General features: G+C 38.5%; 5 protein-coding genes across 5 annotated transcripts; 2 read left to right on the forward strand and 3 right to left on the reverse strand.

Annotated features, from left to right (window-relative positions):
* Positions 1-1,720: 1,720 nt before the first annotated feature.
* LOC140227979 (polymerase delta-interacting protein 2-like) lies at positions 1,721-19,691 on the forward strand. The gene is made up of 11 exons (XM_072308362.1): positions 1,721-1,848; positions 4,416-4,479; positions 6,311-6,408; positions 8,012-8,120; positions 8,638-8,707; positions 9,309-9,419; positions 10,663-10,799; positions 11,853-11,879; positions 13,424-13,549; positions 14,852-14,931; positions 15,766-19,691. Exons 1-11 carry the CDS (start codon positions 1,736-1,738, stop codon positions 15,878-15,880), a joined length of 1,050 nt encoding a protein of 349 aa, XP_072164463.1. The 5' UTR covers positions 1,721-1,735; the 3' UTR covers positions 15,881-19,691.
* A 9,111-nt stretch (positions 19,692-28,802) lies between these two features.
* On the reverse strand, positions 28,803-33,189 carry LOC140227068 (transmembrane protein 199-like). The gene is made up of 6 exons (XM_072307499.1): positions 32,996-33,189; positions 31,802-31,878; positions 31,073-31,162; positions 30,351-30,390; positions 29,612-29,724; positions 28,803-29,148 (listed from the first exon to the last, which is right to left on the reverse strand). The coding sequence occupies exons 1-6, from the start codon at positions 33,186-33,188 to the stop codon at positions 29,071-29,073; spliced, it is 591 nt and encodes a 196-aa protein (XP_072163600.1). The 5' UTR covers position 33,189; the 3' UTR covers positions 28,803-29,070.
* Positions 33,190-40,554: 7,365 nt separating this feature from the next.
* Positions 40,555-51,839, forward strand: LOC140227980 (coiled-coil domain-containing protein 74B-like). Its single transcript, XM_072308363.1, has 10 exons — positions 40,555-40,743; positions 41,512-41,806; positions 42,606-42,813; positions 43,220-43,267; positions 44,178-44,228; positions 44,771-44,882; positions 45,673-45,862; positions 46,846-46,955; positions 47,439-47,486; positions 48,292-51,839. The coding sequence occupies exons 2-10, from the start codon at positions 41,681-41,683 to the stop codon at positions 48,434-48,436; spliced, it is 1,038 nt and encodes a 345-aa protein (XP_072164464.1). The 5' UTR covers positions 40,555-40,743; positions 41,512-41,680; the 3' UTR covers positions 48,437-51,839.
* A 9,300-nt stretch (positions 51,840-61,139) lies between these two features.
* LOC140227070 (serine/threonine-protein kinase TAO3-like) lies at positions 61,140-108,492 on the reverse strand. The gene is made up of 19 exons (XM_072307501.1): positions 108,384-108,492; positions 101,431-102,225; positions 100,775-100,846; positions 87,996-88,097; positions 82,516-82,561; positions 80,859-81,008; positions 79,121-79,181; positions 78,653-78,744; positions 77,818-77,993; positions 76,938-77,096; positions 76,047-76,211; positions 67,730-67,889; positions 66,710-66,888; positions 66,109-66,237; positions 64,596-64,790; positions 63,838-64,077; positions 62,789-63,001; positions 62,150-62,332; positions 61,140-61,497 (listed from the first exon to the last, which is right to left on the reverse strand). Exons 2-19 carry the CDS (start codon positions 101,560-101,562, stop codon positions 61,234-61,236), a joined length of 2,718 nt encoding a protein of 905 aa, XP_072163602.1. The 5' UTR covers positions 101,563-102,225; positions 108,384-108,492; the 3' UTR covers positions 61,140-61,233.
* Positions 108,493-127,658: 19,166 nt separating this feature from the next.
* Positions 127,659-137,032, reverse strand: LOC140227776 (uncharacterized). Its single transcript, XM_072308174.1, has 5 exons — positions 136,625-137,032; positions 133,592-133,622; positions 132,001-132,867; positions 129,919-131,431; positions 127,659-128,511 (listed from the first exon to the last, which is right to left on the reverse strand). Exons 1-5 carry the CDS (start codon positions 136,886-136,888, stop codon positions 127,659-127,661), a joined length of 3,528 nt encoding a protein of 1,175 aa, XP_072164275.1. The 5' UTR covers positions 136,889-137,032.
* Between the last annotated feature and the right edge of the window lie 7,147 nt (positions 137,033-144,179).

Below are 144,179 nucleotides of genomic sequence, written 5' to 3' on the forward strand. Positions count from 1 at the left end.
GTTGAACTTCTTCCAATGAAAGTAAAGGAACTTTTTTTGATGACACATTGTGTCCATGATCCTGCTCCACTCTGACGAAAGGTTGTTATTACAGTAATTCAATAGTAAAATCTAGAGTGCATCAGGTGTATTTTTGTCACAACTGCTCCATGATTTCTTGAAAAATGAAAGTCGGCAAAAGTGAGTCAAGCGCATGGTATATATATCAAAGTGTTTGAGTTATTCAGTGGCTGGGTAGAATACAATGAGTGTATGTGTGAGTGTGGGAGGGGGGTGCATTTGTGAAACAAACCATAGCACTAGCAGTTACATAGCACCTTTTTATCATCAATTACAAAGTAATGTAACACATCGGTCATACATGTACAACACTACTTAAATTCTATGTGTGGTTTGAAGGTTTGCATGGTGAAATAAATGAGAGAGAGAGAGAGAAGTTTGCAGTATTAAACACCATGTGTATGTAGTCCTTGCAGGGACTGTTGCTTGGCAGAAAAAGAACCTAGAAAGAGGAGAGTTGAGGAGGGAAGCGAATCATGTACACATTATATCCAACATGGGAAATATTGCTTACAATGCACCTGTTGCACACACACATATGATAACAATTGAATTTATAGTTCAATTTATAGTGTAATATAGAAATTTATTTTGCACAGATTGACTATTTTTTTACAGAGTTTACATATAATTGATAACAAGAGAATGATTTTATAGTCATTTCACATACTGATACAATTTACCAAGACACGTCACATGTGGTACATTTGCACAATCATTACAAGACTATACATGCAAGATTGATATTTGATGTAAGCTAAGGGAGTATTCCAAAAAGCTGTAAATCGAAAGCCCATCACTCGGGTCTCATAAGTCAAGCATGTGAATTGATACTTCGGACATATTATGAAATACATGTACCCTTAATTACAATTTTTGCTAAACATGTAAATTTGTGAAACATTTTAAAAAGTAATATAAAAAGTAATTATAAAAAGTACTTTAATTCATCTGTATTGAAAATTAAAGCTATTCAAATAAATTCAATTCAAAATAGGTTTATTGACAATAAAGCAAGAACATGCAGCTCAAAAGCTCATATTGCGAAACGGTTAACTCAAAATCTTACGCAGCAGTTCATAAAATGCTTTAAATATTTTGAGTTGAGGTCAAAATAAATGCATACAAAATCATTTAATGTGGGGCTGATACATTTTCTTGTATTCATATTTTCATTCAAAAGACGTATGGTTTTATGCCAAGGAGTTCTGTACAGGTTCTATGTTAACATTTCAAAGACTTGGGAATAGGGCGGACCTACCTGTGGTATACAGACCCTGTGAGTAATCGAGATGGATGGCATTTTTAATGATTTTTTTTTTTTTTTATTCATCTGTATTTTATTTTTTATTATCTTTTTTTTTAATTTGGTGTATTCATTTCAAAGGAAGCAGATGAAGTTGCAGGAAATGACTCTCTGATTGAATCAGTGATTTGTGGGACATATTTGAAGCATAACAGAAATAAAAACAGACACACAAAGAAAGTCCCATGACTTTCCGAACAAAAAGAGTGGATACGCCGGTAGTGCGTTTCGCGCTCATCACGGGATATGATGGCGCGAGGTTGCAAGGTCGCTCTGCGTACTACTAGTCTGTCGTATACATGCATGCGGCCTATGCGGCGGACCGACCGGACCCCGGATCCACGAAGGATAATTTTACTGAACTGAAAAATGGCAGCCACGGTGTCGTGTCTGAGGAGCATATTGCTTCGGAGGGAAAACACACTTTTGTGTGTTATATCCCAAAGCTTCTTCAGAAACGACAAAAGATATCTAGCGTCAAAGTAAGTGCAGGTGGATTTATACTGAGGTTATTTGGACTATTGCTTCGAGGAGGACTTGAGATGTCAGAGAAAACGAACGTGATTTCGGCATTCATTTTATGTAGTAGTCCCATATATGTATTTATATGTGGCTCTTCGTGTATTTATACGTGTACGGCATCCTACTGCGGTTTTGTTTTGTTTTTGTACTCTTAAAATTTCACTGTAAATTATCTTCTACAGCTAAATTATATTCAGTAGACTACGTAGGCTGATTTAAGGTTCTGTGTCTGACGAAATTTGGCAGTTTTGCTTTGTTTTGTTTTGTTTGTTTGGTTTGTTGGTTTTGGGGGAAATTTAGGCCTAACACTAACAGTTAGACTTTCTTTTATTTTTACTTTGTTTTCCATGAAGTGATGAATAATGTTGCAGCTTAGATGATGGATCCCAAGCCTTGGGCCTCATTATCAAGCTCACCCTCAACAGATTTGAGATAATGTCCAGATGAAGCAACAAAGTGACTCTTCTGTCTTGACAAACATTAAAATGTCAGAAGTAATTTGTCAGGGTAGAAATCTAGCACTCTAATGTTAGCAGAGATCTAACGTTAGACCCTAGTTTTTCTAGGCACGTACATGTATGATGTAGTATGGTTGGACCTACTACTCATCGACCGCCTTAAGTTATGTTTATTTGCTTGATAAGAATAGGCCTATTTAACACTGAAATTCACGTAAAAACTTGACCTACGTGACTGAGAAAATCCAGCACTATCACATGCTGTTGTTCCCTTTTCAATTTGAAGTTTCAGTGCAAAAATATCGCCGTCAAAATTGCGTGGCCTCTTTTCAGCTCCCCGCGGTGCCGCTCCTTATTTAGATCGACCGCTGTTTTTGCATTGACAATGCACACAAACCGAGTTGTATTGAACACCGTGTTGTGGTACAAAGCTTTTTAGAAACTCTTCCATAGACATTACATTACGATTCGGTTAAAATATTAATTCGAAATTTTGTCCTTGATTCAAATCATTTATGAACAGTGAATTTTCGCATTTTCCCACACATCCTCATCAACAGTCAAAACCAATCCATTTTTATGTGCTCTGCGCACTGTGAAGTGGTACTAAGCATTCTGTGCGCCAATACTATGTGGTCGGTTTCAATACGTGCGGTCGATATGTAGTAGGGTTACCATACTTGGTCTAATATTTTCCCTTATTTGGGCTGTTTGTGCATTATGCTTGGACCGTAAAGTTAAAGGCATAATTGACCATTTGCAGATGAAACAAAAACCTAGCATTAGTGTTTTAAAATAGTTCTAAAATGTGAGTTAGGGATAGAAACAACTACCGGTAAATTATAGTGAAAATTTGAATCTGTATTATCAAGCAAAATGTGAACAGTAGTTATAATAAGATTGTTTCCAGACTAAACCCTCTACAGTTATGTTTATTGAGAAATATACTAATATCTCCTTATATTTTAGGCTTTATTGCCAACATTTTATATGGTAAGATGTTTTGTGATACTGTACAACAGACCTACACACATGCATCAAATGTGATATCTTGACATTTTTGCAACTGATTGACAAATTGCCCTGCAGCGACATAAATAAGCACTGAATTGATCAGTGTTTTAGTAGTAGCCATGATAAAAAAATCATGGGTGTACATACTCGAGCAGGATTTGAACCTACGACCTCCTGATCACCGGACAGGCATCATTTCCACTAGACCACCGAGCTTTCGCCCGACAGCAAGTATTGGTTCAAATCCTTATAGCGTGCAGTGGGTACTGCTTTATTATTCAAATTCATGAAATTCTTCCGTCGAGATGTTTTCGTTGCAACTGATTGACAAATTGCCCTGCATCGACGTAAAAAAGCACTGAATTGATCAGTGTTTTAGTAGTAGCCGTGATAAAAAAATCAAGGGCGTACATACTCAGGCAAGTTGAGCCATTTGACCTCTATTTTTTCAAAGTTCATTCTGAATTTTTGTGTGAGAGTAGTGAGTAATAACTATCTAAAAATGTGTATTAGTAATTTAACAAGAAGCAAAATACTTTTTATTGCAAAATTATCAATACTTTCAGTCAAAACGTGCTAAAAGCAAAAAATGGCTCAACTTACCCCGCCTTCCCCATTGTTTGATTCTGTTGAACTTTAAATTCTTTAGCTTATATCCTTGAATGAATGAGTGCTCTCCCAAAAATCGAAGACGTTGTCCTGGAGAGGACAATAGACTCTACAGTATTATGAGAGATTCTACCCTTGGAATTTTCAGCTGTCAACACTACAGCCTTCATCAGCAGGATAACCTGTCTTCGCCTTGATGTTGATACTTGTGTGTGACGGTGATGAGCGATACGCGGGTTGTTGGTTAAAACAAGCCACCCATAATTCAACCATATCATACCATATCATGCCAGTATCAGCACCTTGTTTAAAAAAAAGGAAAAAAAAAGATATATATATATATGAATACTGTGCTAGCTGCTACTAGGTGTGTAAATTGACAAAGAAAGCACAATAAGGGTTAGATAAGTTGCCATGGTAATGTTGTGTTTGTTTCTGATCCACAGGAAACTTCAAACGGTTGGAAAATTGGAGACTCCAAAGCAGCATGGAAAATATGTCACAGGACAGGTGAGCTACAATGTAGATAACCCTGATAGTGTGGCAAAGTTCATGCAAATGACTTGATTGCCTTTCAATACCTGTGTCCATCTATGTAAGTTTCAGCTAGTTTGTCAGATTTTACTCTGTGGACTGGCCAGATAGTATAATAGTTGCCATCTCCTCCTGCAGTGTATCATCCTTAAATATCATCTTTGCATGAAATATCTTGCAGTTGTCCCAAAGGATTGTACAGTTAAACTCGCCTAAGTCGACGTCGCATATGTCGAATAATCGCGTAAGTCGATGATTTTAAAAAGTCCCGATTTTTCCCCATTGACTTACGTGTATTAATTCACTCACAAGTCGAATTTTGTAAGTCGAATACTCGCCTAAGTCGATGAAATTCCAAGAACACTTTCACGGAAAAACCATTGAATTCACTGTGCCTAAGTCGAATAAGATTTTATCGTGTAATAAATCACTGTCATTTATTATTCATTATTTATTACTCATTATTATTTTGTTTGTCAGATGAGTTTGAGGTGACAAAAAAAATGATCTAAAGTATCAAAATTCAAAGCGATCACACCGCATGCGATTGTTGAACTCTCTTCGTGTTTGGAGGTCCGCTGGTACAGCCCTGTCAGCTGTCGCGCTACGTACGTACGTACAGCGACTGGGCTGTGTATTGCATCCACTCGCAGTATAAGGCGTTCGTACAGTACACATGCGTTCATTTACATGTACAGTATAGTATTGAGCTTTGCAGTGTAGCTTGGCATTTGCAGCGCTGTGCAGTGGAGTGGTACATATGGATGAAGCTGCTGAGTTTTCAAAGCGAAAAGTAGGGGGATAGTTACGGGCACGGGTAAATCAGAATTGCACCTCTACACGCATTTCAAGCCACGGTATGGTAAACTGGAATCAATCACTGCTCAAATGTCGTTCATATTCACTTCCCCAAGGTTTAACAAGGGTGTAAAGTAATCGGACCTGTGCCAATACTAATGCACTGTCCATACAAAGTTAGCCGGGGCTATGCCGGGCTGCGGCACCGCTCCAGCTCTAGGCTTCAGAGTAGACAACATACATGTACATCATACATAATACGTGTGGTGTAACTGTAAGTCGATTTTTTTCGACTTACGCACAAGTCGAAAATCGCCTAAGTCGATGTGTTTTGCTCAGTCCCGAGAAGATCGACTTATGCGAGTTAAACTGTATTTAATATTTTAGATGCATCATAGTATTCCAACCATGAATCATCATGTATAACATTCATATCATAGTAATCTACAGTTCTTATGTCATGCTAACTTGCCTTTTCAAAAATTTGTTAACATGCAGTTTCCTCTTATCACATCCATGAACTCAGTAGTCCTTGTCTGTGCAAGGCATGTGCAAAAATTTTAGATGATAATTAAAGAGTACAGATGTCTTCCCTTTCAAAAACACTGATAAACAACCAATGCAGTTTCTGTCAACTGACAAGCATGCATACGAGACGAAAAGTCTAAAGACAAAATTCATGCATGTATTCTTATTGTTCACTTCAGTTACAATGGCCATCTAAGGCAATCTCAAATTGCAGCCAAACTTTGCATGAGAGTGGCAGTTCCTATTAGCTGCTGATGTTTGCTGAATAATTTCCAGCATGAGAAGTAGCATTCCATGTTAGGAGAAGATGAAATGCATTGCTCATCCATGGGGCATTTTAGCTAAGAGTTGTTCATTATTTTTCTTACATTTGTAGACAGTTCAATTTGAAAAGGTCTGTCTAGCTGTACAGTAGAAACATATGCACCAGTAAATATTGTTCTCTTTCTCTTCACCCATCTGTCCCATTTTGTGGTGCCAGTTATTTCTTCATAGGATATTTGGTTACCGAGGCATTCTGCTGTTCCCCTGGTTGGCAAGACTGTATGACAGAGACATCGCTGGAAACAAAGAAGAGAGGTATGGCATGTCTTCAACATAAGGCAGTATGCCAAACATTGCCATATTTGTAGGCCTTTGTTTATACACACTCAAATTGTATACATGTCTATTTCAATCACTAATTAATAGATAGCATGTGAGCTAGCGATATAAAAAAAAGAGACCTGGCATCAGGAACCACATGCAATTTTGTATGAGCTAACTTGTACTGTACCTTGAACATACAGTTCTACCATACCCTGGACATTATATCACTACTCTAGCCTAGACATAAAACTGTTGGGGTTCATTTTTGTTGATTTTGTTTTTAATTGTTTAAAGATAATATAAAGTTTTGGTATTACCTCAAAAGTTTCCCTGAATTTCCTTGTCTTAGTTTGTGTTTCAGGTTAAAGTACCTTTCATATAACTAACATTGTGAGACTTACTTGCCCCAAAGTGCTCTCATGTCTTAGTAATCATGCAATAATGGTTTCGTACCAGAGCCGCCGCCGTACGGCGGCGAGGTAGTACACGTATTGTACGAAACCATTATTGCATGATAACTGCGACCAGCAGCGTGCAGCCCCATACGCATACTGAGTAGCTAACTGCGACCAGCAGCCCCATACTCGTAGCTAAATGGGGCTTCGCATTGTAGCTTACAGGATCATGACAGATTTAGTATCGCGGGTAAATATCAACTTAAAATCCAAAAATTTCTTCAATTTGAAGACTTACCAGTTAAATTGAAGTATTGAAACAGGCTTCAGGCAACGTTTGGTTCTGCCAATAGTCCCTTTCTGTTCGAATTGATGACTGAATGTGACTCGGTCGAGAGGACCTTGGGAGAGCTACACTGAATTGACGGCCAGCGCATGCGCACACAAACATCTTATCCGTTTATGGATTTGAAATTTGTTCGCATGTGATGTGTGCGTATGCGCTGGCTGTAGTAATCAGTGTATGTAGCTCTCCCAAGGTCCTCTCGACAGAGTCACATTCAGTCATCAATTCGAACAGAAAGGGACTATTGGCAGAACCAAACGTTGCCCGAAGCCTGTTTTCAAGACTTCAACTTAATTGGTAAGTCTTCAAATTGAAGAATTGTTTGGATTTAAGTTGATATTTACCCGCGATACCCAATCTGTCATGATCCTGAATGCTACAATGCGAAGCCCCATTACGCTATGCGTATGGGGCTGCTGGTCGCTATGCGTATGGGGCTGCTGGTCGCAGATAATTGCATGATTACTAAGAAATGAGAGCACTTTGGGGCAAGTAAGTCTCACAGTGTTAGTTATATGAAAGGTACTTTAACCTGAAACACGGAAATTCAGGGAAACTTTTGAGGTACCAAAACTTTTTATTGGCTTTAACAATACTTAGCATGGTATGTTGTTGCTTGACAATTTGTTTCGTTTAGTGATTTGTTGAACTGTTTTAACTTGAATGTCTTGAAGGAAATTGATGCTGTTCTTAATGGAAATATCTGCCAGATCTTCAACTTTCAAAAGAACATTGGTATCAACATGAAATGAAACCATTACAATGCAAGATGCACAATCCCACTGTGTATTGTAATTGGATGTGTTGGTGTGTGTGTGTGTATTAATGTTAATGTCTTTGTTCATCCTCACAGATCCACAGAGAAGATGGATGGAATGCCATTGGACACAAACAAAGAAGTGAAAGGGAAAACGCATGTTTACTACCAAGTGCTAATAGATTCAAGGGATTGTCCATTCATAGTAAGTATCTTGCTCTATATAGCTGTCAATGAAAGCAGCATAAAGTTTATATAAGAATGAATAAATGTCTTTAAAGCAAAGAATTAATCTGAAGTGGTTTAAAGAGGGATATGTAAGAGTGAGGGTGAAAATTTTGCCTCATGAAATGAATATGAACTTAATCACTACAGAGGATTTTCAATATTTCAAGAACTGAATGGAAATAAAAAAAGAGATTGATATTGAGAATTTTGAAATGTTGTGTAGGATTGTACATGTCTGGATGTCTGAACCTGTTGATACTGTCCCCGGATAGTACATGCATGTGTGACATGGTATGTGGTGTTTTATTTGTTTATGCACACATTCATGCATCAGGGTGATCTTTATATTTCTAGCCTCTCATATGTCCTAGATTGAATTTACCTACATGAAGGATTAATTTGAAAATATATGATGCATTCATAAGTTTGATTTGTTGCCTACAAACAGCATTCTCTTTCAATATTTTTTTCCTTTTCCTTTTTCTACAATGCAGAGGGCACAGACAGAAGCTGTCACATTTCTGGGAAATCAAGAAAATAATAGGTCTCTGTATGCTATTCCAGGTAGGTGCATAATGATGATGATGATGGTGATGATGATGATGATGGTGATGATGGTGATGATGATGATGATAAGGAGGATGAGCAGGAAGAGGAGAGTAACAGGTAAAATTATGGTGAAATTGAGAAGAGGCAGAATTGAAATGAAACTGACGATGCAGAGGATGATGATGTGATGATGATGATGATGATGATGATGATGATGGTGATGGTGGTGATGATGATGATGATGATAGGGAGGATGAGCAAGAAAAGGATAGTAACAGGTAAGATTATGGTGAAATTGAGGAGAGGCAGAATTGTATTGAAACTGACGATGCAGAGGATGGTGATGATGATGATAGGGAGGATAAGCAAGAAAAGGATAGTGACAGGTAAGATTATGGTGAAATTGAGGAGAGACAGAATTGAATCGAAACTGATGATGCAGAGGATGATGATGATGGTGATGATGATGATGATGATGATAGTGATGATGATGATGGTGATGATAATGATGATGACTCTGCTGTTTCAGATGATAGGTTGGTAGGTGTGATACTGAGAGAGATAATGATGAAAAGGATGAAAACTGTTGTAACATTTTTTTCCCCCTCCTTGACAGGTCTCGATTATGTTGCACACGAAGACGTCCTTCCCTACTCCTCCTCTGGTGAAGCTCATCCCATCAGCCATGAGCTCTTTGACAAGTTCCTGGAATTTAACCCTGGTCAAGGTAAGCAACCCTACCTTGGTTGCTATCAATTAGGGAAAAAAAAAACTACCCAAGAGTCAGTAGCAACTTGCCCTGTCCTAAAGTTTTCAAGTTTTCTTCATTGTCCATTTTCCTGGTGAGTTGTTCAAGATTTTTGCAATTATTATCGCTATGATGCGTCAGATATTTTGTCTTGAAACAAATACTGGCTTAAGATTTGGAAAAAAAATGACTACACTTGAATTCAGTGTGATTTTTTAAAACCATTAAAGTTCAGACATTGGCTGTAAAAGAGAAGCAGGGGTTTTTCCCTCTGACCCTATATGGTATTGTAAGGCAGGCCTCAAGGCAATGTATAGTCATTAATTTACCCTTGTTATTTCACAAAGAATTTTCTAATTCTGGATGTCCAAATTTTTATTTTGGTAGCTTCCTAAATGATGCTTTACAGGTGTTTCTGTCACAGTCAAAGGCATCTCTAGGCACCATCTGTAAAGGTGTTTCATTAGTGATTGGCACATTATCACTGGTTGTTTGTTTGTTTGTGTGTTTGTTTGTTTGTTAAGTTTATCTCAACGATACATAGATCCCAAAGAGTGCACTAAGCATTTTGTAATCTCCAGTCCAGAAGTTTTAGGTTTAGTTTTAGATTATTGTTGTTTCTTTTTTTTTTACATCACTTATAGGCATGCTATGGTTTTTGTGTGGATTTCAGACTTGTTTACTTGATTCCCAGTCTTTTACTGCTGTTGTAGGGACCACATGTCTGTAAGCATCACTGCTTTGTTTCCTGTGAGATCAGCTTGCACTTGGATTGAACTAAAAGTGGTCCCAGTTAGGAAACGGCACTATGTTTATTTTTGCCCCAGTTTCCCTCTGACAACTAGTAACAGATCTAGACATTACCCTGTGAAACTTGGGGCCTGTTTCATAAAGATTGATCGTAAGATTGATCTTACGATTGATACAATTCAATCGTAAGAAAAATTCAATCGTAAAAAAGTTACTCTCAGTCTGCTAGTAAATCTTTTTTTTAAATCATTCATACGTATCTTTATGAAACAGATTTACAATTAGGTATGAACTTACACAATTCGCGGAGATACGCTTAATTAATCAAGCATAAGATCAATCGTAACTCTTTATGAAACAGGCCCCAGGCCTGAAAGTATGCATTCACCTGTTAGCCTTTCTGTGGGTTATGTTGACCTGTGACCTCTGTTGACCTCTGACCTCTGTTGGTGATGTACCCCTCCTGGCCCAGATCCTCAATTCACACCGAAGGACACACTGAGGGCGTGGCAGGAGAAGAATCACCCGTGGCTGGAGCTGTCCGACGTCCACCGAGAGACGACGGAGGGCATCCGTGTCACTGTCATACCGTTCTACATGGGTGCTAGGGTGAGTCTTTGCACCCAGAGGGGCAAGGAGTGGGGCATTTGGGGAAAGAGGGGTTGGGGCAAGTGAGACAGATGAATAGGTCCTGGCTTATATGAAAAATAATTTCTACACTAGTAGGGCAGAAGCCCTTCTTTATAAAATATGTGACCCGCTACAACAAAAGGATCCTAAAGTCGCTGACGGGTGAGTCGAGGATATCAAGTTTGAAGTCAGATCACCAAAATCTGTCAAATGTATCTTCTATCATCTGCCAAAATTTCGAAGCTAAATGATCAAAGGAAAGGCCTGAGAATAGCATTTTTCTGGGCCATGCTTGGCTCGCCCGTCAGCGACTTTAGGATCCTTTTGTTGTAGCGGGTCACATATTGTGTTGGAGTGAAATGTCTGACAAAGAATCAGATTTACCGACTACTTTCATGACACGGTAAGTTGTTAAAACACTGTAGATTTATTGATGTAATGTCAACAGATACACAAGCAATTTGAATTCACATTATAGAGCAACTGTGAGAGGCCATAGACAGACGTTCCAAGAGGTATTTCAATGGGGAATCACATGCCTAATTTTGTGTATACATGTTGATGAAGCTAATAAGTCCATGCAATAAATTTTGTGGATATTTGAGAGGGATTTCTGCAGCGAGCTGCTACATCTGCCAGACCATTTGCAGGTCATGTTATATAAGGTTGGAGTTGGGGGGCGTTGAAAGTCCTGCAAAAGACTTGTAATATCTCTTCTCTTTGGGAGGAAATAGATGATGTAATGTTCTGGGGTTTTTTTCCCCTCTCTCTTTTTGAAGTGACACTCCCTTCTTCCCCCACTCTGAGTACTTTGTAGCTCTGAAAGTTCTCGGTGACCCATTGATTAAAAAAAAAAAAAAATCTTACGGTATGCATATTAGCTTATGAATGGTGTGGAGAGTTTCAAAGAGAAGGAAAGAAAACACTTGTATCACATTTGACTTTGAATTGACTTTGATGTAAGCATGTGACATGCATTATGTTCATGGCATACTCATGTTCTTTTGTTTGTTTGTTTTTTCTCTCGTGTAGGTTTCACAAGACTCCAGTGTGTATTGGGTGAGTGATCCCAGAATGGGAAATCCTGTTACAGGGATCAATACAATTGAGCCTTTCGTTGAGCTCCGCTGAACCATGGGCTCAAGTCAGCTGTTGCTGTGCTCATGGGCTGTCATGTGGCGTTTATTGTGTGCTGCCCATCATCCGTAAACTTCCTATCTTTGTCTTCTCATTCTTAGCTTCCATGAGTCAAAAGACGAATCTGAACTATTGTGATTGCTTTTGTCTATCAGGCATCATGCATCAGGCACCATACATTATATGCCAGCACATGTGTTAACTTATTACATTTTTTTTCCTTTAAATCCATGGTCCAGTTTTAACCACACATGGCAAGGCTCATGCTTAGGGATAGTAGATAAAAGGTTTTTTTCTATTGGTTCATGTACATACTCCCCCCCCCCCCCCCAACCCATGGCACCCAAAGGTGGGCCCAAGAGATACAATAGAGATTAAAGGACAAGTTCACCTTCATTAACATAAGGATTGAGAGAATGTAGCAATAGAACACATCATTGAAAGTTTGAGGAAAATCAGATAATCCGTTCAAAAGTTATGAATTTTTGAAGTTTTTGTGCAGTCACTGCTGGATGAGAAGACTACTGCAGTGTATGATGTCACATGCGTACAACAATATAAGGAAAATATAAAGAGAATTTCACAAAATTTCATCTTTTGAAAAAAATACACATTCCCTCGACTCGTTACTGACATATGTTATGGGTAATATTATTCCCATTGCCTTTAGAAAGAGGCAAGTCAAGTGCTCTTTTATTATGCGAAAAAAATGAAAATATGTTGAATTTTCATTACATTTTCTTTATGCTGTTGTACTCATATGACATCACGAGCCTTAGTAGTCTCCTCAACCAGCGGTTCCAACACAAAAATTTAAAAATTCATAACTTTTGCATCGATTGTCCAATTTTCCTCAAACTTTCACTGATGTGTTCTACTAATATTGCTGCATTCTCTCAATCCTTATGTTTATGAAGGTGAACGTGTCCTTTAAGTTTTATTGTATTGCAGTTTAATACATGTATGATGTAGAGGTGAAGACTCTACTGATAATGATAATCTTGGCATTGGAAGCTGTGGCCTGATTGGGCACAAAGAGGAAGGGGAGGGTGGGGAACAAATTAAAGGGGGGCCCAAAAAATTAAGTTCACATATTCATCTTCTCCTTTCAAACTGCATGATGAGATTTTTACCAAGCGTTGTGTGAAGCATTCCTAGAGGTAGGGGATGTGAAGTTCTTCCATTGTTTCAGGTTCACGTGGTCCCTGTGGGTCCGGGGCAGTGGCAGCTATGAAGAGATCTGTGCAGACAAAAAAGGTCAAACAAGGAACATGTGTACTTATAATAAAAAAATATATAAAAAAAAAAAGAGCCATCGCCCGTTTGCAAGATGCAATAATTTGTGTTGTGATATCCCAGCCATGTCAAGTTGGGTCAAGAGTTGATGAATGCGCTAGAGAGAGGAGCAGCTCACTTGAGCGACTTCCCATACACGCATGTCCCTTTTTTTTCATGTTTCCTTACAGTGGAGGTACTGTATCCGGCTGGAGAACCTCGGTGATGAGACAGTGCAGCTGAGAGAGAGACACTGGCGCATCTTCAGCCTGTCTGGTACTCTGGAGACTGTGAGGGGGAGGGGCGTGGTGGGTCAGGTGAGACTCGAGAGTCAAACCAGCTGTCAAGCTATAATACCAATTTGTTCATTACATCAGTACAGACAGATCCAAGTTGGCAGCGAAAGCCACCAATACTGTGTTGTCCCATATGTGCATGCATATGCGAATGCATGATATTTTTCTTTCTTTCTTTTCTCTACCGTTAATCCTCCCTTTAAATTTTTTTTTTTTTTTTGGTGGCAAGTTGATGTATAATTACAATGATTGTATTTGTTGTTATATATTTTAGAATATGTATGTATATATTTGCAATATATGTCATACATGCGGCATATGCTTGCGCTCTTGGGACATGGCAGTAATGGTGAATTTTCTGCCAGGTTGGATCAGTCTATAGTGGAGACTTGGAGGAAAGACATCTGATACAGTCAATTCTGCCCTAGCAAGCACTTACCAATATGGACCACCTATTCCTAGTGTCCACTTATAAAAATCCCCCCCCCCCCCTGCAGAAATTGTGTAGTGAAGACGGTTCCATGACATTTGCTCTTGCGACAATTGCTCCCATGAAATATCTGCACACTAAGCCGAACATACATTTTGGACACAAACATAACCCTGTTGATAAAACCACCTGCCTGTCAGAACTAGTGGCTGCTAACTGTGCTTGTGCTTTGACAACCTAGATATATGTAAGATTGCCTACAGGGTATGGACAAAATTGAATAAAAGAAAATTAATATATTTATCTTTTTATCACAAAAACAAATGTGTGCTTTTTTTGTGACAATTAGAGCCATGAAGATATTGGAATCAGTATGGCGTAAAAAGTTCTGGTCAAATATTAAATATAAATGTGACAGATTGTATCTTGCTCTTTAAGAATATGAGAGGATGTCCCAACCTTCTAGTTTGAAATGCAAATTTGGCAAGAGACAGAGTTAACTTGTGGGAGGAAAATTTCCTCCAAAGTCATTTGAACCTCCTTGTGGAAACATAAATACAGATATTGTCTTGTTGGAGTTATGATATTGCACTTGATATCCCCGTGGGAGTCTTATTTTCCCCAAGAGATTACACCCACAGGGAATATGTTGTTTGAATTTAACTCCTAAGGGACTGTACAATGATAGAAAAAGCATTAGATGTTACACTATATGGTCTACATAATTTTATACACTGCATTCTAGTCCTGTTAGCAGCCAGTCAAATTCTAAAATTACATTCATACCAGACATGCTTTCACTGCTCACCATATAATTGTTTTGATCCTCACATGATTGCATTACGACCAATCACCTACCAGTATTAATGCAGACCATTTAATGTTTCCCTCAGGAGCCCATATTGTCCAAGGAGCAACCCGCCTTCCAGTACAGCAGCCATGTGTCTTTACAAGCACCCAGTGGCCACATGTGGTAGGTAGCAACCGTCTCTGTGACATCCCCTTTCACTCATGGCTCAATTAGGTCCCAAGAAGCATTGTAGGGAGTCTACAGACAACTGCACCACGTTTCTGATATTCAGTATCAACTGATATTCAGTATCAGCAACCTTGTCATGTATTATTGTAGCTAGTCTATTTAAATGTTTCTGATGTTTCTTATCAAGAATAGCCTTGGTAATGCAGTTTTGGCAGCTGTCTGCAGAAATTCTTCCAGTATTCATTATCATAAACAATTTTGTTGATGTAATCAAAGTAACAGTGGTTTTCCTGTAATGACACTTGTAATATTTGTCATCATCAACAAGCTTGTTTGCACACTCAGTTTCCTTGCGGGCTGAAAAGAAATGGTGTATGTAGTTTATCCATGTATACTGATAAGAATGCATGGCATAAGAAAGGTGTTTCAGGAGTTTAGGTCCTTTTTTTTTCTGTTTGAATTTGAAATTATATCATCACTTTGTCATAGTACAATCATAATATACAGTAAACCTCATGTAAGTCAGGATCATATACATGTAAGTCCACATATCGGGTAAGTCGTTGCAATGAAAGTACTGAATTTTTGTATTCTTCGCTTTTGCCATTTTGCTTTTGCACAAGTTGACAGATTTTCTCCAGTCCTGTTCGTGTCTACTTATGCCAGGTTTACTGTAATTCTATATTAGCAAGCATGATGTTCAGATGATGTGTGAATTCAGCCACTGTTTTCTGAAATTGAACATTGAGGAGAGTAAGGTGTAGCATTCATTTCTCCAGAACTTTTCATAGCACTATCCTCCGTGTGTGATTATCCTTTGCCCTACAGGGGAACATTTCGGATGGAGAAGAGTGACGGGCAGACGTTTGATTGTCGCATCCCGCCCTTCACGCTGGAGAGCAAACAGGATGACCACTCCAGCCCCCACAGCTTCTTCTGGTAATAGACAACGCGAGGACGTCTTGAGGGCATTTCGATGTCAGCGCAGTGGTAAAAATTTCTGCTTGAGGACAGCCAAACTAATGCAATATGATGTCAAATATGGACAAGTATCATCAATTTGATTATATTTTTTTTTCTTCTTGAGAATGGAAACTAGCGGAGCAATCTCACAAATGTCTTGATGCTCAGAAAGTGGAAATATTGCCAGAGTGGCTAATGACAGCATCAGACTGTGGATTTCATGCATTGTGTTATCTGCCTGATTTGGTAAGTTCTCACTAGATTCGTGCCAATGACTCTTTCCCATGGAATGGTTCATGGCTTTACGGAAGCTTGACCAGGCGAGCCTGGAGAGATTCTCTGCCCTTGTGTTCCATACTGTCCGCCTTTTCCAACAGGTTGGTCAAATACACATGTAGGCAGATGTCCCTTGAGTCATGAGATGGCATGAGTCCACACCATTGGAGGTGAGGTTTAGTGCAGGACACGCAGATATGACTTCAAGTGGATATGTGCGACATTGTTCAAAAGGAAATGTACATCATTGTGTAATCTACGCTGATCAGAGGAAAGATAGCTTGGGGCCAGGCCTATTTATGTCATCCCTGTTCTTTGTTTTCTACCATTTACCATATAGGAAATTGAAACTTGAAAGACTGGAAGAAAGTGATTGTGCAGGTGATTTATATTGCCAAAGATAGGCCTTGTGGAAAGAGGAAATGTACCTTTTATGGAGAGTGGCTTGCTTGCAGTGCAGACACTTGATCCATATTTTGCTTGAGAAGTAGATCCAAAAACAACCTAACATTTTCATTTCAATTGAAAACTTGTTGTAGTTAGAGTAAACTTGTTTCATGGATTATGTAACAGCTTGTATTTCACACATAAATAAATAACCACAAGGCATTCATGTTCACTGAAATGCCCTGCAAGGTTTGCCGTCTTCTTTTTTCCTCTTTTTTTTCCCCCCTTACTTCACTATGGTGGTATATGTTTTTGCTTCACGATTAATATTCGGACTGTGTTTTTCTTCATTTCATTCAGTCCGTAAATGTTCTGCTCTAGCAAATTTATTTCAACCCAGAGTTTGTACCAGCAAAACACCAAACCTATTCATACTGTTATGAAATCTGTTGATATATAGACTATTTCAGTGAGCAAGGAATGGACGTCAACCTAGCTTTCAATTACCTGGGCCCTGTTTCATAAAGCTCTTTGTAAAGTTACCCATGACTTTATGAACGACTGGAGTATGAAGTGCCAATATGTGTGCCCATTTTATTTTCCTTATGTTTTAACAAAGTACGACTGTATGTCAATGTTTCATCTACACTGGGACAAAAATATGCTTTCAACTAAAAGCTTCTGTTAACATGTAATAATAATCATTAGCATCTGCAAATTTCAACTTATGGTATTGAAATCAACAATGATTAGGAAACCCACTTGGCTTGTCATATTTAAGCTGTTTGTAAAGTCGTGCATAACGTTACAAACAGCTTTATGAAACTGGACCCTGGTACACACAAGAAATGCAATTATTTGTCATGTTGGAGACTTTATTTTTTCCTCTGCATATAACCTCAGAGATGATCAAAAGACTGATAGCCCACCAAAAGACTGAATTTATAACAAGTATTGTTATTGATAGAGGTGTTTCCTTATGTCACCCATCAACCATATATGCCACGTGAAGTGTTTGGCATAAATTGACATGTTTGTATTTCATAGCGGCTTTTATAGAATTATTCTTCCATTCACATAGAGTAAAGAAGTAATATATATACAGTATTGGATTATACATTTGCAGATATTATGTACTCAACATTGCTTGCAAATGTGTATTGCGAGGAGGAAATTAACATTTTCTAGAATTATTCAAACGTGTACACAGCAGTTTTATCACTATCAGTACATCCAGTATGCTTTACATCTTACAGTGTTTATTTGCCACAGATTATGTGGCATGAGAGTTACTGTTTTTGCAAATAGTATGTACACAGGAGCTATTTTGCATGCAGTTTTTGTTACAGTGATGATGGTAACAGTTATGAAAGTTGTTATTGTCACCATCATTGCCTGGTATATTTGTTATCACTGGTAATGAAACTGACATTGACATGTCATACAAAAGACAAATTGTAGTTTCTTTGCCTTAAAAGGCATCTCATCTCATTACAAACTGCACTATCATGTTTGACCTAGAGCCGTGCTTCTCAACCAGTGGGCTGCAGCCCACTCGCTGGGGGGCCACGAAACAGGTCTGCCACAATGTTGACCAGAAATGAGTAAAAAGGATTAATCTGTGATTTAACTGGGCTGGGCCTCAAAAAAGAATTGTACTAGCCGAAGTGGGCCTCGAGTTGAACAAGGTTGAGAAGCACAGACCTAGATGGATGACATTCAGTAGTTTTGAGTTCAATTCAGCGGAGATCAAGGTAAAGCTGCCATCTAACAGAGATGTGATATCATGTAAGATTTTCTTTGATCTCACGATCTCACATTGGATGTAGTACATATGATTCTGTTAAAGGGTTGGTTTCTGTACATACCACACAAACTACCCAGGCAAGTTGTGAGATCACTGTGGAAATCAGTATTCACATGGCATGCAGTGCATCATTTCCAGTCCGTCCGACTGCAACACACATCTTGTTTCGTCCAATGCCACATCACATTGTCACGGTAGTATGCATTTAGATGCCTCATAAGGCATGTGATCTTACATTTATCTCTACTTATGCATGTCATCTGCTATCATAAGTTTATATTAGCCCAGTCAGAGCCAGCAGGTTTTACTAGAAATGCAATTTCTTTACTTTATTCTCTTTATATTTGAAGTGATAGAATTTAAAGAGAATTCCGTATGTTAAGCATGTATTGCGCCAATTCTATATTGTCCATTTCTAGATATCCACATCACACATGGATTATGATTTGATGTTGTTGATTGTGATGCCATTTGTGAATATTCCAGAAGAAATCTTTTAACTAATTAATTGGCTACAATATTGGCATCTAAGGATAATATTATACAGGTCCTTGGAGTACAGTGTGGATACTCTATGGTATAAAAGAATATATTTTGTTGTTTTTTTTTTAATGGATAAATGGAATCACATCGTATCCACTGATCCAAAGACTCAGTGGAGTTATTAGAATGCATACGAAAAGTCAAAGTAAGTCCTTCATTTTGTTTCATGTATCTTGCTGACTTAAATTAAGTACAGCCTCTTTAGAATTCACACTTGGTCAATATCTGTAAGTGTATACCCCTTCAGAGGAAGGGAAGGGGAGAGAGGTCAAACTTAGTGTGGAAAAAATGATAACTATGAATAGGTGAAATATATGATTATACTGTGTGTATTTGTGTATGTATGTGTGTGTGTGTGTGTGTAGAGAGAGAGAGAGAGAGAGAGAGAGAGGGTGAGATATCTTGGTATATTATCCTATGCTGACAAGAGCCGGTATGGATGGGGGTGGCATTACAGAGGTTACTGTTCAGATTGCTCATGTGGTTTGATTTATTGGGATTTAATTGATATAGCTCTGGAATAGTTTATGTGAGACTTTATACCTCATCTGGACTCTTGTAACTTTCTTACACATATTTCTTGCAGTAGATTTTATTTTTCTTTTCAAAAAAAAAAGTACCAAGCCAAAATTGCAAGAATCACAAAGAATTGAAACAAATGCAGACAGGGTAGATTTTAGCTGCCAGGGATGTTAGGATGCAATAATTCTGAAGCACCAGAGTATATAGAAAGAAATTCCATGTCATGTTCAACTTGCAGAGCTGCTAATTAGCAATTTTTTTTTTTAAAGATTTAATACTTGATGTCTTTTTTCTTCGTGAATAAAAAAGTACGAAAAGTTGTATTTTCTTTTATTTGATTTAGCATGCATGATTCATGCAAATATCCCATATTCACCAAATACATGTATGACTTTGCCTTCAAAATACATAGGACATGTTGGTTTCTGTTTTTGTTTTTTGGTTTGGTTTTTTTTTTTGTGTGTGTGTGTGTGTGTTTGTTTTGACATACTTAGGTTGGCAAACCTGAAGTTGGCTTCGATGAACAGAGTGAAATCAAGCAGAAGTTAGAAAGGTAGAAAGTTTCATCAAAATTTGACCTAAACTATAAGATTTATGGAATTTGAAGTTTGTCCCATTTTTACACGTTAGTCATATTAGTAGCAACCACATGCCAATAACACAAGGTGATCATGTCATGGGCCGAAAAGGTCTCTCATGAACTCACATGCAAATATTCTCAAAGTTGTTGTTGTTGTTTTTTCTTTTCTGTTTCAAGATATCAGAGAGGAAGTGTATCCTTTAGAACAAATTTTGAGGTTTCTTTTATAGGTGGGTTTTTTTTTTCCAAATTATAAAACCAAAAAATAATTTGTCAGATATATTTTTGTGCACAAAGCAATGTCAGTTCATGATATCATCACCTCAGCCCAATTGCATATGATTTTGCAACCAATATCAGAATTTTTGAAACTTAAAAAAAAAATGTCCAAAACTTTCTTCTTTTCAAACCAGTTCTGATGAAACTTCAACCATTCTGCTGATTTAATTTGGCTCTTTCTTTCAAGCCCGTTCAGTATGGAATTACACTCTAAATAAACTTAGATCTCTGCTAAGTGGTAGTGGTCACATGCACTTAAATGCTACCAAAGCCAAAAGATTAGATTTCCACATTTTAGGACATTTACATATTTCTTGATTGTGAGGCAGTTCATTCAGTCACATTGTTCTGAAATTGCTCCTTGATACAATGTAATGGTCAACTCACCCAACTGCAGTTTAACAACCTTCTTGAGTTCTTAGTTCGTCCTTGTATGCACTAATATCCAGATACCTGTATGCCAATGAAGAGACAATTTCCTTCCTCCAAGATGGGATTTTTTTTTTTTTTTTTTAAAACACTGGTAATCCAATGCTTACAGGAACAAGATGCCACATTTGGCCCGATAGGGACCTATCAGATTTTGAAGTTAGGGGGTAGTTCTTTGTGGCAAGAGAGAACTGTTTGCATTTTGTTCACAGGGAGTTTCCTATTCTCGCAGTAAATGTAAGCCTTTATGTACTTTGGGATTAGAAGAGCTAGACAAAAGTGATCCTTGAAATAAGGAATTCCACAGATTTGAGTTTGTTGAATATTTTTGGTTAATGAAAGTATTTTGTTCTTCCATTTTGTTGAAAGAAAAAAAAAGTATTTTGGTTTTTGCATACTTTGTAACCAACTCTTACTTTTGTATTTGCATGAAAATATGTTTCCTGTGAAAAAAGGATAATTTTGCAATACGTGTATTTTGTTTATTTGGGATAGTTTCATAAACTTGAGTGAAGGTTTTCACCAAGCCTGTTACACCGTCTAAGAATATTGAGGATTTTGAAGGAAAGTTCATATTTGGAAATTATTTTGTGATTGGATGTAATGTAAAAATTAGTGGCTATGCATCATTTTCTTCTCTCAGCGGTACATAATGTAGATAATATATGAAATATAATTGTCGCTTTTTTCATGTAAATTTATGGTACTGTCGTCTGTTATTGTGTCCAAGTAATCCTCCAAGAGTCAGAAAAGAAGAGAAGGGTGTTCTACCATGTCCCCCCCCCCCCCAAAAAAAAATAAATAAAATAAATAAATAAATAAATAAAAATACAATGGGAGCTCCGCTATGATATCTATATATATAATACGCGAAGTTGTTGTTGTTGTCGCGGCCTTATGTATTTCCTGTTTTATTCCGGCGTTGCTGGATTGTCTATCTCCTCCCGAGCCGTCGGCTCCGGGCAGCTGCGACCGGTGCCATCGGCCGCAGGAGAGTATCCTGCATCGAATGGCGCGGGTTTCGTCCCCTCTCCGCCTCCATGTCGACGTCGAGGACGAAAAAGAAAAATTAATGAGATAGCTGCATAATGCATTTTTGTGCGTGACGTCAGAGCCGAGCGTTTAAATATTCACCGATCCTGCGCTGGACTCCTGCTTTCTCGATCGTCCATTTTTTAGCTCGCAGAGGCAGTGGGGATACTAAAGATTGATGGCGTGCAGCGAAATCTCTGTCATCTTCCTGCGGACGCGCACGCACGCACACAATGTACTCTCGGGTATGGTATACCAGTGTGTGGCCTGTGCCTGTGTCATGTATTGACGATGGTTACACGAAACACTATCTGCGTGCGCGTGATATGGACACTCATTATAGTATAATACACGGTGCGGTCATACAAGTACAAGGGCATTTACGTACAGCGACGTTCGCCATTGGCGTGCCCAAATGAAAACAACGAATGCTGTTATTTTATTGTATATTGCACAACTGCAGGATACTATGCAGCTCAAGTACGTCATTTAGTTTACTCTCAAGTCGGGTATCATTGTACTCAGACTGTTCAGGATGGCTAAATATCCACTTAAATTTTGTCCTTGCCGATCGTACCCTTCCATACTGCATGGCTGCTGTAAACATGAATATTCATGAGACAAGCGGACGCGGGGGAAACCCTCGCTTTGCTGACCGCCAATTTTTGAAGTTACAAGTGGACATCAGATGTGTGGTTCTATGGTGCATCAAACCAAGTTTTGGTGATAAAAATAAAAAAGAGGGAGTAAATGACGACAAAAATATTCTTCTTTCTCCCATAACGTGGGAAAAGAAATATTAAAGAAAAAATACGAGGCCCTGAGACCCATGGATTCTAATGACTATGATCTCCCCCTCAAATATAACAATGATGATTATAATGATAATATAATAATAATAAAAATAATAATAATAATAGTGACAGTTATAATACTAATAATAACAATAATGATGATAATAATGATGATAATGTACAGTCTGAAGCAGAAGAAGAAGGACATTAATGATTATCATAATAATGATAATAAAATATACAGTCTGAAGCAGATGAACGGGTGGTTCTATGATCCATCAAACAAAGGTTTGGTGATAAAAACAAAAAGAAGAGAGCAAACGAAGACGAAAATATTTCATTTCTCTCAACACAATAGTAACAAAAACATTTATAGCGGTCTATATATGAAGTAGTCCTACTCAGCACAAGATTACGTATGTTAGTGCAGTGAAGCAGTTTTGGACAGTTTGCGCAGGACTGTCTTCAGAAAAGCTTTTTATCAAGAGCAGAAAAATGGGGGAAACAGATTTTTACAATTCTTAACAAATTAACATTTCCGCCTCCTTTGGTTGATCATTCCTATATTATGACTCTACCATCTGTCTACTCTCTCCTCTCCCCTAAATAATAATAATAATTTTAGTAATAATAATAATGATAATATCAATAACAATAACACACTGAAATAATGATAATAATACAATAGGCCAATGCAAATGAATGGGGAGGGGGTGCTATGATCCATAACTTAAGAGTGGGCGGAAGAGACACAAACAGATACAGGATTGTTTTGATGTTTAAAATGAAATAGCAATGATAATGAAGCTATTTGAAATGTATATCAGTTGTAGAGTAACCTTGACATAACGGAAAAAAGGATATTCACTATCCTTGACCGATAAACTTTTTTCCTTAATTCCCTTGATTCATCCCCATGTCAATGAATAATATAAAATAATAAAACCGAATGACTATGATCTCCCCTCCCACAAAATAACAATAGCAATAATAATAGTAATAATAATAATAATAATAATAATAATAATAATAATAATGCTAAATATTATGATAATAAAAACAATGAACAGTCTCAATGAGATAAACGGGTGGTTCTAGATCCATCAAACTAAGTTTTGATTATGAAAACAGAAATGAGGGAGCAAATGAAGACGAAAATATTCTTTGTGTATTTCATCTCTCAAAACGTGAAGAAATATTAAATAAAAAAACAAAGCCCTGAGACCCGTGAATTCCCATGGGTGCCTAATACTTATAAAACCTAATGACTATGATCCCCCTCCACAAATAACAATAATAATCATAATAGCAATGTAACAATATAGGGGCCTAATGAGAATAAAGATATGATAATAATAATGATGATGTATAGTCTGAAGCAGATAAACGGATGGTTCTATGATCTATCAAACCAAGTTTTGGTGATTAAAAACAAAAAGGATGAAGCATATTGAAGACGATCAAAAATAATTATATTTTTCTCTCATAACGTGGGAAGAAATAGGAATGAAAAAAGAAAATGCTAGGCCTTGAAACTAGCCGTGGATTCCCTCGGGTGCCTGCATGGATGCAAGAGCAGGGGGTATTAACATTAAAGTCATTGTGTCAATAGTATCTCCCCATTCCGACGGGAAGAATCTGTGGGCAGAACTTCCGGAGAATCTCATAAGCGTTTTTGGTAATTTTTCCCTGAATGTTTGTTTTTGGGTTTTGTTTTGTTTTTTGTTTGTTTTGTTTTTGTTTTTGTTTTTGTTTTTTGTTCTGCGGAGGTGGAAATGTGTGTTTGTGTGTGGTGTGGGGCGGGGGTGGTCATGGGTAGAAGAGATCGAGCACAAGTAATGTAAGAATGAGAAAAAAATTTTCTTTTTATTTCATCAATAAAAATGTGCAAAATCGTATCTATGAGAAAAAAAAAAAATAAAACCCCTCAGACCCGTGGATTTCCACGGGTGCTGCTAGTCTTTAAAAATAGTGAAGCACTCTAAATACAAATTCAGGGTATGAAACTATAACTCATTGCCCACATCTTACAGAAAACCCCATTCGATTGGCTTCAGTGGTCGAAGAGAAATGAGGAATTTTGTAGAGGATGTCAGGAATCTCTTCCCTCCAAGTTTTGTCTATTGTATTCACACACGAGAGCGTGGAAGTGCTAAACTTGGAAGAATCAGACTCATGACATATAGCTTTACAACAATCCACACTTCTCTGTGACCGCTTAACCAAATTGAATGGGGTTTTCTGTAAAATAGAGCCAAGATGTTATATTTTAAGCCCTTGAAGTAGCATGTAGACATTTTTGTCCACGCCGAACGAGTTCGAGCAGGGGACTATGAAACGGGCTCCGTACGTGTGTGTGTCCGTGTGTCCGTCCGTGTGTCCGTCCGTGCGTCCGTGTGTCCGTGCGTCCGTGTGTGATCAAAATGTTCAAAATGCTACTCCTTCGCCATTTCTAACCCGATTTTGATTCTGTTTGCTTTATATGATAGCACTACATAGGAGCTTTGTAACTTCTATACAGAATTTCAGTTGTGACCTTTGACCTTGACCTTTGACCTATATTGTACATTTTGCTTCAAAATGCTACTCCTTCGCCATTTGTAACCCGATTTCGATTCCGTTTGCTTTATATGATGGCACTAGGTGAGGGCTTCAAAACTTCTACACAGAATTTTGACCTTTGACTTCTTTGACCTTTGACCTTGATTTTTGACCTATATTGTACTTTTTTGCTACAAAATGCTACTCCTTCGCCATTTGTAACCCGATTTCAATTCCGTTTGCTTCATGTGATGGCACTAGGTGAGGGCTTCAAAACTTCTACACGGAATTTTGACCTTTGACTTCTTTGACCTTGATTTTTTACCTATATTGTACTTTTTTGCTACCAAATGCTACTCCTTCGCCATTTGTAACCCGATTTCGATTCCGTTTGCTTTAAGTGATGGCACTAGGTGAGGGCTTCAAAACTTCTACACAGAATTTTGACCTTTGACTTCTTTGACCTTTGACCTTGATTTTTGACCTGTATTGTACATTTTGCTACCAAATGCTACTCCTTCGCCATTTCTAACCTGATTTCGATTCCGTTTGCTTTATGTGATGGCACTAGGTGAGGGCTTCAAAACTTCTACACAGAATTTTGACCTTTGACTTCTTTGACCTTGATTTTTTTACCTATATTGTACATTCGCTACAAAATGCTACTCCTTCGTCATTTCTAACCCGATTTCGATTCCGTTTGCTTTATGTGATGGCACTAGGTGAGGGCTTCAAAACTTCTACATAGAATTTTGACCCTTGACTTCTTTCACCTTTGACCTTGATCTTTTTACCTATATTGTACATTTTGCTACTAAATGCTACTTCCGGCGGGGACATATTTTACGCACCGCGTAATTTCTACTTTTCCTTGTAATCATATTGGGTGTTATCAATGCAAAAATCTGATTGTAATTTCTTTTTGGGACATACTGTACATGAACACACTGAGGCATACATTTTCATGATGTCTTTATCTTTTCCTCTATTTCCTTTCTTCTCTTATCTCTCCTAGTTTGATCTTAAAGGGATGGTGCAGTTTAGATTCAGATGAAGCTTCAGGTTTCCAACTTTATTGTGTGGGTGAATCCTCACCTCAACCAATACAGTACCATCCCTTTAACAGGAAGAGTTATCCTAAACATACACTGTACATGTGGTTTCAGGGCACGCAAAAAAGATCATTGAAAAAAAAAAAAAAAAGTTTGTTGAACATTGGATATGAAGTACTCAAAAGAAATTACTTTTTGAAGTGTGGATTAATTTTTTTGTGCTGCTGTCTCTCCAGAGGACTCTACAAGCAATTTATGTCTAGCACAGAGGTACAAAGAAAATATTACAGCACAAATACTCATACACACACACACACACACACACACATTTTCACATAAACACATGCTGTGATATTCCTTCAAGTGGTCATGCAAGGGGTCACACGAAGTGAGTGATCCTCCCTATACATTTGTACATACTGATAAAGAAAACTGAAATCATCAATTACCATAAAATATAAATTAACATCTTTATTTCCATGTAACAGTATGTGGTCAGCATTATATAGTAAATAACATGGCCATCACTTTTGGCACAGAAGGGAAAATGATTACACAAGTAGGATTTCAAATAGATTACGAGGGAGTTTGGTATTCAGCAAGTGATGACCTGCAGGACCAACTAATCAACAAGTTTCCTTTGAATCACATATTTGAGTAGCTGAGTGATATATAAGCAATTGGATGTGTAGAAAATATGACACTGGGTAAATGGTTATAAGTCATCTTATGTTTGCCCTTCAGCAAGGCACTTGGTCCACATTGCTGCTTTCCACCCAGGAGTATAAATGGATACCAGGTAGGGTGAGAAAATTTGTGTTGATTGATCAGCATGTGCGCGCCTGTAAAATGGCTGCGACTGGTTCGCCTTATGCCAAAAGGGCCTTAACACATAGGATTTGTACAGTGTTAAGGGCCTTTTGGCATACGACCGACCAATGTATCCAGTGACCGGGGTAATAATAGTCTGGAAAGCACATTGAGATACATGTATTTTGCAAGTGTGAAATGCGCTATATGAAAACTACCTATTATTATCATTATTATTATTACAAGCCTTCACATGTGAGTCAGAATGACCTCCACGTACCAAATACTGGTAAAGTTACATTTCATGGTACAGAATCAAAGATTTACCCAAAGAGAGAATTAGTTTAATAAATATGAGTAAAAGAAAGAAGAAAAGAAAACAATGATAGTTTAAACAAAATCAAACAAAAAGAAACATATGGACATCCGAGTGCCAAGAAACGATCCACAATATTACAGCATCATATCTTCACATAAAAACCGAGTTGTCTGGAGAATCTGGCTGATGCAACATTAACAAATAAACGACTATTAATGGCAAGCATAGTCAAACATTTAGTCACATGATCTTAAATTTTCTGCTGTGATACGTTTATCACACACGCCATTTCAAAATGCAGTGAGCCGATCACCAGGCAAGGTCTTAAAGTATCATATTACATTAACATACAATGTCTAACTCATTTGGAATAGGGTCTTGTATCTGTGGCAGAGAGATAGTACAATGCACAAACTTCCACAACTTGAACCATGAATCTGACTACTATGTGTTTTTAATGACGCATCATAGATACCGAGCAAGTTTAATGAGAGATCTTTTGTGATACTGTATCACATTAGCAGAGATGCAAACTGTTACTTTTTTGCCATATTTTGTACTTATATTTTTTGCCAAACATACAGCAGATGTCATGGAAAATACTGTTTTTCCCAAATTGCACTGCTACATATGTTTATTGCAGGAAAGGTAAATACAGCTGTATACTGTTTTTACACACACACACATACATACACACACACACACACACACACACACACACACACACACACACACACATATGCCTTACAGTCCACAGAATAATACAATGCTGTTTACAAGGTTGGCAACTCTGCATAAGCAATGAATGGAAACCATGAACAACTGTCTGCAACATACTCTTACAATTCTTGTCGTACGTGTGAGTCTTGCAATATGGTGTGGTAAAAATTGTTACCAACAGACACGGAATATCTCACAATCAATTCCTAATTACTGATGATGAGACTAACTATCAGTTTTTTGATGGACCAGATATTGGTGCTAACACCTTGACAGAAGACTACATTCACATCATCTTAAGATTGATTTGTCCTATCATCATCATCGACATCATCATCATCATCATCATCATCATCATCATCATCATCGTCATCAAAAGCATTAAAATTGATTACTTGTTTGCTATCATCTTTACCATCAGAATTACTCCAATGCAGAAGAAAATGTACACTGTATTGACCAATTTGCATGGAATTTTCCTTGACATCAGTTTAGGGCAAGCATAATTTACCTACTGAATTACAAATTTCCTTACCTTAGTATCAGCTTGAGTGTACTATTGATAAAAGTTCTGGAGAGTGAACAAATATTCTCCCTTGTTTGCAGAACAACACAACAGTCTCAACATGCAATCATTTCATTCACTGTGGCTAAAAACGATGACCAATGTTTTAAAACTGACCCAACACCAGATTCAGAGACATCAACCTGCTAACTTTTAAATGACAAAAACAGTAAAAGTCATCGGGTGGGTGGGTGGGCGATGCTAGAAGCCTTGCAAGACATCAGCATTAAATCAGATGATGGTTGAAATGGAGGGCAGTTGCTTTAAGGGTCACCTACTATACGCCCAATGTATTACCTTTAAACATAATCTTCACAAATAAACATCTTTCACAAAAAAAGTTTACACTGTGCCCAGCTAAACGGCCGAAGGGTAACTGACCTCTTGGAATGTACACTAGTAGACCATTCTGGGATACAGCCTGATTTCTGTTCTTTCTTTGAAGAGAGTCGGCTGGGGGAGGGCATGCACAATAGCTGTCCAATCTTGGACCAGATATACTCCCATCACCCTGTCATACTTCAAACTTGATGAAGAAATAGACGTCAGCTACGGCGACCACCAGCGCCAGAGCCAAGCCAGTAGAAACACACTGTAGGGACATAGTATGAGAACACACAAACAGGGATAAGGTCAAAAAGAAAGTGGAAATGATGCAGACACGAAGTGTACTTACTGTCATTCACAAGATAGCAAACTAAAGAGTGATAAAGTCAACACTGGTAGACTTTAGCTACAGTGAGAGGGGATTACCGATGCACCAAGCAGGATTCTGTTGTACTTTTTTTTTCTGGTGTGAAAGTAACTATTTACAGCTGCTTAGCACATCATCAAGCCATGTCATCTCACTGAATATAGGCATTTGCCAACAAACTTATACTCATTTCAGATGTTTAAATAAGGGGTGCCATATAAGACATATTGTATATTCACTGATCACTTTATATTTCATCTAATTTTTAGTACGTTTGCAGTTTATGCATTCATCTTTTTTCATTTCCTTTTTTTTTTTTTTTTGACATTGGTAAGATAAATGAAGGTTGGATTGTACTCACTGTGATAACAGGCTGTGAGCGGTACCAGGCAGCCATGTAGCCAAAGACAAATGCTCCCACAATGGTCAATACCATGTTGACCACTCCAACCATCTGTGCCTGGAATGACCGCACTGCCAAGACAAAAGGGGGGGGGGGGGATTGTCACCTCAAAATTCTATCCATGAATAAATGCTAGATTTTATATCTTAGTTGATGATATTCAAAGTTTATTTCTGCAATATTAAACCCTTCCCCTCCTCCACAAATATAAACAAATTAGATAATGATAATGATAAGAAGAAATAATACATAATGCCATCATTTGCCTTTGTAAAGAAAGATAAAGAAGACTGCGTCATTGTTTGAGAGTTTGAGCACTCTTTGCTCACCCCAAGGTGATAAATGATTTTTATTCTTAAATCAAAGAAGACTGAAGAGGAGGCTAAGACTTTCATGATAAATCACTAACACGTAGAACAAACAGTGAAACAGAGTGTATTAAATGGTTCGAATGATTTGACTTGCTGATCATGACCAAAAAAAAAAAAAAACAAAAACAGCTATGTACTGTTGAAAGAAAACTACAAAGAAAATGTACAACTGACTTTTCCTTTTTCAACACATTTTGAAACGTGCATAAAATCAGTGACTAATATATTAGGATCAAAGTGATCATTGCTCAAGCTAACTGTCACCTGTGGACATTAGCTGTATGAAGAACAAAAAATTTTCTTCATCAAGAAGAATATATGCTTACCATCTTTTCCTATTTGTGAGAGAGGGCTCTTTCCGTATGTCTGTTGGTGTGATGAAGAACAAAAACAAAATGCACAAACACTGTGAATTTTAAAACAAAACCACATAAACTGGTTAGAACAATATTCTAACCATCACGTTTCTTCTTGTTGGGCAGGAAATACAATCATAGAATCTTAGTAAAGCATCATTTAGCTCATTCATTCATGTTGGCTTCGACATAATCTTAGGAGGTTTATTACAGATGTGGGTACTGTGAGTCTATTCTGTGACTTCAGGCTCTCCTAATTGAAACATACTGTGTCATGTGTATGTATGAAAATTTACCAATTGCACATTGTAAGAAATACATTTCAACACAAACTGTATTTTTTATCTGACTGATATACATGCATGTAATTTTAATTTACTGTTGACACATGCCATTGTCATATATATCACACATTTCATAAATATCACACATTTAACAAAGAAAGAAGAAAATAATAGCAGAAATGGGGAGATCTTGAAGAAAAGAGCAACTGCGTTAAAAGTCTGCCTATATTTTTACAACTAAATTACATGTGTGAATACAGATTCAACCTCATACTATTTAGAACACAGCCTTCTTGATGAATGCCCACGAAACGTTTGACACAAAGTAATCAGTAAGAATTCTGTATCTTGATCAGTGTTAGATTTGACTCTTTGTGTGAAGTGTGTCCACTTCAAAGAAAAGCTTACCTGCACATTCACATTTTTGGTCATCTCTCTATACTGTTTGTCTTCTTGCTCAGCCTTCAGCCTCTCTAACCTGGCAACAAGTTCTGGATTCTAAAAAAGAATAAAGATAATAAAAAATTATTTTAAAAAAACATAAAAAGGAGACATATTGGCATACAGGTGTAGCATGGGTACAGTATATGTATTAACCAGATATGTACAGTATGTAAGAGATTCTTAGAACCCAATGCTCATGGTGTGTGGATCCTACACAATGTTCAAATCGGAGGTTGAATCATCATCTTCACATCCACAACAATGATCATATCAGGGAGTGTACAAATGAAAAATTATTACAAACTTATGATGAAGAGAAATATCACAATGTGGATTTATCTTTCAAAGTACAAAGAATAAAAAAGAGTATTACAGCACAAGGTTTCACTGCAATCTGTCCTACATTTGAACTACTCCACAATACTGCTCCATAAAGGAAAAAAAAAAGTATAGGTGTAGATTTGACCTTGGTAACTTCACTTTTCACACAAGCAGATCAGAATGAAACCTTGCCCTAAAATACCTGCAATATTCCCCTCTTAAATCATCTATTTCCTATACACCCATGTATGCAAAAGATGGGGAAAAAGTGCATGGTCCCATGTAATCAGAATATAGTGGGTAAATACCATACTTCGGACAGTTGTATCCAAGACTACTGGACACAAAATGTATGTGTGTTGAGCTGCTTACCCTCTTTGGTGGCTCCAGTGGAGGGTGGTAGATTTCAGCCCCTTCAAGAAGTTCATGAAGGTAGATACCTGATGAACCTGTGAGATTTATGGATGTAATTCATGAAATGATAAAAAATAAGGGTCATTAACCCATTGAGGACGAGTCCCGAGTATACTCGGGCAGATGTCTATGGGAAATGTGTGTTATAGCAAAATCAATCCATTTTCAACGGGTTAAGAAAATGCACTGGACACATTGCCCCCTTTTTAACAACAAACAAACACCTCTAACCAGTATTGATAGCTGTTGTTATTGTTGGTGATATATTGTTGGCTACGTGACTATTGTTTTTTAAAGCTACGTAGTCTGCTTTCCTTCCTAGTTTCTTCCTTTTTCAGGTTATTAAGAATTTACAATGGGAAAACCATTGAAAGAATAAGAGTATTTAGCTCATCACTTACTGAATATGCAAGCAAGAACCACTAAAAAAGAAAAATGGGGTCACTATTAAACATAATGTCAGGAGAGTTCAGATGGAAAGATAAAAACTGAGAACTGTGTCTTTTTGATAATGAGAGGTGCAAGCTGACGTCGAGTTGAGACAAAACGTGGCAAAAAACAACAGCATGCCTCCCACAACTGACACAAATGATGGCAGCAGTTGTCAATATCAGCGGCTGTGCCTCAATGCGGGATTATGAGGATGTTAAGAATGGTCACCTGTTTGGTATTCTAAAAATCTCGTGTTAACTGATTTGAAGTCACATTTGCATTATGTCAGCTTAACAAGTTGATCGAAAGGTCAGTCTGTCTCTGGTCGTCAGGGATATACAGTTGTATGTTCTGCGGAGACTGCATCTCGCAGGAGAGCTGATAAAGTAAAAAAAAAAAAAAAAAAGACTACCCAGGTAATGCAACACAATCTCAAATTTTCTCAGCCGAATTAAGATTACTGTAGCTGTATTGCAGTCAAACAACAAAAACAACAACAAAGAATGGTAAATCTTAATATTTTGCTTCTAAATCAAGGTCAGGTGTTTTATCTTCTTTTCCAAGATGAGTAATAATTAAACCGGAAGTTGCTGGCATGGTAGAATAGGGAGTTTCATCAACCCAATCAACTTCGCCTCGCACAAGAGGCGGTTGTACAGCAGACGCAGGATTCAAAGCATGGGACTAAAGAAAATTCAACGTTACGGTAAAACCACCCACCGGCAGATAACAGCTCATGGACTTTTCGGACACATGTGAATGGAATCGATCGCGGTTTGTCATCTTTCTTCTGATCCTCGGCTTCTAAGAGTTCCCTGAATTCCCTTTTGGTCACCTCTGAGACGTCATCTCTGGTTAAGATCGTCTCAACTGACCTTCTGATGCGTTCGGTTAGAATGACAAGCCCGGACATTTTCTCCACACAGCTCAGTCACAACATCTATGAGCGAAACGTAATACACACAGTCGACTAGACTCAGCTGTGGATTACGTCATCCACGGTATCTGACTTTGATCTTGTAACGCTGTGCGCTGCCTTGGGATAAACGATAGATAAGATAGATAGATAGATAGATAGATAGATAGATAGATAGATAGATAGATAGATAGATAGATAGATAGATAGATAGATAGATAGATAGATAGATAGATAGATAGATAGATAGATAGATAGATAGATAGATAGATAGATAGATAGATAGAGATATAGATAGACATATATACATTTGTTAATGGAAGTAATTTACACATCAATTTTCCTTCTTTGAATAATGTACATTGTAATCTGCGTACTGATATTCTATGTGATATTACTGAAAAGAATCTTGATTTATGTATGAAATTGTGTTGGAAAAAAAAATCAATCAAACAAACAAACAAATATAAGATACATACATTACTGTATGTTTGAATTATTACTGATTTGTTGCAGTTTTCTTTGTATTCTTAAGTTCAATAACATCTGTATTTCAAATGAAACTCTCGTTTAGTGATTCATTTACTCCATCTTGGATGGATTAGGATAACTACCATTTGCAAAGTCTAATTGTTCAATAATACATGTTCACCTGTGTAGAAATGCACACTTATACAACTTATCCGTTCAAAAAGATCGCAGCCAGTAAGCTGTCGGTGGTTTTACACATCAGTAAGATCATTTGGGAATTTAGTGAGCAAAATCACCTAAATTCACCCATGGGTGAGCTGTAACGATCATTCTTTCCTCGGTTCAATCTCAATGAAGAAAAATATTAACTTCCGACATGTTTATCACCCTTACATCAACTTAGTTTTATAACGCGTTTTATACGCGATAGCTTTAATATTGGACAAATGTTATCATATCTTGTATCGTCCCTATCTGTGAGGAAGCATTAAAAATATCTTTGTCATTGTCGATATCATTTATCAAAATAATGTCAGATTGCGACACGATTATGATACTTGAAAGTTATATTTGCCTTCAAACCAACGGCGTAAATCCATACTGAGGAGTGGGGGGGATGGTCACCATCACCACGATTACAAGCCCATAACCGTAACGGCGCAGCCTTTTTTTTTTTTTTTTGGGGGGGGGGGGGAGAAGCTTTGTGCCCCCTCCCCCCCCCCCCCCACACACACACTTTACAGGGATCGGATGCCCCACTCTTTTGCATGAAATATAAAGTTGGAGAAAAGTGGCAGCAACAACATAAAGACTTTTTGTTCTTGTTGCTTCTTTTTTTTTTTTTTTTTTTTTTTTTTTTTTTTGCTTGTCAGACGACTTTCGGCGGAAAATCAGACCTTAAAAGTCTGAAAACATTTTTTTTTTTTGGGAAATATCTGTGAGAGGGAGCGGAACGACCGAACGGAGGAAGGGTGTGTATGGGGGGGGGGGGGGGTTATCCCTCTCCCACACGAGGAAGATTTTGCATTTTCAGACCTGAAATTCAGCGATCTGGTGCTCACTTGTGGTGAAAATTTTGCTTTCTTTTCTTTAAAAAAACAATAAGAAAATGAAATATTCACAATATATTGAATGACAAAATCGTGGTAATTTAGCTCTTGCTGTGCGACATCACTGCAGGCCTACTAAATAATGGGGCCTATCATCGGCGTAGACAGGATTTGATCTTAGGAGGAGCGGTTATGTGAGGGAACGAATCAAGCTAGGGGGGAGGGTATGGTAGGGGGGTTTCCCCCTCCTACGGTGAAATCTCTTTGCGTTGAAAATTTTGACATTTTTCAGTCCAAAAACTGCCGTTTGTAGCTATATTCTTCGCTTTGGAAATTAAGGGGGGCACACCAGGCGCTAACTGCTGTCAATCACTGGCAGCAACATCAGGAGAATGGCATAGCGATTAAATGCGAGCGAGCGGAGCGAGCGAGCATGAAAATTTTAACATTTTACAGTCTAAAAACTACCGTTTGTAGCTATACTTTTTCGCTTTGGAAATTAAGGGGGGCCGCATCAGGCGCAACTGCTGGCAATTACTGGCAGCAACATCAGGAGAATGGCATAGCAGTTAAATGCGAGCGAGCGGGGCGAGCGAGCTTGAAAATTTTGACATTTTACAGTCCAAAGACTGCCGTTTGTGGCTGTATTTTTTCGCTTTGGAAATTATGGGGCACACCGGGCGCAACTGCCGGCAATCGGCAGCAACATCAGAATGGCATAACGATTAAATGCGAGTGAGCGAAGCGAGTGAGCTTGAAAATTTTGATATTTTACAGTCCCACATATTGTCCTTTGTGGCTGTACTAGTATTTTTTCGCTTTGGAAATTAAGGGGGGGGGCGCACCGGGCGAAAACTGCTGGCAATTACTGGCAGCAACATCAGGAGAATGGCATAATGATTAAATGCGAGCGAGCGAAGCGAATGAGCTTGAAAATTTTGACATTTTCCAGTCCCAAAAACTGTTGTTTGTGGCTGTATTTTTTCGCTTTGGAAATTAAGGGGGCGCACCGGGCAAAAACTGTTGGCAATTACTGGCAGCAACATGAGGAGAATGGCATAATGATTAAATGCTAGCGAGCTTCAAAATTTTGACATTTGACAGTCCAAAAACTGCCGTTTATAGCTATATTTTTCGCTTTGGAAGTTAAGGGGGCGCACCGGGCGAAAACTGCTGGCAATTACTGGCAGCAACATCAGGAGAATGGAATAATAATCAAATGCGAGCGAGCGAAGCGAGCGAGCTTCAAAAATTTGACATTACAGTCCCCAAACTGCCGTTTGTAGCTATATTTTTCGCTTTGGAAATTAAGGGGGGCGCACCTGCTCACAATCACTGGCAGCAACATCAGGAGAATGGCATAGCGATTAAATGCGAGCGAGCTTGAAAATGTTGACATGGTCTACAGTCTAAAAACTGCCGTTTGTAGCTATACTTTTTCGCTTTGGAAATTTAGGGGGCACACCGAGCGCAACTGCCGGCAATTACTGGCAGCAACATCAGGAGAATGGCATAGCGGTTAAATGCGAGCGAGCGGAGCGAGCGAGCTTGAAAATTTTGACATTTTACAGTCCAAAGACTGCCGTTTGTGGCTGTATTTTTTCGCTTTGGAAATTAAGGGGGCACACCGGGCGCAACTGCCGGCAATTACTGGCAGCAACATCAGGAGAATGGCATACTGATTAAATGCTAGCGAGCGAAGCGAGTGAGCTTGAAAATTTTGACATTTTCCAGTCCTAAAAACTGTCGTTTGTAGCTATATTTTCGCTTTGGAAATTAAGGGGGGCGCACCGGGTGCACCTGCTGTCAATCACTGGCAGCAACATCAGGAGAATGGCATAGCGGTTAAATGCGAGCGAGCGGAGCGAGCGAGCTTTAAAATTTGAACATTTTACACTCCAAAAACTGCCGTTTGTAGCTATATTTTTCGCTTTTGTTTGTCCCACTTTTATTTGAGAACCATCCCCCCCCCCCCATCGACGCCTCTATACATATTATGTTGCTTTTGTTAAGTGAAAGATCTGCTGCACACTCTGTGATAAATTAGGGAATATACGTCTATGTCAAAAGTGTACAAAGTTTATCCCTTATCCTGTATAGCGGACCTTTTGCATGTTCATGATTGCAATACAACGGGAATTGCTTGGGGGATAAATGATTTGTCTGTCTAAACACTTCCTTTGGGGCGGGGCAAATGCCCCTTTGTCCCCCATAGATTCGACGTCCCTGATCTTCCCTTGGTATGCCCATAGATGTATCCTGACTGAGTCATCAGTCACTGTCGTTTCTCAGGAATGATTCAGGAAATGGAGGGGATTCAATTATGGCTATAAAGTTGTTGTTATTGTTTGTTTGTATGTTTTCGTACATATTTTGCAGATGGTCCCCAGTTACTCGCGTCATAGCATGTTTACATGTAGACTTACACTATTTGACGTTGTCAACGCCTGACCGAGCCATACCTTACAGTGTATATCGATGTTACTTTCTTCGCGAGCGAGCGAAGCGAGCGAGCGCTTGAGAAAATTATACATTTTCCTACAAGATAGAATACTGTTCAGCTCTGTTACCTGTCTGAAGGCCGGCGTACAAACGTCATGCAATATGCCAAAATTGATACAATCACATTTCTGCTTCCTCCATTTTTTCCCCTCAAAATTCAGGGGGGGGGGGGATGATTGTACAGGCCATCCCCCCCTCCTCCATTTCAGGGGGGGGGGGATGTATCCCCCCCATCCCCCCGGGATTTACGCCCATGCTTCAAACTTTTGAAAAAATAACTTACTGTGTTGATTGACACTGTGTATGTCTACAGACTCTTATACACTTTTATGACAACTGATCGATTACGTGTTATCTTTAATCTTAGAAACCAACGTGCTCTGCTCATGGCCGGCGCCACTTTTTCAAAATAATATGTGTGTGTGTGTGGGGGGGGGGGCACTTCCGGGTTTCATGAGCTGACAAGAAAAAAAAAAGGGGGGTTCAGTGCATCTTTAAAAAAAATGTTAAAAAATAAGTCTCAAAGGTTTCAGTCTATTGTTTTCTAGTGCCCCTTCCGAGGTAAAAAAAAAAAAAAAAAAAAAAGTGGGGGTGGGGGGGGGGGGGGCAAAGTGGTGGAGCCCTATAATTTTGTATTCCTATGTACGGGTGCAAAATAGTGGGGGCCTGAGCCCCACCCCCGGTTCCGCCAGCCCTGCAAGTATACAAAAAATCGAATGTTATCGTGAAAGGTTACACCACGGATTTTTGTAAAAAGTGTGGACGTTGAGGATATAATTATTGATATGCACATTCAGATTCACCTGAGGCTTCTTTTTTTTTTTTTTTTTTTTTTTTTTTTTTTTTTTTTTTTTTTTTTTTTTTTACTTTAGAGGGACTGCACATCTAAGTCGGCATATATCTTACAGTATAATACACGTTTATATGGCATAATATATGCAATCCATAACTTATCATATGCCATGCTGAAGTTGCTTTCTGTAACTAGAACAAAGTCATAAAACAGAATATATGTCCAATCAAACTCGGATGAAATTAAGTATTAAAGTCCTATGAGAACTTCATTATGCTTTCATGAAACAGCATTATTGGTTTTACAACTATAATTATCGTTATATACCTCATTAATATGCAATAATAGTGCATGTTAGGGTCAAGGTCACGACTCTGTGAAATCATGCATGTGACTGGTTTAAGTTCCATAACTGTCGTAATCACATCACATTTAGATGACGACATTTTCTACTCAAACTGTCTTTGAATTTTACCCTTTCTTTCTATATATTAAAGTTAACTCGAACATGCATGAGATGGCATTGGACCTAGCTTGATCGAACTGAGCCCCCCTTCCCGTCTCTGTCTCTGTTCTTTCATGGCAAGAATGATGACAACACATTGACTTTGATGCGTATTTCTTTTTCTCCTTCAGTTTGTGTTTGTTCGCTCTAACTGTTTCATTATTATTTTTTTTTTGGGGGGGGGGGGGAATGAGACCATCTGAGAGGAATCAACTTGAGTTGAAAAAAAAAAGAAAGAGCACTAAACTGCACAAAACAATAGAGGGCGCCTGTCAACACGCTCTGATTAACAGACTGTTTCGCGCGTGGAGAAAAGACGCACTTTACGTTAATGGTATACTCTTACAATGAAAGGAATAAAATCATATACCAGCAAAGCAGCAGACAAGTGTAGGTTTTTATTAAAATCGGACACAGAACGAGGAAGTTGTGTACGTTTTTAAATTTGGTTTTTATTAAAAAAAAACAGTAAGATCGGTTCAGTTGTTTGTTTTTCTCTGTTTACCTGAGTCAACTCGATCATGGAGTGGATTTTTTTTTTTTCGCTTTCAAAAATCTTAATGGTAAAGCGAAATGTGTCTTATCTACTACTCAAAAGGTCGGAGATATAATATTGTTGTTTTGTTTCAATCTTCAGTTACTTTATGATCAGAGATTGAAAGAAAATAACTATATTCATTTAAATATCAAGATTTTTCATTTAAGGTCACATAAAAACAACTTAAATAGTAGGTCTTCACCTGTCATTTATAGTCATAATCTACATCAGAGGAAAATAGAATTGAAGCATACATGAGAAAGGTAACTTTTAAACCATCAAGTCACTGCTATGCAGGAGCCACATTATACATCTTCTTTTTCCAATTGATCACTTTGTAAATTCACACGATTAAATTCGCATTTAGGAAGAGTCCCCTACTTTTGCTCAAAAGATTGTAGTGGCTAGAAAAAGGGGCAGATGTGCAGATCATTAGAGATAATAAAAATTAACCAATCAGTGAAAGAATGTATGAATAAATAAACGAATGAATAACTAACGGAAACCCAAGATAACAGTAAATCTTTCACTGTCGGGCAAGTAACAATGCAGGGACGCCGACCATGTCACCTGTCGGCATTGCCCTATATTTTTTAATCAAAATGACAACACAAAAACAACATAAAGTAAAAAACAAACAAACAAATAAAGCATTGAAATATGACTCATGGAAGCATGAATGGAATACTATAGGTCCTTCAACAGTTGCGTTCAGCTGCCTTACAAGCAACCGAAGAAAAGTAAAGAAGCGTAATGATAATGACAATAAAACCGAGCAGGGTATATTCTTCACCGTGAGCTGTAGTAACAGATAAAAAGAAGTCCATACAGATACCTTATGAGAAGAACAGCCGACTTCTATTTCTCCTTCTCCCTACAAAAACAAAACAAAACACAAAACGCCAACGACAACAGTGAAATGAAAAATATATGCGACATACACTCAAGCAGATATTGATAAAATTAACAGAGGTATTGTGAGTTAAACAACAAAGACGTGTCTATGGTTCCTGCAATGAATTTTTTCAATAACATTTGATTGTTCTAGTGATGCTCTCCATTGGTACGTGAAAGAACGACAGGTAAATCTTTGCCGATGCAATTGTGAAGAATCTCATTGATGGATCATAAGAGAGAGAGAGAAAAAAAAAACACTCAATGTGAAAATCGATAAGGTTTTAAGGCCATTACATCGACCTGTGCACGGCAGCTCCATTGGCATCATCGCCAACGTTTACCCACGTTGCTTAGCAGCCAAGGTCGATGTTGCGGTGCGCTGATTCGATATGTGGCATGTCGTTGTCTCATTGGAAGGCTGCAAAACAGGGGAGGCAGCGAAACATACATTACGCTGATGGCCCTAGTGCTAGTCGTAGTTTACGAGTGCGTAGCATGGTAACGTATTGCATGCATTGCCTGATGAGCTGTGTGTGTGTCTGTGTGTTTATCTTGTTGAGGAGCTAGAAGGTCTATCTACGTACCCAAGTAGTAAGAGCCGGGCCGGATTCCAGCGTTAATTGCCTTTCGTTGTACGTTATTTATTGGGCGCTGTCGTTCTCCGTGCTGTTTTTTTTTTTTTTTAGAATATACTCGCAGCAGCCTGTCATTCTCTTCATCATTGATACGAACCTGACAAGGCTTCAACTACAACGACGTACAAGCGACATGGATTTGCTATCTTCTGAAAATACAAGGTCAGTGACAGTGTAGCATGTAACCGTTAGGGGCTTAGCTGTAAGTTTAGTGACAGTAGAATCCTCTGCAGGTGTGTGGTGAGCTGAGAGCAGCTGATGCAGCTACGTTACCAGCAGTAAACACTGCAACAGCAACATTTAAACCAGTTGAGATCCCTAAAATTTTCGCTACATTACTGGACGCTAGTAGTAGTAGTAGGGCCTATATACTATCAGTCTGCCAGTAGTGTGCAATTAATAGAGTCTAAATTTAGAAGGTTCTGTTATGATGTAGAGTCTAGACCGTCTTTTAGTTTTAGTAGGTTTAGCAACTAGAATTCCCGTAGTGCCGTACTCACACTCAAGAAGCAAGGGATATTCATTGATCTTTGTTGAAAAATATTGCAAAAAAGCTTAAGTGACCGAACACTGGGGACGTTACCCTAAGCTCAAAAGGAATAGATGTCTAGCCCTAACGTTATACGTGAACATGTTTGAAAACATGATGAAGGGATACAAATAGATACATTGTTGTAACTTCCTTCTTTGCTGCAATTGGTTATTTGGTGATTGTGCTCGATATCAGTCAAGCTTTGGATGAAGTGCCAACTTAGAATGCCACGTCATCCCTGCATTCTTTCTTAAAGTAACATTTTCTCAAATGCCTCCACTAAGAAAAAGATATCTTGATGATAGATCTTCTACATGTAGATCTAATTCAAAATATTCATTTGTTGTTACTGGTAATGATATTTTTTTTATTATCTCCACTGCTTTCGCTCACTGCAGATAGACCCTGAACTCTTCAAGTCAAGTGGAAGAAAGATCTCATTGTCAGTGTGAATACAACAGCAAGACACTTGTGCATCGTGCACAGCGTACATTCAGAAGTTATACTTTGGCCATCACAAAAGGGAAAAAGCAACTTTATCACTGATTTGTTGGAAGGCAAGCCTGCATGGAAACTGAGATGCCTGTGACATCCATGAGTCTTCCTCCTCTGCAAAATCTTCCGCAGTGGCCGCGGATGCAGACACTGGACAAAGCACGCTATCCAAAGCCATTCCTGAAGGACCACTTGCAGGTAACATACTTGGTGTTCTTTCTTACATTTCTTTTGTTTTCTTTTTTTTTTTTCAGCACTGTATTTTGTTATTATGCAGTGCGTTGTATAGTTCAGTTGTCTGACTCTGTCTTTGGCAAAATGTGTTTTTTTTTTGTCTAGTTGTAGAAGGTATATCCTGAAGTGTTCAGCAAATAAAACAACATGTATACTACATATGCACAGTACCAGTACAATGCTTGTATTTCAATGCATTGGTTTAGCCACATGGTATTTGAAAAAAGACAGATCTACAACTTCGTGAATACAATGTACAACCATTTAGTTTCATTTTCTGTCTGTTTTTGGAACACTACACATTGCTACACATTTTGATTTTTTTCACAAACCATGCACATGTAACACATGTACTCGAACGTGTGTGTAGATGTATTTAACATGATGTGTGCTCATTTTATTCTTGTTTCGAGCTTCCAATACTTAGTGAAATTAAATTCAAGATTGATATTAAGCATTTTCCTGCTGAGGGTCAATTTTATGTAAAGATTTATTTCTTATGGGGGCACTAATTACAATGTTAAACTTTGGATCAGGCCTCCCTTACCTTATCAACAATGAATGCACCACCTGCACTAGACTGTGTTGCTATCGATTTTGAAAGCAGAGTTGTTGAAGCAGGCTTCAAGTGAACTCCTTTCTGATGAATTATGTCATGAATACAAGTTGTGAACATGATCTGAAATCTGCCAAGTGCCTCATTTCATTTTGAATCATGCAAGACCCTGACAATAATGTCCTGTGCTCATGTAACATTGTGTAGGTGCTGCCAGCCACCCAGTCCGTCTCCCACAAGGACCTGTTGCAGGATGGGGAGAGTGTGGACGGGTTGCTGTCCACGGCGGGGGACTGCGACCCCCAGCAGAGGTTGCAGCACCTGGAGAAGAGCATCGAGTTCCTAAAGAGGCAGCAGAGGGAAGTCCTCAGCAGTCTGCATGAAGAGATTGAGGCTCTCAAGAGAGAAAACAAAGGTTGGTTCATGAATTGGAGATGGCTTCTTCCTTCTCCCTCCAAGCCTACCCAATATTTCCACAATTTAATCTCTAGATGTAATGTATATGACTAGCAGTTGGTCATGAAGTCATCTAGAGTTGAGTTTAGATCAGATTTTCATCTGGCTCGGCATGGATAATTTACTGGATCTCTTCAAGTGCTTGCTATAACTTCTTCCAATGATTCTAGGCAATATACACTGTATGCAAAACAGTATGAAGGGTTTCAAACTGAAACTGGTTTGGTGCCGCTTGACAACTTTTGTGCCTTGATAGGCAAGTAGTATCGTGGATGGCTTGCTCTATTTTGCCAATGTAAATCACAACAAGAATGAAAGCCATTAACATTCAACATAAATGTCGTTTTCCCCCTCTTTGCACACAGAACTACAGTTTAAAGTGATTATGAGCGGAACAGAATCTCCCAAGAAAGGTGAGTAAAACTGCAGCTAAAGAGTCTGGCATATGTTGCATATGGCAGTGATGTCTCTCACAATGCATCTGCTGTTAATGACTTGTAGAAATTCCTTCCTATATGTTGGACAATAGTTTCTATGCTGTGTGCCACATTTTTTACTTCCTTATTGTAATGCCCATTTATACCTTTGGTAGCAAAGTTTACTTCCTGAAAGATTTTTGTAGATATTTGTATATGGGGTTGTTTGCTCATACAGTAAATACAAATAATCACTTTGGATAGGAAGGATTATCAGTTAAATAAAAAAAAAAAAGAGAAGATGTCTGAACTATGCAAGCAAAAAATCAAACAGATAAATGAACACAAAAAAAAACTTTCTAAATGCATGATGATTAAGACATTATGTTGATTAAAGAAATATAATATTCTTATCTTTAAAATCTAAATCTGGAAAGGATATGAATGTTGTCAAAAGAATACCTGCAGCAGTGTATTCCTGTGATATCTTGACCAAGGCTTTTGTAAAAGAAAAGTGAAAAATACCATTTTTTTTTTATGATGGGGGATAGGGCAATTGAATCCTTGTATCATAAGTTTGCAGTCAAGAGAAAGAAGACCATTCTAGCCATTGTTCCATGAACAACAACCTCTCTCAGCCAGTACTTCTCTGGCTGGAGCTCTTGGAACAGTCACGATCAAGCTCTGTTGTAGCCATAGGGGATTTTTATGTATTTATGTATTCACTGGTAGCATTCTTTGCCCAGGGTAGCGCCATCAGTAGTTTATACTCTGTTGTTCTTGGGGGCCCTGCACTATAATAACAAAATAACACTAAATTCAAAATACACAAAGTAGCAAAGATTGCTGCTTATAACGTGATTTGCATTGAAGGAGTATCTTACATTTTTCTGTTTTCTCCTAACAGAATTATCAGGGTCCTCCATGAAGTCGGATGGCAGCCCGAACGGATCACCAGGTAGGCTAAATGCCCTGGAAGAGTATCCAGAATATGCACCCATGTAGAGGCTATGATATCTGTTATTATTGAGGTGTGCTTCCGTTGCAGGTTTGAATCCTTCAACCTGTTATGGATCATTGATGTTATGTTTTATACAAGATGGCCACATGATCATTCTCCTTAACAGTCACTTTACAAAGTCGCCTCTTTGGATATACATTTCTTCAAATCACTTTGTGGAAAAAAAAAAACAAATAATTGAACTATTTATTTAAGTCTAAATGTTTTCTTTCAAGTTGCTTATGAAACATACATGAATAAGATATTTCAAAGCCTGTACAGTTATTCCGAGTATTATAGGTGATTTGATGATTTAGTCCTGCTTGATCTGCGTATATAGAGGATGCTTGATAGTAGGTCATTTTATGGCACCAAAACTTTTTCAGAGAGTCTTAACTTGTGCAGGCAGCCCACCACTCCCACTGGTGTCTGCTTTTGTACAAACTAGATTTCTGTTGACACCGTCTTGACATGTTTCCTCTCCTCTCCACTCGCCCCAGCTCACAAGTTTGACCAGATGATGACGGTGAAGGAGTTGAAGGCAGGCCTTCAAGAAGCGAGGAACCTCAACGCATACCTCCAGCAGAGACTGAAGGAAACCATAGAGAAGAGGTGAGGAATACCTCCTGCAAGGAACAGTTACACCTATTGTTTATATTATTCAGACAGGATCATATCACAGCTGGAGATCAGTGTAATCAGCAGCTTGAAATATGCATGTTGTAAAAAGTGGATGGTCACGTTTAAATGTCTGTGGTATTTTGGGGCATCGTTCTGATACATTCAAATATCAGTATCCTTGTCATGTGACTGTTCAATTATTTTGATAGAACTCGGCTCTTTTGTGTAGTACGAGATTGGTTGCAGACAAGGTACAGGTGTAATTGATTGACAATTTAATTTACCTTACACAGAGAGAAGAGAGAGTTATCTGGAGGAAAAACAGTGAAATAGAAGTATAGGATTTATACAAAAAAAACTATGAAATCAAGGCAAAACTTAAAACAGTTGTGCTAAAGTTGCAAACAATCTGATGCCCTTGTTTCATTTTTTTCATCAAAACAAAACAACAAGCACTTTTCTTTATCTGGATGAGTATTCCTGTAGGATATATGTTCTTATGTATCGTCGAACCCTTCTACTACTGTGTACACTGTATTTTCGCATACAGATATTTTCGCGAATGAGGAGGTCATGGACATTTTCGCAAGGTGTTGTTTTTGCAAATGACACAGAGGCCTTCATAAGCACACCATCACCTTAGCGCATGGTGACATTTTCGTGTGTTGTTCAATTCATGGTCCAACTTTAATTCATGAAATTTGTGAAAATTAAACCCTCGCGAAAATAACAGCTTTTACAGTATTCCTGACTCATCTCTCCTTTGCTAACTTCCCTGCAGGCCCCAGAGTCAGGAGGCGGGCCAACAGACAAGTCCCCTCAGTAGCTCGGCCTCGCCCCTCCTACCAGTCAACTTCAACCCCCTGCAGGTGCAGAGAGCAGGAGACCCGCACCCCCGGCCCCCAACGTTGGAGGAGTGCTCTCACATCATCCGGCACCTAAAGGATAGCCATGACCGCCAGAGCTGTGAGGTAAGCAGAATGTGTCAAATGGACAACAGCTAAACTTTTATTGATTTTGTTGAACCTATTGGTTTGTGCAATTATGATATTTTCTCCTTTAGTTTTATTTAATATGTGTGAATGCTTCATTTTGTAACTGTCTGAAAGTTTGAATTTGTCTGCACATAGTATTAGTAATGTATACGCAATTCAGCCCCTGAGCTACAAGGTATAACACAGATAGATAAACCTTTCTATCTCTCTCCTCCCCCCCACCCCCAACTGACATGATATCATTGAAGATATATGCAAGATTCCGAATTCCAACCCCCCCCCCCCAGCACACTGATGCACACACGAGCACACCTTTTAGCATCTGTCCGTTTAGGTCATCATTATTGGATCTGCTGATATCAAGAGTAGGGCTAGGGTTAGGGTAGGGTTTTGTTATTATAGTTTTTCTATACCCTTTAATATGATAAATAGAGACAGACCCCAACTGCTTGAGGTCATGGATATACAAGTTGTTGTGAGCTCTGTGGAAACTGTCCTGCCTTTTTCCTTCCAGGGCCTCATTGCATAAATTTCCAACTTTACAATTAATGATTACTCTGTAATCAATGGTAACTACCATAGCAATCCTATTTCAGTCAAATCAAAACAAAACAAAACAAATCATTGATGGTTACCATTGATTGCAAAGTTACCCCCAAAAAAGTTACCATAGTCTCATGCTACATGGTTCAAATGTGTACATCATAGTATCTGACCTTCTATGAGGGTATGAGTAGAAAAATGGTAAAAATTAGACTTTGACATAGAAGATTTAAAGTTTGACAGCGTTGACATGCTGTCAACGCTGGCATAATTTTTGTGTGAAATTCTTTTCATTGATTTACCAGTCATTATCTGGTTATGAGCAATCCACTTGCAACTGTTCAAAAAATAGTAATTAAAAAAACTATATACATGTATGAATATTTTGTTGAAGAAGTTTACACTATTTCTTACAGCTCCAGAGAATCAAATCAGATCTCAAAGATGTGCTGCACTCTCACAAGTGGACACCTGATGCATACCTCATGGCTAAAGCATATATCGCTGAGGAACAGAACATATCAGGGTAAGTTTATGACATGCAGCACCATACAGTTTTGCGTTGCTTTGTAAAGCAAGAAGCTAATGATTTATAATATATTATTTCTGTTTAAGTTGCTCCGGATGTTTATTATCACAGCCTTCTGCAGTGTAATTGTGTTTGTGTGTATGTATGTGTTTTAACCCATTGAGGATGAGTCCCAAGTATACTTGGGCAAGTGTCTATGGGAAATGCGTGTTGTAATAAAGTCAGCCTGTCCTCAACAAGTAAAATGACATACTGGCATTGGAAACTTTGCTTTTAGTGAAATAAAATATCAAGCCATATCCAGGGATCTTTTCTTCTATTTCATTCAGTATGTCCATTGTATAGGTAAATTTTTACATGTTGAAATACTGCTTTGGAAATGTGTTCACATGTGTCAAGATAGTTTCATTCGTGTATTGATGGATAAAGCATATTAGCATCTCTCAATTGATATCTTTTCTTTTTTTTTGTCTCTTACAGAGATGCAAAATTGCCAAGAATCTCACTGAAGAACCCAACAAGGAAATTGTAAGTACAAAGGAACTACATTTTTGAGCAAATGAAATCACACTCTCTTGAAGTGTACATCCATTTTGTGTGTGTGTGTGTGTGTGTGTGTGTGTGTGTGTGTGTTGCATGGGTTATAAATAGTCAAGTATTACAAGATTACTTTTAGTAATTCCTTTTATTGATCATAAAGGCCACCACACACTACATGACTGTGCCATTATTCACCAGTTGTTCGACCTAAAGACCAGAAGTGTCACATTTCCAGCCTTGCCAATTTCCAGTTGTGCAACTGGGTTGCAGTGCCAGGTGTAGAGAATTGATGTTGGATTTTCGCAACCGGTTGTGGACTTTCAGTCAATCATGCTACAGCATTTGCACTGACACCAGTACAGTCGTAAGCCTAGCTGCATAGTCTGGTCACATGGTGTTGCCGGTGTCGAGTCGCCTGACTGTTCGTATGACCCTGCTTGCCTCCAGAGTCGTGCGACTGGTCTGATCATGTAGAAGTGTGGTGGGCTTAAGTCTGACAAATCTACAAATTCAGTGGGAAGAAAATCCAAATATTGTATGCCCCAAATTATCAGCCCATTGTCCAGGCATCTCTATATAAATGTTGGACTATGATTGATGTGTTGGAATATAGCTAGGTGACAAGTCCTCATTTACAGCTTCTTTATCTTAATTCTGATCAGCACCATATAACGTTTGTGCAATTGAGGGACTTTTATGTGTTCATTAATTGGATGTGATGTATTGTAGGTCAGTGCTAGTCTGTTTTCCCCACAATCTTTATATCTGTGTCATCTTTACTCTTCCTGCTCAGACCGGATACTGCCTTCAGTGTGACCCGTGACAGCTTCTCCCTGCCGCCACTGACGCAGACGATGGGGAACCGCTTCTCCGAGCGGCAGAAGCGCGTGGAGGCCGTCAAGAGGGCACGACACCAGTCCAAGGACCAAAGTTTATGACCCAGCACTGATACCCAAGTGAACGTTTATCAGTGAACCTGTACTGACTTTAATGACAATTGCACACAGGGACGCGTGTCTGTGGAGTGGATATCAGGCATTTTAGTTGGAAATCTGAACAGCACACAGAAGACTACTTGAATAAATGTTACAGAGGAACAGAACACGCACCTGCTTGGGTTCCCTCGACCAGTTTTTGTTGACCACAAGTCATCTGAAATCTTCGTGCCGCCCAGGTCCATGTCTGTTGAACAGAACATATGTGATGTCTCTGTACATTTGTACAAAGAGGATTTTGTCTTGTGTATGTGTGTAGGCTGGTGTCTGTAAGTAGTGTGATGTTGCTTGTGTGTCAGCTACACATCAAAAGTTCATGTGGTTAGCCTTGTTTAAAGTGGATGCTTACTGGAGTTGATAATGCACAAAGGATGTATGATATTAAAGCTGCATGTACATGGTGTACACCACTGGAAATTGTGTAAACATGGTCATTCATATCCAAGACTGCAGTTGGCAAAATTAGAAGAGGCTGTCTACAATATATCTAGAATATGCAAGAAAGAATTACAGATAAATCAGATAATTCTATTTGTCTCTTTTTCATTCAAACACTGTTTTAAGTCAAAATCACATGGCAGAAAATGATCAGATGGATTTTAAGTCTAAGGATATTTACTGCAAACTTTTGGAGCTTTGCTATGATGTAAGAGTGAAAAAAAAGTTGGTTATTACTATCAATTTTTGCTGAAATATAGTCGGGTTCTATCTCATTTTTAGAGTGGAAAGAATTCGGATTTTAGTGGATTTTAAATTGTGCACTAGTTGCATTTTCATTCGGGGAATTGTTGGAACTGCTGTGGGACTACAATTTGGACTAGCGTCGCCTTTTCTTGGGGACTACTATTGTGAGCTTGAAATGTATTCATTATTTTATGAGAAGGAAAGCATATTCATATTGTATTTTGAAAAATTAGATCATGTAACATAGTATATGGAGGGTAATATCTCTGTTAAGGACACTCATTAGTAAGAGAAAAACAAGCATGCAAAAACAAGGAGACAAGTCTAACCCTGTATGGTTCTGGTTGATGCTCTCCAACCATCCTGCTTCTCTTTGTGTATGACAAACTTAAAGGACAAGTTCACCTTGATATACATGTGGATTGAGAGAATGCAGTAATATCAGAGCACATCGGTGAAGTTTAAAATCGGACAGTCCATTCAAAAGTTATGCATTTTTGAAGTTTCAGTGCCACCATGAATGAGAACACTACTGCAGCTCGTGATGTCACATGTGTAGAGCGATATCAAGAAAATATAAAGAAAATTCAACATGTTTTCACTGTGCTTGCATAACAAGAGAGCACCTGACTTGCCTCTTCCAGAAGGCAGGGAGAGTAATACTACCCTCAATGATTTGTACTTTTTTGATAAAATGAAATTTTGTGGAATTCTCTTTATATTTTCCTTCAGTCGTTCTATGCATGTGACATCATAAACTGAAGTAGTCTTCTCATCCAGCAATAACTGCACAGAAACTTCAAAAATTCGTAACTTTTAAACAGATTGTTCGATTTTCCTCAAACTTTCACTGATGTGTTCTACTGACATCGCTACATTCACTCAATGCACATATCAATGTGTATGAAAGTGAGGTTGTCCTTTAAGTGGGCCCTGCTTTGACAGCGTGTAATTGTGTTATCAATTTTTTTTTTGAAAGTTGGTGATAACATTGCCTGTGAGTTTTGCAAGGAAGCATGCATTGTGGTAACTTTTGAATGTAGTACAGTTTGTGGTTTCAGCTTCTGCAATAACCTTAGTGGAAACATACTGGTATGTTTTTCTTGTGGTATGAAACATTCTGTCATGCTTCTCATGTATGTTCACCCCTATCTTGAGGTCATAAGGTGCTTTACATGTAGAACATTCCTTTGATGCATTTAGAGTAAGAAAAACCTTGTGTGTAACTCCCAAACCTCAAAGTCCACTCCAAGACATTCTCATTTGTGTTGGTGAAAATGCCAACAAGTCAGCTCTGTAGCAGGTTTATCTGCACTTTGTGAACTGTCTTTAATACATGTGAAGATGAAGTAAATACTGTAAAACCAGAAATTTTCGCGTGCACAAAACTTTCGCAAATTTGCAAGAAGCCAAGATTTGTGAAAGTAAAATTCACACAAAAGTGTTTGTCTACACAATGTATTGAATGCCAGTGGCAATTTGCAAAAGTTTCATGCCATGTAAAAGCTGTCTGCTCTAATCTGCAAAAGTTTCATGCTGCAAATGTTTCTGGTTTTACAGTACTTGCTACTAGTACATGTACAGTACAAGCATGTACATGTATGTCTGTGGTGGCATATAGTCTTGGTCAAGCATAGAAAAGATTATTATATGATGTTTACAGAGGGGATTTCTCTCTCTGTAGATGTCTGAGGGAAAGAAAAAAAAAAAGGTCCAATCCTTGACGAAGACTACTATACTTTCACTGTAATGTAGTGCTCTTTGCCGGATGATTTGCCACATAACACAACAGACACGTATGATCACAAAATGAGAGCTTGGTTGCACATCACTGATATTGTGCTATCATTAGCATTTCTGCCGTTTGCCGAAATTTGAACATTTGCATAAATTCTTCCAAGTATTCTTAAGTCAAGGAGTATGATATGTACATTCTTTATCCCTGAATCACTCTAATGAGGGCAGGAGGCGAGATGTTAAAGGGACATTCCAGACGATTTTCATAATTTCACATAATGTAGTACATAAATCGACAACTCCGTGTATAGATTTGTCGAATTTATTGTGGTTCTTGAGCAGAGAAACAATAGTTTGAAAAACCTTAAACAAATTACACTGAACAAGGATGATGACATAGGAGGTTCACATATTTCAGAAATGTAGCAGTGAAATTCCATTACAATATCCGCTTGCTTGCGAGTTCACCTGTGTATAATCTATGCATGCCTTCTTCTTTTGTTCTGCTTCCTTGAGCCCCAACTCATGCATTCTTATGGTGACTCTGCCATGTCATCATCCTTGTTCATTGCAATTTGTTTTAAATTTCGAAAATATTCTTATTCTTCATCCCAATTATCACAAATTCTGAAACTCTGTCCTCAGTATAACTAATCTATAGTTGTTCAAATGTAAAAATCCGAAAATCATCCGGAGGTCTCCTTTAATCTTTGCAGGTCAGACTTCAAGGTATAATGAAAACACAAACTTTATTCTATCCTCTGGAGGTGATTATGGTGCAATTCAGTGTATGAATACCTAGTTCTTGTATCCCCTAGTCCTTACGTACCTGAATGGGAAGTGGCTTTTTATGTGTGATGTCAGAAATTAGACCAGACTGTTCTGTTTCAGAGGATTACTTGCAAATACAGCACGACAAAAATGATACGATTTGACTGTGCTTTGTGTCTGTGTGCAGTCATTGGAGCAAAAGGTACAAGCTTGATCTGCGTTAAACACATTATGTGTGTGATGTGTTGTATGGAGGATAGAGAGTATGCTTCTGTCGGAACTTGTTCAGACTTTTGCCAGAGAAGGGGGAGATGTGACTTAAGGTTCTCCTGCTTTGCATGATTTACACGACGGATAAGGAAGAGTAAATTGTGGGATGGAGAAGAAAATGGTGAGTGGTGGTTTTACAATGCCAGTAAGACTAAATGCGTACAAATATTTGTGTGAGATGAGCATCACAGACAATATTTAGATGGAGTATCCCTTGTGCTGTTGTGTGTGTGTGTGTGATTTGTGGCTTTCACTCTATTTTACTGTTTCTGCCTTTGATAGAATAACAATGTACAGCAGTAAAAGAGTGCTACAATTCCATACCTGCCCAGCCTCTGAACAAACAAAGAAAAGTTATTTAAAATCTGAACTTTCATAAATTTCATATACCTTACTATTATCAGATATTTCAACAACAACAAAAATCAGAACACACTGAAATTAATGCATTTTCTTTCAGTGAAAAATCTGAATATTCAGATTAAAACTGAACAGTTGGCAGGTATGCAATTCCTTGCTGTCAAGCTTTGTAAGTTTTAAGCTAATTAGTCGGGTGCTAAGCTCATACAAAAGATAGAAACCTACATATTTACACATTATTACAGATTAAGCAGAAATTTCCAGATTAACATTGATGGAAACCACAACTTTGGAAGAGGGGGATCACTGGCAGTACAGAGTTATGTGCATATTGTGTATCTTCACGTGTTTCATGGAGTCAAGTCATGCAAAACACTGAAACTTTCCCTACAATCAGACAAAAATGACTAAGTTTTGGAATTTTAGTGTCTTCACATACACACACATGCTTTCATACTTTTCCTCCACAATGAATACAAGACAAGACATTAATTAATGTGCATCCCTTACACTAAATCATTCTATTAATGATGGTTTATGGTGATATAAGAGATTTCATATTTTCATGTACAAACCAGCATGAGAGAGATTAGGCATGGATACCATTGCCTTTTCTAATGTGTATTTAATCAATTTCTATGAAACTCAACACTTTTGTTAAAAAGAAGTGTAAAACTTTAAGAGTCATCTCTACAACTTTCTTCCTTTTGAAGTCTTTCTACAAAGGCTAACTAGAAAAAGAGAAGTCCCTTTGTGGCAAATTTTAACAGATTCGCAGTCAAAGGTTCTGAGTCCAAGATCTGGGGAATGACTGAAATCACACGCAAAATTCAAAACACATTATGAAACATTAGACACATGATAATATGCCAACATTTCTGTTGGGCCTTTTTTATTCAATTTCAATTAACAAACATATTATTCAGTTATTTTTTTTTTCCATAAACATACAACATACCCTATACATTGTCTTCCCACCTACGTAATGGATGAACCTATGCAATTACAGAACTTGACATATACAGGTACATTTTGATATAGCCTAATATAGGTGTTTGTTTATAATAGTACAGTTATGTGTGGCAAAAACAACCTTCAGAGATTTCACGGTAAACAGTTTACTGTCTTGAAATAACATAATGTGAGTCTGAATCTACTTTCGCCTTATTTAATTTATGGTTCAATTATCACTCACTCTTTCTTTCAATGACACAATGAAACTGATAATGTTAATTTGTTGTGGATGTTATATTTTTCTTTTCATAAAAAACCAAAAGCAAACAAACAAAAAAAAAATACATAAAATGAAAGGAGATGAATAAATATTGTTAACATTTCCAGAATCTGACACAAATGGTTTGTGGGTAAAAACAAGGCAAAGATGGGGCCTGCAACTACTGGGTAAAAAAAAAAAAAAAAATGTCAGAAATGGATGAAACAAAATTTTATTTCTTTATAAAACTGCCAGAGTATTCTGACACAATACTTACTGAGTGACTTTTGATCAAACCATGCACACACACTAAAGGTATACTATGTATGATGGGAATGGATTCATATAAACAGTGGACTCTGGGTGACTTCTAATTGATAGAACACCATAGAAATTGGGGGAGGGAATTTCATGTTATCTCCATGATAGAAAAAAAAAAGAGAAAACTCATGGCACAGTTAGCTTTCTTTACATATATTATGCCTTGTACAAGCATGGCTTTTATTCAAAACGTTTTGTAACAATCCGATTGCTAATTTATTTTCTGCAGTACTGTGTACAATGCTTTCCAATATCACTATGCATAGAACGAATGAGACATGTTGTTATTACCATTTTCGTCTTTACGTACTTCTAGAGAAACAGATTTCACTCCTAGCCGGAGTGAGCATACATGTACGTCATAATTTAACCAGCGATTACATGAAAAGCACTGCCCGCCTCACCATACGGCGGACTTATAATTGCTCTGTGTGTCTCTCTCAATCTAAAAACAATTTATATTAAAAAAAAATGGAAAAAAATGTGAACGTGTCAGGCCCATCGCACGATCCCATATATACAGACAATTTCACAGTATTCTGTAGGGGGGAACAGAGCGTGTGATGGCGTACAAGCTGAACAACATGAGAGAAGGAGGGTGGGAAAATGTATGGATCCTGGGCATGGCTCGTCAAATCTCGTCAAACATGGCGACATGTCAGTGTAAAGAAAAAAGAGAGCAATGGACATGGAAGCGCATTTTCTTTCCTTTTCTCACTCGAAATTAGGAGATGTCGACATATATGACGATATGAAATACAGAGTGGGGGGGGGGGAGGAGCATCTATCTAAAGAAAACAGCAGGAATATGTATGGTAAGAGATAATTAGACTTGACAGGTGAAAGTGAGACCCACACACAGGTTCCTCAGCTTGTGAGCACCCTTTGAATACTAAACACTTCGAGTTACACACATCAGTCCATCGCATATGTGAGACACAGTCAATTTCCTGATAATGCAAAAGAAACATTGAATGGGAGGGGGAGCTTCTCATAACAGATATCATGCCCAGAATAAAAGACATGTACAGAAGTATTTGTTTTTCCCACCTTTGTGACTCATAAAACTCATTCTAGCAAACAGTCAATGTCACGACACTCATCTCCACTTTAAAGAACAGACCCATCTACATGTGTACAGCTAAAAGTCAAGTCTTGTCAGGATACATTGCAGGTCATAACTCACTCCTCCGGCACAACACAAAGTTCTCCCTCAATAAAAGAGAGACGCTTCCTTTCAATTCTGTTTCCAGCCGCCCTCAAAATCCCACAATACCTCCCAATTTCACACACATTTTGGTTTAAAATGAAGAGAAGCAATATCAAGAGAGACAAAAAGGAGAGATTTTGTGGTGAAGAAATGTCCATGACAAACTAGTGGTACTGGAACGACTTCAATGCGAGTCATGCGACACAACAAAATGTCACACTGAAGAACATCAGACTCCATCCCATGCTGTGCATTTGAAATCATACACATGGTCTGCAAGCTGTGTCTGAACACCACTGTAGGTCTAGTCGAATGCGATGTTTAAAACAGATCTGTTTTAATAGGGCGTCTGTATTGGACCAACCACAGACACGAAACTCTTTGGCTTTCAATGGCAGACAGTAAGCACTGCTGCTGTATTAGAAACATGAGGTCAATCTTTATGTACTGGAAAAGTTAAAAAAAAAATGCTCTTTAAATTTATGTATCAACGGTGGAACTTTTATTTGTGAGATTGGTTGTTGTGTGTCAGTTCAAATTTTAAAGGTCCAATTTACCTTTGGGAGCAGTGATTTCAAAAATTTTCAAGATATCATATTTGATGCATATGTGTAGGTCTGTTGTATCATAAAACATCCTACCATATGAAATATTTGCAATAAAACCTAAAATATAAGGAGATATCAGGGTTTTTCTCAATAAACCATAACTGTATACGGTTTAGTCTGGAAAATTTTTTATTATAACTATTGTTCACATTTTGTGTATTTAACAACACTTAACATCGATTATACGGATTCAAATTTTGACAGTGGTTGTTTCTATCCCTAACTCACATTTTAGAACTATTTTATAGCACTAATGCTTTCATCTGCAAATGGTAAATTATGCCTTTAAGGCATCCAATGAACCTAAGACTGGGCATTTTGATGATATAAAGGACCAACTCTGGACCCCAGCAATATATTTGCTGCTGGCTTTGGAAATATCTGATAAGAAAATACATGTGTTAATATCTTCCAGTGTGTAATGGAAGCAATAATTGCAAGAATATATTAATGAAAGTCACAATTATTTTGAACTAGGAAATCAATTACATTACAGTATAACCCCAAAACTTTAAATGTTAACAAATTGACAAATCAGCTAGTTATAAATAACATACTGCTGGGGTGAACAGGCATGGGGGGGGGGTGCACCTACACTTATATTGCTTAATGATTATCATTTGCGACCATACATCACTTGTCACAGCAAATGCAAGTAAAACAATTTTCCCCTTCAGTACTGGTTGTGAATGCCTGTATTTTTTAAAACCCTAACTTCTTTCTTTTTTTAAATGGGACATACACTTTTTCAAGGGTAAATATTACATATACACCGTGTATATGCATATATGAAAATAAGCTCCAGCAATATTTGGATCAAATAGTTAGTGCTACATGACAAAGTCTGTCGAGTGCAAATAAAAAAAACACTCATTTCCTTCTTGTCTGATAGCACTGGTCGGTCTGATGATTTGATTGTTCAACTCTCTACTGCAGCCAATATGAAAAGCCAACAGAGTCATCATACAGTTCATTTTGTTGGGGACACTTCTAGGACATGGTTACTTATTCAACTATATCTGGGAGTGGTGCCCCACAATAGACATAATTGTTGTGACCAAATAGAACACAGAAAAATACAGTATAACGTAGCGATGCGTCTGCGCCAGTTGATCACATTGAAACACAGTCAAGAGAGTGGAGGAAAGAGCATAACCAAACCCTGCTGTGCAAATGGACTTAACACACTTTATTCTTTTCTCGAAATTGTGCACATCAATAGAGCAAGTGGCCCTCACGTGCATCCATTCACAATCTACATCTGGCAGTGTACCACCATCACGACTCCATCTGTTGCACTCACTGACGTGTCAGGATTTAATACCACAACAAACAGTCTGACAGCTCTCTGTCAAACCAAGAAACACTCTTCAAAATTACAAATAAATAATTTCAAAAATGCTACATCTGATAAATTACTACTTTTGTAAACTTTTCTTTTTTTGAATGGCAATCAACTCAACTTTGATCGCCAAGTTGTTTTCATTACTTTCCTTAAAAATTGGCAAAATTTTCAGCTCACCATTGCTTTGCTCTTTACGAAAAGTTGTCACTTTTGCAACTGAGCGCAAACTTCTACAAGTTGCATTACATCATTCAATTATCAATTTGGCGCACATTTCATTCATAATTTATAAGCCTGTCTAATGAATTCAAGATAATTGGCCATGTCATGGCTGAACAGGCTCCCTAGTGCCAAGACAATGTTCCAGAAGTACTTCAGAGTCGGCTTCGTCTGAATGTGTCTTTATATCCAAGTTGGGATGAAAGTCTTCAGAAACACACTGGGTGGTAAACTTTGTCCATTCTCAGTGCCAAATGCCTTGTTTCTGCATCATGTTGATGTGGTAAAGTCTTTGTCTTTTCACTCATTAAGGCCTGATTTCACGGAGCACGCGAATGACTGCGAAGGACGCTGATGGCAAAATCCAACATTCTGAAAAGTTTTTCTCCAAATGTGTTCCGACAATGAAGCTGAAAACTATTCTTGAGCAATTTGTGAGAGAAGTTCTCACGATGTATGTGCGAATGTCGTGCGTATCATTGCTAAAGTACAACATGCTACGTATGCGAAGAACATGCGACGGAAATGCGAACAATGCAAATTTTTCAATGATCATGAGAGAAATGTCTCCAAGAAGAGATGATAGCTGTCTTGAGTGAAATTTTTTCTCTTTCCTCAATTTCTTCTTTCTTTCCCTTTCATTTTTCTGTTGTTGTGTGTGCCTTCAATTTTTTTTTTTTCTGAGGACCTATCTCAACTAATAAATCATCTGATTTTTTTTTCAGTTTCTCCCACACATAATCTCCAGTTTCAAATGTATTTTTGTTACTGCATAGTTGTTAATAGTTGTTTGATGTGTGGATGTATGCCACGATTTTGATTTGTAGAAAACAAAGAGCTTTAAAGAGGTCATATATCCCCCCAAATATGTCCTAAACGTTCATGAGAATGTCTCATAAGGTACGCGAACAGTTTTCAGTTATGTCGAAAAATGATCGGAAAAACTCTGCAGATTTTGCGAAACATACGCGAGACATTCTCCAAAGTTTCGGAGTCTGTTTAGTGTTTCACAAAAATTTTGCGAACATCGCGCATGTCTTGTGAAGGTCATGCACATATGACGAGGCTTTAAAGACACTTTCGAGAACAAATCACGAGAAAATCACAACCAAGTGTGCAGAAAAGGTTTGCAAAAATTTTCAAAAATTTTTAAAATTCTCGCCGAAGTAAAAATGACATCCTCGAAAGACTGACGACGCTTCCGAACCCCTGCGTTCGTTTGGCAATCTTTTGCAGACTAAAATACGAATGCTGGATTTTGCCATTCGCGTCCTTCGCAAATCGTTCACATGCTCGGTGAAATCAACCATTACGAGGGCATGCTCTTGAGGGACAATGCACTGATGAAAAGTGATAAAAACTACACGCCTTTCAATGCAGAACAGAGTAAAACTGGAAGTTTTGTCACAAAATATGCTGACAAAAGCAAATGATTCCAGGTTGGAAGGTGCCTAACTGACCCTGTAAAAAAACATGTCTGGTAGGCCTTGTGTCAAGATTTGTGAAAAGTACAAGCAGGCAAAGCAGGTAGTAAGTTTTGCAGAGATGAACCATTATCATGCTTCCCCTATCAATATCTATCATGCCATAGTTAATTGTGCAGTCAGCTTATGTGATACATGTAAACAAGCTATGACTAAGTCTCAACATCTCCGTCGCAGAGATGAGGTTGACACCTCCTCTCTGGAGATTTAAGGTGTAAGCACACAAAAGAACAACACAGAACTGCTCCAGCTGATATCCTAACTTGAATGTGGGGAGACCCTGTTTCCTATCAAACGATACCTGCATCTCACCGTAATTCTTGACTACTATGGCAACAGCCACAAATGGTCACAATGAATTTGACTCCTGAAAAGGTACAGTCAACTCCGCGCAAGTCGGCGGCTTATGTCTTGAATGACCGGCTAAGTCAATGTAAATAAAAAGTCCCAGTTTGCATTCATGCCCTTACATGTCTTATTCCTCTGTACACGCAGAAGTCAAATGTTGCTAATGTCATTGCATTTTCTTCATTCCTCATCAGAGTTGACTGTACTCTCAAATCAAGGAGTCACACTTTACCTGCAACTTGAGCCACAAGCGGTTCCACATGAATTTTCCAGAGATTGAATTCTGTAATTGGGCAGATGTAAATGGAGCCGTCCTGCCACGCATACATCAAATCAGCGCCAGCTGCAAAACTCAAGGAAATGCCACCCAACTATCTGTTCCGTGATTGGTGTCCAAATAATTCAGCATATAAATGGTCTCCAAGCTTTCCATGTACATGACAAGATGTACACAAATTGTCTAATTGTCCCTGAAAATAAAAGAGGTGACTGAGGCAACAGTCTAGTAGCACTTGCTGCAGCAGCTTCTAAAAGCCTACTGATGCCATCCAAGAGCTACACAGCTGTCCTATCCCCAGGTGAGTGCGCCATCATGGTACAGTGAAACCTGTCTATAGTGACCACTGTCCATAACAACCACCTGCCGGCCACATGCGACTGCTAAACACAATTTCCCCACAGTGAAAAGCCATTATGACCCGTTGAGGACGGTTTGATTTTGCTACAACATACATTTCCCATAGACGCTTGCCCGAGTATACTCGGGACTCATCCTCATCGGGTTAACAACCCTGTCTATAGCAACCACCCGTCTACAATGGCCACCTTTTTCATCTCCCTTGGGTGGCTGCTATAGACAGGTTTGACTGTATTTGCTCTGTGCCGTGCAGCTCTTCATATAATTAAATTTCTTCTCTTCCAGTCTGACAAGGTAGTTTACAGGCAAAGGGACATTGAAAACCCCAGAACTGCAGCAAAGTCTTCTTGGCTTGACCTAAGAAAAACCCAGATAATTATAACTGCCAATGCAAGATAGTTCATGTACAATCATCTCTATGGTAAGATCTCTGAAAAGCATGTGTCAACAGGCATGTTACTCTCCTAGACTCTACAACAATATTGTGGTTAAAGTTCCATGGTCCCAGAGGTAATCAGTACCATTACTGAAATCACAAATTTGTTTTTTTGTCGCCTGTCTTTTCATCACATGTTTAAATGCTACTGCAAATTAGGGTACCATCACAAATGAGCCTTGATTAAACATGTACGCTCATCAAAGTTGTGGATATGTAGTGCTTTACGAAAGCATATATAGACCTTTATGTGTGATGATGATGATGAATATTCATGTATGGTTGCACTTGATCTGCCCAGATCCCCAGGAAGAACAAAGAAAAGGTGAAATGTTTTCTGATGACCCACGCACTCAAGTTCTCACCTCCCACAGAAAAAAACACTTCTCCTGTATTTGTGCAAGAATCAGACTAGTTTGCAGGCAGAAAAGTAGACGGCGAAGTACCTCCTCCCTCATACAGTGCACTCCCATTGTAACAAAATTCTGTTTGCAACGAAGTAAAAATTCAGGCCCCCAAATTACCCCCTCTATATCTTTTATTGTTTATTTGTTCGGTTATGACGAAATTTCAATGTAACAAAAGAAAACTGTCAGAAAACTGAGGACTTCGTTATAATGGGAGTCCATCGTATATCTCAAAGTAGTGATATGTTATACCCCCACTGTCATGTGCTCAAAGTTCATCCTAATGCTAGAAAATGTGCTTGCTTACTGTGCCTCTGAGCAGATACAAAATGTTTGTGGCTGTTACCATCCTTGTGTTTCATTCAACCATGCTGAGATGCTCGTGGCAAATGACTACAGGTAGTCTGTCATTTTGAGTATCTTTGCCAACATTGTTTGGTTTTATGCATTCAGCTGTAGAGAGTTCTGCCGAAGTTACTGGTATCACGACGCAATGATGTGCTGTATGCAGTGGAAGTATACACTCCACTTGTACCACTTTTCATGGCCTCAATGCAACAAAATTGATAAAAAGAACAAATTTGAATTATGGGGGAGAGAGAGAGGGGAAAAAAAAATGCAAGAAAACCAGGATGAGGGATGTAAGCCTGCAGACACAGAGCTCCTATGTTTAGGTCATGAGACCCTTAATCATGAGAGGCTCGGTGAGTAAGCGCTGTCGCTACGCCGCACCCCGCGAGGCGACGAATTGTTGCTGCTGCCCCGGGTCTCGATCATGGAGAGGGGTCGCGTCCCACCCAGCACCTCTTGCCTGATGTCGGTGATTGACAGCTGCTGCATGCCGTTGGTTGTCACCTCCGCATCAAACTCACTGACCTCTCGGCACTGTCTGTCTAACAGCTTGCGCTTTCGCACTGACTTCTCATTCTCTAGTCTTGTAGTGTCCTCTTCGATCTGGTGAAAGAGAATGAAGGACAGAGTGTACATCAGTTTGTAACATAACAGATTGACAGATTAGGCTTCTAGCATTATATACAGTCAGGATATTGTGCAATTACTTTTCCTAGTCACTGCTAAGTCCAGTTCTTTCTTTCTAATGGCACTTACAAAAAATATAGGACATTCAATGAACACAATGTGAAAAATTGGTGAGCAGATGTAATTTCCTATCATAAGCTACTTATCAGTGTTTAGATTGCCTTTCACTGTATTTGCAAATTCATTTTGTCTAAGAATGAGGCACTATTACACAGTAAGTACCCAGATATGAAAGTTTCATCGTCCTAAAAACTTGACACAGACAAATAAGCATATCATAAGACATCTTGATGGGAAACTTCCTATGACATGAATTAGCAGAGATATTAGCATACTATCCAACTATGCCTCCCGTAAATTTCTGGGGGGGGGGGGGGGGGGGAAATGTTTTCTTTCCTATGCACTAGTAACCCATGATCTTCAAGTTCAAAGCGCAGTAGTCAATGCGCTGGACCATGAAATCTTCATTTCTTAAGTCCCACATAGTGATAATTGTGTAGGGAACAGCTAGTAAGGTTCCCCCCTCCCTAGCACAAGCTGATAGAGCAGACTGAATGCCTTCTGTTACCTTTTGCTCCAGGCGTGCACGCCGGACGGAGACACGTTCATCCATGTCCTTGGTCTCCTTGCTATGGGTGGCCTCCTGCTGGAGGCGTGTCTTGCTCTGGTAGGCGTGTAGCAGGTCCATCTCCTGCCGCAGCCGCTCCTGCAGGTCATTGCACTCTTGCTCCTGGGATTGATCCAGTTTTACCTGGCAGGGGGAACAGAGTGGGGCAGGTCATAAATTGTCGTAGAGCAAGCAAAATATATAAGGCACTATCAAAATGGAGCAAAGCATTATATCTTTCATGCGTGTATGAACAGTCGATGTGTTTTATTTCCATCAAACGTAATATTTATCCATGCTGTCAATTGGATGGCCCAGTGTGGGCTAGTAGTAACAGCAATATTCTATCAAATATGTATAATACAGTGAAAACTTTGTATAAAGAGATCCAATATAACAAAAGACCTGACATAACAGACTAATTTCCCTGGTCCCAATGAATTCATTTCCTTTGTTTTGTATTGTTTATTGACTACTGATATAACAAAAATAACATCTGATATATAGAACAAATTGTCTTTGTCGGTCAAGGATCTCCTTATAGTGAGTTTCCAATGTATACCCAAGGCAACCATGCATGCATCATTCAGCTGAACGTACCGAAGTGGATATACTAATCTCCTGTATGCTGAGACGATACTGCTCTCCAAGGATGGCCATTTTGCGTGTTTGCTCCTCCTTCATCTTCCGCGTGATGGCCTTGTGCTTCTCGCGCGGCGTGGTCTGCAGAACCTGGGCTTGGAGTGCCCGGAATTGCCGCATCTGGGTCTTGCACACCTCGGTGTACTGCCGCTTGATCTTCTGCTCTTTGGCCTGGGATGACAAACAGACACAACGCAGGGTACACACACCATCAATGATAATAAAAACATGGGTCTCTTATTAGAGTAGCTGTATTGGTAACTCATATGATTTACAGTCAAACCTTTGATCTTGATACAAAGTATTTATTTTGGGAATTTTCATCTGTCATTTCTATAGCTTTTCTTGGCTTGATAACGTGATGGTGATTAGCTGGTCATAGACTTTTGAAGATTTGTTGCAATATTTCCATAGGGGAGTCAAGAAAGCAACCTACACATCAGGGCCTAACAACCTTCTCTCAACAAGGATGAAGGCACTACAAACTTCTCGGAATCTATGACCCAAGAACTGACCGTCACAAGATCAATGACAAGAAGGGTCAGTCTGCTGACAAAAGCTGTGGAGTTGACAGCTGAAAATTTCAGGTGTATATACTGACTTTGATATCACATGTCTTTTTACCATGACTAGCATCATGACATCATAATCTCATCTCCATAATTTCCATAGGTTGCTACTTGATAATTAGTTTCTTTCAAAAAAAAAAAAAAATTACAAGAACCTGCTTTCATTATGTTAGCAGCAAATCTGATGAAACTGCCGCCATTGTTCTGCTTTAACTCATTTTATTATGGTCATGTTCATCATGATATGAATTGGCGCTTCACAGTTGTCTCACACTATTCATTGCTCATAAGAACACCTACCAGCACCCCTTCCATTTTCATGCCTGATTAAGTTAAAACTCTGACGAGATTGTGAGAATGGGAATCCATTATGAGGCGTGTGGATGGACAGGTATGGTGGAGGGTGGGAAGGGGTGGTGACCACTAGGCCATCCTCACCTTTAGCTCCTTAGGCTGCTGCTTGGCCTCCAACATGTGCTTCTTGCGCAGCTCTTGCTGTGCCGTTTTGTTGTAGTCCACCTGGTTGGTCAGCTCCGTGTTGAACTGCCGCTCCATTTGCTCCGACCTCAGCGACTGGATCTGCTTCATGTGCCGGTACTCCATGGACTGCATCTGCTCGTGGTGGCGCAGCGCCATCACATGCTCCATCTCTTTGATGACCTGTCGCTTGTGCAGCTCCTATGGGTGGAGGAGGTGGTATCGGCAAATTATAGTCTGGGTACTACACTGTAATTTGAATTGAACTCTGCTCTGTTCAAAGACCGATACAAGCTAAAAGAGATGAAAAACTCTCAAAGAAGATACAAAGTGCTTCACACAAGTGAATGTGACATATCAATGTGATTACTCCGTATTCCAAATTACATGGGCATGTATAAACCAAAACAGTAAATATTGCTTTTACATATAATAATCTGCATTCTACTGCAATGAGTTCATAGTCATTTGTAAGTGAGCTGGGATAGGGCATACATTAAATATATACAACTTCCAGCTTATCCAAATTGGCATTTGGGCAAGTACTAGTATCCTATATCTGTAACAGACAAGTACCAATTCACTTTAATAGGCAATGGAAAGTTTTATCTGTGCAAGACACGCAGACATGTGGCAGTCATGAACTGGCACCCTCCTGTTGCTAAAACTTTAGGCCCAAACCCTTATCGGCTTGCTCCAGGCAGGACCCACTGACTGACCTCTCTGAGCTGGTCCTGCTCTAAGGTGTGCTTGCCCAGGAGGAGTTTGCCCTTCAGCTTGCGCATCTCCCTCTCCAGCCGCTGCTGCTGCTGCTGTAGGAGCTCGCTCTCCGCTCGCTGCTGCTCTTGATGGAGGGACTCCTTGTGCTGCCGCATCCGAGCCTCATGCTCCTTCTTTGGCGTGCTGTCCAGTTCCTGGAGATGCACAATGTGGGAAAACAATACACCAATGAGTTCAAAGGTTTTATCTTTCTTTTTTTCATCACATAGCAAGTTTTGCTTGATGAATTAATGCATATTCCTACAAGAGTTAATAAATGAGCCACTCTATTTCATGTATGAATATAAAACCTTGGCCCATTCATCTCAAAAGATATTGATTGTTAAAACTAAATAATATGAATTGTGACTTTCTGCTGAATGTAAGAATTCTGCATGCAAACAAAATGTTGTTTCTTGTTTTAACTCATCTGTTTACGACAAAACCACTATGGTACTAAGCACCTAAGCAGTACCATGCAGCACAGCATTTTGATGCATCTCACATAACTCTTTTTTTTTTTTCAAAACTTAGAGAGAATACTATTAATCACAAGAAAAATCTGAGACTAATGACCACATAAAAACTATAGGGCTGCTAACCTTTGTAGATCAAAAAAAAAAAAATAAATACTTTGGCAACAGTAAGAAACATTTTGACAGGAAAATCATGTTTTGGTGAAAAAAAAGCACATGCAAAGCAAGCTAGATCAGACTTAACCAAAAAAAATACATCACACTAAAAAAATTGTTTTTAATGAAGAAAGAGCGGCATAAAAACAAACTGAATACTGTAAAAGCTTATCAATTTGCAGCTATGCATAATTCACTGACCTTATCAAGTCAAGTCAAATATTAGGTCACTGACCAAGACTGAGGTATGAATTCAAGCTTATGTTTTCTTTTTGTATTGTTAGTAAACAGCTGCAGTGAGTGACAGAACAAAAGAAAAAAAAACAGGTGCAATAACAGGTGCATGTACATGTTGGAAAGCTTGAACACTCTCTATAGCAGAGCTATGACATAGCAAACAAACAAGTTTTGCTAGTTGATTTCCATTGTATTGGCACACAAAGAAATTATTGATTTTTTAATCAATCTGCCACCTGAATATTCACATACACCACACAGCACATTCAACATGTCAATCACAGTTGAAATGAACAGTATCATTTTGGCAGCATTCTTTGTAAACAACTTATGTGTTTCACAGTCTAATTTACTCAAAGTTAAGGTACCTTGACGTGAACCTAACTAGTACGATGATTTTAATCTTGCTGAAAGAGTTGAGAGCACACAGATTGAAAAGATTTATTGTAACATGTCAGACTAGAAAACTATTGAGAGAGAGTATGATAGTTGTGACCTGCAGCAAATAATTCATGGACAAAAAAAAAAAAAAAAAATTAGTAAGGTTTAAATGGAGCTACTCTAACACAACAATTAACTTAAAGTAAAATTCTATAGGACTTACTCTCCTCATCTGCTCCTTGTTGTGCTTGTAGTCTTTCTTCTGCTTGGACTGGAACGCTTTGAGTTCTGACTCGTGCTGCGAGTTTATCATCTTCTGTAACCTCCGCTCCTCTGCCTGAGCAGCTTTGTCCTGTGGGTATCAAATGAAAGGCAATTGACTCATTGGTAACTTGATAGAGGTAAAGAACTTTGAGAGTAAGAAAACATTCTACAATACACCTTCTTGGGACTACACACTTCTTACTTCACATACTTTGGTATTCAATGAATTTCTAACTCATCAGTCCCTTGTGTATCAAGGGCTTGTTTAGGATGAAAATTTTATCTGAAGAGATCGCTGTAATGATATTAGTGTACAAGTTCAGAATTCTTAGTTGCCAGAGCACATATATAATTCATGTTTTCCCTTCCATATTCTCATGCTAAAACATAATTCATGCAGGGTTACAAAGATACACCAGTGTAATTTGGAAATACTGTCATGTTTATTTGCATAAAAGCAAATAGTTCAATTTCAATGGTATTAAAAAAAAGTACAACTAAAGAGATTGCTGTATATTGGCATAGGAAAAGTTAAAGACGGTCATTGCAGGAATCCTGACCTTCTTTTCAATTTCTGTGGAGTGCTTGGTGAGGAGTCTGTCCAGTTCTCGACTGTTGGTCTGCACACACTGGCTGAACTCCCGGTCAAGCTTGTCCCGCAGTTCGTCGCTTTCCTGCTTCAGTTTCATCTCCAGCTGCTGGATCTGTTTCTGGTGCTGCCGTCTCATTCGCCGGTAGCCTGCCACAGAGAAGGAGGGAGGGGGTTTAGAGAGGATTCCAATATTGAGATGACCTTTACATTATTTCATTTATGGGGGAGGGAGAATTTGAGTTTTTAACTCATTGATTACCATCTGCAAATTTTATCACATAAGGATGTAAACTGTAATTAAAATATATACTTGAGAGGGCAATATTCTAATGAGCAACAGTGAGTCATTAGGCTACTGTCCACATGCTTATCAACTAGCATCAGGTTGTTTGGAAGCAAAACACAATCAGGAGCTGGGAGTTTCCTTCCATTGTTGGTACAATCAAGTAGGCGCACGCAGTCAATTACTGCCCAGTTTGTGTGTGTAGTATACGTATCAAAGGCAGCAAAACAGTGACGAGGGGCACTATTGAGAATGACCAAATGCTTCGTCAAAGCTGTAAGTGCTGTAAATATCAGAGTCTTCTCAGAATTAGGCAAAAAGGCATGCTACAACTTCGTCTTCTTCTTCTTCCAATACTGCGCAAAACCTCTTTAAGTATACTCACACAACTGATGAAAGGCTCTCATTAATGAAGACAGTCTTGGCGTTAAAAAAAGATACAATTAAAAAAAAAATAATAATAATAAATTATGGTCTACGTATAAGATCAAAAAGTCTAGAGTTTGGATAGATGACTAGTTGCCAAAGTTGGTATCTCTCATTATTTCTTTAAACTGGAAGCACCTTCCCCTGCCTTTAACATGGACAAGAGTCTACTAAACTTAGAATAATTGAAATGAATCCTTTGGGTAGCTTGCACAGCCATGAATAATTCTGTCATGCCTAGCATCTTGGCTTCGTGCCGATTTTGATCAGCGTTCTCACCTGAAAATTGCTGTCTTTGGTCATTTTCATGCTCCTTGATCTGTCTGGTCACCTCAGATGACGGCCGGATGGTCTTGAAGTTCTCCCGGTAACTGTCATTGCGGGCAAGCATTTCTGGCACCTCGGATGTTGTGCTAATGTCTGTACTAATGCTGGATGTCTGAGGTGCACAAACCACAGTGAGAGATACAGAAAAGAGAAAGAAAGATAGACAGTGTGAGAGTAAAGATATCACTTTCATTTCAAACCAAGTCCTTTGAAACTCCAAGTAATGCATCATGCAAAAAAAAAAAAAAAAAAAATCAAATGAACCATTTGAAAATGCTTTCAATGTTCATAATATTGCTCATAACTTTTGAGTACAAACATTTGTTTTAATAGAGTATCATTGAAAAATAATAAGACCACATGTGCAATGGAATGTGGACACAAAATTATCAGCTTCACTCTGAAAATACATTGGTCTCCCATACTGAACATCAAACTGCCATACCTAAGCTGGCACAAATGTATCATTGTGCGTAAGTGTCTCATTGACTCCAATATACATATTACCAATAAATCTGCTTCATCCAAACTCTGCTCATCATTCATTTCATACACCACTAGCTTATCAGCTTACCCACAAACATCACACTTATGAAGACGATGCTATCTTTGGCTCTCTTTCATAAATCTCGAATTGATAACAATTAATTAAACAGAAATCTAAACCAACTACTACATAGCCACTGATTTTGATCTGGTGTTTAGGTGAATTCTCTGCAAACGGTCAACAATGCAAGCACTCACTCACTCAGCTCACCATCTATATATTCATTGCTCAGCAGCCATGCTAAACTATGGGCCATTTGAGCACCATCATGCTTTTCTTCTTTTAGATATGTTAGCCTTTGGCTTTTTTGCCTGGGTTCCTATTGTTACTGAGATATATGGAAACAATGTAAAGAAGTATTAATCACACGTCAAAAACCTCTACAGTGCATGATTTTGACTGCTCGAAAGCCAAATTGCATTTTATTCTATCTCTCTGTTGAACTGCAACGAAAAGCATAAACTATTTGAGTAACGTATCTACAACGCTCTTGTTCTTGGCCCAGCATAGACAAAAGCTAAAGAAATAAATGCATTTTTTTCTTTTTCTTCCAGCCCAGTGTCTAGCCCATAAATATTGTCTGCAAGTCATCACCTGCCTGGCAGAAGGGCAGTAAGGCTAGCACGCTTGAAAAATTACAACAACAAAAAAATGATGGTTACATTATATGAAAGAGCTTTCAAGTCTAAAAATTTCACAATACGGCCCTTCTGCCGGGCTGATGAATAAATGTTAAGTGTGACAAAATGTATACATGTGTGCATGCATGTGTGCATGCGTGTGCGTGTATGAGCATTCTAAATAGAAATAATCTGTGTATGTGTGTATACGATGTGCATTCTAAATGGAAATAATCTCTGTTTATTTGTAATAATGTCTTTATTGGTAAACAAATCATAAAGAATATATATACTATGTATATACCACCAATAACATCAATACCATCAATATGTCTTGTTGTTTTGTTTACCAATAAAGACATTACTACAAACAAACAGAGATTATTTTCATTTAGAAATAAATTCTCTCTCTCTCTCTCTCTCTCTCTCTGTGTTTGTGCGTTTTAAGTAGAAATAATCTCTATTGTGTGCGTGAATGAGCATTTATTCAAGTCTACTTACACTTATAAAGGTGCGGAATTTGCAACCAACCCTTAATTTTCCTGTTTCCTCCACATACAAATTATCTATTATTTCCTTTCTTGCACAATGCTAATGAAGAGAGAGTAATGTAATTCATCACATGCATGTTTCATCAGTGACTTTCTGTCAGTTATATCTGGCATTTTGAGACTGCGATGACACATTTTGCAGATCTTTACTGCAATTGAGGGTCTTATGTACAACTATACAGGAAGACATGAATGATTGATGCATTTGTGACATTCACTTTAACTTTTCCCCATGAGCCCACTGTGTGTATCACACTTCAGCATACATGCACAGTGTAACTCATGCATCAGAATTCAAAGTTTTGGTCAATTCGGTTTCAAGTGAAATAGAGTATTTATATCCAAATACGAAGATTGCTTATTCAAAGGGAGAAGAATTGGAGTTGGGGGGGGGGGGGGGAGGAAGAATCACAAAACCTTTCAAAGTTCAGCCAAGTACTCAGGGACATTTGATGGTGCTCAGGCACCAAAATCTGTCAGAAGGCACTAACGGCTAATTGCTATCGCTATAATCTTTGACACAACCATCATGAGAAATCTTACTCCTAGCAATAATTTTACTGCACGACTGTAAAGTAAGATATTTTCACGGCATTAAATTTTTGTGAATTGGAGCCGACAGTCTTTTTCGCGTCACAACATTTTTGTGAACTGCCACTGGCATTCAATGCATATAGTGTAGACAAGAACCTTCACATGCATTATAAGGTAATAAATTTCGGCTCTAGCGAAATTCGTGAAATTAAAATGCACACGTACATTTCTGGTTTTACAGTATGCTACATATTTCATAGAGTGCAGTAAATTGAAAATCGGGGGGGGGGGGGGGGGGGGGTCATAAGAGTATCGATGAGAAATGGCAAATGTTTTCATTTTGCCTAATTCACTGGTGATATTTCAGACCTGGAATCACAGCAATCTTGTCCTTGATGAGCAGAAGAGAGACACAACATTTGTGTCAAGGCACTCAACCTCTCGAGCCAGGTTTATCTTGGAAGCACAAGGACAGTGCTTGATTCCTCCTTGAAATACATACATTGTACTTGAGAGTTATAGAAAAGTCCTGCATTATGATGCAGAGCTGATGACATTTACACATCCAAATTCAGGGAGATATTTTTGCGTTATGTGCTTCGTAATGTCTGAAATAGATTTCCAGAGCAGTGAAACTTGCTATAATTTCTTCTCTGGACATGACAAAATCCTAAATTTTTCAGGAAGCCTCGTGCAGAGAGAAAGAGACTCGGCAGATCTGTAAGATGTCACTCTCGGTACAGTGTAGTCCACATGGCACCACAGGCAGGAAATTAATTGTGTTGTAAAACACAATGCACACTACATCATCTGCTTATTTTTCAGCATACTACTGTACATATCTCAGCATACTACTGTACATATCACAGCAAATGGGCTATTAATAATGGTTGCCAAGCAAGGATTATGTGAATCCATCTCATAAACTTGATGGAATTTATATACTGATTTATATCAGTTAGTGCTTTTGTTTTTTCTTCTTTACATTCAAGTCTCATAGCATTTCAATCCAACTTCACCTAACACATGAATTACAATTCATCACATACCATGAATCGTTTACAATACCACCCATACGTACTACACACAAAGTTTATGCACAGCGGGCACAAAGGTTGATATGTTAGCGACATGAGAAACATTTCCATTTTGACTTTTGAACACTGTGTTTTGAAAAAATAACAAAAACAAAGCAATGTCATACTGTTTACATAAGTGATGAGTAACTTAAAACACTAAATAAAAATGATGGAAAAAAAGAGGTACTCGTGCAAGAGGGACGGTGTACTGTCGAGCTTTACCACAAGACCAGTCCAGGGTACAACCAGAAGTGCTGCAGTGGAAAGTGGTAGCAACTAAAATAATAATAATAATAATAAAAAGTGAAACTGAGAAACAAGTGATTATGGTGAGGTACAGCAGCAATAAGGGGCAGGAGACTTCTATCTCCACGGCCAAGCAACATAGTTGACCAAGAAAGTCACGTCTATATGAAGACCCAACAGAATAGCTGCCAAGAAGTTTGCCTCCACTGTATGGCAGAGCCCATGTCAAAAAAAAAAAAAAAGAAAAAAAAAGAAGAGTACAAAAAAAAAGAGGAATAAAGAAAGAAAATAAGATAGAAGAGAGAGAAAAAAAAATCCAGCACTTTCGTCACGGAACACAAACTTTGGCAACATGCACATGCATTCTGTATTCCAACGATGCCTCAGCCGGGTGAGTGCAGCAATTTGCATCTTGGCAGTTGGGAGTTTGACATCCAAAAAGTAAAACAGCAGAGGGTGGTGTGAGAGCAGCAGGCAGCAGACTCATGCTGGAATGGCAAGGCAAGACTTCTCTTTCAATTCTGGAAGCAGGGAATTTCAGCCAAATTTCGAAACCTTAAAATCCTCATCAACAGGGTAGGATTTGACCCAGGTGGGGGTCTCGAGATTGTAATGTACTGTGAGCAAAACAAAAGCAGTTCAACTGAGGACTGACGATAAATCGTATGTTATTATCAATTATGCTTTTCCTTGAATCTTTGTCAGAGGTAATTGATGTTATTCTGCTCCTCAACTCTAATGCTTAATCTAAAGAATTCCAAAAAGACATAGATATGGAGTAATGCTGACTTTTCTTAAAAGTAAAAAAAAAAACCAAATTGATTTTGTTTTGAGTTCTATAAAACAAAAACTCTGACACAGAGTGGAATAAGTCTTGACTATCTTATTCACAAAAAACTGAGAGAAAAATAAAACCGAATAAAAATTTCCACTGTCAGAATTCATCAGAATTAGATTCTTCATTACCACCCTGAAGTGTGCACAGGCATATCATGCAACTGAAAAGGCAGCACAAGGCAACAGAACAAAGAGTGCAAACCAAGAAAATAGAAACATAGGTGGGAAGCGCCAGACACTGAAAGCCAGCTTCACTAGGCGGGGCCTTTTTTTTACAAGACCAACAAATTGCCAGCAAATTGTTAACGTGTATTCCATCTCTTGCTACATCATGTGACAGAAAATTCAGCACAGCATTTTTTGTTTGGTTTTATTTTTTTTGTTTTGCTTTTTTTTAAATTGCCATGTACACTGTGCATTGAAGAGGTAAGACATGGAGAAAAGAAAGATAGAAGAAAAAGAGGGAGAGAGAGAGAGAGAGAGAGAGAGAGAGAGAGAATGTGGGCTAGCTAGGAGGGAGGTAAGCCAACATACCGAACACCAACACAAGGGATCCAGGATGGACGGGTGCTGTACCTTACGCTTCTGCCGCACCCGCAGCCGCATGGAGGCCGGGGAGGCAAGGAAGGCCTCCCGCTCAGCGTACGAGATGGAGCCCATCGAGGAGCAGAAGGAGGAGATTGAGACCATGCTGTCCACCGAGGGGCACGGCGACATGCCAATGGTCACACCCACGCTCCCTCGGCAACCAGACGCAGAGGGTTCCCACAGGTGCTGATGTGTTTCGGTTTTGTTTTACACGCCGTGGGACAGTGCCGAATTAGAGATACGTAACACGACAAAAAGCATTTTCGAGGGGGTTGTCGGCCAGTGATTCGATTGTTGTGGTTTTTTTTTCACCGTTGTCAAAATTGTTGGCATTAAATCGTCAGAAGAGATGTGTTTTTGATGACGGTATTCGTGTGGCAAAGGCGAATGCAAGACGAGAAGAGGACAGAAGGTACAAGCAAAAGAGATGTTACTTACAGAGCTCGGTTCAACAGTTGCAGGGGTTGGTTAGTAGGAGACAAAACATCAGCTAGAAATGTCAAAGAAATCAATTCACTACAGAAAAACATGTCTGCAGTACGTTGACAGTAGATAAAAAACATCTTTTTGAAGTCCACAGAGAGCAGGAAAGTGGAAGGTGGGAGGAATTTTTTTCTTTTCATACAGGACTGGGACAATATTCATCCTTCTTAGTTGTATATTTTGCCAGTTGAACTCTTTACCATTCAACTAATCATAATTCACCATTAGAAATTATCATCCTTTCTCTAAAACTAATGCTCACAATGACTAAACTCACAAAATCAATTGCATATATTTGGATCTTGACACAGTGCTCTCTCATACAGTTTCCACATCATTCAGGAGAAACATGGCATGGTTTCAAGACAAACAATGCTGTAGTACAGATTGAAATACAAATACCATACTTTAATACCTTTTAAACAATAAATAGTTATTTAATAACTCAGATGGCTTTTATATCACTGCTGTATAGTCCATAACACCAATGGTGTTGGCATTGTTTACAGTTCTTTTTACCTACACAAAGAGACCATGTGCAAAAAAAAAAATTGATGCAAATTTTCTCCTGCAAACATATTTCTGTACCAAAAAAGGACCAAAAAAACAAAAAAAAACAAAAAAAAAAACTACTCTTAGCACTAGAACAATCATATCATCATTTTCTATGCCAAAAACTCTCTTGACAGACATTCTACAGACAAGCACACTGTACTCGGGCAGGCCATGATCAGTTCAGCCTTTTAAATCTCTTCATGCCATAAAACTCTACTCAGGGCGCCACTAAAACAAAAGCACAAAGAACGGCCAAAACACAAACACAGACACAGCAGCACTGCAAATAAATAAATAAATAAAATCATCATGCGCCTTCAAGACTAAATGAACATATCATTCTCTGCCTTCTTTCATAGCCCATCTCAAAGGCAAATATTTTACATCTTGAATGGAAGAAATGAAAGACAAACAGTATCTTGATCATATTCTGACTACAATGAAAAACAAAGGAAAGAAACTCAAAAGTAAACATGGAGGAGAATTATCTAATCCAAGGCAAACTCTCTACCAATATTACAGATGACTTTTCCTCAGGATTGTCCTTTTTTTCCCTCTCTTTCTTTCTTTAGATGAGAGTGGCTAAGTGGGAGTTTGAAGCAGAGTTGCTACAGATGCTAAAAATTGTTTCTAGGTGTTGATAAAAGATTTAAAAAAATAATAATTCAGACAAGATCATCATCCTGTCCTGTGCAATATTGATCACTCAATTGGTCAAGAATTTTGGTGACTGAAGTTCATGAGTGATTACAATGTAAGAAATAAACAATATGGACAGTAAACATTCCCTATGAAAATGGACTCTGATGATAAACAGTTATCACAGTGATTACAAAATGGTGAAAAAAGTGTAGAAAGAGAGAGAAAGGGAGAGAGATCACAGACATACAGTGAAGAGGGCACTGGATTCATTAAAGAAAAAAAAAAAGACAGACAGACATACTGAGAAAATGACACAAATAGACAATCATACACATACACACAAAGAAATCTTTAGATAGGGAACGGACATGTAGGCAAATGCAAAGAGGATACACAGTATCAAAGTTATACAGAGACTATCGGGAAAGTAATAATAATAAAAAATTAAAACAAATCAGATGGGAATAAATTAAGATAGAATGAGTGAACACAGAACAAAATACAAAAACTGGGAATCAGATGGACAAGAAGAAGGATTATGTCGAGAGCATTACTAAAAGAGGTGTGTGACCAAAGGACAATTTTGGATATGAAGAAACCAACTTCACAACAAATCTCCAACCGATTGTGAGAATAAGCTACAGGAAAGTAAGCTAAGGACTCAGTAACATTCAGGGGGCAAGGGATGAACGAAGATGAAAAGATAGTGCTTTAGAGAGAGAGAGAGAGGCTGAGAGACAGACAGACAGACAGACATACAGAGGATGACAAATGTCAGATACCATATAAGGGATAAACTCTCAAGAAGCGTAATTTGCCATCTTAACAGATACATTAGTGAGCTGATATTTGTGCTTTTCAGACGAGGCAGTGTATCAGCAAAAGCAGTTCTTATGCGGTACCAGGTTAGGAGACACAGGGCATTTTTTTTGTTTTGTTTTGTTTTGTTTTGAAATTCCAACATCAGCAAAAGCATATAAAAGAAAAAAAAAATCAAGTGTGCAAGTGAGCAGTTTTGATTGGGACAGATAGTGCCACACACAAAATTATAACAATTATAATAATAATAATATAATAATAATAATAATAATAATAATAATAACAATAATAATAACAATAATAATAATAATAATAATAACAACAACAACAATAATAATAATAATAGCAAAAAACAAAAACAAGTTTCTCGGATGTTTCTGTACAATTCCCTCCTTTAGCCATTATATCCTGCTTTTTGGCAGGCTATCATTCAGGGTGATAGGGGAAAGGGGGCTACCTTAGCACTGGCCAGACATGTACACATAAGAGATTCTTAGTCTCTACTGATGTAAAGCTCACAATAATGATCCTGAAAAAAGCACTGTACAGCTATGAAATGCAAATGAACATAGAAGGTGATCATTTGGAGAGGGAGAGGTAGCTGAAAAGTGCCGAACTGGAAGGGAGGTATAATCATAAAGTACACAGGAAAGAGATCTGTAGAATAATGACATATCTTTCTGCACATTGTTCCACACAAGATCGGGCAATGAAAAATGTCAATGAGTTCAATAATAAATGACAAACTTCTGCGTCAGCGAGTCTTACCCTGTTGTCTCGCACCTGGGCGTGCTCCCCGTTGCTCTCCCCTGTGGCTCCGTGCTGGCTGCTGATGCTGCCAGTGTTGCTGCTGTTGTGGGGCAGGTCTCGATTGCTATCCTGGCTGCCCACACTGTTCATTGACTCACTCTGCTCAAAGACGTCGTCAGACTGCTGCTGGCAACAACAACACAAACAGGAGCTTGAGAGATGGGGGGGGGGGGGGGACTGTCATATGTAGCGCACAGATGAATGATTATCAAGTTACATGATATTACTAGTTTACCACTTGACTTTTTTACGTAAGACAGGAAAATTCTGTGGTCTGGTGTCATATTCCTGCAATGGCTGATGTTCAAATCATCGGCTTGGAGCCATGTTTGGCGTCTGCACAAGCTTGTTCAATGCATGCACATGTATGTATGTACTCGATATGAGTGTGAATGTGAAGATTACTCACACTGGAGCCTACACCAAATCACATACTTTAAACTCGTTATGCAAAATCCTGCTAAGACTACAGTTGACATTATCTTCAGGCATTTTGAACTCTTCAGAAATTTATCCCAGGAAAAATCTTATATGCATGATCATTCTACTATTGTTTGTCATCTAGTCATAATCACACTCTTTTAATGGATAAACAAAGTATATTCTGCCCAAGGGCAAACATAACAACATGTTCCACAATCACAAGATCATGCTTGTTTTGTTTTTTTTTCCCCCATGGGTAGTATTTGACAGACCTATACTATATCACCAAAACGTACTGCTAAAACTTCTTGTGTATGGTTAACTCTGCTAGGAAAACAAGTTAATGAAATAACACAAATAACACTACAAGTAAAGCGACTTGAAAATCCCTTCACTTGCAGTAGAGTAAGACAGGGTGTGACTCACATTTGTGTCACTGATGCTGTCTTCCCCGTTGTCTAACTTCTTGAAGAGCTTTGCTATCCGCCCAGCATTTTTGTTGTCCATGCCCTGAACCACTTTCCGTGTCTTCTCGATCAGATCAATGAGTACGTTGTTTGGCCTGTCCCGCATCACAAACTCAAGCTGGGGAAAAATACAAGGAAGACATAGATGATGATAATGCTAAAGATCAAACACACCAATATACACACTCTCATTGGGGCTACTCAATATTTGAGTATTCTACACTTCTGTCTAATTTCACTCATCTGATTAAACTATATCAATCAAAGTCAATTTGATTATAAAGAGTCACTGTAGAAAACTGAAGCTATCACACCACACATTTCACTTAAACCTAAAAGCCTTTATTCCTAATGCACTGTGGGAGAGGTTCTTGGAAAGATGAAGTTTCGGTGTTGCTTGAAATTCAAATGACTCACAACAAAATATACTTGTAACTTTTGTCCTATTCATATACAAAACTTAAGTCCAAATAACACTGTTGAATTTAATTGGGTAAGTATTCTATGTTGTCATATTGACATAGTAACTAAAAAAAGCCATAACGCTAAATTCTGTACCAAACCCCTTTCTTTTTAACGAAATGCATGAAAAAGTATGTCCATCCTCATTAAAGTATCCAAGAGTGGTAATAAAATACGAACTAAATTTTTCATATCTTGTCTGATTTTAGCCAAAATTTTAATCGTTTCATTTGAGTTTATCCTTCCACTGGAAATCTTCTTCCAATTGAATTCTAATTCAATTGGAAGAAGATTTAACTTTCACCCATGCAACCCCTCTATCTTTGACCATAGATCCCATTCTAAAAAGCAAACAGCTAAGACATATCCCCACACACCTGTAGCAGCTGCGTAGCACTGGGCCTGCTGTCGGGCTCCTTGGCCAAGCAGGCCCGTATGAAGTCGTGGAAGCACATGTTCCAGCCGGAAGTGGAAAGCGAGGGCGGGTCATTCTGGGCGATGTGATAGAGGGCACTCATGGCATTCATGTTAAATAACGGTGGTTTCCTTTCGGCTGGTGATGGACGTGATTTGGGGCAAGGGGGAGGGGCAGAGAGAGAATGGGAACAAAAAAACAAACAAACACAATTACAAGTTGTGGGGAGGATTTGTTCGGAATAAAGAAGAAATACAGACAACAGTGAAGAACCAAGTATAACACAGGAAATGTTTAGCAATCTGAGCTGCATGGTCCTGCATACTACTACGAGTGTCTGATATGATAATAATAATGATACATAAACAAGTCTTCTGTATAGCACACTTCCACTCAAACAGATCAATGCACTTCTACATGGTAAATTAATCATAAACATGGCGCTAAAAAAAAAAATACAGTGTTTGTGCTAAAAGCATAAGTGCTCAATTCTTTAAAAATGTGAATGGCTTGTACACATATTTATCACACACATATACAATTATCACATCATACTTAACATAATAATTCAGTAAACGGTTTGTGACAAAGAGCAATCAGGGAGATATTTGTGTATCACAGGCATCTCAATGTGCAAAAAAAATAATTCCTAAATAAGAAGATTTTTTACATAAATCTACTGTCAAGACTAGAAGAGCAATTTCGGTTTTTGGGAAGCCTCCTGCAGAATCGGAAGACTTGGCAGCTCTGTTATTTGCATTTTATTTTTCAGGGCCCATCTTTCCTGCTCTGCTTACCTAGTTCGATACATGTGATTCCTAACGACCAAACATCTACTTTGCCGTCGTACTGGCCCTCATCCATGGCAAGTATGACTTCTGGTGCCATCCTGAACAAAACAAAACAAAACAAAACAAACAAATTCAGTGGCCTCTCCATCAATGACATATTCCAAACATGTGGTACGTAAAAATCGTCTGTCGAGAATGAGAAGGGCGTTAAGTCATCTTGAACACTATGGGTTTTGTAACAACTTAACGCCCTTATCATTCTCAACCGACAATATCATGTTTTCAACTCACACTCATGTTCGGAACAATTGGGAACAATCTTATCCAACAAAGTTAGACATATTCTAAAAGCAACAATCATGAGGCAGATAAACATTACAAGATGAAAACTATAAATATGTTGATGGTGATTTCAAGGAATTCATACTAATAGAGTAAGTAGTAGGTGTGCGCCTTCAAAGGACTCTGACTCACCAAAACGGTGTTCCTACAAATGAGTTGGCTGGATTAACTAGTGATGCTGAACCAAAGTCACCTGCATAAAGTAAAAGAGGGGGAAACATATTAAAAACATATCATATAGCAACTATATGCACACACACACACACACACACACATACACACAAATTGGACCAATTTCAGTGCGACTGGCACTGCCATATGGAAGATTTGCAGTTGTACCAATGTAAGTATTACATTGTACCCCTAAACATGTGTATATTATCATGTACATTCAGTTCAGTTGAACACAATTTTTATCAAAAAAAAAAACATTAAAAAATTCCACAATCACACACACAAATATGTTTACAGTGGTGTATTCCTATTATGAGTTATGATTGGTGCCATGGTACCATACAAAAGTCACCTTTTTTATGTAATGCATTGGCATGCTCTTTAATCATGTTTTCTTGCATGGGGAATCCCAATGTGACTAGGTATGGGTAATTCAGTTCATCTCTGCTACTGTTATGCAACTTGATGATTTTCTTCTGAAGAGCATAATAAAAATACCTTGTGCACTAAAAGCCACTAGTTAGCATTGCAGATGAAAAAAAAAAAAAAAAACAGCTTCAAAATAGTTCTATTGTGTGAGTTACGGATAGAAACAACCCATGCAACAATGTTAATCAGTATGATAAATGTTAAGTATTGTTACAAATCAATAATGTGGACAATAGTTTTATCAAAATCATTTCTAGAATAAACTGTCTTCAGTTCTGGTTTATTGAGAAAATTAGTGGTATTTCCTTGTATTTGTGGCTTTAATGTGAAATATTCATATGGCACGATGTTTTGTGAAACAACAAATATGCATCAAATGTGATAACTTTATTTTACAAACATTTTTATAATCGCTGCTTGTAATGGTAAACAATGGCTTGAAGGACTACCTGGTATACCAACAGTACTGCACTACTAAAGTAAAAGAATAAAATTCACACTTATGGTTCAGTTACGGTTCATACATGTACATTCACTTCTGTTTTCTGAGATTAGAATCAGGCTTAAAAAGGGGAAAATCAGTGTTTATAGATATGAATTCCATATAGATATTTGATTGTTTACAAATGGTACACACTGTCATGTACAATGTACTATTCTAGACTAGATGTGTAATTACAAATGTACAATTAGCCCTTCTGCAGCGCTATTTCAGAAGACAGAGTACAAATCATTCTCCATGAATCAACAGACTGAGTCTACTAACAAATCCCTTCTTTCACATAATGCAGTATGATGCTACAAATCACCTCTAGAATCTACATTAAAATCTCAGGCTAAACAGTCTTTGCAAATATTAATATCCTGTTTCTCTAAATGGTAAATATTAATTCTGTGCACCTACATCATTTGCATTAGGATGTAAACATCAGCTCTACAAAAGTACAGTAAACCAATAGTTTTAAAGGATGGTATCACTTCTATCAGTCATACAAAAGTACAAGTAAGATCCCTCTATGAAAAAGAAAAGGTCATAGGCAGATACATGATTAGTAAGAAACTAGACCATTTCTATTTTACAGGTGACATTCCTGGATTAAACACTTCAGGTTCTTCTCCACGGAATTGATGACCTCCTAATTTGCATTAGTACCATTTAATGAATTAGTAGCATGTCCTGTACTAAGGAAATGAGAATCATCACCCAGATTCATTGCCAACAGGCTAATCACGGAAAATAGTGTCACCTATACTAAAGTTTGCTTACCTAATTTGACAGTTCCATCCTCTGTCAATAAGATATTGGCAGCTTTGATGTCTCTGTGTATCGTGTTGTGATTGTGAAGATACTCTAGACCGTGTAGAGCGCCCTCACACACAGCTGCAATTTCGTTCTCTTGTAGAGGTTTCTTGTGCACTAAAGAGGAAAAAGACAGAAGAAAACAGGAAAAGTTGGAAATGAGACACAAAATCATGAATAGCACAGCAAAATGTAACAAACTGGAAGACTGCCACATATCACAACTGCATTTTGATATTACAGGTCTGCATGTAGCTTACAATCTAAAAAAAAAAAAAAAAATCAAATTGATATCATACTACAAAAAAAAAAAAGTATGTCTCTCTCTATCAGCTTGTGACAGAGAAAGGCAAAGAAGAGCACATCTAAAAGGGAAACCAAATTTGAGGGGAAATTTGCAGAAACAGAACCGTGTAACATAGAAAATGGTACTATATGCTGGTTCTTCTTTGGTGGATTGAAGTGCACACATACAGTTCAAATGCCTAACCACTTCTTGTCTTGTCTTTACTTGAAAAAAAAAAAAAATATATATATATATATATATCTGCCTGTTAGTGAGAGACATTCTTTTTCTATTTTAAACCCAATGTCTATAAAATTGCAATGGTCAATGTTTCTCTTATATTCAAGGGGTGTTTATTTAGGTGTCATTTATTTAGATGTCAATTTGAGAAATTTGTCCTGTCCCCTATACATAAACTCCTTATGGGGAAAATATAGCCAGTGGACCTTACCCAAAGTTGTTATCCCCTTAGGTGTCCAATCAGGCTAACAAAGCCACAGTCATGAACAACTTACACAATGAAAAGTGGCGGATCCAGGCAGGGGTGCACCGAGTGCGCCCCCTTTATCTTTTTTTTTTTTTTTTTTTGTTAAAACAAATGAAATAAAAGGAAAAAATGGAGGGGGCGCATGCGCCCCCTTTGATTTTGTAAAGACCCCCTTTTTTGAATTCCTGGATCCACCCCTGATGAATATTCTTTAACTTTAATAATATCTTAATGCGATACACATTAAGTTGTATTTCTTCTGAATCAAGGGAAGAGATGTGCAATTTATTCACTTTTGAGCCTTTGGGCTCCATTGCTGGGAATTACAAGTATTTGAACAACTGTGTATCTCCTCCCATTAAAGAATGAGTCTTGCCAATTCTGGTGAAAATCAATAAACTGTTATTTTCACACAGAAGATGAAATGTCAAATTCAGCTTTTGAGCTCCACCCAAACCCTTCATTCTGTCAAGTGCCTAATTAGGCCACCACTGGCACTGTAATAAATATTTCATATCATGTAGCCTCTTGGGAGATTTGAAAGCTACACGTATGTGAACAGATTGTTCTATTTTTTCATCTACAGGAGACCTTCAAAATCTACTGCCAAGTTTGGTCAACATTTGGCAATATGTTTTCAAGAATAAGATGAAAACGTAAGAAACTATTGGATAACACACAACAGACAAAAAGCGATCACAATAGCTCACTGATTCCTTCGCTAAAGAGAGCCACAAATACCATAAGAGATATTTCACTTTAACATGTTTCAGTAATATAACCTGAGGTATGTACAATGTAAAACAGAGGTTGCAGCATAAAGAGATGATACAGTAAAGAACAGGACTTACCATCTAGGACATCTGATGCTGAACCCAGGCAATACTCCATTGCAAGCTGAGATGGACATGAAATAAGACACGCAAGGTCATTCAGTGATACCTTTGAGTTATCTCGTCAAGAAAAATGTACTTTGTTTTCATTAGCATTTTTTTTAACATCTAAAAATATATATCTAGAAGATGACACAATATATCATGCAACATTCACTGATAAATATATTGCAAACAAAATTAAGCAAAGGCATTGCTTCTATTATGAGCATCAACAATAATCTAGTGAATAAGAAACACAAAATTATCAATTCTTTCATTTGATACAAAAATTTAGGTCCATAAAAAAAAAAACCCAACATATAGTTTTTCCTACGATGAAGTAACAGCCTTTCTGTACAGATTTAAAAACCATTTACTTTTCACTGTGAATTGAAATCTTTCTCATACATATTAGCAATACACTATGCCTAGCAATTTATTGGTACAGTTCAGTATTGAAATATCACACATTTCCAACACAATGGATTCTTATGACAACCATAAACATCAGGGATCTCGCCAGCGTATATCACCCTTGTCGGCCCCGACAAGCGTGCGGTTTGAAGAAGCAATTGCCGACAAGGGTAAAACTTGCCGACAAGGGTAACACCACGCGTGAACTTGCCGACAAGGGTAACTTGCTTGACGAGCTAAGTTCGGACCAATTTCTCGCCTTTTTCAGTCTTTATTATCTGGCTAGAAAAGAAGCTAGATGTTGAAAGCAGCAGCAGTTTACATACTTATACAAGCGCAAAATTTTATCTACGCAGTCACCGCACCGATCACAACAACGCGGCTCAACAGAGCGACGTACTAGCTGATACACACCACATCACACACTTGCTCACTCGCATGCGCTCTGATTTGGGATCCACACACACATGCACAAGCACCCAGCCGGCCACTTACAGCTCCCTGCGTGTACAACGGTACAGTGTATTGTGACCTCCCTGGTGAGAGGGAGAGAGAGGACGGAAAGAGAGGGTCGGAGGCCGAAGGAGGCTGAGGAAGGCTGACACGTGCTCGCTTGTTGTCACGCTTGTTGTCGGGTTACGCAAAAACAAACGATATGAAATGCATGCCCCCCTCCGCCAAAGGTTGTATTTTTTATTTTTTTATTTTTTTTTTGGCTGTTTTGGTTTGTTTGTTAGTTTGTCTGCCTGTCTGTCTCTCTATTCGCAAAATAAGTCAAAATTTGGGAACAGATTAGGATGAAATTTTCAGGAACAGTTACAGTTGGTTGGTAAAATGGCACAAGGAACAGATGATTAAATTTTGATAGTGAGCAGGATTTATAATACCATCGAAATTCACCGCCAGGATCCAGGATTTTTAGACTTTGTTTCGTATATTTGAAAGGATTCGTATCAATACTTTAGGAAGCTGGCCATCGGCAATGATGCAAAATTAGATGCGTTCAAAGCATTGCCGCAGAGAGAAAATTAACTCCATTTTTCGTTTAAAAAAAAAAAGAAAAGAAAAAAGAACGTGCGATGGAGTAAGCAAATGCAAATTTTTATTTAGGTTTTGGTAGTTTCAGTGGATTATTTTTTTTTTTAATCTAAAAAGCCATGCGTTCCATTTTAGCCTTTTCAATTTCCATGGATTTGTAAACGTCATTCGTGAATATTCCATTTTCCTTCTCCGGGCCGAAATTTATATTAATTATGTCATGATGGTCTTTCAAGTTCAACGTACGTAATGCTCCACGTGCTTCTGGGTTGGTTTGTAAAGGTGGGTTAGGGGGCCTTCATGGGCAGAAAATAAATGGCTGATCATTCATCAATATTCCCAGTTGGTTTACATGCTATGTACACGCTGTTTACGACTACTGAAGCAAGGTGGCAGTACGCGCGACATTCTTTACCTGACACCTGGCTTTCGTGGAAATTTCCACAAGCCATGATATCAAGTTTCCCCACTGCTTGAGGTCGTGCTTTTTTTTTTATTCATCATTACGAACGTCAATTTTTTCAACTTGAAAAGTGTAGATAATTTGCTTCGAGGACGTGTTTCTTTCTTTTCTTTTTTTTCATTGCAGCGTCGGTAACATTTTGTTTTGTTCATCGTCCGTGCATGGCAGGGGTTCATGGGATGAGAACGATAAGAATGACTGGGGAGAAAATAAACTGAAAGAAGGAAGCATCTTTTGAGCGAGCTGTCTTTGTTTTTCTCTACACCAGCATCAGTTATCGCCACCAAGGTTCATTTTTTTTTTTTCGTTACTCCGACAGATTAATGATAAAATGATGCTAGATTCTTTATTCTGAAGGTTCGTTAATCCAAAAATGATTAAGAAAAAATGTCCGTTCATTTCACGACGAAATCAGTGTTGTTATTTCGAACGTTCTGCCAGTGAAATTTCGGAATAAAACGACGGCACAAAACAGCGTGTTTTCGTACTCTAAGAGTCTGTTATTCCGACAGAAGTAGTTATGATGAAATAATAAATTGTAGATTCTTTATTCTGAAGGTTCGTTAACCGAAAATTGAATAAAGAAAAATGTCCGTAAATTTCAAAACGAAATCAGTGCGTCATTTCAAACGTTTTGCCAGTGAAATTTGGAATAAAACGACTGCCCCCAAACAGTTGCAGTTTTCTTACTCTGAGGGTTCGTTACTCCGACAGATTAATGAAAAAATAATGCTAGATTCCTTCTTCTGAAGGTTCGTTAATCAAAAAAAAAAAAATGATTAAGAAAAAATGTCCGTTCATTTCAAAACGAAATCAGTTTTGTTATTTCGAACGTTTTTGTCAGTGAAATTTTGGAATAAAACGACGGCACAAAACAGCGTGTTTTCGTACTCTATAAGGGTCTGTTATTCCGACAGAAGTAGTAATGATGAAATAATAAATTGTAGATTCTTTATTCTGAAGGTTCGTTAACCGAAAATTGAATAAAGAAAAATGTCCGTAAATTTCAAAACGAAATCAGTGCGTCATTTCGAACGTTTTGCCAGTGAAATTTGGAATAAAACAACTGCCCAAAAAAACAATTGCACTTTTCTTGCTCTTAGGGTTCGTTACTCCGACAGATTAATGATAAAACAATGCTATATTCCTTATTCTGAAGGTTCGTTAATCCAAAAATGATTTTAAAAAATGTCCGTTCATTTCACAACGAAATCACTTGAGTTTTGTTATTTCGAACGTTTCCGTCAGTGAAATTTCAGAATAAAACGACGGCCCCAAAACTGTTAGTTTTCTTTTACTCTGAAGGTTCGTTACTGCGAAAGAATAACGATAATACTTTAGATTCTTAATTCTGAACGATCGTTAATCGGAAAACGATAAAGAAGAAATTAAAACGGCTATATTTTTCTTACCCTCAGGGTTCGTTACTCCGACAGAATAATGGCAAAATAATACTCTACATTCTTAATTCTGAATGATCGTTAATAGAAAAATTATAAAGGAGAAAATATTCGTTTATATCCAAACGAAATCAGTTTTGTTATTTCGAATGTTCTGCCAGTATAATTTCGGAATACAACGGTGTTTTCTTATTCTGAAGGTTTTTTTTATTCTGAAACAATAACGATGATAGATGATAGATTCCTTTCTGAAGGTTCGTTGATCGGAAAATAATAAAGAAAAAATGCTTGTTAATCTTCGAACGAAATCAGTTTTATTTTGAACATTCATCTGTAGTACCGACCTTTGGTGTTGTTGTTGTTTTCGATCACAAACCTTCGAAGTACTCAGTAATGAATCGTTTCATTTTATGATTAAACAAACCTTCGGAATAATGACCATCATTACATTTAAAATTGTAGGATATCTCTTTGATGTCACGGCCAAACTACCGCAGTTTTCCCAGAAAGGAAAGTGCAACGATGTCCCGAAAGTTCTCGATCGCTTCTCGCGCATCTGCATGCAATAGGCCTACCACGTGGTCGAGCAGACGGCGAGAAAGCAACACGGCGCGCGTTGTTGCGATGCAGAGGCGGCTAATTATTGCAACAGTGAAACAGGAAAGGCCTAAAAGAAATCGGAACCTCCACCATCGGCACCTATACTTCTCTTTCATTTACCGGTATTATTTAGGAACTGCCGCTAACATAAGGTATGGAGTTTCTGCATTGTTTCTGTGAGAATATGCCCCTCACAACGTTCATTACATCTCCGTGAGAATGTCGCATTTAGTGGCATTTTAGCGGCGATTTATCTGTGTTGTATTGAGCATTAGCGAAGGCTTCCGCGCTTTGCGCGGGAGGGGGAACCCCCCTCCCGTACCCACCCCCAGAACAGCGCCCATAAATGCCGACAAGCGTGAAGAAAATCCTGGCGAGAACCCTGATTACATGTCCCATATTTCTTTAAAATCTGTCCACAAAGCAACAGGTGGTAGCTGCATTCTACACTTTTTTACCAATAAATTGGTAATTGTTCATAGCTGGTTCAATGGATTTGTCACCAAGTACAAAAGCGGACAGATGCATACATAGTTTTGAATAACAGTTTGACACCGGCTTACTGATGGGGATTGATTCATCTCAAATTTGGAAGCAAACATCATGGCATGGTGTGGTACCCCTTAAATAGTGATATTAAGCTAGGCATAAATGGCATAAATCTTGCTTGTGTGTTTAACAGCAAACTCCACTTCTAAAGGTCAAGCTTCAAAAGAGAAGGATGGTGTCATACCATACACAGCCATGCTCTTTGACAAAGGGATTAACATCAGAACACCAGCCTCACACATGTACTGGTCTGTCTTTTACTGTTATTACCCAGACATGTGCTAGAACCATATTTATATCAAATCAGTACTTAAACACACACACACACACATTTGAACATGACGACAACAATTTCCCTGTAACAGAGCATAGGGTGTGGTCACTTAGGGAGAGAAATCGATAGAAAAAGGGAGAGAGAGAAGGAGAGAGAGCGAGAGAAAAGGAGAGGGCGAGAGAGAAAGAGTTAAACAAATTCAAAGAAGAGCACACCAGCCATATTTTAGGTCGCGCTGGTTTAAGATACAGGAAGCAGGGATATCCGATACCTGCCACTGGCAGGGCATGGCTGTGGTGCCAGACTGGTAAACAATCACAACTGATGTTCATTCCAACCCATTCGGTGCATCTGCCTATCCCTTGTGCACGGAGCAGAGAACATGTTGCAGTCTCTATCTCTCTCTCTAGCACAGCTTACTGAGAAGAGTAGATACTGCCCTACGAATGGATATCGGATAGCGGCTAGACCACTGTGAAAATATTGTGTCAGGGTTCGGGCCTCAACAAAGAAACATTTATAGTCCGCAGGCTACATATTTCTTTCATGTATAGATCTTGTCCATCTACATGTACCGGAGCTGCAATTATGCATCAGCCAGAAAACTGGGGCTCTCACACAATAGGCTAAAATCGCATCTGCTGGTGTGAACTACTGTAAGAGTAAACCATGAGAATAGAAATTTGGGTCTACTACATTTTGCCATGTATTTACTTACCCAGGCTGTGTGGTCTCTTAGATAGCATCCTTTGAATTCTATACAATTCGCATGGCGTACCCTGTGGATGAACCGTACTTCTTTGATGATGTCTTGCCATTTCTGCAAGGGAGAAAATGGTATTGACAGAAATACATTAGCATTCTTACCGAACATTTTTACTTTTACGAGTACATATGCAGGGCTGCCAACTCTCACGCATTGAGCGTGAGACTCACACATTTTGGTCCTTTCTCACTCTAAAACTTTATTTCATTTGCATGCATTTCTATTGATATCACTCATTTTGACTCCTATATTATAGCATTGGCCTACGGGAGTCTCACTCTCAACTAGTTTCCAGTGTTGGCAGCCCTGCATATGTTGTATGAGAAAAGTGGAATGGCAACAACAAATTTATGCATACTGGTAATGTAGCATCTCTTTTGGCATCTTACATGTATCTCAAAACCATGCTTTATAATTGTTATGCAATGTCAGTTGTATTGAACAATCTGCTTTGAAAACATGCACACAAAGAAGACCTACAAGTACAATCAGACTAAAATAAAGTCTGCTTCTAATTTATGCTAAGAAAGGAACTGACATGTGCTCTGTCTGAATAAATGTCCTGTTGTATTTTGATGAAGAGAATCATCATTTTTTTTTTTCCGGGAAAAAGCAGAGTGAGAATTCACTATGAAGTGACAACATTTGCAGTTGAAGTCATAGGGCTGCTTGTGTAACAACAACAACAACAACAACAACAACAAGGAGTTACTTTCAGAAAAGAATTATGTACAGTTTGTGCATATTCGTCTCATCTACCAGAAGAGATCATGTAATAGTATGTAACTGGACTAGACTGACTAGCAGTAACAGCATTAGAAGTTAATAAAAATATCTTGAAGACATGTGAATTCCATGGTCATTGTAGTATGTGGATGAATACAATAGTTTTCTTGACAAATAGAGAATAGTAATCTGTCGAAATCCAACTGCAATTTTTTTTTTCACTTCTGTTTTTGTCTCAGTTAGCTGCATATATGATAAATGATAGTATTATGCATACCCTTTCATGCCACTAAAACATCAGGCCTGAATTCACAAAGGTGGTACAAATGAAACCATGGACAAAAACCATGGAGCGGCAAGTGTCACACGGAATATTTCGTTATGAAATTGGTCAATTTGTCGACAAAATGAACGTTTCATTAACGAGATTATCATTTTGTGGACGAAATGTTCATTTAGTTATAAAATGTTGTCATTTCGTTACAAAATAATCATTTCATCGACGAAATAACTGATTTCGTAACGGAATATTCCATGCGACACATGACGCTCTATGGTTTTTGTCCATGGTTTAAACCATGGTTTCATTTGTACCACCTTCGTGAATTTGGGCCACAGTGTACATTGTACAAGGACAGCCAAAGTGTAATTACAGCACTTGTAAGTCACATGCCAGGGCCCAGTAACAAATGACATGAGATCTCTAATTGCTGTCTGTCACTCCAGACGACACACTGTACAGCCTCAATCTCTACACATCTTATTCAATATAGTAATTTTTGTACCTCAGCAAATTTCGTCGTGTTTCCATTTATAAAAAAAAACAAAAAAAAACACAAATCATTCCATACATACGAAACATTTCAACATTGTTTTCAATATTCTCTACAGCAAATTAGTTTCACATTGGCTGGGCTGCAAAACAAAACTAAACACAAAAGGATCCGATGGTGGGGACATGACAGTCAGGGTGAAACTTTGTGGTCACATTCCACAATTTTACAAATGTTCTGAGTCATGTACTGTACCCAACAAAGACATTGTAATGAGATGACAGTTTTCAAAGGCAACATAAAATACTGCACTCCATGATTTCTGGCATTTAAATGTACACTTGATAATTTCTGGCATTTAAAATGTACAATGTCTAAATGTTCTTGTGATGAATAATGTTTTCTTCAAACTGTCATTCATCGGTTGCTGTCATCTTCAGTGGACGTCTCATTTACAATAAGAGAGCAAGGTTACTTTTCTCTCAATATCAAGTACAGTGGAGCTTCATACAGTCCATTTCAACTGCCCTACAGAACATAATCATTTATCTAATTGTAAGTCACAGCTTCTTCTCCTCAACAGATGAGTTCCATAAAAGCATCTTTGCCTAGTGCGAGGCAAAACATACCAAGTTTGATGCAAAACCACCTCACGGTTCTTGAGATATCGACAAAAATAAAACGGGACGGACGTACAGACGTACGGACGGACGACCCGAAAGCATAATGCCTCCGGCCACTTCGTTGGCGGAGGCATAAAAACCATGGATGAGAATCATATCAAAACATCACAGCAAACTATTTTCCTTGGTTTTTTTTTTTTTTTCCCCATGGTGTCTTGGGGTCTCTGAAACAGGGAGTAAGCATGGCATGGAATGCATGTGAAGCACCTATACATCTCGGTACACAATATAAACATACATACATGTACAGATGTATATGTAGTAAACACCAATCTAAACAATCTTACGGCTTGACTACAGCAGACAAACAAAATTGAACATTTACTTGTCATTTACAATCTTGAATATATGCTAGGGTCTCAAATCATGCACAAGTGCACACACGTACTATATTTCCTAAATAATGGCAGTTTAAATATAGACAGCTTTGATAATTTTTCATGGAAGCCAGTATCAGTATCTTGATCACCATTTGGATTTTAATGACCGGTGTCTCATTTCATAAAAAGATGTTATGATAGGATTCTTGCTAAAAAGGAAGCATCTCATAGCAACAGCCAATCAGGAAGCAAATGTCTCGTCATTACCATGACACTTGCCATTGCAGCAAGAGTTGCTGTCATAAACAACTTTTTATGAAACGGAGCCTGGAGGCTCAGCATTTGCACTGTATTTGCAATGTACTGCACTGTTCAAATCTTTCCTAAAAACCTTTACCGAAATGAATAGCATTTAAACTTGCAGGTTCAATTGCTGAATAAACAGTCTAATGATATGCACAATTAAAGATCGTTCTACAGTACGAACATGCTTGGTTTGTAACCTGTCTTTTCCTTTGTCAACAGAATCGGGCAGGTAATTGACGTACCGCACGTTTGCAGCAATGAACGGTCCTATGCTAATCATCATTCAGGCAACAAACCATGATTTCATTAGTATTGACTGCGGCTTCAACCTAATCTTTTAATAACCAGCCATCTGCATACTGCTGTAGAGGGTCTGCCTCGCCAGAGGAAGCCATAATAGAGCATACCCACAGGGGTGAAGCAGGAGCATTAAAAAATGTCATCCACAGGGACGAATGGAATTACATATGGTGTCATGGATTGATTCACCATACATGATGAACAGATGCTTTGAAATGGATTCAAAACTTCCCAAAGCAATTATAATGTACACTCACTGTATGTTATTTGAAATATATACAATACACTGAAGGGCATCAACGTCATTACACACTGCCCTACACTAGACAACAAAGGAACAATGACAGTTTCAACATGTCCAAGTTATGGACAATGGAAAGCAAAGCATATAAAAAAAAAGGACTTACTGAAAATGACAATAGACAAAATGATGCACCATTTAGCCTTATCAGCTACACATACAATGTACATGGTATGTGTGTACAGGACCATATAATACTTTTAGAAATAACACCCTCCATAAACAAGGAATCTTTTAAACTTTGAAGGGGAAGGGTGAGGGTATCTTATGCAAGTGTTTGTACTTTTGTAACTGTTTTTTTTTAATGCTCAAAAAGTACATGTACATGGGAATCACAAATTCAGAATTCTATTTAGAGATTCTAATATTAGATTTTTTAAGCTAACCAGGATTTTTCAGCAACATCAAAGTAAGTCTTCCTCCTGAAAATGGCTAATTGTCACGCAAGAGTCATTCCTATCTTCCTGTCTTGTTTTGGGCCCCACTTACAAGCACTAGTTGCTTCAAAGGGGTACCGGCTTTAATTTACTACTATACAATGTACATTGTACATTGTATGCACATGTTAACACATTGCTTTTATGGTGTACATGATATATTAAATATTCATAGTACCGAATAAATTGAATCTGTACAACAGAGACAATAAAGATGGATGTACATACATGATAGGAGTCAGGCACGGCGTCCTACTCGCTTAAAATATGTCATGCATTGTGGGGATATTGTATTTCATACAGTATAATATGTAAAGCCTAAAAACTTTTTAGGTTGTCAATGTGCAGTAAGTACAATGAAAGAATGCACAAAAGGGGTATCTTTCACAATCCCTGCAAGATCTAGTGTCCACTGAATATTTCCACTGAAACCCTCCAAAGAATGATATGCATGCTTAATACATTAAGCCACACATCAGAAAAACAAACAAACAAAACAACCCCAACCCCCCCCCCCCCCCAAAAAAAAAAAAAAAAAACAGAAGCAAATTTGATAAATTCTCTGAATATTCTTATTACTGTAATATATTATTCAGTAAAATTTAGGTACTTGGATTATAACGTCTCTGTGTTACATTGTTGGTTAACAGTATAACAACATACAATTGTACAGAATACATCCTCAAAGACAGATGCAAAAGGGTATTTTTGTGCACATACAATACATATCTTGTACACTGTACATGTACTTTCCGTCACATAACTAAGTCAATTGTATTGGATGTCTCCATTTTTAATGCTTAATTCCAATTCCCCCATTACTTTATAATCTGCATACATGTACTTCTAAAGACCTCACTGCTCTCTATCACAACAACTTCTCTTAAGCTCATGGGTAAGGACCCCATCCTATTGACGTTGTACATGAACTTGGTGCCCACAGGACAGAGTTAAAGTGCATTCTCATTAAAATGTCTAGTTCATCAAAATCACTAGCATTTTTAATCACACCGCGGATGTGGGCCCATCTCCTTGATCACACTATTCAGAGGCCCCAACACAGATTGTGCTGTGGGGTCATTTGAATGCAGTTGCTGCTGGCTCCAGCATGTCTATAAACAATGGGAAAAGCCACTGTGCTGTGATTTCAAACAAACACACAATGGATTTCAAACAAACACACAATGTTTGTGCCCTAATACACAAGTACACAAACACAAACAAAAACAAAACACACACACATACACACACACACACCAGGTTGGTCCACAAGGGGTTTGACAATGTCACTGTAACATGCCTGAATTCTTGTACAACATCCTCCAAAGTCAGCGACATGCTACAAACTTGTAAGCAACATCCTCAAGAATTGGCGACATGCTCAGAATAAAATGTATTCAAACGTGTGAAAAACAAATGCAAAATTTGAGAAATATCAAACTATTCGGATAATTTGGGCGCAAAACATGACACAAAACACTGACAAGGAATAAGTTCCAAAATATTACATGCTCGTAATGTGCACTCAGTGTACATCCAATTTCCGCAATATTCTCACATTCAGAGCTTTCAACAAGCTCAAATTTCAAGTTGTGGACCACCCGGAGACACACATATATACACACAGGGAGAAATACAGACACAAGTACCGATTGGTTAAACATGCATGGGCATTTTAGAGTGTATACTCAAGTACTGTATTGTACTATGGTACATGCAGCCATGTACAGGACATTGAACAATGTACACTAGTCTTTTGAAAAATTCCTTCACTATCATATATCTACAATATGTACAACTATACTTAGATTTCAGTGATTAATGGCCGTTTTTTCAAATCTAGGTTGTTTCGATGCTAATATTGCATTCATGTAATTTTATTTCTCTTACTGTACGTCAGTCTTCATCCAATTTTCTTCTTCTCTGTCAAGTTTTTGCTTCTTTCCTTCACAGCAGGTGATAAGTATAACTATACTTTGTACATCTTATTGTATCTACCATAGGTATGTCAGTTATTTTTCTCTGCCTCTTTACAATGCCATTATACACAGGATCATCTCAACACAGAGAGGATGCAGGTACAACATGTGAGGATGCAAGGAAATGTGTGTGTGTGTGTGTGTGTGTGTGTGCCAGTGTGTAGGCTCATAAAGGCTTCAGCACAGCTTGCAAGTGATGCACTAAGTCAAGGCCAAGTTTCATACATTGCTATTACGCGCAATGCATTATGCATTGCACTTGCATTTGGTGTAGTCTGATATTCAGTCTATCAGTGGCTACATAGTTTATGTCATGCCCGAAATGGGATGCTAAAGACCGGGAATGAAGAATGTTCTGCTCTTAAAATCTACACTGTATGGCCTTGATCATTTATTATGCACGAAATGTACAAATTTGCATGCACTATTAGCATTACTGTTTAACAGGATACCATGAAAGACCTTCTCTTTTCCAGAGAATGGAATACCACATAATATGAGAGTAAATGATAGATAAACACATAAAAGCAAATGAAATATACATGTACATGTACATTAAAGAAGAGAGAGAAAGACAAGAAGTCAATTTAAGTTGCAAAGAACTCTGAAATATCTGCAATGTACATTGTACGTGTAGTCTACATGTAAAATTGGCCATAGAAAGTACATTGTACGTGTAGTCTACATGTAAAATTGGAAATAGAAAAAAATTGTTTTTGTCTTTTTAAAGCCCAAACAAAGTTCTGGTATGCCTGCAAAAGTTGTCAAATTTTGCTCCAAAATGTGAACGTATGCCTAGGAAATGTGCGGAATAACGCTGTAATAACAAGATATTCGATGGGTAAGGACGAAAATGGGATATATTAACCAAAAACATTCAGTCTCGGAACTTACCCGAACGGGGTCAGGCTAGACTCGGACTCGGGGATAACTCGGCCTCGCTTTGCTTGACGGCGGGATGAGTTGTACTGCTACTGGTTTTACCTCTGGATTGTACAGTACTATGCATACGGGAGCGGCCTGTATAAACTACATTGTAGCGTTCTGGCTACTCGCAGTAATGGTCCGAGTTGTTACAACATGCGCATCAAAAACCTCTTTGGCGCGCATTAGTGTGCGCCTCTCAAGCACCTCTAAAAACAATCAAAGACAATTGATAAACAACAACAAAAACTTCAAAGACCGCGCGTCTCAGCAACTGAGGTGATGTGCGTATTATAAAGCGTCTTTGCTAGTAGGCTTGAGGACCGCGCGCTGTCCATTTGTTTTGTACAGGATTAGCACGCACTTTCCTGTCTGCTCAGTAAGGCCTCGTTTTGCCGGTGCCCGTAGTATTATAGAGTACTGATGAACATGGCGATCACGAACTGTGTGTAAATTGTCTGAAATAGGGTCGAGTTTTCCCTGAGACCGAGTTAGTCTGGAGCCTTCTGGAATAAAAGTCGGTTTACCGACTTTTATCATTTTTCTCAAAATACTCCAAAACGACTCATCATTCCGGCAAACCGCGTCAGCCAGGTAAGTTTCTTTGTAGACTCTTTCAATATATTGCAAGCAAATATGAAATGGTGCCAGACGGGTTCTCAAGCCCTTACCAGAACTTAGTTTTCACTTTAATTTCATTTGACGTAATCTCTGTATGCCTGTCTGTACACCATTCCTTTTTTACAAGTACATATGTACATCAATTTTTCTGCAATTTCATTAACACTGTGCACAATAACAGTAAAATAACTTTTTTCAACAATTATCGTAAATATATACATTGTACATCTGTTAATATAATCACATGAGTTACATCTTAAAGGGTGTGTACAGTTCTGGTCGAGGTGAGGATTTAGCTTTTAACGTTTTGCGAGATATTCAGAAACCACTCTATGAGATGTCAAAGAGCATGCAGTTCTTAGGGGTATCAAAAGTTTATTCGATGAAAATCGGTTTTGAAATGGCTGAAATATCAAAAAACAAGGTGAAACAAAGAGATCCTAATAAAGTTGTGGCATGTCGCCTTTTATTATTAGCACTTTTTGGGATATCTCAGCCATTTGAAAACCAATTTTCATCAAATAAACGTTGAATCCTTCTTAAAATTACACGCTCTTTCATATTTCATAAGAGGTTTTTCATTATCTCACTTAGGAATGTTCAAAACATGAATCCCCACCTCAGCCAGTACTGTACAGTCCCTTTAATTTGCATGACCATTCTTGTACCATTTCAACATCACAACTGACTAACACAAATAAACCATCTTCTGCATTCTTTACCAAGTCATGTAAATATTTTGAGATGCACACCCGAGTGTAATTTTATGCAGAGAGCTACAAACACACTTTGCCCACTGTAACATCTCCTAGGGGAAATCAAAACTACTCTGTAAAAGTGAATAGGAAATGGCCTCTTAGAGGTATGGGGCTCTTGTCTGAATGCCTAAAGTGGAAAGACATAACTTTTTCCTTATTTCTGTATTGACCATAATAGCAGAGAATGTTCACTGCACTTTCTTTCAGTATAACACAAATATTTTCCTACATTTTTCCATCTCTGCACCATTACACAAAGCCCATTAATGATGGAAGTTACCTGAAATTCTACCCCACAGCCTATTTTAAGTATTTTTCCCTATCTTTGTCAGATGTTGACCAACTGAATACCAGGCCATTCTAATACAACCCATCCACTACGCCTGATCAAATTCTGTTCAAATTTTTGCAAGTTTAGCGATGAAGTTTCTGAAATTGATATAGAAACATCTGAAACATACCCATCTCAGCATTATGGTCAGAAATCAGACATTTCTCCATCTGATTTTCATTATTATTATTTATTTATTTATTCATTTACTTTTTTTTTTTTTTTTTTTTTTTTTGGGGGGGGGTTACCTTGTCTTATCCATGTATCTCAAACAAGGACGCCAACCTTGGAAACAGCATTGTAGTAAGTACTGTAAAACCAGAAATGTTCATGTGCATTCAAATTTCCTGAATTTTGCAAGAGCCAAGATTTGTGAAATCAAAATGCACACTAAAGTTCTTGTTTACACTATATGCATTGAACGCCAGTGGCAATTCACAAAAATTTCATGCCGCGAAAACGGAAAATGCTGTTGGCTCTACATTGTAATTCACCAAAATATCTTGCTTTACAGTATTCTGAGGGCCATAAAGGCCTATTTCTGATGGAAAAATAGTAACTTCCCCTTTCCTTAAGTAGTAATACAACTTTGGAAAACACTACTTTGGCAAAAACAGTGCAAAATATTACTAAAAAAATAATAGTAATAATAATCAAAAAAGTAGTTGGAATCTCTGCTCTTACCAAATCTAAATATTATGAATGCCTTTCATTTTTGAATAGCATAAAGAAAAGAGACAGATGTACACACTCACACACACAAAAAAAAGACTTGACCTCTGTATGAACTGTACTGTCCCACTATCAAAAGTGAAAATATAAACCTCACTTTTCACAACAAACTTTCATCATGATCCAATAACTGTTTCACTAACATTAGAAGTTACAACGCAGTTTTGTAGCCTTCATTTGTATACCTGATTTAAACCCATGGGCCCGAATTCTCGAAGGTAGTACAGTCTTGTCCATGGTTTAAACCAAAGATAGTAGATAACAAGATACGAAGGCGCGCGATAGAAATAGACACAAAATGGCTACCCTACATGACGATACAAAAGAGAGCTAAGTACAAACTCAGTACACCTAGGAACATCATTCATTTCCAAAGGTAGTGGTATCTATTATTTCAAAAAGATTTAAAAATTATAGTCGTAGCTTTTTTTCGATTAGGGGGATTATTTTGAAGAACAAGATTTTAGAGTAATAAGGATTATTTCGTGGAGGTAAAAATTTGGCAACAACATGATCTCACAATCAAAGACGCTTGATAAACAACAACATCTTCAAAGACAGCGCGTCTCAGGCAAAGACACACATCACCTGAGACGCGCTGCCCCTGAAGCCGCTGCTGTTTATCAAGCGTCAAGGCAGCGCGTCTCAGGTAATGTGCGTAATACGCTTGAGGACCGCGCGCTGTCCATTTGTTTTGTACAGGATTAGCGTGCACTTTCTTGTCTTATTAGTTAAGCGTCTTTGGTTTAAACCATGGACAAAGACCGTAGTTTTTTATGGGGCACCAAGTGTCGCATGGCCTATTTCGTTACAAAATCAGTCATTTCGTTACGACATGTTGTCATTTCGTCAACGAAATGACTGATTTCATAGCGAAATAGGCCATACCTATTGTGTACTACCTTTGTGAATTCCGGCCATGGTTACTTATATCATTTTCTACAATGAAATGCAAAACTTGGCTTTGGGTGTTTTTTGATGGTTTTCCCTGATGTTCCTCAGGCTTCAAATTGTTGAAATGATATGCACACAGTGTAGAAAATCCTAAAACTGAAGGGAAACACCATGACTACAAAAGGCCAGAATTCCTGGCGACATAAAGTTTCATGCACCAACAGACTTTACGAAAACATCGTAATGAAAGATCTGCCTGTGATATCCTAAACCTTGTGCAAGGTCACTACATTCAACATCTGATCTCACAACCTCAAGTAGTACTAGAAACTTTATTTCTTGGGTTTGGAGATGTATCTTTTTATTGTAATTTTCACTATTCACTGTTGATATTCCAGAAGAAAGGGCTTTTGTGTTTGTTTCTTTCTTTCTTTCACTGGAGTCCTTTGTTGTTCATACACAAATTTATGTATTTCAAAATATCAATATACAGCCAATATATCGTTTGTTTTTGTCACAGAATTTCCAAACATTTCACTAACAAGATCGATGACATCTTTCACCACTACATAAAATATGCAATAAAAATTCAGAGCTTCCAATTTGCTGTTGATTAGGTGATAATTCCTGAAGCTAAAATTACCTTGACCTGACCTACATGTACAGGTGAAGGTAAGGAAAATTCTGCATGCATGTAAACATGAGAAAAACAAACAAACAAATACTAAATGTAGTTCTGAAACTTACACATTGTATGCCAATTGCATAAAATACTTCAATCTCAGAAGCAAACATTTCACTTTAACACAATGCAGAAGCGAGGTGACAAGTTTGCACATACTGTATAGTACATTGTAACACAACTGATTGTAACCTGATTGTAACATGATTGTACATGATGTGTGATGGCATGGGCTCACAAGTCTCCCACTGGCTGCACATAAATCGTCACTAACTTCCCTTCCTCACATGAAATCAAAAGGAAAAACGTGTTAACTGTTTCATCAAATTGTTGATGCATTTCTGTAACCCGTAGTAATGATGACCTTTTTGGAAGGGGGAGGTTGCAGGTAGCTAAAAGTAGCTACAGCATGTAAATTATCAATATCATGATTCTTTATACATCTGTGCAAAAACCAACAGGCAAGTTGCCATCTCAGATAATTGGCATGTACACATTGTACATATATGTGGTTGTGACCAATACAGGTACAATGTATCTCTGATCAGTGAAGACATGTAATAAAACTTTGAAGTTCTGTAAACTTTCTTTAATATCTTATGTTTGATGTGATTACTCTGTGTCAACCCTTCTGTTCATTTGTTTTTCAATCTATCTTTTTTTTTTTAAATATTACAAATGAAAATCAACTTGAATGGGGAGTTGTACATAAACACATTGTATCGTACATACAACTGTACATAATGATTATGTAAACTGCAAGAAATCTGGTTCAACTTTCATAAATTCATGTACGCAACTCATGTACAGTTTGTACATCTGAAAGCAGATTCAAAAGCTCGAAATTTTAGCGCGGCCTCTCCGTCTTTTGTCTTTGTCGCCAAATTTGTTCATTCATACAACATGCCTGTACACCTCACATACAGTACAGTATATGTTCATGCTATACATACACCTACATGTACACTGTACATTGTAGTTCAAGTGTATCCATATGAGACAGTGTATGCTGCCTGTTGCATACATGTACATTAAGCATAAATGGACATATAGGGCCTACATGTACATGTAAACTATGGACAGAAATAAACACAAAACATGAAGGCCTTCAAACATAGACCAGTCTATGAAATGTACTGTATACCTTCTTATTACCGGTAAATACAACCTAACTACACATTTACATTTATTGTTGGGAGGAGGGGGGGGGGGGGCTGGGATTCCCCCGCCCCTCCCCCAGACCATGAACTCTGTGCACTTTCATCAGAATTCATGCATTTACACTTTTGATGACCCTTCCCCCTACTGTATTTAAAAACATGGGCCAAAACAAAAACTATTGATCATGTTATCCATGGTCTGTTGAACTTGGTCAGCAACTGAGTACATCCCTGCATGGCTATTACAGGGTTGGCAATCAGGTAGATTATGCATAATGGCTACAAGCATCTCAATAGGCAAAAATTATTCCTAATTCAAGGAGGATATCTGGATATGAATTTGAGGGATCTTCCTGCTGAATTATGAAGACCTGGCAGCTCTCTTATAATGGTGCCAATGGTTAGCAGGCACATACTTTTAGAACTACTGTTTCAAAACAGTAACAAGCACACACATAAACACACACTACAAACAATATGCACAGTGCAATCACACCAGTAAAGTCCTACTTATACATCTAGACATTGCTTACCATGAGTACATTGCAAAGCTTTAGTGACTGCCGATGACAACACATCTAGATATATCTATTCAACACATGTAGGTATGTCTCTTTCCATAATTTGCCTTTGCATAGCACAAAGAAAAGACATACTATAAACAGATCAGTCACAAAACATGACATTACACATTTCCAATCTATTGACACATAACGTTGTAGCATACAATATAAAAAAAAAATGCATCTGTTTACTGCTGGTATACAACTACATATGCACTGTAATAATTCCATGTAGACTTACCTCTGTTGATGATTTGCCATTATATAACATTTTCTTGATGGCAACTATTTCTCCCGTAACTGTATTAGTTGCCTGTATCAGATAAAATACAAAGAGGGGAAAAATCCAGACATCAATTTTGAGAAGAAAACTTTAGAAAAGGCACTTCAAACATATTAGTACTTTAACATTATTAGGTATATCAAACACAACCACCCGCAACATTGCATTTTCTTTGACAAAATAAATGAATGAAAAAGAAAATCCTACAATATGGTGCATTTACACTGAGCATCATTGTCTTATTTTGACCAATGCAAAAGTTAGACGTTATGCAAAACAAAATTACAATGCCACTACGACTCTGTCTTCATTTTAAAGGTATTAGCCAGTGATATACTCTATCTGAGATCTGAAATTACTATCCTTGATCTGCACTGAATGAGACAAACTAAGATTTCTTGCAGTTGAAATAAAATAAAACAAAATACATTTATTACAAAGAACTTTCAAAACAAGACTGGACAAACAGCTTGAAATCAAGACTCTTCATTTAGAATGTCAGCATCCCTCCCCCCCCCCCCCCTTTTTCAGCCCATCCTATGCCAGAACACACAGGTTGGCCAAGCTAGCTCCTTGGCTTCTCTCCCTCACGAATAGACTTCGTCTGCACTCACATGGTAGACTGCACCGAAGCTGCCATGCCCTATCTCTGTCATGCCCTCAAAGAGCTTCTCCGGGTCCTCGTCGGTGAAGAACCGCTGGACCTCATGGTCCTTGATCTGGGAGACACGTGTTGGCAAAGGCATGTTGGCTCCTGTGGCTGGCGGCGGCTGTGGCTACTTGCGAGTGTTCCGTGTGGAGGATGGCAGCACAGCATGTGTGCATTCATTGACAGGCATGCACGGGATGTGCCATGGACGACCACAGCAGGGTTTGCACGCTGTCCTGGCCGAGGGGTCGTCGAGAGATGCGCGAAAGGAATTACTAGGTCAGTCTAATGCACGAAAATGTTGATCTCCGCTGGCCAAATTCATGGAGTGACAGGGACCTGCCGTGATGCTTGTTTGGAGCAGAGGTGTCCAAGGAGTTCCGATTGGATGGGATTATGCCTTGGGACCAATTGTTGGTTTTAGAGGCGGTCAGTTGTAATCAGTAAACTTTGTACTCAGTCTGCTCTTGTATACATAGCAGCCTTGGACAGAGTTAAAGTCATCAAATATGTTGGTACATGGCAACTACAACATAATTCCACTTTGAAGTATATCGGTGGTCACCTTGTGCTGGCTCTCAGTGCAACAATTTGGTAGATGTCGCCCTCTGTGGCACCAGATTGGGCAACACCTAGACCCAAACTTTGGCAATGATCAGCTCAGTGCTACAACACACTGGCTGGCTGATCACATGCATAGGACTGGTTCAAATGGATCCCTCGATTTCTCTCTTCTGATAGATCTCAAACTCAGAGCTGTCTGTGTGGACAAATAATATATAAAGCAGAGAGAATGTAAAAATCATTATGAATTCCTCCAAGATGACAGTAACAAACAGACAAGCATGGTGTAATTTTGCAGACCACTTTGTACTGGGTGCAATTTCTGAGGCCTACACACTTTGACTGTGTATATTGTACGCACATCGGCATTCAGGTGAAATTATTCTCTATAACAATGCTGATGGACATACCCCTCACGTCTTGCCATACTTTTTATTTTATTTTTTTTTTACTTTTTCTTCCTAAGGACACAGGGACAGGGTGTACACATAAACAATGATAAGTCCTACAAATCATCCCTCAGAAGCATTCCGTGCATGACACCTCTATAAAATTTGTGAAGTAAAATCCACTCAGTTATTTGACATTACAATGTATTTTGTAGACTCCTTACCTCAATATGAAAATAAACAGTAGCTATTATCTCAATCTGTGATCTAGCAATGCTATAAATTAGATCAAATACTTGCAGCAAAGAAGTTACGACAAATGATATTCAGAAAGTGCATCTAATTTTTAAAGGGTACATAACAATCTGCGAGCGATCACTCTTCTGTACAGCCCCTGAATTTCCACCTACTCTTAAAGATAATATAAAGTTTTGGTACCTCAAAAGTTTCCCTGAATTTCCTTGTCTTAGTTTGTGTTTTAGGTTAAAGTACCTTTCATATAACTAACACTGTGAGACTTACTCGCCCCAAAGTGCTCTCATGTCATGCAATCATGACATGAGAGCAAGTGCTCTAATCATGCAATTATCTGCGACCAGCAGCCCCATACGCATAGCGTAATGGGGCTTCACATTGTAGTATTCAGGATCATGAAAGATTTAGTATCGTGGGTAAATATCAACTTAAAATCCAAAAATTTCTTCAATTTGAAGACTTACCAATTAGGCCAAAAAAAAAAAATTGTTGCATTGGCGTAACATGAGATTTTCAAATAGGGTCGGTCGGGCGGATTTTTTTTTTTTTTTTGTTTTGTTTTTTTTGCTACCTGCATTTTACGTGTAAAACTCATGCTCAGCTCAGTAAACAGTTACAACTGCTGCACCGAATGTGCTGTGTTCATCTATTCTACAAATCATTTATGAGGCCGATATTACTGGAATTATACCCCTTCACAGAATTTAAAGATGTTGAAATCCCTATCCTGAATGTTTTCACTTCATATTTTACTATTTTGACTTAGATAAGATAGATGCAAATTGACCCATATGTACGATCTTTTCATCGCACACGGCGATCTCTATTACAGTCCCACATATACAGATTCGTGTAAGTTCTCCACACAAGAAACCAATGGCAAAACTGTGCACAATACATTGCAGTCTGAATGCTACGTATACACTGAATAAACCTTGTTAGAGTACGTGTCCGTGTTGGAAACAGATGACGTACTGATCAAGGAAGGCTTATGCGAGGCGCTAGATCTCTCCCTCGTACATCCGATATCCCCAGAGCCGTTTCCACTTCCGGGTTTGTGCGATCGCGATCGCAATCAACAAGATATTTGATATCGATAGCAAAAAAAAAAATAAAAAAACATGGGGTCGGCGGAATTTTTAGGGTCGGGCGGGTTACGCCAATGCAACAATTTTTTTTTTTTGGCCTTACGGTGAAGTATTGAAAACAGGCTTCGGGCAACGTTTGGTTCTGCCAATAGTCCCTTTCTGTTCGAATTGATGACTGAATTTGACTCGGTTGAGAGGACCTTGGGAGAGCTACATACACTGAATACTACGGCCAGCGCATTGGCACACATCACATGTGCACAAATTTCAAATCCATGAACGGATAAGATGTTTGTGTGCGCATGCGCTGGCCGTCAATTCAGTGTAGCTCTCCCAAGGTCCTCTCGACCGAGTCACATTCAGTCATCAGTTCGAACAGAAAGGGACTATTGGCAAAACCAAACGTTGCCCAAAGCCTGTTTTCAATACTTCAACTTAACTGGTAAGTCTTCAAATTGAAGAAATTTTTGGATTTTAAGTTGATATTTACCCGCAATACTAAATCTGTCATGATGCTGAATGCTACAATGCGAAGCCCCATTTAGCTATGCGTATGGGGCTGCTGGTCACAGTTAGCTATGCGAATGGGGCTGCATGCTGCTGGTCGCAGTTGTCATGCAATAATGGTTTCGTACAATATGTGTACTACCTCCCGCCGTACGGCGGCGGCTCTGGTACGAAACCATTATTGCATGATTACTAAGACATGAGAGCACTTTGGGGCGAGTAAGTCTCACAGTGTTTTAAATAGTTATATGAAAGGTACTTTAACCTGAAACACAAACTAAGACAAGGAAATTCAGGGAAACTTTTGAGGTACCAAAACTTTATGTTATCTTTAAGCTTATTAGACATTTCAACAAAAATTACAAGGTGTAGTTCCTGTGATGGTTGCTCGCACCATAACATCATCAGTTGTACATGTGTATTTAATCTTTGATGTTTATCATTCATTGCTCTTCATACAAATGCCTTCTGACTACAAATCAAACTACAATACACAAACACACTACATGTAGTATTGTATCTTATTTTTCTCTCTGATAAAAAGGACTGACACAAAACTGCAAAAGAATCAGTATATGGGGAAATCGTTTGCATACCATGAATCAGAAATGCGGAGATTATGACATAATTCTTCCTGTTCTCAAAACAGACCACTTTACCATTCAGTTTGATATTTCTAGCCCCAAAGCAATGTAATGAGTTGTGTGTGTAGTTTTTTTTTTTTCCAGGTCTCTCCCTCTTACTGTACGTGTATAAACAGAATATGCTTTCAGTGCATTGGGCACAAATTGTTTTCTATTTGTAAACCTAAAGGAGTTTTCACATTGGACCTGCATAAGATTGCGTAGTGTTGAATAACCTACTACACCAAAATTGGTCACGTACAATGTACTCATGAATATCATTTTGATGAAAGCAAGTGACTGCAAGAATTTTGTTGTTTTCAAGAAGTGTTCTGGTAAACCCTTAGATCCAGCCTCAAAGGATTTTTCGTCGTGTTGGCATAGAGTAGTGCAACATTGTGTAGGCATAGGCATAAAGTACAATGTAATGTACATTGCAGTGTTGTGTACTATTGCGCAGGCATGGTGTACAGTAGCAAAGCGTTGCACAGACTTGTATGTAAACTGCATAGGTTTGCACAGTGTACTCGACACCAAAAGTAAGCAACCCAAAATTGACCTTTTTTCCTTTTAGTATACTCAGCATTACCCTCTTCGTGGCTTGGTGTATTTCTACATGTACAATGGACATCCAGGCCAGCATAACCCCGGGGCGCTCCTTGTACACAGTTATACTATGGGAGCGCCCCGAGTTGAAAGAGTGCTGTCACTGAGCTTTTGGAAGACAAACCCAAATTTTAGCAGCTCTATAAGTAACATATTTCACCAGCAAAAGGCTTACTTTTATACTCTACGTACATTTGTAAGTCTCTTATCTAATTTATACTTGCTGTTCACTTGCACACTCTGAAACCGATTCTACGGTCTTGAAAAGACATTTTTCTACGAATAGTACGAGTCCATCTCCATTCTCCCTGTTCCTCCCTTCGTTTTTCGAAACAACCTTTGCGAAGGCACATAGCGCATTGGCAATATGAATATGCATGAAAGGCGCAATGTTTTTCACCTTTGGACAAGGCCCTTTCGCTCTCACGCTGTCACACTCGGCAGGGATGTCGCTTCTTCATTTGCCCAGAAAGCAACGCAATACAACGAGAAGGCCTTGTGAAAAGGCTACATTGCACTCTGGTTAGCTATCGCATGCCCACAGGTTTCAAATCCGTCAAACGAAGCAGTTGTCATTCTCACAGATTCCTCTTGACCGAATCATTTAAAGTCTCCAATATTTTCAGAAAGGAACTACTGGAGGAGCAAAACGTTCCACGGTGAGTGTTATCAACAATTGGACCAAATATGTAAGTATTCAAATTGAAGAAATTTTGAGTAATTAAGTTGGAATTTAACAGCGATACTCCCCCATACCGTGACTCAACATCCTTCCCCTACACAGCCCGAACGCAAAGCGTTTGGTGTTTGGGCTGTGTTTCGCAGTTAAGGCCAGCATAACCACTACGTACAATGTACAAGGGTAACGTTTGTATGCTCCATGTACCCAGTATGCAATACTACACTACTATATGTAAGCCCGGTATGAAAGTCCCATTAGAGAAAATTGCCACGGATAAACATTCCAGGGGTGGGAATGATATCAAAATTCATATTTCTGCATCACAGTATAATGTTATTGTGCTCATCGACTTGCTGAGCAGTGACAGGACTGTGTAGCCCGACCAGACCCAGTGCGCTAAGCTAGCACGGGGTCTGACGGTGTGTGATACACACATCTACGGAACCTCATACACATATCTACTAAACCCCTCGAACACTGCCACACAACAACAAAACTATTGAAAATTTCTACATTCTTTTCACAAATTTTACGAATCACTCACATGAATTGAGATACTTGGACTATGAGCATGGTATTTCAGTCCATAGTGAGCCCTCACGCAACATACACTGAGCAAAAAGTCCAATCTTAACCCGGAATGCTGTGATCATCGCGGGGCCATTCAAAATAAACCTTTCCCAGCTTTGAACGATGCAAATTGCGCTGCTAGAGTTTGTATGCCCGCGAAGTCGACAGCGCCCTCTTTGCCCAGTGCTGCGCCGACATTTCGAATCATTTCTGCAATTTCTGCTATTTCTGCGGCATACAGGATTAAAAAAGGTGCAATTTTTGGTAAGTTATAAAATGAGTATATCAATATCAATAGCTGAAAACGGTAGCTAAATAGATAAAGTTTTCACCTTATGTAGTCTTAGTAACAAATATGGTGCAGTAAATTCAAAATCGCGTCGGCGCCCCGGAATACAGAGATTACGGAGTGTCCACACCATACAGCCCTGTCGCGACTTACACTTGTGTACAGCGACAGGGCTGTGTATAGTTAAGGACTGTGTAGACTCTACTGTAAGATGAACACTTAAAAGCAAAACAAATTATAAATACACATTGGAAAAACATTACGTGCATTTCACATGTATTGATTGGCAATAGAGGATAGGGGTGTTGGTTTCTGAGTACAGTGCAACTAAATACGTCAAAATGGTCAACACCCACATGTTCAAAGCACTTATCCTACGAGTCCATGACAGCGTCTACCACAAATCACATTTTTATTTATGCATGCGTGTAAATTTAGAGCAGGCCTTTTTTTTTTTTTTTAATGTGAGTAAAATTTCAAGCAAATTGTGACACAAGTTTCTATTGACTGAAAAACATTAGGGTGTCGATGTATCACTAGACACTGAACCATACTTGTAAAGTTGTATTCTAAACAAGTTCTACTTCTGTTCTTATTACACTAGCCATAGGGTGGAAATCAGTCAAGTATAGGCTAGCCTAGGCCAGGGCCTATTAAAACGTTTATGATGGTCTCTTCATGCAACAACCTAACCACTAAAGCATGTACAATGTAGTATGCTATTGTATTGCTGTAGAGCAGAAATGTACTACGCGGACTAGGTAGCCAGTTTTATTGACCTGTGCTACTAGTTCATGCAGCTGTGTAGAATCTGCACGGCAGATAGTTTATAGAGTGGTCTAACTTGTTAGAGATACATTTTAGGAGGGGGTGGGGGGTTCCTGTGCTGTGTCTTCTTGGTGGCATCCACTGATCCAGAGACTGAGTAAGCCCTGTGCCTGTTTCGGGGTAGTCAGAACAATCATCTACATCTACTAACCACCATGTTGATCTCGACGTTGCTCAATTTTCAGTAAACTTCACCGTATTATTTCGTAACACGCCGATCTCATGCGAATGTATGAACATGTTTCGCAAAGTTTTGCCAGCAACACAACTGCCAATGCACTGCTATGCTGCACTGTCCCATTGAACATTATCATACGACAGCGCTCGCGCTGTACTGTAGTAGCACCGGTTTTCACAATACACTAGTCTTTCCCACACAAAACAGTCAACACAGTCATGACACGGGAATCTCAATACGTGCGATACGTTACGGAAGTACTCGCATTCCATCGCTCTAATTTTAAGTCTGTCCGCAGTTATCGAAAATTTTGCCGGTAAAGTCGGAGAATATACTTACATTGATACTTATGGTTACTTGGATTTCCATATAGGATGAGGAAATGGTGGAATATCCTTGAAATAAATCATATGGTGTGTTGGTTTCTTACTCCTCCCCATGCCCATACACTGCAAGATGGCGTTTTCGTGCGCATGCGCGTGTACAGCTGTGGCAAAACAGTGTGCATGCATGCAATGCTTGTATTGTGTGAGTGGCGGTGTGAGCCGATTTTTGTATTCGCATTCTCGACGGTAGAGCACGGCAGAGCGAATCTCAATCTCGCATCTACTTCACATCTCTCCTGATACAAGTACAGTACCAAGCTGCCGCAAAGTTCGCGAGCGGAGGCCGAGATGCACAGCTAGGGAGAAAGGAATTCACGTTTTCCATGAATTTGGCACAGTAATGATGAAAAAATCAAGATGCTGAAAGCGAAACAACTAAGCAAATTCAATTTCACTTTTCCAGATAAAAGAAAAGCACACTTATACGATTCTGTTTGACTAAGCTAGTAGACCCATCTTGATGCATACACAGAGATGAATTACATCTTTTATCTGGTGTTCACATAAGGGCCTCCATTAATTTCTTTATCTCTCTCATGTTGAGATCTTGGTATAAATATCATAATGTAGATACAGGCATAATATGTTTAGTACGTGTAATGCAGTAAATCTTAGTCCAAGATGCAACTTATTTGAGAACTGTTATTATATTACAAAGTCCATTCAGAAGGCTATGACTATTTCTATTACTCTGTGCAAATGTGCTAAGACATTCCCATCAACTGAAATCAATATAATCAAAACATTTGAAGATTTTGGGCTTAATTATGGATATTATGTATGATTATCATAGATGCCAAGTTCAAAAAATTTTTATGAGTGAGATTTTCATGACTCGGCATCTCGGTGCGCATGCATGTGCGTGAGTGAGGGGAGGGGGGTGTCCACCCTCCAACGGTAGGGAGCTTTTTCAATTTTTAGCTCTTAATGGTGCAAGCTGGTGCATACTTAAGTGACTATTTTTTACTTATTTTGAAAGACAAAAGGGAAATATGCCTTCACTTGCAACTCTCACTTTAATCTTTTGGGCTATGCTCCCAATGCGTGAGAAAAACGGGTGTCATGCGTGAGATCGTGAGACAGACCCTAAATGCTTGAGTCTCACTCACAATGCGTGAGACTTGGTAGCTCTGGATTATACCTTGACAATGTCCGATCGCTGATGTCCAAAGTATGATTATTAACATTTTGCCTTACGCCCTCTTTGGCGAAAATAATTGAAAGGAATGAAACCCAAACAGAGGAAATGCAGCAAAATTGGTAGAACTCAGCGAAGTTTGAGGCCCGAAACTGACAATCCGTTCAAAAGTTCTGAATTTCTTAAATCATGGTGCAGCCATCGCTTGATGAGAATACTATAAAACACTTAGTGACGTCGTGTAAATATGGAAAACGATAAATAAAGCATATGTTGAGTAAAATTTAAAAAAAAAGTCATTTCCAATATTCTGCTGGCATAATGAAGTAGCACTTGACTTACCTCTTTCAGACAGCCGCAGAGAGAATAACATTAATAAGTCTATAAGGAATATGCATACTTCTTTCTAGATTCATCTAATTGTTTGTCATGTGCTCATGTGGATTTTGATGCCTCGAAGTAGGAAAGTCTTCTCATCTAGCGCCTATCTATCAGCCATGGCTGAATTTTAAAAATGCAATACTTTCGAATGGATTGTCCGATTTTCTTAGTTTTGCCCGATGTGTTCTATTGAAATATTGCTGCATTCACTCAATGCATTAATGTGTATATTTGGTTTGCCCTTTAACTCATACCCGTGAATGTAGTATCAGGTGATTAGATATTCACTTAAATTTTTCCTACTCAGAATATAATATTGTTGATACGAGCTTTATAGTGCATGGCGGATCCAGGAGGGGCGCACCGTGGGCGCGCCCCCTTAGTTTTTTGGTTAAAACAAAACTCAAATTTTTTTTTAAAAAGGAGGGGAGCGTGCGCCCCTCTTTACGGAATTCCTGGAATCACACCTTTTATATTAATGATATTGTTTACAATTTCCTTATGTGAATATTTGTTTACAACGTCAAACAATATAGCACTCTATAATGTGTGGCCGTGGCTTCAAACAAAGAGCAACGGTTTGGATATTATTGTTATATTTTGTTCACTAAAATTTCTTGATTAAATGATACACAAGTGGGATATGAGTTTAAAAGTGCATGTACATATACATAGTTCTGGCAGTCTGGTCTTATGATCTTGTAAAAGTAAGACTCTGGCATATTACTCAAAACAGGCGCGATTTTGCGAATTTACGTTGCAACACCCAGGCTTCTCAGTACGATTATACACAGCTTTAACCGAAAAACAAAATGTTGTAATTTTGTCGTGATATTGTAGTCATTGTAATATTTTAACATACTTCATTAGTTCGGCCTCATAACATTATATTTTTGTAGCTCAAATTCAGCGAACTCAATTGTGAGCGTTGACCTTTAGAGGAGTTTTAAAATATATTACTAATAGCCGAGATTATGATCGGCGCATCTGCACTACTGCTTTATACCTTGCATTTTATATGCAAGGTATATAATACCTTGCATTATACCAAGCATTTAAAAAACAAAAATCAAATATTGTGTTGACGAAATCTTAAGTAAGTACGGCCTGGCGGACGAACCGACTGTATGACGATCCAACCGAAAATCTATACTGCCTCTATAGCACCCTTCGATGTGGCACGTGAATAATGACATATATTTCATGAATTCAAATTTAATCAAAAAGATAGTTAAAACTGATCAAACTGATGATGAATACCTATACATAAACAAATAGGGCTGGATCATCGGTCGATAAGGAAAACAAAGTTTTGGCCCCTACTCTCCCTCTCAACACACACACACACACACACACACACACACACTCACACTCACACGGCACACACACACACACAAAGGAAAGAAAAAGGTAAAAAAAAAAAACCTACCTCGATTAAAAGGGTGGTGTTTTGATGATTATCGTATCTTTGAAAATATTTGATTCAGCTTGAACTTTATCATCGACTATCGTGTCTAATAGTCCCAGTATTATACTAAACATTAAGCACCTGTCACACCTTTCCGGGCAAGCCTTGAGTGTGATTTGCGGAGAGCAATTTTGCTACACGGAGATCCCCGCACATGGCCCGCACATGAAAGTACCTAGCACGTATCTCGCCCGTAGTCACCTGGAGGTGCGCACGCAAATCCTTTTTACCCGCAGCCATGTGCCATGTTGCATGTGTCTCATACACTTGCTGGACGCGTGCTACTTAAACTTGCGGATATTCTGTGTGACCTGCGTGTCAGGGACGTGGGGCTGACAGCTCAGTGAAGGAATTCCTCTGAAGGAATATTTATTTGGCAGAGGTCCCAGAGAATGTCATAATCCTGGCCGCATCCGGCTCTCAATTATTAACCAGCAGAAAAGTAACTGACCCTCAACATAGGCACGCGGGTGAACTGCCTGTGACTTGTGGCAGCTACGGGCCTCCTACTGGTGTTCTGCGTGGACCTCTGCTGGCAATCCCCGCGAGTCACCCGGAAAAAGTTTTGAGCATGCTAAAAACTAGGCTGCGGGTAAATCGGACTTGCGTGCGCAACTACAGGCGGCTGCGTGCTAGATTGTGCAGGCCATCTGCGGGGACCTCCAGGTAGCAAAAATTGTTCCCCGCAAGTCACAAGCAATAAATTCTAGGCTTGCCCTGGAAGGTGTGACGGGTCCTTGAGCATGCTCAAACTTTCAAACTTGTTCCGGGTAAGTCGCGGGGATTGCCCGCAGATGTCCACGCAGAACACCAGTAGAAGGGCCGTGGCGGTAGCACCTCACAGGCAACTCCCTCGCTAGCCCGTAACTAGAACGTGCGTAGAATGTAAGTAGCACACGTCCAGCAGATAAGACGCACGCGAAACTCGCCCAAATCCTTGTCCGCCTGGCGCAGAAAATTACCCTGCGTGCCGAAAAATCCATACACGCAACAAGCCCGCGTAGCTTGCCCAGAAAGGTGTGACAGGGTCTTCACATTTCCGCCCTTCACAAAGAAGTTATCCTCCTGAAAACAGTGATGGTAATGTTAGTATAATCATTATATGCGTTGGCCGAAACTGTATGGTGATGGTATACAAAGAGGACTTGCGTTGCTTATTTTGATAAAGAAATAATTAGGAGCCGTTTGCTTCTTTTCTTTTACCAATCCTTGTTTGGGTTCCGTTTGTTTTTATTTTTTGTTTGTTTATTTTTGCATCATAGGAAAGGGAATGAGCAAACATGTAGATGAAAACATGATAATTTCTGGAATCTTTCTGTGAATAATTTCAGGTTTCGACACTTAGCCTGGATGATATATAAGATACTGTACAAGAAATCACTTTTGATATACGTAGAAGAGAATGATGATGGTATCTATATAACGACATCACAATTCTCAGCCCGTTACAGAATTTTGGGTATGCACTACCAAATTCTTTGGTATATTTATACAAATTCTTTCTTTGCGATAGAATGCTATATATATCAAGAAAATAAAATAAAACTTGTGTATACCCTTTACATCAAATTATCACTGAGTCTTGTTGTTGTTTTTTTGAGGAGATAATTATTGTAAAAGCCTAACTACAAACATGGTTTTAAAATATTTTCATGGGGGAAGCACCTTAAATCCTGAATGGGAGGGAGCCAATTTTGCAGATGTGTGTTGCGAGTATAAACAATGTATCACAATCCAGTGAAAACAGAAACTACCCATAACTCCTCCAAATATTTTCGTATGATTTTACTTTTATTATCAGAAGTCGAATTGTGTATGATGCATTAATCATCAAGAAATAGTTTGAGCTGGTTTGCAGAAAAAAAAAAGATAAATAAATAAATACATTAAAAGAAAAATCAGACATCGGTGATGCATCCCATTCTACAATTAACGTACACAACGGGTAATATTTCGACATAACTATTTTGTTTTCACTCGTGTAATTCAAAAACGAAGCTACTTTTTGGATAAAGTCCATCGGACGCATTGAGAGTCTGTGGCCTCCGGGGCTCCCCTCATGATTATTGTCCCGAAGGCTCGTCAGCTGTTCATGAATCCGAATACGAAATAGACTCTTTAGGCCCTGTCACACATTTGCGGGCAAACCTTGCGTGTGACTTGCGAAGAACAATTTTTTTTTTTCTACCCGGAGGTCCCCGCAGAAGTCCCGCACATGACAGTACCTAGCACGCATATCTCCCGTAGTTACCCGGAGTTGTGCACGCAAGTCCTATTCACCCGCAGCCAAGTTTAGGCCCTGTACCGCTATGTCACACCTTTCCGGGCAAGCTATAGGCGGGCTGGTTGCGTGTGGGGATTTTTCAACACGCAGGACATTTTTTTTTTTGTTTTGTTTTGTTTTTTTAAGCGGACACTGAGATTTGGGCGAGTTTCGCATGCGTATTACTTACGCGCATTCCGTGTGACCTGCGTGTCAGGCGCATGGGTGGCAAGTGAGGGCTGAAGGAATCCCTTTGCGGAATTTGATATGGCAGAAGTCCCACAAAATGTCATTATCTTGGCCGCAGCCGACTCTCAACTAATCAGCAGAAAGGCAGTAACTGACCCTCAGCATGCATGCAGTTTCTCGTACGGCTCGCTCCAAGCCCGCAGAACTGATCAGCTACACGGGTATTGGCAGTTTCGACACCGTTCCTTGCCAGTAAAACGAGTATTATGCTCGTAGAATGCCCTCTACGAGCAATCCCCGCGACTCACCCGGAAAAAAAAAATGGTCATGCTCGATCAAAACTTGACTGCGGGTAAATCGGACTTGCGTGCGCAACTACGGGCGAGATACGCGCTAGGTACTGTCAGGTGCGGGCCAACTGCTGGGAGGTCCAGGTCAACCCGCAAAGCTACCCCAGAGACGGTGTGACAAGTCCTTCAGCATGCTCAAAACTCGTTCCGGGTGAGTCGCGGGGGTTTGCAGCAAAAAGGTACCCGCAGAACACCCATTGCAGGAGGCCCTTAGCGGCAGCACCTACTTCGCAGGTACTTCGCAGTCCCGGCCATGTCGCTCGTAACTGAAAACGGATCGGTTTCGAAGCTCTCACGCAGAAAATTCTCCTGCGTGCTGGAAAATCCCTGCTCGCGACAAGTCCGCGTCGCTGACTAGGAAAGGTGTGACAGGGTCTTTCATTTTGAAGGTTCGTTAATCCGAAAATGAAATGAGATTCGTTTCTCCGAAGGTTCATTATTCCGAAGGAATTCGTTAATTCGGAAATGAACAAAAGTTCTTCATTTCTAAGGTTCATTGATCCAAAAATGACACAAGGTTCGTTATTCCGAAAGTTCGTTAATCCGAAAATAAAGTAAGGTTTGTTAATACCGAAAATGAACTAAAGTTCGTAATTCCTATAAAGTGAAATAAGGAAACTTCATCTCATTACAAGGCGTTGTGATTATAAAAAAAAAAAAGTTGTTACGCAATGACAATTGAATGAAAACACGCTCACAAACACACCCACACACAATCCCATACACGCACAAGTATGAATATAAGCACACAGTTCGTCTATAAGTTTGTGTATCGTGTGTGTTTACACACGATACACAAACTTATTGACGAACTGGAATATGGATGAAGAAATATTTTTCTCCGACCTCCCCCTTCGTATGCCACCTTTCCTCCTTTTCTATCTACATCATCATCAGGATGAGCCATGGAAACAATTATATTCAGAGGCACTCCAAATAAAAACAAAAACAAAACAAAACAAAACATGCGTGTAGGCTTACTGATTAATCCCCTATGAACGGATCCTGCGTGCCCCCGTGGTCATGAGAGGTCAGCCCCTTCCCACCCTCATAACTAAACTTGTCCCCACCCCCCCCCCCTTCGAAACTACGGCATGATCTTGCCCCAGCAACTCTGTTCTCTATTACGATAGTGTTCAATTCAGGTAATTTGAAATATACATTCTATGAAACTCAAATACTAATATTGTGATGCCGAAACAGTCCTATTTTGCATGTAAAACTTTAAATAATCTTTATGTTTATTAAAGAGCTATTAGTGACATCAAAAGTTTCACAAAAGAAATCATGGCGTTAGCGTAAATCCCTTAATGTGTTCAGAGAAGTGTTCTTTTTAAATTTGTGAATATCTATAAACTTTGTTTTTTCCGAGGATTTTTTTTTTAACTATTTGGTGACTTGTTCAGTGGATGTCGTTTATTGTGTATCATTGTACATGCATGTGTTTGCAATTTCACTGTGTTAGGCAGTAAAGCACTGTCTTGGCTGAAAAACAGGTGTCCAGCTGAATGCAGGCTTTCAAAGGGGATGGCTAGTAACTGATCAGTGGGAATCAGTGGAATTGGTGCATGGGATTCATTTAAGAGTACATTATATATCTACAGGGCGATCGTTAACGATCGCCCCGTCACTGTACAGGCATGCTAACCTGGAAACATTAGACTGCACATTACTTGGATATGAGACTATTCCGAAGCATAATTTTCACACAATAGAGATATAATATACTCTTATATGAATCCCACAAGGATTGGAACAATCATCCCCCAGCATTCCCATTGATCAGTTACTAGCCATCCCCTTTAACCTGTGTATAGGTGAATAAAATAAACTCAACCCAACCTTCATTTGTCTTTCAAAGAAGTTGTCATTAGTATAAGTCATGTCAACAACACACAGAAAACATTTACACTAGTTAAAGATAATTTCGATTCATCTTTTTGACCTGCAATTCCATTTAGAAATAAATATTAAACAGATTTCTGGGCATATCAGAGCTCACTTGTGAGGTTATGACATCATATCTTATCTAATTTTGCATGATTGTGAACAATTTTATTGGGATTCCAGATGTGATATCCATAATTTCTACTTCTACCACTTTTTCTGTTCCTTCCTCCTCCTTCTCGTCCTCTTACATTCTTTTATGCTTTCTCTTATCTCATCCTCCTGGGGTCTCTGCCATGCATGCTTGAACGCACACTGGCGCTCGATGGCACCGAGTACGTCCTATTTCTTTCTGACTCCTAGATGATGCGAGTCGAAGACTTTGCCTTTCATTCATTAAACAGTGATGAGTTCTTTGAAATGTTCAGTAATAACACGGAAACACAGGCAAATAATGACCCCTCTAGTAAAGATTATCAGTTACCTTTTAATTTTTATGAGGATAGTGTTAATTTTTGTCAGAATAACAATGAACAATATCCAAGTTCAGAATATTTCACTATTAACAATATCAAATCTTTCGTTGAAGGTAATGATTGTGACAATAATTTGTCTTTAATGCATCTGAATATAAGGAGTCTGAATCATAATTTTGATAATTTTCGCTTATTTATGGATGGCACTCATGGATCCTTTTTTAATGTAATAGGTCTTAGTGAAACATGGACCACTCATGGATCTACTCCTATGTTCTCACTCCCAGGTTATGATTTCATACATAATAGTAGAAATCAGAGAATGGGCGGAGGCGTTGCCTTATATGTAAAACAAAATCTGGATTATGTTATTCATGATGAATTGAACTGTATGAGTGAAATTGTTGAATCACTTGTTATTGAAATTAAGGTCCCTAATTTAAAGAATATAATTGTGTCAGTATTATATAGACCTCCTCATTCAAATATCTATGATTTTTTTGATTACGTACAATCCTTATTATCAAACCCAACTTTTAATAATAAAGATTGTTTTATTATGGGAGATTTTAATGTTGATTTATCAAAGTTTCAGACTTTAAACAATGCCCAAAATTTTCTGGATATAATGACTTCCTCGTCTTTTTTACCGCTTATAACAAAACCAACTCGTGTTACCAATCATTCTGCAACACTTATCGACAATATATTTTGTAACATCAGCCCTTTACCTGTCTCTGGAATTATTTTATCAGATTTAACTGACCATTATCCCATCTTCACTTATATACCCCTTAACCGTAGAATTTCTTTAAAGCCTCCTATGGTAAGTTTCCGGAAAATAACACCTGACAATATAATTAGGTTACAAGACGAGCTAAACAGAGTGGACTGGACTGATGTATATGATAAAGAGGATCCAACTGAAGCTTATGATTTGTTTATGCAAACGCTAATTTCCATTTTGGATAAACATGTTCCCATTGTTAGAAAAAAATGTAACAATTACAAAAGATATCCTAGGCTGCCTTGGATATCTAAATCTTTGTTGCGATCGATTAACCGTAAAAATAATTTGTATTATGTCGATAAACTTAAACGCACTCAGCAATCTCATTATAAATATACTTCATATAAGAATGTTCTCACGCAAGTAATACGATAAGAGAAACGTAAATATTTTATTAATCAGTTATTTTTGTTTAAACATGATATTCAAAATACGTGGAAAATTATTAATACAGCTATTAATAAAAATACGGAGAAACCGCGTATTACCACAATCAAACATAACAATTTGATTATCGATGATGCTACATCCATTTCAAATATTTTTAATCAGTATTTTTCACAAATTGGCAATAATCTTGCTCACAATGTTCCGGATAGTCAAAAGAATTTTTTTGATTTTTTACAAACTCGTAATCCTAACTCACTGTTTTTTGTTCCTTTAGAGAGAAATGAATTGTTAGATATTGTTCAGAATTTGAAAAACAAGAAAAGTGCCGGGTATGACAGTATTGATAATGTTCTTTTGAAAAATATTATCAATTCTATTGTTGATCCATTAGTACACGTCTTTAATTTGTCTTTGTGTAACGGAGTTGTCCCTGAGGATATGAAAATTTCTAAAGTAATTCCTATTTATAAAAAAGGGGATAGGGAAGATGTTTGCAATTATCGACCTATATCTTTGTTGACTTCTATTTCGAAATTACTTGAAAAAGTTGTTCATTTTAGATTATTGAAGTTTTTGGATATTCATAAAATAATTTCTGATTATCAGTTTGGTTTCCGGCAAAACCACAACACCTCCCACGCAATACTTACCTTTTTAGATAAAGTTTCAAAAGCTATTGATCAATTTCATCATACAATCGGCGTTTTCCTGGACTACTCCAAGGCCTTTGATACCATTGACCACAATATACTTTTTTTATAAATTATCATATTATGGTATCCGAGGAAAGGCCTTGGAGTGGTTTAGAAGTTACCTTTCTAACCGTAAGCAATTTGTCTATGTTAATGGGCATACATCTGTCATGCAAAATGTTAATTGTGGAGTTCCTCAAGGAAGTTTGCTTGGACCTCTTTTATTCATCTTTTACATTAATGACATGCCGAATTCATCAAGTGTTCTTTCCTTTCTATTATTTGCTGATGATTCTAATGTCTTTTTGTCACATTCTGATCCTAATATGTTAATTGATGTTTTAAATGTTGAATTGGATAAATTACTTCAATGGATAAGAGCAAATAAATTGTCCATAAATATCAAAAAAACTAAATGTATGATTTTTAGTAACTCTTTAGAAAATGTACCTAGAAATGTATATCTGAATGATACAGTTATCGAAGAAGTTTCTTCAATTAAATTCCTAGGTTTGATTATTGACCGTAAACTTACTTGGAATTTACATATTGATTCCATAAGCCGTATCATTTCAAGAAATATAGGTGTTATAAATAAAGTTAAATTTTGTTTACCTAAAAATGTTCTATTAATGTTATATTCATCTCTGATTTTACCTTATTTGAACTATGGTATACTCGCCTGGGGAAACACACATTCTTCTCATTTGGAAAGATTACTTTTGTTACAGAAAAAAGCTCTTCGCATTATTTGCAATGAATCGTGGAGAAGTCATACTGATGTGTTATTCCATGAAAACAAAATCTTAAAAGTTAAGGATTTGTATTTGTTACACCTAGGACAATTTATGTACAAACTTACCAATAATTCTCTCCCATTTGTGTTTGAGTCCATGTTCACTAAAAATAGATCTGTTCATTTTTATCCTACCCGGCAATCCAACTCATTTCATTTGCCATTAACTAGGACTATGTTTGCTAAATCCATGTTTTCTTTTACTGGCCCCAAATTTTGGAACACTCTCGATAATAGTATGAAACAAGTTCTAAGTTTAAACACATTCACATTTAAACTGAAGAAGTTGTTCATAAATTCTTATATAGTTGAATGAGTTATATTTAAATTAGCCTTAATTCTGAGCTCTCTTTTATATTCGTTATATTCACTCTTTTCTTTTATCTATTCCTTTCCTACATTATGTACATATACCTCGGTGATCCACCGCATCATGTGCCTCGCGTGTGCTGTTATAGACCCTTCATCTCTTCTCCTTTCTCGCCTTTCCCTGTCCTCTTGTCTCTTTCTGTTTCTTCTTTCAAAATAATTTCCTCTTTTCCTCTTTTTCCTTTACTGTGTTTTGTCTTTTTCTCTCTATCTTTCTCTTTACAAGAGAGGTTGCTTGTGTTTGTTTGTCCGTCTGTTTGTTTGTTTGTTTATATGTATAGGTCTGTATGTGTTCTACACCGATATATTATGTCTAGCTAATTGCTTTTTGATGTTATTTAGTCTTTTTGTCCACGAGGAGACTGCAAAATACAAGCTTAGCTTTTTAGCATGTCTCCTCCATTTCCTGCAACTTTAATTTCAATTTTCATTGTTTACTTTGCTTTTGTGATGCGTAGTATTGTCAACTTCACGTATTTTTCTTTGTTACCACATTGCATTGATGTTGTGTTATTTTGTGTATGAAAATGTTGTTGGAAATGAAATAAAATGAAATGAAATGAAATGAAATGAAATAACTATATGTTTGACATGAATACGACTTTCTGCATATGTGTTATATTCCACTTTTCTCTTCATTACAGCCATGACTAATTTCATCATTAAAATTCTGCTCCCATGCAGCCAAGAATGCGACAAATCTACACAAAATGTGCCTCCTCCATTGCCAAAAACACCAGACTGGTGTTAATCATTGTAACTATGCTTTATTGGACTCAACTCTACAACTTAGAGGGATTCTGTTCAAGTAATGTAGGAGCCACGAAACTGGGGGATGGGGAGGAGGAGGAGGACTACCACCCCCACACTTTTGGTTCCCCCTCCCCCCCCCCCAAAAAAAAAAAAAATAAAAAAATAAAAAAAAATCTTTAAACTCCCGACTATGAACTCGTTGGGAGACTCTTCCCATCAAAGGGGGTGGAGGTACTTTGCAACATGATCAACCCTTGACCACCTACCTCAGTCACCCTAAAACATGTTCAGCAGTCCCTGCAATGGTGCTATAACCTGACCCAGAGCACTTAGATATCTTAATTGATATTGTATTACAAGGTGTTCAGGACATGTAGTGATGTAAATGTATTTCTTTGTATAGTCATAATGAATTGCTGTGGTTTTTTTTTTCTTCTAACCTTTTTTTTTTATATGTGAGATGTACAGAAGAGGTGTTTCATAGGGGGGGGGGGGGGAGCACTACAGTCGAAATGTGTGATTAGTGTATATTATGGTAGGGAAGACACAATCTACATCCCTCCAAGAAATCACTGAGTAAATGTTTACAGTTATGTGCATTTTGTGTCAATCACACCATCAGAAATGCCATGTTTGTACATCAACACATAAAGCATTCCTCTTTCTTACTTTGTTGCTGTTTGTCTTGTTTGATGCTTCCCCCACAAAGTGGAGGCATTACGTTTTGGGGTTGTCTGTTAATCCGTCTGTTCATCCGTAGGTCCGTCATCAATTTTGTGGACAGCTTAAAGGGACTGTACAGTACCGGATGAGGTGGGGATTCATGTTTTGAACATTCCTAAGTGAGATAATGAGAAACCTCTTCAGAAATATGAAAGAGCATGTAATTTTAAGAAGGATTCAACGTTTATTTGGTAAAAAGTGGTTTTCAAATGGCTGAGATATCCAAAAAAGTGATAATAATAAAAGCCGACAGGCCACGACTTTTATTAGGATCTCTTTGTTTCACCTTGTTTTTGGATATCTAAGCCATTTCAAAACCGATTTTCATAAAATAAAATTTTGATACCCCTTAGAATTGCATGCTCTTTGACATATCATAGAGTGGTTTTTGAATATCTCGCAAAACGTTAAAAGCTAATTCCTCACCTCAACCAAAACTGTACGCATCCTTTAACTTACGTAAGCACCATTTGAGGTATCCAAATGAATCTTGGCATAATATGTATGCATGGGTGGACGAAGCTGTGTCTATCACAATTCTCCATACATGCATCAACAACAAATTAGGTCAGATGAATATGAGTTTACAGACGCTTCTCCTGGAAATGGAGATCAATTCTGGTTTGGATTCAATGTGACCAAATGTGATGGAAACCCTGTTTGAGAGAGTTTCACATAGGCAGCAATGTGTTTATTATCTTCACATAGTAAAGGACATTGAAATGGTTAAATGAATGCAACCAGACAGTCATTATATCACCTGTCCCACATAAAAGTATGTTTATTTGTGCATTCCCTGTAGCTCAGGGTACAACTGACACAATGTGATAACAAAAACATTAGTAAGGCAGTCAACAATGACACATGTAGCTGGCATGTGGGAATACATTTAGGGATACAGTAATTCCCCTTGACTAGAGCATTAATTGAACTTCACTAGTTTTCACCACCAAACATGTCCAAAGCACATTCATGTACACAAAATGACAGAGAATTTCTATCAAAACACAATATATCTGTGCTTTGAAAGGAATCACAAATGTTCTTCTGCAATGGTCAAGCTATACAGCCTGTATCAATTGTATCAGTACAATGTACTTCGGCTATCAAAAATGAAAATGATAATTTTAGTGAATATGCATGGCAACTGCATCCTAAAGAATAATCTTTGCTATTTGAGTGAAGTAATCCCTTACACTCATTTGAGAAAAACAAATCTCAGATTAGCTGATGGGCATTCTCCTTTCATTTCTTTTAACTAAAAGAGGACTCTCACCTTTGCATCTCATAAAATCAATGTGTAATGTTTATGAACTACAAGTAAAATACCCATATCCAGTTATCAAATTACAGAAGTTTGATAATAAAAATCAATGGACAATTATCTATAACTCATAAAAGGAACTCTGAGAGAGTCAATACTTCACAAAGAAAAGAAAAAAAAATGTAAAAACTGAAAATGAAGTATTGTTTTACGATATCATGTCCAGATTTTATTTTTTCTTGAGCAAAAGTACAATTCTTCCCATGAGTCAAACAGACAAAGCCATACTATCCACAGCTTGCAAATACATTACTCTGATATTCCATTCAGACGGCTTTGAAAAGGGGTGTGTATAATACAAGGTAAAAACGGAGAATCGCCAGCAATATTCTTGCACCTTCACTTTGCTTGATATCTACATAAGAAGAGTTTGATTGCAAAACAACTTAACTCCATTCTCATTAAATTGAGATATTTGCAAACAAAAGTGCTTGAAAAAACAAAGAAAATAATAAGAAGATATGGGATATTTGTAATCAGAACTTCAAGAATATTCTTTGTTATGTTACAAGTGAGGCATCACTGGAGTGATTTTATTTTGCTCTACATTATATGATGACGGACTTACTTTAAAATGTTTAAAAATGGCACTTAGCTCATTTTGCGATGAAACTCTTCATGTGTTTTGGAACTGGTACGATGGTAATGACTGTAATGTTGCATAACTTGTTCTTTTGGTTGGCAGACTGCTTTGATTTACACAAATGATCAGAGAAAAGAGAAAATTCTCAGAGTCGTTAAAGTAACAATGTCCTCCAGTTGTTGATCCCTGTAAAGCCTGATTCTTGATGGGTTACATATCTGTTTCCATGGTAACCATCTCAAAAGAACCTTAACTCCCCTAGAATAGCAAGTATAATTACACTGTCTATTATGGGAAACATGAAAGGTGACACTAAGGCCACTTAGCTTGACTGCTATGATAATCAAAGGTGCATAGTCCCGGTAGTTGATGATATTGCCGATGACTGTTAGCACTGATACGAAGATTACCGAAGCTGAGCTGTCATCAAGAGTAAAGTGCGTAGGTGTTGCTAAGTAACGTTGCCTTTGTTGTCTTCTCTGCGCATCGCGCAGTCTGTAGTAATGTCAGGGTGCGTGCATATGTGCTTCTTATTATGACATCACAAAAGAAGTTTGCTAAAGCTGTCATCCCCCTCAGCCGAATCATGAGCCGAACTGTGATCGGACCACTGACTGCAGTGAATCGGACCTCTTCGGACTCGGGGAAGTGAGCCACAGCGTAAGCGCCAAAGAGGAGTCGATGGCATAGGTCTCTATAGGAAACTTGCGCCGTGCGCCCGCATACGCATTTGACTAAAACACCGGGACCATGCACCTTTAAATATGCTTTCTAAATTAGCCACTCTTCTCATGAATGTCATAAATTAAGAGAAGCACAAAGCAGCACATGGTGTTTAGAGATACTCTTACACTGAATACTGTCATAAAATTGTAATATTCTGTGTTAAATAATGTTACGCTGCTATACAGCTTACCTGTGAACCTACAAACCCTAATATGGCACTGTCTGTGACATCACAATTATGCAGCCTATCACTGAGTACAGGTCAGGGAGATGGTGTTCTGTCAGCTACACTGTAACAGGAAAGATGTGAGGACAAGGCGCTCCTTGAACCAAATGGATGCATCAGCATGTAGAGCAAATTGTGACAAGACACGGTTTGGGTGTGTCCCAGGAAATGCAGGCAGTCAGTTCTTTGTATGTAATGTATCTATCATTGGTTTGTGTTTGCCAGTAACAGAGTCCAAAGCATCTGACTGGTGCCTGAAATCAGTGCATTAACAATAATGTTCCTGGTCTGTCCTCATTTGCGGGCGAGTAGAGTTGTGAGAATACAGATATTGTGAGCTAACCCATTGCACTGCATAAGGTGTCTGTCAATACTGTATGAGCTGAAATTTTCGTGGTGGTTTTATTTTCGTGAATTTCGCGAATCGCCTTTGAACCACGAAAATAACAACACGCGAAAATAACAACGTGCGAACAGATAAGCACAGTTAGACCTCGCAACCGCGAAATGAACAACACGTGAAAATGTTCTCCTAGTAGCAATTCGCGAAAATATCTGTAAGCGAAAATTTCAGCTCGTACAGTAATGCAGACAAATTGATCAGATAGACTGACGTGAAAGATAAGTATGAAATCACACTGTACCACAATGCAACATCAATGCTCTGTATGCTTGGATGATATATACTACAGTGCACTCCTGTTATACCGAAGTCATTGAGACTGGCACTTTCCTCTCGTCATATTCAAATTTCATTATAATCGAACAGTAAAGTATAGAAAGATATACATGATAATTTTTGTACCTGAATTTTTACTTTGTTGTAACAAGAATTTCATTATAACCGTGTTCAGTATAACAAATCAGCCCTAACAAATTGCAATTTGACAACAATAATTGATATCTCCACTTGTTGAGCGCAGATACTTATACATGTACACATGTGGTTGGACTGGCATCATAACATACATGCTCGCCATTAGCAATTTTCTATAATCATCTTTTCTACAACATCAAACTAAACCAAAACATCCCATTAATTATCACTGCTAACCTGTAGGAAAAGTCAAATCAGCAGTTTATACACATAGTGCTCTGCAGATTCTTTGAAGTTCATCACATATGTACGCCACATCTCATATTTGGATTCCTCAGATATTGGTCTACATCTTCATATATATATGTCAAAATGTAAAAGTCAACCCTTACAAAGTTTGAAATCCACTGCCATCAACAAAAAACAGCAATAACAAACCCAAATATAGATATGCATTTAGTAAATGCAGCAATATTAGCACAACACAACAGTGAAAGTTTGGAAAAATCACACAATATGTTCAAAAGTTATAAATCTTTTAAGTCTTGGTGCATCCATTGCTGGATGAGAAGACTAAGTACTACAGTGTATGCGTTGTCATATAGAAAATTACATGAAGAAAATATACAGGGAATTCCATAAAACTACTTTTTTTTTTTACAACAGTACACATTCCTCTGACTTGTTACTGAGGGTAATAATATTCCCCCTGCTTTCTGAAAGAGGCAAGTCAGGAGCTCTTTCATAAATGGTGGAAAAGTGGAAATATGTGAATTTTCTTTATATTTCCTTTACATCACTGTTGATACATGATGTTAGAAAATATTGTAGTCTTCTCATCCAGCAGTGGCTGCACCAGGGCCGGTATTCCACAAACTAGATAAGCATGCTTAAGTCAGAAAATCTAAGCAATTTTGCTTATTTTGTGGCTAAGACAAAATTCTTAGCCAAAGTTCGTATTCCACCAAAATTGGCTAAGAATTTGTCTTAGCATTTGGCTAAGGATTTTGCTAAGAATTCTGCCTTAGCTAAGACAGATTTCGGCTTGCTTGCTAAGCATATTTTGTTTAAAAATGTGCTGTCGGTATTCCATAACGACATTTGTCTAAGAAATTTACCCTAAGTTTAAGACAGCTATGAGCTGTCTTAACTTGGGTTCCAGTAAGAAAATTTCATGGGTGTAGCATTAACAATGTAGGAAAGAGGGCGGCTTGAGCTTATGATTTTTCACCTAATTGGTAAATAAACAAGTTCATCAGTAATGTACAAGCTTGTATAATGAAATGAGTTTAGAGTTTGACGAAGCGTCTCGTGTGCGTCTAGTCGGACAACAGTGTACAGTAGAAACTCGGTGGGGAATGGGGGGGGTGTTGTGTTGCCCTCTCGACCTCATTCTCAGCGCGCATTTAGCGGCGGAGGAGTGCGCAGCTAGAGGAACGCGCATAGCCTGGATGAATAAAATCTACGTTTAGCAGAACCCTTAGTTTGTGTACTATGTACGCCATCGTCTTTACAGTGTAGTGAAGCTACATGTATGCCCTAGTACGTGCGGCGATCACAATTTGTGCATCGAGTCAGGCGAACTGTTCCAGCGTCCTCTCCGGCTCTATCGTATCGGTGAGTACGGAATATGAGTAACGCGTTGTTAGGCGTTAGGGTGTAAACATAAGTACTCGCTTTGATTTTGATTCCTGTGATTTTATGATGTTCACTCGGTGTCCTACTTGAAATTTGGCGTGATGTGCTTGCGTTGTGAGTCTCACTCACAAATGTCCGCAACTTGGCCGAAAAGATCCAAAACAACACGTAACTGTACTGTTAGGTCTACTACTAGTATAGATCACTAAGTAGGCCATTTACTGACATTTAGCGTTGCACAGAGGCACTGTGAGACCTAAAGTAATATGAAGACGTTGCTCCTATTCTAAAGCCTCTAAAATTGTTAATTACTGCTCACATCTTTTTCTATGGGTGGCTAGGGTCGTTGCGATTTTTGCTTAAACACATAAAATACATGGACTTTCATCGCGGGGCAAGTTGTTCGCGAACAGTGACATGAATATCTTGCTTATGACGTCATCAGAATTTAAGAATTTTGCTTAGCCAAATTGCCGACTTAAGAAAAATGTCCTAAAGTTTATGGAATACGGTTAAGGCAATTTTCTTAGCCAAATTGCCGACTCAAGAAAAATGTCCTAAAGTTTATGGAATACGGTTAAGGCAATTTTCTAAGCCAAATTGCCAACTTAAGAAAAATGTCCTAAAGTTTATGGAATACGGTTAAGGCAATTTTCTTAGCTAAGCAAAAATCTAAGACAAATTGCTTAGACTTAAGCAATTTGTCTTAGAAGTTTATGGAATACCGGCCCAGAACTTTAAAAATTCATAACTTAAACACTGCTTGTCCGATTTTCCTCAAACTTTTACTGATGTGTTCTACTAATGTTGCTGTATTCACTCAATCCACATAAAAATAAGTAAATGGCAGTGCATTTATTTGTTTATTTTCTCAAAAAGACCAGAGACAGAAAACAACAATTTTGATTTTGAGCATCAAAATATCTTGCATGATTTGGGCATCACACTTAATATGAAAATGTCTCTTGATTTATCATTTTGTTTTCCTTCAATTCTCTTTCGTGCGGTAGCATAGATGCGTGAGCACTTCAGAGGAAAAAATATTGCACTGGCACTTACAGTCATTAAGAAACCAACATTTACGAGACATCTTTGGCATGTGTCACCAGATAACTTAGTACTGCTTCATGAGAATACAGGAGGAATGTTACCCTTTTTTCCCAACCTTTCTTTTTTTTCTCTCTCTCTCACAGCAGAAGTCTGGAAGTAGATTCACAGAGGACACTGTAAAGCAATTGCTCTTTGTAATCTATGACGGCAGGGTTGATTTCTTGAACAGCTCAGTCAGCGAGTTTGCAATTTGGTCCCCAGAATCCGTCACCAGGAGTCTCCGCAGTTTCCTGCCGACATGCTTTGGCAGCTGACAGACAAAGAGGAGACAAGAGTCTAGGAACGGGGAGAAGTTATGACATGCAGCATAGTCTGCCAGCTGGAACACTGTAGATTCATCGAGATGGGATCGCAGGAGGATGCCTGTCGCTCTCTGCACCAGAGGACAGAACCGCACCTCTTGGGGGCAACTCGAGTCCCTCAGAGTCATGCAATATTTGGCAGTACTGAGAACATCTAGAAGGCCACCGATACTTTCGCCAGACAGGGCACGGAGCATCCTGCACTGGAAGGGATGGCAGTCGTAGAGCCCGTGCAGGATGTATGTGATGCTCCTGGCACAGACATTCGTCAGTTTGATCATGTCCTGGGCTGCCTCCTGGAAGTTCCCCATCAGGAGGCAGGCAAAGTATTCCGATCTCGCGGCAAGCACCTGCCGATTGGCTCTCACCATCTCACCCCCTTCACAGATGAGAGAAACATCCAGTGGGTATCCATCTGCCTGGTAGAGGCACTCCTCTGTGTCACTGTCTGAGATGCCACCGTCATCCATTGACTGTTGTGGCACTGCCACTCCCCTCAGGTCGGTGTCTCCAGTCAAGAAATGTTTGTCGCAGTGGTGCTCCCAGGGTGGAAGCAACACGCTGGATGCATGACTCAAGCTCTCTCCTACTTGCCTGACTGTCTTTCCAGATGTCGCTTTGCTGCACTGCTCCAGCAGGTAATGGAGTCCACCACAGTTGATAAGAAGGTACCTCAGGACAGACTTGGCACTAGGCATGCACACAAAGAAAAACAAAGAAGTCAAAGATTCAATCGTAACATTAAGAAGAAAACAATGTGAAAGGTATAATCATTAATCAAACCAAAACATGACGGCAATTCAATAATTTCTAATCAATTTGCAAGCAACGTGGCAGCAGGTCTATAGAAACACATTCTATGCAGAATCTTATAAAATTATAGTAACACATTGCTTTTGCTAACAGAAAAAAAAAAAACACATCAAAACAAACACACCGTAAACACATAGGTGCACTTTTCTTGTCCCGAAAAACATTGAAAGTTGAGGATGTGCATTATTGTTCAGAAACACAAATGCAAGCAAATTCCCGCTCACGGCAGGAAGCCAATATATTGTCAATTTATTATGAAAGCACATGTAATTGCCAGTAGGAACATGTCCAAGAAATGTGAATGAAAATGATTTGAAATTTCTGTGACAAAGCTATAATTCAGGAAAATACACATCATGACAGGATATACATTTGCTGCCATTGAAATCGAATTAAAGAAGTATTGGCTCACTGGCATTCAAATCTGCAATAAAATCAGAAGTTTTCTGAAGCCATGTCCCCCAGCATTTTACAGTGAATATCTTCCCTTCTTGCAGTACAAAACTGCCGTAATTCTTCGTAATTTGTAACACAGATTTGCTGTAATTCTGTCAAAAAACAAGAGTAATTTACTCCAGGCGAAGTATCATTCATGGGCACAGCCATGACATGTTTTGGGTTTTTTCCCCCACCTGATGTCCAAAGTTGGGTGTGCCTTATACATGAGTGTTTACTGTACTTAACCCATATCTGCCGATTTCTGTAATATACAGTAATTCATACGAAAGCAGCAATCACCAATCAAAGGGATACCAGTAACCTGTAGCAGAAATAACTTGGACAATGACTTCATTTATATGTGAGATTGAACAATGCATTATGCATATGCACTAAGTCCCATCCATAGGTTTTAGATTTAGACCACAGTAGTCCACAGCACCTATTAATTTCCAAACAAATATTTCATCCTATTTGTAGGCATTATACCATATAATTCTTATACTATTGGAAAGCTCACATCGTGAAGATTTCAAATATGATGATTGTGTTTCCATCTGAAGACTATCTATATTTTTCATAATTGGTTACATTTGAATAAGTGATATGATTATTTACATCTTAAAAGACCATTATTTTCTCTTGGAAGTGATACATAAAGTTTTCCATACTTTTCTTTTTTGAAGTGTCAGTGACGTCAATTAGAAGTTGAGAGAGAACAGCTGAGTGAACATGAGTAAAATAGCCTCTGGCACAAGATAAACTGCATTACACGGCCGGCAGATATGGGTTAAACTTGGTCTGGAAAATTATATGTTGTTTATACCAAGGAGTGAGTTTAGTCACCTGTACAGATAAGGAATTGAGATGGCTGCTTGCAGCTTGTCTTCTTCCAGCTGCCCCAGTAGAATGTGTTCCACTTCCTTCTGTCCAAACGATGTTCCAGCTATCTCTCGTAACAGCATGAGATACTGCCTCCCCTTGCTGCACGGGTTGCTTTCTTCATCACATGAAGCACTGTGCGAGGCTCTCCATTCCTTCTGATTTCCCGAGGTCGTTGCTCCTTTGGACAGTTTTTCATCAGCAGTCTGTGATCTGAATATGAGGTAGGGGATGCCGTGCAGGACGAGCTTGTCGAAGAAAAGCCTTGAGGAGAGAATGTCCCTGAGAAGCCGATGGGTCTCTCTGATGGCAACGGATCCATTCATGACATGGTGAAGGAGAGTCTGTATTGAATGCAGCGAGGTTACACACATGATGGCAGGAACATGGTGAAGAAGAATCATCTCTTGTAAAATAAGGACTATGTTTTCTTCCTCCTCTCTCACTCTACGCCTACCTGAAGGTCTCCTCTCACGATCTGTCTCGTCAGTAATGCTACCCAAACTTGTTCTAGGCACCGACGAGATCATCCCTGGTCTACGTGAAGAAGATGGGGTTGAAAGCGAAGAGGCAGTTGACGCTGCACTGTCTACTGCTTTTGAGGATTGTGACTTGTTGGCAGAATGGCTCTCAAGCTCCACATTGTCTGCTCCATCTCTGCTTATTGTCAATGCTGGATGATCTTCTCTGGATGCTTTCGGCCCCCGTGCAGATAATGATGGTGACATTTCTCCTAGATCCTGGGGTGCTATTGAAGAATTGGACTTACTCCTCTCACCAACATCAGATTCCTCACCGAGGGTCAGCTTTCTCCTGGCTTGTTCTAGCAAGGACTCATTGTGCCCATGCGTCACAGAGTCCATAGACTGCTTACTGTTGCCCTCCTTCTCCTCACATCTGGCACAATCTGAGTCATTACGGCTCTCGCATGAATCCTCGACACTGCTCTCACTGTCTGATGCTTCACTCACAATTGGGCTGAAAACCTCTTCACCATAGTAAAATTTTTGAGGAGACGACGGACTGTATGAGTGGGTTGGACTGCTACTGGGAGACGCACTGTCGCTCTTTGGCGGTGACATCATGGAGCTTGGAAACTGGTAAGCAGGGGGCCTGACCTGGGCAGGAGAGAGTCTCCCACTACCCACGTCTTTCTCTGGTGACATTCCAAATGCTATCTGCCGGGGTGGGGACATACACATACCGGAGGTGTTGCTGTGAGATCCTGGTGACATGCGCGGGCTCTCTGGACACCACTGAAATTGATGCTGAGGTGACAGGCCATCCACATTCACAGGATAGCCCTGGGGCACCTGCATGGGACTGAAGGGTGGATTCATCTCTGAGTCAGTCTTGGCCAGGGGAGCACAGTCTTTGGATTCATCATCCTTCCTTCTTCTCTTTGACCTTTGCTTTCTTGTCCTCTTTCTTTTTCCCTTAAGCACCAGTCTATGACTTTCTTCATCAGATGTATTTCCTGTCAATGGGGTACACAGAGAAGCATGAAATTGGTCACATGTCTCAAAGAATCAAGGTTAGCTTGGAGACAGAAGTTATGCAGCAAAATCATATCAATTCATATGAAAAAAAGAAAGTTGTACAAGTCTTCGGTATATCAAAATTGCTCCATGCTAAAGCTGACTTCAATATCACAGAATAGCAGAAGAAAATTATGGAGTTTTCAGTTTACATGATTTCACAAAGCAGAGATACTAGCCACCTCAGATGATGTTATCAACTCAGTCATATAAATCTTCCATGTCTTCTTTCAAATGAACTGAATGAATAAATTGCATCTTTCACATTAAATTGCTGTACAGTTGTTATAATGCAGTAATGATAACTTCACAGGGAGATGATTGTTGTTGGTACATCATCTACCAATACCATATTTATATTACATATATTTATATTTACAGATATTTATTCTACAACATCCTTATCCTCTTCATGCAATTAAATGCCTGTTTGGTGACACTGGTTTTGGGACATTCATACACTCATCAAAGAAGAAAACTTATCATCAGCTCATGGCATTATTTCTACCTTCTTCTGCCTCCAGATGTTGAGCCTTTACTTTCTTTGCCAGACATGAAATCAGCAAGTTTACTATGTTCAAGGCGGCAAATTGCTCCATGGCTGCGGCGTCGAAGCGGAACTCTGCAATAGCTGCAATGACGAGAGACACTGGGACACCATGCCTCAGCTCTGTGGTGTCATCAAGCAGATCTACAAGGAAGCGGAGGCCATCCATTTCACACATCTTAGCTCTATTCACAGACTCCTGGCAACAGAGGCAGAGGTAATGGGCACATTGTTCCCTCACTGACGTCTTGATGGAGTGGTTCAGTGCCGTTGCCTTGAAAAATTTGACAAAGCCAGCGTTACCCAGAGCAGCACGGCCAATGTCGCTGGACATCAAGTTTCCAATGCACTCCCAGGCATGGTGCTGAATGTCCTGTCTATGATGCGAGAGCAGATCAAACAGGTTGGTCAGGTGGTTGTTCTCTAGGACGGGATTGGCTGCGGCTATGGGGAGAGACAGTCGGCAGCGAGACTTGCACCTGTTGAACGGGGCAGTGAGTGCCACAGCAGTCTCCACTGCCATGAGGACCAGCTTACTGTCTGAAGACGTGAACTTCTTGCAGACTGAGCGAAGCCCACCATAGTCGACAACCTCCCACAACAGGGTCCTGTCTTCCCGACCAGCAATCATTTTGAGAACTCTGAGAAGGCTATGGCAACACCCTCCATCATCGATGTCATCAAGGGCTTGGACTAGGAGTGGGAGGATGTCTTCCTCTTTACGGAGTTGCTCATCTACGTTGGCAGTTTTGATAAGGTTGGCCAGACTCCGGGCACATCGGTTGACTATGCTGATTGAAGAGTTGGTGTATTGCCTAAGTGTAGCAGCTAAATAAAGAGACATTATTGCCTGTTAATCCTGGCTGCTGGCACCAACAACACTTGATGCAGTATTCTATTCTAACTTGACAACAAGAGCCTACTCATTAATAGTTCATTACAGGAAACCACAAACTCAATCTATAGGACAGACCCAAGCATTTTTTACTGTTCGGTGATGGATTTCTCTGTAAAATCTAGTGGCGTGAACTACATGTATAAGCATAGTACATGGAACATTTTTTTTCTTTACTACTAATCAATATAATCTGAAGATACATGTTCTAAATCATCTAGACATAATATGTAACAAAGTAGAAAAGAATTGTTATACACATTATCTATTCTCAGAGATCTATTTACTGTAACTTTCATTACTCATTTTATATTTTGGATTTTATTAGCCTTGCATAGTTCAATTTGGGCATTAGCTTCTATGAAATATTTGTAGAAATAATATACACTAATAAAACAAATACTGTGAATTCCCTTTATATCTTTGTTGCAAGATGAATGAGAAAAGAGCAGAATACAAGGTTACGGTACCACAACCATGACAAGCACAATCATACAATAACTGTGAAATTATCTAGCCAGAGATCAACATCACAGCGGAGAGCCATTTATTGTTTCTTTTTGCCAATTATGATAATATCTGTTCATTCTCAACACCTCACTGCAAACAGCAGTGACTGCAAATTCTGTATGTACTGTACATCACACATAAACTTACCAATTGTTGCTATTCCATCCAATTCCTTGACCTGGAGTGGAATATAAAAACAGATGAAAGTTGAACTTCCATTTGTGAGTAGGATCACTGGATCATTAATGTATCCGAGTAAATGACAGTGTCTTTCACACTTTACTGACTTATGATTGCAACTTATTGAAACATTTATCATGTTTACAAGTTTTCCACTTTGTAAAAATGACAGAATAAACAAAGAAATATGCAAATTCTCTCTGATTACAATGTAGTTGGTGCGCTTTTTTTGTCTGCATTACAAAAGTGAACTACATGTACTGTAAAAGTGGATATTTCAATGTGACTAATTTTTCACGCTCGGCCAGGTGAGAAGAGTTTTGTGTGTTTTTAATTCCGCGGAATCATGTTAAGACATTGACTACTGGAACATACAAGCTGTATGGCAAGGGAAAATATTCACACGCTTTTATTAGGTGATCCGAGTATCCTCTCGGATCACCTTCTGTATCTGTACTGAATCTTTCTTCTTTCTTTGTTTCTTTCTTTATTTCTCCTCAAAAGTTGTGCAGAGGTTAGCTCAGAAAGTGCATTGCCTCTCAATGTCAAACTCATACCATATATGTATCATGTCGCAAAGACGACAGCGCAAGTAAAAACATAGTGATCAGTCGACCGTGACGTCACTATGACGTCATTATATGAAAACACATTTTCATGCATGTCTCATTAATGGAATAGAATATTTCAATGAAATTTACGTCACATATATTTCAAGTCATGCGAATTCTACTCATATTCTCAAAATTCGTTTTTATCTCAAAACGCGCGCGTTAAAATATTTGTATGCTCAAATCGAGCTCAAAACTTTTTTGCACACGTTTCAGACCATTTGGAGCATTTTTTGAAAAATTGAAAAAATTGGACGGACGCGTACGCGCGCGCACATATTCGCACGCACAGCTCATATGAAATAGAAATTTTCAATTTTTTCACACGGATCGGATGTCCGAAATGTCAAGGAATATTTATACCAAGTTTCAAGTCGATCCGATTCAATATGACGTCATACGGACCCGTCAAATTCAAAATTCCGCGCGTGCGTTAATGGGGATACACAGTGCAACTATGCCAAAAAACCGCCAATTTTAAATCGGATTTTACTCGTCAGGATGGACGGTGACCCCCCATTTTCTTGACATATTCTGAAAGCTGATGAGTTGTACATGTCATTTCATGGGCTGGCTATGCTGACAAAATGATTGAAAGATATCAAATTTCTGAATAAAGTAAAAAAAGTAAATTTTCAAAATGACGTCATCAAATTTCAAGTTTGCTCGAGCGTATCTCACTTATCCTTTGCTAATTTTCACCTAAATTTCAATATGTTGTAGCTTATGAAATGCTCTTTCATAAATGTAATTACACAAATTTGATTAGATGACGACATCACCTCGAAAAAATGGATTGAAGGTAACCTTGTCAAATTTGACCAGTTTACGTGTAATCTCTATGGGAGTGCAATTTTTATGGAAATGAAAATTGACATGACTATCTTTATCGAGCACTAGCTCACTTATGCTTCGGTGAATTTCTCTAAGATTTTAATATGTTGTAGCTGAGACGTAGGGCTATCGTAAGTGTGCCATTTGTTTTTTCATACGTTGTCGGGATCACGTGAAAAAAACTTGGTTGAAATTAAAGCTTATCTTCGATGTATTGTAATATTTCTTTCTTTTTACAACTTTATGTGCAATAACTCAAGAAAAACATACCCTATCACCACCATATTGTGCACATATTTAGTTCATGTCACGAACATTATTTCATAAAAGAACAACTACTTGATCAGACGCTATCTTGGGTATGTAAATTAGGGTCAAAGGTCATAAATGTTTTATCCTGTATCTTGGTGAATACATGTCCTGTCTTTCCCATATTTTGCACACGCAAAGATCATGTTACAAGAATCATTTCACAAAATAACCACTCTTTGCTCAGATGCCATCTTGTCTGTGCAAAGTGGTGTCAAAAGGTCATATGTACTTCTTTCAGTTTCTTCGTTATGACGTGTTATCTCTATGGGAGGGAATTTTTCTAGATGTGAAAATTGACATGATTGTCTTTATCGAGCACTAGCTCACTTACCCTTCGGTGAATTTTTCCTCAGATTTTAATATGTTGTAACTGAGATTTTGCGCTATCGTTCCGTGCCCTTTGTTTTTTCATATGATGTCGGGATCATGTTACAATACTTGGTTGAAATTAAAGCTTATCTTCGATGTATTGAGCTATTTCTATGTTTCTGCAACTTTCTTTGCAATAACTCAAGAAAAACAGCCCCTATCACCCCCATATTTTGCACATGTTTAGTTCATGTCACGCACATTATTTCATAAAATAACAAATACTTGATCGGACAATATCTTGGGTATGTAAATTAGGGTCAAAGGTCACAAATGTTTCATCCTGTATCTTGGTGAATACATGTCTTATCTTTCCCATATTTTGCACACGCAAAGATCATGTTACAAGAATCATTTCACAAAATAACCACTTTTTGCTCAGATGCCATCTAGGTTGTGCAAAGTGGGGTCAAAGGTCATATGTACTTGTTGCTGTATCTTCGTTATAGTGTATACAGATTTGGTACCAAAGATGGCAGATATGACTCCCTTTTCTAAATGAGAATCCAAACATCACACGGCCAATGTCTCGAACACAGATGAAACCTGCATGGCCATGCCTATTGCGATCAGGACTTGAATCATTGATTAAAAAAAAAAAAAAATCGGATCACCTTAATTTGTCAGTGATGACAAATTACAATCTCTAGTTTTCGCACTAGCTTCTGGTTGCGTGAAATGCGCGAAAATTTCAACACCGTGAAAATGTCCACTTTCACAGTACTACCAGGTCCTTTTGGCAGTTATCTTCTGACAGCTAGATAAATACTGGATAACTCCAACCTATACATGTGCTATTCTATGAGTATAACTAGTATTAAACTGTTCTTTAACTTGAAACCATAACATGTGGAGTTCTGTGTCTCTCACTCACCTGTTGAGCATTGGATTTATCAAGACAACAGGTCGCCAAGACACTGATCGAAAGGTCCACAACTGTTTCCTCATCAAGCCTTGACCGCAGGATCTCCAGCAGGTTGTTCATCCCATCAGACAAGTGGAATTTGACCAGAAAGTCTTTGTAGAACGACTTGGAAGTGTGGATCTTTTCTCGAATACCTCTCAGCGTTGATTCAATTATGCCGCTCTCTTTCCCTGGGTCCAAATTAGTGATATAGAGTTCTGCAGATGCAGCCATGTTGGTGATTTCCCGTTTCTTAACAAAGTGGGTCCTGAGCCATGGGTAAACTGTTTACAAATCTGTTCTGTAGTGGCAGATGAAGACTCCAGCTGCTCTGGAAAGGACTGGGCAAATCAATCTTGTACAGTCATTCTTGCTGGAATAGTAAAGCAGCTGAGGGGCATCCAATCACAGTCTCCTGTAGCACTGTACCTCTTTGTCAAGAAATAAGCTGCAGAAAAAAGTAAACAAACAAACTAAAGAAGTGCAAAAAGAAGAGAGGGTGCAAACACACAATTAGAGTATATCACTCAAATGCAAGTATTCAACAGTGAAGAACTGAATTCAGACATTTATAAATCATAGATCTACATGTAGGGCCTATGCTTGCGAGATGTCTTCAAACAAACATCCCTAAAACTATCCTACACAGGGTACAGCCCTATTGCTGAACAGAAGTCGAGCAAAAGTCCAGCTAAAAAAACAAAACAAAAAACTGTTACACTTACAGTAGACCTAGTGCTAAAAGTTTCATAATGTAGTATACAATGAACATTGTGTACCCTGTAAACTCTGAGAATCTGTAGGCCTAGGCCTAACCCCGGGACGCTCCGTGTACACAGTTACACACTGTGGGAGCGTCCTGAGTCAATAGAGTGCTATATCGGTAAGCTTGAAAAACATACACAGTCTGTCACAGATTTTCGCGCCTCCGTAAGTTTCGAATTTCACTAGAAAAAAACTTACTTTTATAGTATACATAAGATTCTTATCTAATTCCTACCATACGTTCACCTTGTTCTTGTTCACACTGGTCCAATGATCTTGAAAAAACGTTTTTTTTACAGGTCCATCGCCTAGCTCCCCATCCCATTCACCATTTTCGAAATCAGTATGCAGTACACTGCGCACGTAAATATTCATGTGCTGGGCGGAGTCGCAATGCTTTTAGCCTTCTGACAAGGCCTGCGCGCGCGTACCCACCCAGAAAGCAACGCAATATACAGCGAGAGGGTTTGCCACAACAGTATGATACGGCCTTGCCATAAAGCTACAGCTGTACATATGAATTGACGGCCAGCGCATGCGCACAAGTTTCAAATCCATTGACTGTATAAGATGTCGTTCTCCCAAGTTCCTTTCGACCGAGTCGTATTTAACTCATCAATTCGAGCAGAAATGGAATATTGGCAGGACCAAAAGTTGAACGCAGTCAGTCTTCAACATTATAACTTCACCTGTAAGTCTTCATTACAGAATTTTTGTGATTTCATATTGATATTTAGGCGCTATACTTCACCTGTCATGATCATATATCTGCTACAATGCGCAGTTAGCCTAGGCCCTACATCATTTCACTGGTAGTGGTACCATTACCATTGTATAGACACCTCTATGTTCCTCGACATCTTGGACCTATAGAAGTATAATTAACATATGGCACTGCACTCTTGAACTCTGGACTTTATCATGACATTAGCATATCACTACAGATGGTTCAGGGAAACTTTCTCCACCTATCCTCCTAACGTAAATTACATAATACGAGATAGGTCTTTTAAATAACTTTTGTAGTCCTACTGGTAACATTTAAATTCACATACCCAATCCAATCCAGCAGGCAACGCACGCTTTCAATCGTTTGTGGTGCCAATTGTAAATACTTTGAGCGATTTTGTGAAGAGGGCGTGGAAGTGAACCAAAACTACAAAAGAGTAGGAGCCTCACCTATCACTAACGGTAACACTAACAGATATATCTCACTCTCAGCTTTTACCACACTCTCCATGCCATGGTCATGGATCAGCACTGACATGATTACAGCACAGCACAGTAAAATGTCAGTAGAATTCTAGGTCCTACTGCACCGTAACCGCAGCAGCGACCCCATACGGACAAATACGTACCGTAAAGGGGTCGCACAGCAAGCCTATACCTGTCACTGAAGCACCCGATATGGCTTAGCATTTCGGTGACCAGAGACCAAAATACAGGGTTTTACACTGAAATTAGTAGCCTTACTCTTAGATAAGATACTTACAATCACAGCAGGCGAAGTCGATTTACAATATGATCTGTTTTGAGAGCCCAGTGAAAGAGTTTATCCGAGGGTTTTAATAGTCCTACCGCATTTCGTATCGTGGTACGACTTACACAGCGCATGCGCGAATATGGATAAAACGTAGCACATACTATAATACGCAATGTATGCGTGTGGAAAAAAACCGGACGGCTCGCTGAGAACTGAAATGAATATTCATAAGACGTAACAAAAGAGAATGCATGCTGGGCGCTGATTTACTATCGGGCCTACCGGCACTTATTAATTTCGTTTTTAAAGCACATTTCGAATGTGTGGTTCATTATTTATTTGCAATAAAGGAAGTGCACACATAATGAACATCTGGAGATATGACGGATTAAGAAAATAACAGGTGATTTTCATGATAGAGGGTATGTTTGTTTCTTTGTTTGTTTCTTTGTTTGTTTTTTCCCAGTCTGCAGGGGCAATGTCCCAGATGTCTCATCTATAAATCAAGTTTCCTTTCACACTGTAAAATGTTGTACATTCACAATGGGCTCCACTCACAAGCTCTGCTTCTTGGGGACTCATATTCATTTTTGCTTCATGTTTATTATCTGCTGTGATTTGATTTGAATACACTTCTGTTACATACATGTCTTGTTTATTTTCAATGTTTTAGGATTGTTTGATTATTTCTTAAAGAGACCTTTCTTTTTTCAAAGACTTCCACCGTATGGGAATCCTTTCCTGTCTTTTTCTTTCGGGCATTTCACTTGCTGTTTGATTGTGTGTGTGTGTCTGCATGCATGTGTGTTTAATGATTATTTGTGTGTAACAAGTTGGATGAACTGGAAGCTAAATTTCTATGTACTGTAATATAGAGATCAATAAAGTTGACTCTGAGTAGTCCTTCATTTTCTTCATTCATTCATTCATTCATTCATAGCAACGGGACAAGAAGTGTCTTCCGAAATTTTTATATCAGAATGTCATAACTTCCTTTTTTTTTTTAAATCTGATTTTATCATTTTTGCAGTGTTATCCTGGATTTTTTTTTTTCATTCTCATGAAATATAGATGAAGTTTTAGACTGGCTTTCATCTTAAAGGTATGATGGATTGGTTAATGAAAAACTAGAAATTAACCCTTTCAGATCCATCCATATGGTCATGGGGATTGTATTCCACTGCTCCCTATGTCATTTTCAAAACATTTAGTGTCTTTTTTTTGCACTATTATCGACACTATATCTAATAACACTATACACTCAATTATAGCTTCATATTGATATTGTTATTTATACATACGAGTGTGTGATTACACCGTTTATGTATTAGTGATGGTAATGTACAAGCATATTCATACACTTATTCTCTTCCTTCTCATTCGCATTAGGAATAAAATAAGCACTAAATTATTATGTCATGTCCCTAGTACTCATTCTCATGAATAGTTAAACTTGTCAAATTGTTAAACTGTAAGATGATAAATGTCTAATCAGTAGGCCTATTGCTGTGAAAGATAAATTGTAGACCCCATTCACACATTTTTATTCTTTTGATGCTGTCTTGCTTGATCCGGCAATGGCTTTTTTAAGCCTTTCTATTCGTGTTCAATCAATAATCATTTTTCCTTATCTCATAACCATGCTTGCTTTAATTGATCAATATTTTAATATTATTAATATGTCATCAGAACCTGCCGTGCTTGATAAATTATATAAGATTATGATAATGATATAATGATTATTATTATCATGATTTGAAATATCTAATCATTACTAGTACCCTGTATGGCTTCAGTTGGCTACTTTCACTGTACTTATTGATGCCATTGTATACTCACTTTATCCAAGATTTGGTGATGGAAACCAAAACAAACGCTCTTGCCAAACCCAGTTGGCAATATCATTAAGGTGTCCTTCTGTTTCACTGTGCTTTCCATTATTTCTACCTGCTCCTCTTTAAACTTAATTCCAGCCTCCTCCTCTAATTGCTTGAGAGCATCTTTGAACTCCATGATGATGATACTGATACTATAGTGATAGCTATGAATGGTCCGAGAACTACGAGCAACATTGTACATGTACATATGGCAGATGACGTAAACATGAATATTCATTTGCGCATGCCCAGATCAATTTACTTACGTGATATTTTCAAAATGGCGAGCGGCAGTGTCGATAGTGTCGAGTGGGGTTCCAGCAAAGATGATGGCGATTTCTCTTGTTTTCGGAGGTAATGGTGAGTAATACATAGTCGGCTATAATATTCAACATTATGGTATTACAACATGTGGCTTTTTGTTGCGAATCCATGTGTCGTTTTGAACGGTGAGTTTGTGACAGAATTGTACGCGTCGCAGTACTTCCTAAAAATCGCATGCGATGCTTCGGGGCGCTGTTACTGTGTTACAGCGCCCCGCGACGGGGTTAACTGCACCGGTATGATTACACACCGCCTGTCTGTCGCTTTCGCTCGGCATCTGATCAGGGCACCCACCCACAACCACATCACGGCCAGCTGTGTTCACGAAGCCGATTCACATTTCATATTATTATGGTCATACATCTGTAATAACGTTTCAATCTTCAATTTCTTACTAGTCTAGATGCGGTGCCATGGAACCTGCACCCCCATATTTTGTACTCTGACGACCGTTGTTCTGGCTGTCGGTCCGCCTACGTAGGTAGGATCTTTGCTCAGCTTCTTGGGTCTCCGGCCGTTTTTGGTGGCCGCAGCTGTGCGATGTGGTGTGATCCCTCTCCAAAGAGCTTTTCCTTCGACAGCAAACGAGCATTGATGGCGCTCTTCTGTTTCTATTTACGACTCCCCGTTCTGCTGAGATGCGGCATGGAGCCCCTGGGATTAGAGTCCCTGGGAAAGGACTCTACTGATTAATGCCGTAAATAAAGAATATACGGCACTGCTCATCATATTTATCTAGGTATACATGTACAGAGTACTCAATTGACAATATTGCTACATAATGGCATGATTTCCATATGCACCGAAGAGATTTTGAGATGCACGCATATTATTACAAATTCAGATTTACCGATAAACTGTATTACAATAGTGACTGGCAGCACCTGCTGAACTGCTCAGTTTACATAAAACAGTAGCTTATCAAAAAAATCATACAATTATGAAATCACAATTATTTACTGTACCTAGGGTAGGGATTATAAAATTAAAAGAAAGTATATATAACCGTCGAAAAAGCAGATATAAATTGTTTTGTTGAGGTTTATGATGACTCAATTTTCACATTTGATTATTGTGTGTCATTTCTGGGAGTGTATGTTTACAAATGTGTATAGATTCCAATATTTATATGTTTTGTGCGTGATGGGTTACTGTAGGCCCTTTTAGACTACTATCCAAAGAATAATGAATTTTACAAAGAGCTTTCCCCCAGTAAGTACTGAGGAGAAAAATCTCTTTGGAATTTTACTACTGTACTTAGAGTTGTTTTGTTCGTTCGTTTGTTTTTTAACATGCATCATACCTCCCATAATATGTGTATGTGTGTGTGTGTGTGTGTGTGTGTGTGTGTGTGTGTGTGTGTGTGTATGTGTGTGTGTGACAATGACAATGACATGACAATGACAATGACAATGGTTTTTTAATTTTCTTATGTCACCCAACGTCAGGGTATTGAAGAAAATTTGAACAAACATCGTAACAGATAAAATCAGTTAATACATTATAAATTATATATGTACAGAAAATTGCATGTTATTTACAAAATATACAGAATGGTGCAGGATCCAGAAGAGAGAAAGAGAGTGAGAGAGAGGGAGAGAGAGAAGCAAGACAAACAAAACAGTTTAAAAAAGCAGGGCAACAATAACGCAGATAAAAGCAATTTCAATAGTATAAAGCAAAACATTGTGAATACCTAACATAAAAAACAATGATATAGATAATAATTATTTCTTGTGGAGCTTCATTATTTTCTTGCAAAATTTAGCTAAATTAATCAACTCACTACGATTTCTGGAATTGAATAATTGGGACATCTTTAAAGTGTTCGGTCTTACTCTATGATAGGACTTAATGAATTGTGTGTGTGTGTGTGTGTGTGTGTGTGTGTGCGCGCGCGCGCGCGCGTGTCATTTGTGGGTATGGTGTATGTAGGCCTATGTTAGTGTGTGTGTTCGTGCATGTGTTCATAGAGTATAGCTCTGTGTACTTAGTATACTAATCAGCTGTGAGAAGAATGGCAGTGGGGTCAATTTGGATTTATAGGCCTATAAAATGAAAAATTAACATGCTTGTAAACTGTGTCAGTGATAAAGTGACGTTGCTGAAGAAGTAGCTATAAATTTAAAATTGGTGTAAAACTAATTCTTGGACTATAATTTGCTTTGGGTGAACAGAAAAGGTTTTTAAGGGCTGTTTGCTGGTATAGTAACATAAATCTAATGAGTCAATATACAATTATATATGTGAGTTGGCTCAGTCGGTAGCGCGTCTGCCTCACGATCACGCGGCCCGGGTTCGAACCAGAGTCTGGACTGAGCAAATGTTGTGTGTAAGCATACCGCCGTCCCCTATATCAAGAGGCAAAACACTCTGTCCCTCGGATAGGACATAAAATGGAGGTCCCGTGTATGAGAGAGTAACAACTCATGCACGTAAAAGATCCCGCTTCATTCATTCATCGCAACATGGATGTTGTAGGTCCATGATCGCAAAGAGCAGGGTGTTTAACCCGGTGAAGTGGTCCCACCTCACATCCAACTGGACCCCAGGGAAGACCAGCTTAACGTAGCTGAATATGGGCTATCCAGCCATCTTCTAAGATGGAAATGAACAAACAAACAAACAAACAATTATTACATTTTGGTATTAGTAATTTTATACCGGTATTGGGAAATTATGCCAGGGGCAACAAAAGAACACTAGATTAGATCATGAGATGTGTGATGGGAGTAGCAGAAAGATTTTATTTCATTCATAAGTTTCCACACAAATCATACAGTGTTGTGTTTACAACATCCATCCATGACAATGTAAAGTAACACACAAATTATAAGTTATAAGTTCAGTATATACAAATAGCATTTACATGTATATACATAATAGCACAACATCAATTGAAATCATTCGCAAGGGTACATTCATGACGGATAAATAAAATTGTGTGTGGAGGGAACCTGCATAGAAGCAGATGAGCTAAAAAAGAAGAAAAAACCCAGAAAGATTAAGTAATAAAAAGCAGTATAATCCTACCAGCTTTACCCAGCACGACTTATCATGGCAGCATATTAATAGG

Source organism: Diadema setosum, chromosome 4, assembly GCF_964275005.1.
Source record: "Diadema setosum chromosome 4, eeDiaSeto1, whole genome shotgun sequence".
NCBI classification, from domain to species: Eukaryota; Metazoa; Echinodermata; class Echinoidea; order Diadematoida; family Diadematidae; genus Diadema; species Diadema setosum.

Bases quoted from the DNA above. Each gene is read 5' to 3' on its own strand.
- LOC140227979 (XM_072308362.1), top strand. From the start codon at position 1,736: ATGGCAGCCACGGTGTCGTGTCTGAGGAGCATATTGCTTCGGAGGGAA. The intron at 8,121-8,637 runs GTAAGTATCTTG...TCTACAATGCAG, and splicing joins CAAGGGATTGTCCATTCATA to AGGGCACAGACAGAAGCTGT. The intron at 10,800-11,852 runs GTGAGTCTTTGC...TCTCTCGTGTAG, and splicing joins CGTTCTACATGGGTGCTAGG to GTTTCACAAGACTCCAGTGT.
- LOC140227068 (XM_072307499.1), bottom strand. From the start codon at position 33,188: ATGTCCGGGCTTGTCATTCTAACCGAACGCATCAGAAGGTCAGTTGAG. The intron at 30,391-31,072 runs GTAAGCTTTTCT...TCACACCAACAG, and splicing joins CCAAAAATGTGAATGTGCAG to ACATACGGAAAGAGCCCTCT. The intron at 29,149-29,611 runs GTGAGTACAATC...ATGTCCCTACAG, and splicing joins GCTCACAGCCTGTTATCACA to TGTGTTTCTACTGGCTTGGC.
- LOC140227980 (XM_072308363.1), top strand. From the start codon at position 41,681: ATGGAAACTGAGATGCCTGTGACATCCATGAGTCTTCCTCCTCTGCAA. The intron at 44,883-45,672 runs GTGAGGAATACC...ACTTCCCTGCAG, and splicing joins AAGGAAACCATAGAGAAGAG to GCCCCAGAGTCAGGAGGCGG. The intron at 45,863-46,845 runs GTAAGCAGAATG...TATTTCTTACAG, and splicing joins ATGACCGCCAGAGCTGTGAG to CTCCAGAGAATCAAATCAGA.
- LOC140227070 (XM_072307501.1), bottom strand. From the start codon at position 101,562: ATGCCTTTGCCAACACGTGTCTCCCAGATCAAGGACCATGAGGTCCAG. The intron at 82,562-87,995 runs GTAAGTAAATAC...TGTCCATCTCAG, and splicing joins TAAGAGACCACACAGCCTGG to CTTGCAATGGAGTATTGCCT. The intron at 61,498-62,149 runs GTAACAGAAGGC...CTCTTTCACCAG, and splicing joins GTGCACGCCTGGAGCAAAAG to ATCGAAGAGGACACTACAAG.
- LOC140227776 (XM_072308174.1), bottom strand. From the start codon at position 136,888: ATGGCTGCATCTGCAGAACTCTATATCACTAATTTGGACCCAGGGAAA. The intron at 132,868-133,591 runs GTAAGTTTATGT...CTCTTTATTTAG, and splicing joins GGATGGAATAGCAACAATTG to CTGCTACACTTAGGCAATAC. The intron at 131,432-132,000 runs GTAGAAATAATG...CCCCATTGACAG, and splicing joins ACATCTGGAGGCAGAAGAAG to GAAATACATCTGATGAAGAA.